Here is a 144,179-nt window from a genome sequence, read left to right as displayed (position 1 = left end):
AGCACGAAAATGACAAAGACATTCAACAGAGAGGCTGGCAAGTACCGGATTTGGCGACAAAACCCCGTTTTTGGCTCAATTTCCATACAAAACGTCGAAATTTGGGCCAAATGTGGCCAAATTCGAGGCTTTCACCGACTCCTCTTGGATCCCTTGGCCATATTTTGTTGTATCCTGTCAGGCTGAGCAAAAAAATGCCCAAGGGCATCAAGCAATTCAGTGGTAAGTACCGAATTTTGCGACAAATGCACAGAAATGCTTAGAATTTGCTTGTAATGTCAATTCTGTGATTATTTCGTCAAATTGGAGCCTTTCACCGAGATTTCTTGGAGCCTTTGGACATTTTCTGTTGTAACCTATCAGGCTGAGCACGAAAATGACAAAGACAATCAACAGAGAGGCTGGCAAGTACCGGATTTGGCGACAAAACCCCGTTTTTGGCTCAATTTCAATACAAAACGTCGAAATTTGGGCCAAATGTGGCCAAATTCGAGGCTTTCACCGACTCCTCTTGGATCCCTTGGCCATATTTTGTTGTATCCTGTCAGGCTGAGCACGAAAATGACAAAGACATTCAACAGAGAGGCTGGCAAGTACCGGATTTGGCGACAAAACCCCGTTTTTGGCTCAATTTCCATACAAAACGTCGAAATTTGGGCCAAATGTGGCCAAATTCGAGGCTTTCACCGACTCCTCTTGGATCCCTTGGCCATATTTTGTTGTATCCTGTCAGGCTGAGCAAAAAAATGCCCAAGGGCATCAAGCAATTCAGTGGTAAGTACCGAATTTTGCGACAAATGCACAGAAATGCTTAGAATTTGCTTGTAATGTCAATTCTGTGATTATTTCGTCAAATTGGAGCCTTTCACCGAGATTTCTTGGAGCCTTTGGACATTTTCTGTTGTAACCTATCAGGCTGAGCACGAAAATGACAAAGACAATCAACAGAGAGGCTGGCAAGTACCGGATTAGGCGACAAAACCCCGTTTTTGGCTCAATTTCAATACAAAACGTCGAAATTTGGGCCAAATGTGGCCAAATTCGAGGCTTTCACCGACTCCTCTTGGATCCCTTGGCCATATTTTGTTGTATCCTGTCAGGCTGAGCAAAAAAATGCCCAAGGGCATCAAGCAATTCAGTGGTAAGTACCGAATTTTGCGACAAATGCACAGAAATGCTTAGAATTTGCTTGTAATGTCAATTCTGTGATTATTTCGTCAAATTGGAGCCTTTCACCGAGATTTCTTGGAGCCTTTGGACATTTTCTGTTGTAACCTATCAGGCTGAGCACGAAAATGACAAAGACAATCAACAGAGAGGCTGGCAAGTACCGGATTTGGCGACAAAACCACGTTTTTGGCTCAATTTCAATACAAAACGTCGAAATTTGGGCCAAATGTGGCCAAATTCGAGGCTTTCACCGACTCCTCTTGGATCCCTTGGCCATATTTTGTTGTATCCTGTCAGGCTGAGCACGAAAATGACAAAGACATTCAACAGAGAGGCTGGCAAGTACCGGATTTGGCGACAAAACCCCGTTTTTGGCTCAATTTCCATACAAAACGTCGAAATTTGGGCCAAATGTGGCCAAATTCGAGGCTTTCACCGACTCCTTTTGGATCCCTTGGCCATATTTTGTTGTATCCTGTCAGGCTGAGCAAAAAAATGCCCAAGGGCATCAAGCAATTCAGTGGTAAGTACCGAATTTTGCGACAAATGCACAGAAATGCTTAGAATTTGCTTGTAATGTCAATTCTGTGATTATTTCGTCAAATTGGAGCCTTTCACCGAGATTTCTTGGAGCCTTTGGACATTTTCTGTTGTAACCTATCAGGCTGAGCACGAAAATGACAAAGACAATCAACAGAGAGGCTGGCAAGTACCGGATTTGGCGACAAAACCCCGTTTTTGGCTCAATTTCAATACAAAACGTCGAAATTTGGGCCAAATGTGGCCAAATTCGAGGCTTTCACCGACTCCTCTTGGATCCCTTGGCCATATTTTGTTGTGTCCTGTCAGGCTGAGCAAAAAAATGCCCAAGGGCATCAAGCAATTCAGTGGTAAGTACCGAATTTTGCGACAAATGCACAGAAATGCTTAGAATTTGCTTGTAATGTCAATTCTATGATTATTTCGTCAAATTGGAGCCTTTCACCGAGATTTCTTGGAGCCTTTGGACATTTTCTGTTGTAACCTATCAGGCTGAGCACGAAAATGACAAAGACAATCAACAGAGAGGCTGGCAAGTACCGGATTAGGCGACAAAACCCCGTTTTTGGCTCAATTTCAATACAAAACGTCGAAATTTGGACCAAATGTGGCCAAATTCGAGGCTTTCACCGACTCCTCTTGGATCCCTTGGCCATATTTTGTTGTATCCTGTCAGGCTGAGCACGAAAATGACAAAGACATTCAACAGAGAGGCTGGCAAGTACCGGATTTGGCGACAAAACCCCGTTTTTGGCTCAATTTCCATACAAAACGTCGAAATTTGGGCCAAATGTGGCCAAATTCGAGGCTTTCACCGACTCCTCTTGGATCCCTTGGCCATATTTTGTTGTATCCTGTCAGGCTGAGCAAAAAAATGCCCAAGGGCATCAAGCAATTCAGTGGTAAGTACCGAATTTTGCGACAAATGCACAGAAATGCTTAGAATTTGCTTGTAATGTCAATTCTGTGATTATTTCGTCAAATTGGAGCCTTTCACCGAGATTTCTTGGAGCCTTTGGACATTTTCTGTTGTAACCTATCAGGCTGAGCACGAAAATGACAAAGACAATCAACAGAGAGGCTGGCAAGTACCGGATTTGGCGACAAAACCCCGTTTTTGGCTCAATTTCAATACAAAACGTCGAAATTTGGGCCAAATGTGGCCAAATTCGAGGCTTTCACCGACTCCTCTTGGATCCCTTGGCCATATTTTGTTGTATCCTGTCAGGCTGAGCACGAAAATGACAAAGACATTCAACAGAGAGGCTGGCAAGTACCGGATTTGGCGACAAAACCCCGTTTTTGGCTCAATTTCCATACAAAACGTCGAAATTTGGGCCAAATGTGGCCAAATTCGAGGCTTTCACCGACTCCTCTTGGATCCCTTGGCCATATTTTGTTGTATCCTGTCAGGCTGAGCAAAAAAATGCCCAAGGGCATCAAGCAATTCAGTGGTAAGTACCGAATTTTGCGACAAATGCACAGAAATGCTTAGAATTTGCTTGTAATGTCAATTCTGTGATTATTTCGTCAAATTGGAGCCTTTCACCGAGATTTCTTGGAGCCTTTGGACATTTTCTGTTGTAACCTATCAGGCTGAGCACGAAAATGACAAAGACAATCAACAGAGAGGCTGGCAAGTACCGGATTTGGCGACAAAACCCCGTTTTTGGCTCAATTTCCATACAAAACGTCGAAATTTGGGCCAAATGTGGCCAAATTCGAGGCTTTCACCGACTCCTCTTGGATCCCTTGGCCATATTTTGTTGTATCCTGTCAGGCTGAGCAAAAAAATGCCCAAGGGCATCAAGCAATTCAGTGGTAAGTACCGAATTTTGCGACAAATGCACAGAAATGCTTAGAATTTGCTTGTAATGTCAATTCTGTGATTATTTCGTCAAATTGGAGCCTTTCACCGAGATTTCTTGGAGCCTTTGGACATTTTCTGTTGTAACCTATCAGGCTGAGCACGAAAATGACAAAGACAATCAACAGAGAGGCTGGCAAGTACCGGATTTGGCGACAAAACCCCGTTTTTGGCTCAATTTCAATACAAAACGTCGAAATTTGGGCCAAATGTGGCCAAATTCGAGGCTTTCACCGACTCCTCTTGGATCCCTTGGCCATATTTTGTTGTATCCTGTCAGGCTGAGCACGAAAATGACAAAGACATTCAACAGAGAGGCTGGCAAGTACCGGATTTGGCGACAAAACCCCGTTTTTGGCTCAATTTCCATACAAAACGTCGAAATTTGGGCCAAATGTGGCCAAATTCGAGGCTTTCACCGACTCCTCTTGGATCCCTTGGCCATATTTTGTTGTATCCTGTCAGGCTGAGCAAAAAAATGCCCAAGGGCATCAAGCAATTCAGTGGTAAGTACCGAATTTTGCGACAAATGCACAGAAATGCTTAGAATTTGCTTGTAATGTCAATTCTGTGATTATTTCGTCAAATTGGAGCCTTTCACCGAGATTTCTTGGAGCCTTTGGACATTTTCTGTTGTAACCTATCAGGCTGAGCACGAAAATGACAAAGACAATCAACAGAGAGGCTGGCAAGTACCGGATTTGGCGACAAAACCCCGTTTTTGGCTCAATTTCCATACAAAACGTCGAAATTTGGGCCAAATGTGGCCAAATTCGAGGCTTTCACCGACTCCTCTTGGATCCCTTGGCCATATTTTGTTGTATCCTGTCAGGCTGAGCACGAAAATGACAAAGACATTCAACAGAGAGGCTGGCAAGTACCGGATTTGGCGACAAAACCCCGTTTTTGGCTCAATTTCCATACAAAACGTCGAAATTTGGGCCAAATGTGGCCAAATTCGAGGCTTTCACCGACTCCTCTTGGATCCCTTGGCCATATTTTGTTGTATCCTGTCAGGCTGAGCAAAAAAATGCCCAAGGGCATCAAGCAATTCAGTGGTAAGTACCGAATTTTGCGACAAATGCACAGAAATGCTTAAAATTTGCTTGTAATGTCAATTCTGTGATTATTTCGTCAAATTGGAGCCTTTCACCGAGATTTCTTGGAGCCTTTGGACATTTTCTGTTGTAACCTATCAGGCTGAGCACGAAAATGACAAAGACAATCAACAGAGAGGCTGGCAAGTACCGGATTTGGCGACAAAACCCCGTTTTTGGCTCAATTTCAATACAAAACGTCGATATTTGGGCCAAATGTGGCCAAATTCGAGGCTTTCACCGACTCCTCTTGGATCTTTTGGCCATATTTTGTTGTATCCTGTCAGGCTGAGCAAAAAAATGCCCAAGGGCATCAAGCAATTCAGTGGTAAGTACCGAATTTTGCGACAAATGCACAGAAATGCTTAGAATTTGCTTGTAATGTCAATTCTGTGATTATTTCGTCAAATTGGAGCCTTTCACCGAGATTTCTTGGAGCCTTTGGACATTTTCTGTTGTAACCTATCAGGCTGAGCACGAAAATGACAAAGACAATCAACAGAGAGGCTGGCAAGTACCGGATTTGGCGACAAAACCCCGTTTTTGGCTCAATTTCAATACAAAACGTCGAAATTTGGGCCAAATGTGGCCAAATTCGAGGCTTTCACCGACTCCTCTTGGATCCCTTGGCCATATTTTGTTGTATCCTGTCAGGCTGAGCACGAAAATGACAAAGACATTCAACAGAGAGGCTGGCAAGTACCGGATTTGGCGACAAAACCCCGTTTTTGGCTCAATTTCCATACAAAACGTCGAAATTTGGGCCAAATGTGGCCAAATTCGAGGCTTTCACCGACTCCTCTTGGATCCCTTGGCCATATTTTGTTGTATCCTGTCAGGCTGAGCAAAAAAATGCCCAAGGGCATCAAGCAATTCAGTGGTAAGTACCGAATTTTGCGACAAATGCACAGAAATGCTTAGAATTTGCTTGTAATGTCAATTCTGTGATTATTTCGTCAAATTGGAGCCTTTCACCGAGATTTCTTGGAGCCTTTGGACATTTTCTGTTGTAACCTATCAGGCTGAGCACGAAAATGACAAAGACAATCAACAGAGAGGCTGGCAAGTACCGGATTTGGCGACAAAACCCCGTTTTTGGCTCAATTTCAATACAAAACGTCGAAATTTGGGCCAAATGTGGCCAAATTCGAGGCTTTCACCGACTCCTCTTGGATCCCTTGGCCATATTTTGTTGTGTCCCGTCAGGCTGAGCAAAAAAATGCCCAAGGGCATCAAGCAATTCAGTGGTAAGTACCGAATTTTGCGACAAATGCACAGAAATGCTTAGAATTTGCTTGTAATGTCAATTCTGTGATTATTTCGTCAAATTGGAGCCTTTCACCGAGATTTCTTGGAGCCTTTGGACATTTTCTGTTGTAACCTATCAGGCTGAGCACGAAAATGACAAAGACAATCAACAGAGAGGCTGGCAAGTACCGGATTTGGCGACAAAACCCCGTTTTTGGCTCAATTTCAATACAAAACGTCGAAATTTGGGCCAAATGTGGCCAAATTCGAGGCTTTCACCGACTCCTCTTGGATCCCTTGGCCAGATTTTGTTGTATCCTGTCAGGCTGAGCACGAAAATGACAAAGACATTCAACAGAGAGGCTGGCAAGTACCGGATTTGGCGACAAAACCCCGTTTTTGGCTCAATTTCCATACAAAACGTCGAAATTTGGGCCAAATGTGGCCAAATTCGAGGCTTTCACCGACTCCTCTTGGATCCCTTGGCCATATTTTGTTGTATCCTGTCAGGCTGAGCAAAAAAATGCCCAAGGGCATCAAGCAATTCAGTGGTAAGTACCGAATTTTGCGACAAATGCACAGAAATGCTTAAAATTTGCTTGTAATGTCAATTCTGTGATTATTTCGTCAAATTGGAGCCTTTCACCGAGATTTCTTGGAGCCTTTGGACATTTTCTGTTGTAACCTATCAGGCTGAGCACGAAAATGACAAAGACAATCAACAGAGAGGCTGGCAAGTACCGGATTTGGCGACAAAACCCCGTTTTTGGCTCAATTTCCATACAAAACGTCGAAATTTGGGCCAAATGTGGCCAAATTCGAGGCTTTCACCGACTCCTCTTGGATCCCTTGGCCATATTTTGTTGTATCCTGTCAGGCTGAGCAAAAAAATGCCCAAGGGCATCAAGCAATTCAGTGGTAAGTACCGAATTTTGCGACAAATGCACAGAAATGCTTAGAATTTGCTTGTAATGTCAATTCTGTGATTATTTCGTCAAATTGGAGCCTTTCACCGAGATTTCTTGGAGCCTTTGGACATTTTCTGTTGTAACCTATCAGGCTGAGCACGAAAATGACAAAGACAATCAACAGAGAGGCTGGCAAGTACCGGATTTGGCGACAAAACCCCGTTTTTGGCTCAATTTCAATACAAAACGTCGAAATTTGGGCCAAATGTGGCCAAATTCGAGGCTTTCACCGACTCCTCTTGGATCCCTTGGCCATATTTTGTTGTATCCTGTCAGGCTGAGCAAAAAAATGCCCAAGGGCATCAAGCAATTCAGTGGTAAGTACCGAATTTTGCGACAAATGCACAGAAATGCTTAGAATTTGCTTGTAATGTCAATTCTGTGATTATTTCGTCAAATTGGAGCCTTTCACCGAGATTTCTTGGAGCCTTTGGACATTTTCTGTTGTAACCTATCAGGCTGAGCACGAAAATGACAAAGACAATCAACAGAGAGGCTGGCAAGTACCGGATTTGGCGACAAAACCCCGTTTTTGGCTCAATTTCAATACAAAACGTCGAAATTTGGGCCAAATGTGGCCAAATTCGAGGCTTTCACCGACTCCTCTTGGATCCCTTGGCCATATTTTGTTGTATCCTGTCAGGCTGAGCAAAAAAATGCCCAAGGGCATCAAGCAATTCAGTGGTAAGTACCGAATTTTGCGACAAATGCACAGAAATGCTTAGAATTTGCTTGTAATGTCAATTCTGTGATTATTTCGTCAAATTGGAGCCTTTCACCGAGATTTCTTGGAGCCTTTGGACATTTTCTGTTGTAACCTATCAGGCTGAGCACGAAAATGACAAAGACATTCAACAGAGAGGCTGGCAAGTACCGGATTTGGCGACAAAACCCCGTTTTTGGCTCAATTTCCATACAAAACGTCGAAATTTGGGCCAAATGTGGCCAAATTCGAGGCTTTCACCGACTCCTCTTGGATCCCTTGGCCATATTTTGTTGTATCCTGTCAGGCTGAGCAAAATAATGCCCAAGGGCATCAAGCAATTCAGTGGTAAGTACCGAATTTTGCGACAAATGCACAGAAATGCTTAGAATTTGCTTGTAATGTCAATTCTGTGATTATTTCGTCAAATTGGAGCCTTTCACCGAGATTTCTTGGAGCCTTTGGACATTTTCTGTTGTAACCTATCAGGCTGAGCACGAAAATGACAAAGACATTCAACAGAGAGGCTGGCAAGTACCGGATTTGGCGACAAAACCCCGTTTTTGGCTCAATTTCCATACAAAACGTCGAAATTTGGGCCAAATGTGGCCAAATTCGAGGCTTTCACCGACTCCTCTTGGATCCCTTGGCCATATTTTGTTGTGTCCTGTCAAGCTGAGCAAAAAAATGCCCAAGGGCATCAAGCAATTCAGTGGTAAGTACCGAATTTTGCGACAAATGCACAGAAATGCTTAGAATTTGCTTGTAATGTCAATTCTGTGATTATTTCGTCAAATTGGAGCCTTTCACCGAGATTTCTTGGAGCCTTTGGACATTTTCTGTTGTAACCTATCAGGCTGAGCACGAAAATGACAAAGACAATCAACAGAGAGGCTGGCAAGTACCGGATTTGGCGACAAAACCCCGTTTTTGGCTCAATTTCAATACAAAACGTCGAAATTTGGGCCAAATGTGGCCAAATTCGAGGCTTTCACCGACTCCTCTTGGATCCCTTGGCCATATTTTGTTGTATCCTGTCAGGCTGAGCACGAAAATGACAAAGACATTCAACAGAGAGGCTGGCAAGTACCGGATTTGGCGACAAAACCCCGTTTTTGGCTCAATTTCCATACAAAACGTCGAAATTTGGGCCAAATGTGGCCAAATTCGAGGCTTTCACCGACTCCTCTTGGATCCCTTGGCCATATTTTGTTGTATCCTGTCAGGCTGAGCAAAAAAATGCCCAAGGGCATCAAGCAATTCAGTGGTAAGTACCGAATTTTGCGACAAATGCACAGAAATGCTTAGAATTTGCTTGTAATGTCAATTCTGTGATTATTTCGTCAAATTGGAGCCTTTCACCGAGATTTCTTGGAGCCTTTGGACATATTCTGTTGTAACCTATCAGGCTGAGCACGAAAATGACAAAGACAATCAACAGAGAGGCTGGCAAGTACCGGATTTGGCGACAAAACCCCGTTTTTGGCTCAATTTCCATACAAAACGTCGAAATTTGGGCCAAATGTGGCCAAATTCGAGGCTTTCACCGACTCCTCTTGGATCCCTTGGCCATATTTTGTTGTATCCTGTCAGGCTGAGCAAAAAAATGCCCAAGGGCATCAAGCAATTCAGTGGTAAGTACCGAATTTTGCGACAAATGCACAGAAATGCTTAGAATTTGCTTGTAATGTCAATTCTGTGATTATTTCGTCAAATTGGAGCCTTTCACCGAGATTTCTTGGAGCCTTTGGACATTTTCTGTTGTAACCTATCAGGCTGAGCACGAAAATGACAAAGACAATCAACAGAGAGGCTGGCAAGTACCGGATTTGGCGACAAAACCCCGTTTTTGGCTCAATTTCAATACAAAACGTCGAAATTTGGGCCAAATGTGGCCAAATTCGAGGCTTTCACCGACTCCTCTTGGATCCCTTGGCCATATTTTGTTGTATCCTGTCAGGCTGAGCACGAAAATGACAAAGACATTCAACAGAGAGGCTGGCAAGTACCGGATTTGGCGACAAAACCCCGTTTTTGGCTCAATTTCCATACAAAACGTCGAAATTTGGGCCAAATGTGGCCAAATTCGAGGCTTTCACCGACTCCTCTTGGATCCCTTGGCCATATTTTGTTGTATCCTGTCAGGCTGAGCAAAAAAATGCCCAAGGGCATCAAGCAATTCAGTGGTAAGTACCGAATTTTGCGACAAATGCACAGAAATGCTTAGAATTTGCTTGTAATGTCAATTCTGTGATTATTTCGTCAAATTGGAGCCTTTCACCGAGATTTCTTGGAGCCTTTGGACATTTTCTGTTGTAACCTATCAGGCTGAGCACGAAAATGACAAAGACAATCAACAGAGAGGCTGGCAAGTACCGGATTTGGCGACAAAACCCCGTTTTTGGCTCAATTTCCATACAAAACGTCGAAATTTGGGCCAAATGTGGCCAAATTCGAGGCTTTCACCGACTCCTCTTGGATCCCTTGGCCATATTTTGTTGTATCCTGTCAGGCTGAGCAAAAAAATGCCCAAGGGCATCAAGCAATTCAGTGGTAAGTACCGAATTTTGCGACAAATGCACAGAAATGCTTAGAATTTGCTTGTAATGTCAATTCTGTGATTATTTCGTCAAATTGGAGCCTTTCACCGAGATTTCTTGGAGCCTTTGGACATTTTCTGTTGTAACCTATCAGGCTGAGCACGAAAATGACAAAGACAATCAACAGAGAGGCTGGCAAGTACCGGATTTGGCGACAAAACCCCGTTTTTGGCTCAATTTCAATACAAAACGTCGAAATTTGGGCCAAATGTGGCCAAATTCGAGGCTTTCACCGACTCCTCTTGGATCCCTTGGCCATATTTTGTTGTATCCTGTCAGGCTGAGCACGAAAATGACAAAGACATTCAACAGAGAGGCTGGCAAGTACCGGATTTGGCGACAAAACCCCGTTTTTGGCTCAATTTCCATACAAAACGTCGAAATTTGGGCCAAATGTGGCCAAATTCGAGGCTTTCACCGACTCCTCTTGGATCCCTTGGCCATATTTTGTTGTATCCTGTCAGGCTGAGCAAAAAAATGCCCAAGGGCATCAAGCAATTCAGTGGTAAGTACCGAATTTTGCGACAAATGCACAGAAATGCTTAGAATTTGCTTGTAATGTCAATTCTGTGATTATTTCGTCAAATTGGAGTCTTTCACCGAGATTTCTTGGAGCCTTTGGACATTTTCTGTTGTAACCTATCAGGCTGAGCACGAAAATGACAAAGACAATCAACAGAGAGGCTGGCAAGTACCGGATTAGGCGACAAAACCCCGTTTTTGGCTCAATTTCAATACAAAACGTCGAAATTTGGGCCAAATGTGGCCAAATTCGAGGCTTTCACCGACTCCTCTTGGATCCCTTGGCCATATTTTGTTGTGTCCTGTCAGGCTGAGCAAAAAAATGCCCAAGGGCATCAAGCAATTCAGTGGTAAGTACCGAATTTTGCGACAAATGCACAGAAATGCTTAGAATTTGCTTGTAATGTCAATTCTGTGATTATTTCGTCAAATTGGAGCCTTTCACCGAGATTTCTTGGAGCCTTTGGACATTTTCTGTTGTAACCTATCAGGCTGAGCACGAAAATGACAAAGACAATCAACAGAGAGGCTGGCAAGTACCGGATTAGGCGACAAAACCCCGTTTTTGGCTCAATTTCAATACAAAACGTCGAAATTTGGGCCAAATGTGGCCAAATTCGAGGCTTTCACCGACTCCTCTTGGATCCCTTGGCCATATTTTGTTGTATCCTGTCAGGCTGAGCACGAAAATGACAAAGACATTCAACAGAGAGGCTGGCAAGTACCGGATTTGGCGACAAAACCCCGTTTTTGGCTCAATTTCCATACAAAACGTCGAAATTTGGGCCAAATGTGGCCAAATTCGAGGCTTTCACCGACTCCTCTTGGATCCCTTGGCCATATTTTGTTGTATCCTGTCAGGCTGAGCAAAAAAATGCCCAAGGGCATCAAGCAATTCAGTGGTAAGTACCGAATTTTGCGACAAATGCACAGAAATGCTTAGAATTTGCTTGTAATGTCAATTCTGTGATTATTTCGTCAAATTGGAGCCTTTCACCGAGATTTCTTGGAGCCTTTGGACATTTTCTGTTGTAACCTATCAGGCTGAGCACGAAAATGACAAAGACAATCAACAGAGAGGCTGGCAAGTACCGGATTAGGCGACAAAACCCCGTTTTTGGCTCAATTTCAATACAAAACGTCGAAATTTGGGCCAAATGTGGCCAAATTCGAGGCTTTCACCGACTCCTCTTGGATCCCTTGGCCATATTTTGTTGTATCCTGTCAGGCTGAGCAAAAAAATGCCCAAGGGCATCAAGCAATTCAGTGGTAAGTACCGAATTTTGCGACAAATGCACAGAAATGCTTAGAATTTTCTTGTAATGTCAATTCTGTGATTATTTCGTCAAATTGGAGCCTTTCACCGAGATTTCTTGGAGCCTTTGGACATTTTCTGTTGTAACCTATCAGGCTGAGCACGAAAATGACAAAGACAATCAACAGAGAGGCTGGCAAGTACCGGATTTGGCGACAAAACCCCGTTTTTGGCTCAATTTCAATACAAAACGTCGAAATTTGGGCCAAATGTGGCCAAATTCGAGGCTTTCACCGACTCCTCTTGGATCCCTTGGCCATATTTTGTTGTATCCTGTCAGGCTGAGCACGAAAATGGCAAAGACATTCAACAGAGAGGCTGGCAAGTACCGGATTTGGCGACAAAACCCCGTTTTTGGCTCAATTTCCATACAAAACGTCGAAATTTGGGCCAAATGTGGCCAAATTCGAGGCTTTCACCGACTCCTCTTGGATCCCTTGGCCATATTTTGTTGTATCCTGTCAGGCTGAGCAAAAAAATGCCCAAGGGCATCAAGCAATTCAGTGGTAAGTACCGAATTTTGCGACAAATGCACAGAAATGCTTAGAATTTGCTTGTAATGTCAATTCTGTGATTATTTCGTCAAATTGGAGCCTTTCACCGAGATTTCTTGGAGCCTTTGGACATTTTCTGTTGTAACCTATCAGGCTGAGCACGAAAATGACAAAGACAATCAACAGAGAGGCTGGCAAGTACCGTATTTGGCGACAAAACCCCGTTTTTGGCTCAATTTCCATACAAAACGTCGAAATTTGGGCCAAATGTGGCCAAATTCGAGGCTTTCACCGACTCCTCTTGGATCCCTTGGCCATATTTTGTTGTATCCTGTCAGGCTGAGCAAAAAAATGCCCAAGGGCATCAAGCAATTCAGTGGTAAGTACCGAATTTTGCGACAAATGCACAGAAATGCTTAGAATTTGCTTGTAATGTCAATTCTGTGATTATTTCGTCAAATTGGAGCCTTTCACCGAGATTTCTTGGAGCCTTTGGACATTTTCTGTTGTAACCTATCAGGCTGAGCACGAAAATGACAAAGACATTCAACAGAGAGGCTGGCAAGTACCGGATTTGGCGACAAAACCCCGTTTTTGGCTCAATTTCAATACAAAACGTCGAAATTTGGGCCAAATGTGGCCAAATTCGAGTCTTTCACCGACTCCTCTTGGATCCCTTGGCCATATTTTGTTGTATCCTGTCAAGCTGAGCACGAAAATGACAAAGACATTCAACAGAGAGGCTGGCAAGTACCGGATTTGGCGACAAAACCCCGTTTTTGGCTCAATTTCCATACAAAACGTCGAAATTTGGGCCAAATGTGGCCAAATTCGAGGCTTTCAAAGACTCCTCTTGGATCCCTTGGCCATATTTTGTTGTATCCTGTCAGGCTGAGCAAAAAAATGCCCAAGGGCATCAAGCAATTCAGTGGTAAGTACCGAATTTTGCGACAAATGCACAGAAATGCTTAGAATTTGCTTGTAATGTCAATTCTGTGATTATTTCGTCAAATTGGAGCCTTTCACCGAGATTTCTTGGAGCCTTTGGACATTTTCTGTTGTATCCTGTCAGGATGAGCACGAAAATGACAAAGACAATCAACAGAGAGGCTGGCAAGTACCGGATTTGGCGACAAAACCCCGTTTTTGGCTCAATTTCAATACAAAACGTCGAAATTTGGGCCAAATGTGGCCAAATTCGAGGCTTTCACCGACTCCTCTTGGATCCCTTGGCCATATTTTGTTGTATCCTGTCAGGCTGAGCAAAAAAATGCCCAAGGGCATTAAGCAATTCAGTGGTAAGTACCGAATTTTGCGACAAATGCACAGAAATGCTTAGAATTTGCTTGTAATGTCAATTCTGTGATTATTTCGTCAAATTGGAGCCTTTCACCGAGATTTCTTGGAGCCTTTGGACATTTTCTGTTGTAACCTATCAGGCTGAGCACGAAAATGACAAAGACAATCAACAGAGAGGCTGGCAAGTACCGGATTAGGCGACAAAACCCCGTTTTTGGCTCAATTTCAATACAAAACGTCGAAATTTGGGCCAAATGTGGCCAAATTCGAGGCTTTCACCGACTCCTCTTGGATCCCTTGGCCATATTTTGTTGTATCCTGTCAGGCTGAGCAAAAAAATGCCCAAGGGCATCAAGCAATTCAGTGGTAAGTACCGAATTTTGCGACAAATGCACAGAAATGCTTAGAATTTGCTTGTAATGTCAATTCTGTGATTATTTCGTCAAATTGGAGCCTTTCACCGAGATTTCTTGGAGCCTTTGGACATTTTCTGTTGTAACCTATCAGGCTGAGCACGAAAATGACAAAGACAATCAACAGAGAGGCTGGCAAGTACCGGATTTGGCGACAAAACCCCGTTTTTGGCTCAATTTCAATACAAAACGTCGAAATTTGGGCCAAATGTGGCCAAATTCGAGGCTTTCACCGACTCCTCTTGGATCCCTTGGCCATATTTTGTTGTATCCTGTCAGGCTGAGCACGAAAATGACAAAGACATTCAACAGAGAGGCTGGCAAGTACCGGATTTGGCGACAAAACCCCGTTTTTGGCTCAATTTCCATACAAAACGTCGAAATTTGGGCCAAATGTGGCCAAATTCGAGGCTTTCACCGACTCCTCTTGGATCCCTTGGCCATATTTTGTAGTGTCCTGTCAGGCTGAGCAAAAAAATGCCCAAGGGCATCAAGCAATTCAGTGGTAAGTACCGAATTTTGCGACAAATGCACAGAAATGCTTAGAATTTGCTTGTAATGTCAATTCTGTGATTATTTCGTCAAATTGGAGCCTTTCACCGAGATTTCTTGGAGCCTTTGGACATTTTCTGTTGTAACCTATCAGGCTGAGCACGAAAATGACAAAGACAATCAACAGAGAGGCTGGCAAGTACCGGATTTGGCGACAAAACCCCGTTTTTGGCTCAATTTCAATACAAAACGTCGAAATTTGGGCCAAATGTGGCCAAATTCGAGGCTTTCACCGACTCCTCTTGGATCCCTTGGCCATATTTTGTTGTATCCTGTCAGGCTGAGCACGAAAATGACAAAGACATTCAACAGAGAGGCTGGCAAGTACCGGATTTGGCGACAAAACCCCGTTTTTGGCTCAATTTCCATACAAAACGTCGAAATTTGGGCCAAATGTGGCCAAATTCGAGGCTTTCACCGACTCCTCTTGGATCCCTTGGCCATATTTTGTTGTATCCTGTCAGGCTGAGCAAAAAAATGCCCAAGGGCATCAAGCAATTCAGTGGTAAGTACCGAATTTTGCGACAAATGCACAGAAATGCTTAGAATTTGCTTGTAATGTCAATTCTGTGATTATTTCGTCAAATTGGAGCCTTTCACCGAGATTTCTTGGAGCCTTTGGACATTTTCTGTTGTAACCTATCAGGCTGAGCACGAAAATGACAAAGACAATCAACAGAGAGGCTGGCAAGTACCGGATTTGGCGACAAAACCCCGTTTTTGGCTCAATTTCCATACAAAACGTCGAAATTTGGGCCAAATGTGGCCAAATTCGAGGCTTTCACCGACTCCTCTTGGATCCCTTGGCCATATTTTGTTGTATCCTGTCAGGCTGAGCAAAAAAATGCCCAAGGGCATCAAGCAATTCAGTGGTAAGTACCGAATTTTGCGACAAATGCACAGAAATGCTTAGAATTTGCTTGTAATGTCAATTCTGTGATTATTTCGTCAAATTGGAGCCTTTCACCGAGATTTCTTGGAGCCTTTGGACATTTTCTGTTGTAACCTATCAGGCTGAGCACGAAAATGACAAAGACAATCAACAGAGAGGCTGGCAAGTACCGGATTTGGCGACAAAACCCCGTTTTTGGCTCAATTTCAATACAAAACGTCGAAATTTGGGCCAAATGTGGCCAAATTCGAGGCTTTCACCGACTCCTCTTGGATCCCTTGGCCATATTTTGTTGTATCCTGTCAGGCTGAGCAAAAAAATGCCCAAGGGCATCAAGCAATTCAGTGGTAAGTACCGAATTTTGCGACAAATGCACAGAAATGCTTAGAATTTGCTTGTAATGTCAATTCTGTGATTATTTCGTCAAATTGGAGCCTTTCACCGAGATTTCTTGGAGCCTTTGGACATTTTCTGTTGTAACCTATCAGGCTGAGCACGAAAATGACAAAGACAATCAACAGAGAGGCTGGCAAGTACCGGATTTGGCGACAAAACCCCGTTTTTGGCTCAATTTCAATACAAAACGTCGAAATTTGGGCCTAATGTGGCCAAATTCGAGGCTTTCACCGACTCCTCTTGGATCCCTTGGCCATATTTTGTTGTATCCTGTCAGGCTGAGCACGAAAATGACAAAGACATTCAACAGAGAGGCTGGCAAGTACCGGATTTGGCGACAAAACCCCGTTTTTGGCTCAATTTCCATACAAAACGTCGAAATTTGGGCCAAATGTGGCCAAATTCGAGGCTTTCACCGACTCCTCTTGGATCCCTTGGCCATATTTTGTTGTATCCTGTCAGGCTGAGCAAAAAAATGCCCAAGGGCATCAAGCAATTCAGTGGTAAGTACCGAATTTTGCGACAAATGCACAGAAATGCTTAGAATTTGCTTGTAATGTCAATTCTGTGATTATTTCGTCAAATTGGAGCCTTTCACCGAGATTTCTTGGAGCCTTTGGACATTTTCTGTTGTAACCTATCAGGCTGAGCACGAAAATGACAAAGACAATCAACAGAGAGGCTGGCAAGTACCGGATTTGGCGACAAAACCCCGTTTTTGGCTCAATTTCCATACAAAACGTCGAAATTTGGGCCAAATGTGGCCAAATTCGAGGCTTTCACCGACTCCTCTTGGATCCCTTGGCCATATTTTGTTGTATCCTGTCAGGCTGAGCAAAAAAATGCCCAAGGGCATCAAGCAATTCAGTGGTAAGTACCGAATTTTGCGACAAATGCACAGAAATGCTTAGAATTTGCTTGTAATGTCAATTCTGTGATTATTTCGTCAAATTGGAGCCTTTCACCGAGATTTCTTGGAGCCTTTGGACATTTTCTGTTGTAACCTATCAGGCTGAGCACGAAAATGACAAAGACAATCAACAGAGAGGCTGGCAAGTACCGGATTTGGCGACAAAACCCCGTTTTTGGCTCAATTTCCATACAAAACGTCGAAATTTGGGCCAAATGTGGCCAAATTCGAGGCTTTCACCGACTCCTCTTGGATCCCTTGGCCATATTTTGTTGTATCCTGTCAGGCTGAGCAAAAAAATGCCCAAGGGCATCAAGCAATTCAGTGGTAAGTACCGAATTTTGCGACAAATGCACAGAAATGCTTAGAATTTGCTTGTAATGTCAATTCTGTGATTATTTCGTCAAATTGGAGCCTTTCACCGAGATTTCTTGGAGCCTTTGGACATTTTCTGTTGTAACCTATCAGGCTGAGCACGAAAATGACAAAGACAATCAACAGAGAGGCTGGCAAGTACCGGATTTGGCGACAAAACCCCGTTTTTGGCTCAATTTCAATACAAAACGTCGAAATTTGGGCCAAATGTGGCCAAATTCGAGGCTTTCACCGACTCCTCTTGGATCCCTTGGCCATATTTTGTTGTATCCTGTCAGGCTGAGCACGAAAATGACAAAGACATTCAACAGAGAGGCTGGCAAGTACCGGATTTGGCGACAAAACCCCGTTTTTGGCTCAATTTCCATACAAAACGTCGAAATTTGGGCCAAATGTGGCCAAATTCGAGGCTTTCACCGACTCCTCTTGGATCCCTTGGCCATATTTTGTTGTATCCTGTCAGGCTGAGCAAAAAAATGCCCAAGGGCATCAAGCAATTCAGTGGTAAGTACCGAATTTTGCGACAAATGCACAGAAATGCTTAGAATTTGCTTGTAATGTCAATTCTGTGATTATTTCGTCAAATTGGAGCCTTTCACCGAGATTTCTTGGAGCCTTTGGACATTTTCTGTTGTAACCTATCAGGCTGAGCACGAAAATGACAAAGACAATCAACAGAGAGGCTGGCAAGTACCGGATTTGGCGACAAAACCCCGTTTTTGGCTCAATTTCAATACAAAACGTCGAAATTTGGGCCAAATGTGGCCAAATTCGAGGCTTTCACCGACTCCTCTTGGATCCCTTGGCCATATTTTGTTGTATCCTGTCAGGCTGAGCAAAAAAATGCCCAAGGGCATCAAGCAATTCAGTGGTAAGTACCGAATTTTGCGACAAATGCACAGAAATGCTTAGAATTTGCTTGTAATGTCAATTCTGTGATTATTTCGTCAAATTGGAGCCTTTCACCGAGATTTCTTGGAGCCTTTGGACATTTTCTGTTGTAACCTATCAGGCTGAGCACGAAAATGACAAAGACAATCAACAGAGAGGCTGGCAAGTACCGGATTTGGCGACAAAACCCCGTTTTTGGCTCAATTTCAATACAAAACGTCGAAATTTGGGCCAAATGTGGCCAAATTCGAGGCTTTCACCGACTCCTCTTGGATCCCTTGGCCATATTTTGTTGTATCCTGTCAGGCTGAGCAAAAAAATGCCCAAGGGCATCAAGCAATTCAGTGGTAAGTACCGAATTTTGCGACAAATGCACAGAAATGCTTAGAATTTGCTTGTAATGTCAATTCTGTGATTATTTCGTCAAATTGGAGCCTTTCACCGAGATTTCTTGGAGCCTTTGGACATTTTCTGTTGTAACCTATCAGGCTGAGCACGAAAATGACAAAGACAATCAACAGAGAGGCTGGCAAGTACCGGATTTGGCGACAAAACCCCGTTTTTGGCTCAATTTCAATACAAAACGTCGAAATTTGGGCCAAATGTGGCCAAATTCGAGGCTTTCACCGACTCCTCTTGGATCCCTTGGCCATATTTTGTTGTATCCTGTCAGGCTGAGCACGAAAATGACAAAGACATTCAACAGAGAGGCTGGCAAGTACCGGATTTGGCGACAAAACCCCGTTTTTGGCTCAATTTCCATACAAAACGTCGAAATTTGGGCCAAATGTGGCCAAATTCGAGGCTTTCACCGACTCCTCTTGGATCCCTTGGCCATATTTTGTTGTATCCTGTCAGGCTGAGCAAAAAAATGCCCAAGGGCATCAAGCAATTCAGTGGTAAGTACCGAATTTTGCGACAAATGCACAGAAATGCTTAGAATTTGCTTGTAATGTCAATTCTGTGATTATTTCGTCAAATTGGAGCCTTTCACCGAGATTTCTTGGAGCCTTTGGACATTTTCTGTTGTAACCTATCAGGCTGAGCACGAAAATGACAAAGACAATCAACAGAGAGGCTGGCAAGTACCGGATTAGGCGACAAAACCCCGTTTTTGGCTCAATTTCAATACAAAACGTCGAAATTTGGGCCAAATGTGGCCAAATTCGAGGCTTTCACCGACTCCTCTTGGATCCCTTGGCCATATTTTGTTGTATCCTGTCAGGCTGAGCAAAAAAATGCCCAAGGGCATCAAGCAATTCAGTGGTAAGTACCGAATTTTGCGACAAATGCACAGAAATGCTTAGAATTTGCTTGTAATGTCAATTCTGTGATTATTTCGTCAAATTGGAGCCTTTCACCGAGATTTCTTGGAGCCTTTGGACATTTTCTGTTGTAACCTATCAGGCTGAGCACGAAAATGACAAAGACAATCAACAGAGAGGCTGGCAAGTACCGGATTTGGCGACAAAACCCCGTTTTTGGCTCAATTTCCATACAAAACGTCGAAATTTGGGCCAAATGTGGCCAAATTCGAGGCTTTCACCGACTCCTCTTGGATCCCTTGGCCATATTTTGTTGTATCCTGTCAGGCTGAGCAAAAAAATGCCCAAGGGCATCAAGCAATTCAGTGGTAAGTACCGAATTTTGCGACAAATGCACAGAAATGCTTAGAATTTGCTTGTAATGTCAATTCTGTGATTATTTCGTCAAATTGGAGCCTTTCACCGAGATTTCTTGGAGCCTTTGGACATTTTCTGTTGTAACCTATCAGGCTGAGCACGAAAATGACAAAGACAATCAACAGAGAGGCTGGCAAGTACCGGATTTGGCGACAAAACCCCGTTTTTGGCTCAATTTCAATACAAAACGTCGAAATTTGGGCCAAATGTGGCCAAATTCGAGGCTTTCACCGACTCCTCTTGGATCCCTTGGCCATATTTTGTTGTATCCTGTCAGGCTGAGCAAAAAAATGCCCAAGGGCATCAAGCAATTCAGTGGTAAGTACCGAATTTTGCGACAAATGCACAGAAATGCTTAGAATTTGCTTGTAATGTCAATTCTGTGATTATTTCGTCAAATTGGAGCCTTTCACCGAGATTTCTTGGAGCCTTTGGACATTTTCTGTTGTAACCTATCAGGCTGAGCACGAAAATGACAAAGACAATCAACAGAGAGGCTGGCAAGTACCGGATTTGGCGACAAAACCCCGTTTTTGGCTCAATTTCAATACAAAATGTCGAAATTTGGGCCAAATGTGGCCAAATTCGAGGCTTTCACCGACTCCTCTTGGATCCCTTGGCCATATTTTGTTGTATCCTGTCAGGCTGAGCAAAAAAATGCCCAAGGGCATCAAGCAATTCAGTGGTAAGTACCGAATTTTGCGACAAATGCACAGAAATGCTTAGAATTTGCTTGTAATGTCAATTCTGTGATTATTTCGTCAAATTGGAGCCTTTCACCGAGATTTCTTGGAGCCTTTGGACATTTTCTGTTGTAACCTATCAGGCTGAGCACGAAAATGACAAAGACATTCAACAGAGAGGCTGGCAAGTACCGGATTTGGCGACAAAACCCCGTTTTTGGCTCAATTTCCATACAAAACGTCGAAATTTGGGCCAAATGTGGCCAAATTCGAGGCTTTCACCGACTCCTCTTGGATCCCTTGGCCATATTTTGTTGTATCCTGTCAGGCTGAGCAAAATAATGCCCAAGGGCATCAAGCAATTCAGTGGTAAGTACCGAATTTTGCGACAAATGCACAGAAATGCTTAGAATTTGCTTGTAATGTCAATTCTGTGATTATTTCGTCAAATTGGAGCCTTTCACCGAGATTTCTTGGAGCCTTTGGACATTTTCTGTTGTAACCTATCAGGCTGAGCACGAAAATGACAAAGACATTCAACAGAGAGGCTGGCAAGTACCGGATTTGGCGACAAAACCCCGTTTTTGGCTCAATTTCCATACAAAACGTCGAAATTTGGGCCAAATGTGGCCAAATTCGAGGCTTTCACCGACTCCTCTTGGATCCCTTGGCCATATTTTGTTGTGTCCTGTCAGGCTGAGCAAAAAAATGCCCAAGGGCATCAAGCAATTCAGTGGTAAGTACCGAATTTTGCGACAAATGCACAGAAATGCTTAGAATTTGCTTGTAATGTCAATTCTGTGATTATTTCGTCAAATTGGAGCCTTTCACCGAGATTTCTTGGAGCCTTTGGACATTTTCTGTTGTAACCTATCAGGCTGAGCACGAAAATGACAAAGACAATCAACAGAGAGGCTGGCAAGTACCGGATTTGGCGACAAAACCCCGTTTTTGGCTCAATTTCAATACAAAACGTCGAAATTTGGGCCAAATGTGGCCAAATTCGAGGCTTTCACCGACTCCTCTTGGATCCCTTGGCCATATTTTGTTGTATCCTGTCAGGCTGAGCACGAAAATGACAAAGACATTCAACAGAGAGGCTGGCAAGTACCGGATTTGGCGACAAAACCCCGTTTTTGGCTCAATTTCCATACAAAACGTCGAAATTTGGGCCAAATGTGGCCAAATTCGAGGCTTTCACCGACTCCTCTTGGATCCCTTGGCCATATTTTGTTGTATCCTGTCAGGCTGAGCAAAAAAATGCCCAAGGGCATCAAGCAATTCAGTGGTAAGTACCGAATTTTGCGACAAATGCACAGAAATGCTTAGAATTTGCTTGTAATGTCAATTCTGTGATTATTTCGTCAAATTGGAGCCTTTCACCGAGATTTCTTGGAGCCTTTGGACATTTTCTGTTGTAACCTATCAGGCTGAGCACGAAAATGACAAAGACAATCAACAGAGAGGCTGGCAAGTACCGGATTTGGCGACAAAACCCCGTTTTTGGCTCAATTTCAATACAAAACGTCGAAATTTGGGCCAAATGTGGCCAAATTCGAGGCTTTCACCGACTCCTCTTGGATCCCTTGGCCATATTTTGTTGTATCCTGTCAGGCTGAGCAAAAAAATGCCCAAGGGCATCAAGCAATTCAGTGGTAAGTACCGAATTTTGCGACAAATGCACAGAAATGCTTAGAATTTGCTTGTAATGTCAATTCTGTGATTATTTCGTCAAATTGGAGCCTTTCACCGAGATTTCTTGGAGCCTTTGGACATTTTCTGTTGTAACCTATCAGGCTGAGCACGAAAATGACAAAGACAATCAACAGAGAGGCTGGCAAGTACCGGATTTGGCGACAAAACCCCGTTTTTGGCTCAATTTCCATACAAAACGTCGAAATTTGGGCCAAATGTGGCCAAATTCGAGGCTTTCACCGACTCCTCTTGGATCCCTTGGCCATATTTTGTTGTGTCCTGTCAGGCTGAGCAAAAAAATGCCCAAGGGCATCAAGCAATTCAGTGGTAAGTACCGAATTTTGCGACAAATGCACAGAAATGCTTAGAATTTGCTTGTAATGTCAATTCTGTGATTATTTCGTCAAATTGGAGCCTTTCACCGAGATTTCTTGGAGCCTTTGGACATTTTCTGTTGTAACCTATCAGGCTGAGCACGAAAATGACAAAGACAATCAACAGAGAGGCTGGCAAGTACCGGATTTGGCGACAAAACCCCGTTTTTGGCTCAATTTCAATACAAAACGTCGAAATTTGGGCCAAATGTGGCCAAATTCGAGGCTTTCACCGACTCCTCTTGGATCCCTTGGCCATATTTTGTTGTATCCTGTCAGGCTGAGCAAAAAAATGCCCAAGGGCATCAAGCAATTCAGTGGTAAGTACCGAATTTTGCGACAAATGCACAGAAATGCTTAGAATTTGCTTGTAATGTCAATTCTGTGATTATTTCGTCAAATTGGAGCCTTTCACCGAGATTTCTTGGAGCCTTTGGACATTTTCTGTTGTAACCTATCAGGCTGAGCACGAAAATGACAAAGACAATCAACAGAGAGGCTGGCAAGTACCGGATTTGGCGACAAAACCCCGTTTTTGGCTCAATTTCAATACAAAACGTCGAAATTTGGGCCAAATGTGGCCAAATTCGAGGCTTTCACCGACTCCTCTTGGATCCCTTGGCCATATTTTGTTGTATCCTGTCAGGCTGAGCACGAAAATGACAAAGACATTCAACAGAGAGGCTGGCAAGTACCGGATTTGGCGACAAAACCCCGTTTTTGGCTCAATTTCCATACAAAACGTCGAAATTTGGGCCAAATGTGGCCAAATTCGAGGCTTTCACCGACTCCTCTTGGATCCCTTGGCCATATTTTGTTGTGTCCTGTCAGGCTGAGCAAAAAAATGCCCAAGGGCATCAAGCAATTCAGTGGTAAGTACCGAATTTTGCGACAAATGCACAGAAATGCTTAGAATTTGCTTGTAATGTCAATTATATGATTATTTCGTCAAATTGGAGCCTTTCACCGAGATTTCTTGGAGCCTTTGGACATTTTCTGTTGTAACCTATCAGGCTGAGCACGAAAATGACAAAGACAATCAACAGAGAGGCTGGCAAGTACCGGATTAGGCGACAAAACCCCGTTTTTGGCTCAATTTCAATACAAAACGTCGAAATTTGGGCCAAATGTGGCCAAATTCGAGGCTTTCACCGACTCCTCTTGGATCCCTTGGCCATATTTTGTTGTATCCTGTCAGGCTGAGCACGAAAATGACAAAGACATTCAACAGAGAGGCTGGCAAGTACCGGATTTGGCGACAAAACCCCGTTTTTGGCTCAATTTCCATACAAAACGTCGAAATTTGGGCCAAATGTGGCCAAATTCGAGGCTTTCACCGACTCCTCTTGGATCCCTTGGCCATATTTTGTTGTATCCTGTCAGGCTGAGCAAAAAAATGCCCAAGGGCATCAAGCAATTCAGTGGTAAGTACCGAATTTTGCGACAAATGCACAGAAATGCTTAGAATTTGCTTGTAATGTCAATTCTGTGATTATTTCGTCAAATTGGAGCCTTTCACCGAGATTTCTTGGAGCCTTTGGACATTTTCTGTTGTAACCTATCAGGCTGAGCACGAAAATGACAAAGACAATCAACAGAGAGGCTGGCAAGTACCGGATTAGGCGACAAAACCCCGTTTTTGGCTCAATTTCAATACAAAACGTCGAAATTTGGGCCAAATGTGGCCAAATTCGAGGCTTTCACCGACTCCTCTTGGATCCCTTGGCCATATTTTGTTGTGTCCTGTCAGGCTGAGCAAAAAAATGCCCAAGGGCATCAAGCAATTCAGTGGTAAGTACCGAATTTTGCGACAAATGCACAGAAATGCTTAGAATTTGCTTGTAATGTCAATTCTGTGATTATTTCGTCAAATTGGAGCCTTTCACCGAGATTTCTTGGAGCCTTTGGACATTTTCTGTTGTAACCTATCAGGCTGAGCACGAAAATGACAAAGACAATCAACAGAGAGGCTGGCAAATACCGGATTTGGCGACAAAACCCCGTTTTTGGCTCAATTTCAATACAAAACGTCGAAATTTGGGCCAAATGTGGCCAAATTCGAGGCTTTCACCGACTCCTCTTGGATCCCTTGGCCATATTTTGTTGTATCCTGTCAGGCTGAGCACGAAAATGACAAAGACATTCAACAGAGAGGCTGGCAAGTACCGGATTTGGCGACAAAACCCCGTTTTTGGCTCAATTTCCATACAAAACGTCGAAATTTGGGCCAAATGTGGCCAAATTCGAGGCTTTCACCGACTCCTCTTGGATCCCTTGGCCATATTTTGTTGTATCCTGTCAGGCTGATCAAAAAAATGCCCAAGGGCATCAAGCAATTCAGTGGTAAGTACCGAATTTTGCGACAAATGCACAGAAATGCTTAGAATTTGCTTGTAATGTCAATTCTGTGATTATTTCGTCAAATTGGAGCCTTTCACCGAGATTTCTTGGAGCCTTTGGACATTTTCTGTTGTAACCTATCAGGCTGAGCACGAAAATGACAAAGACAATCAACAGAGAGGCTGGCAAGTACCGGATTTGGCGACAAAACCCCGTTTTTGGCTCAATTTCAATACAAAACGTCGAAATTTGGGCCAAATGTGGCCAAATTCGAGGCTTTCACCGACTCCTCTTGGATCCCTTGGCCATATTTTGTTGTATCCTGTCAGGCTGAGCACGAAAATGACAAAGACATTCAACAGAGAGGCTGGCAAGTACCGGATTTGGCGACAAAACCCCGTTTTTGGCTCAATTTCCATACAAAACGTCGAAATTTGGGCCAAATGTGGCCAAATTCGAGGCTTTCACCGACTCCTCTTGGATCCCTTGGCCATATTTTGTTGTATCCTGTCAGGCTGAGCAAAAAAATGCCCAAGGGCATCAAGCAATTCAGTGGTAAGTACCGAATTTTGCGACAAATGCACAGAAATGCTTAGAATTTGCTTGTAATGTCAATTCTGTGATTATTTCGTCAAATTGGAGCCTTTCACCAAGATTTCTTGGAGCCTTTGGACATTTTCTGTTGTAACCTATCAGGCTGAGCACGAAAATGACAAAGACAATCAACAGAGAGGCTGGCAAGTACCGGATTAGGCGACAAAACCCCGTTTTTGGCTCAATTTCAATACAAAACGTCGAAATTTGGGCCAAATGTGGCCAAATTCGAGGCTTTCACCGACTCCTCTTGGATCCCTTGGCCATATTTTGTTGTGTCCCGTCAGGCTGAGCAAAAAAATGCCCAAGGGCATCAAGCAATTCAGTGGTAAGTACCGAATTTTGCGACAAATGCACAGAAATGCTTAGAATTTGCTTGTAATGTCAATTCTGTGATTATTTCGTCAAATTGGAGCCTTTCACCGAGATTTCTTGGAGCCTTTGGACATTTTCTGTTGTAACCTATCAGGCTGAGCACGAAAATGACAAAGACAATCAACAGAGAGGCTGGCAAGTACCGGATTTGGCGACAAAACCCCGTTTTTGGCTCAATTTCAATACAAAACGTCGAAATTTGGGCCAAATGTGGCCAAATTCGAGGCTTTCACCGACTCCTCTTGGATCCCTTGGCCATATTTTGTTGTATCCTGTCAGGCTGAGCACGAAAATGACAAAGACATTCAACAGAGTGGCTGGCAAGTACCGGATTTGGCGACAAAACCCCGTTTTTGGCTCAATTTCCATACAAAACGTCGAAATTTGGGCCAAATGTGGCCAAATTCGAGGCTTTCACCGACTCCTCTTGGATCCCTTGGCCATATTTTGTTGTATCCTGTCAGGCTGAGCAAAAAAATGCCCAAGGGCATCAAGCAATTCAGTGGTAAGTACCGAATTTTGCGACAAATGCACAGAAATGCTTAGAATTTGCTTGTAATGTCAATTCTGTGATTATTTCGTCAAATTGGAGCCTTTCACCGAGATTTCTTGGAGCCTTTGGACATTTTCTGTTGTAACCTATCAGGCTGAGCACGAAAATGACAAAGACAATCAACAGAGAGGCTGGCAAGTACCGGATTTGGCGACAAAACCCCGTTTTTGGCTCAATTTCAATACAAAACGTCGAAATTTGGGCCAAATGTGGCCAAATTCGAGGCTTTCACCGACTCCTCTTGGATCCCTTGGCCATATTTTGTTGTATCCTGTCAGGCTGAGCACGAAAATGACAAAGACATTCAACAGAGAGGCTGGCAAGTACCGGATTTGGCGACAAAACCCCGTTTTTGGCTCAATTTAAAATCAAAACGTCGAAATTTGGGCCAAATGTGGCCAAATTCGAGGCTTTCACCGACTCCTCTTGGATCCCTTGGCCATATTTTGTGTTATTTTGTCAGGCTGAGCACGAAAATGACAAAGACATTCAACAGAGAGGCTGGCAAGTACCGGATTTGGCGACAAAACCCCGTTTTTGGCTCAATTTCCATACAAAACGTCGAAATTTGGGCCAAATGTGGCCAAATTCGAGGCTTTCACCGACTCCTCTTGGATCCCTTGGCCATATTTTGTTGTGTCCTGTCAGGCTGAGCAAAAAAATGCCCAAGGGCATCAAGCAATTCAGTGGTAAGTACCGAATTTTGCGACAAATGCACAGAAATGCTTAGAATTTGCTTGTAATGTCAATTCTGTGATTATTTCGTCAAATTGGAGCCTTTCACCGAGATTTCTTGGAGCCTTTGGACATTTTCTGTTGTAACCTATCAGGCTGAGCACGAAAATGACAAAGACAATCAACAGAGAGGCTGGCAAGTACCGGATTAGGCGACAAAACCCCGTTTTTGGCTCAATTTCAATACAAAACGTCGAAATTTGGGCCAAATGTGGCCAAATTCGAGGCTTTCACCGACTCCTCTTGGATCCCTTGGCCATATTTTGTTGTGTCCTGTCAGGCTGAGCAAAAAAATGCCCAAGGGCATCAAGCAATTCAGTGGTAAGTACCGAATTTTGCGACAAATGCACAGAAATGCTTAGAATTTGCTTGTAATGTCAATTCTGTGATTATTTCGTCAAATTGGAGCCTTTCACCGAGATTTCTTGGTGCCTTTGGACATTTTCTGTTGTAACCTATCAGGCTGAGCACGAAAATGACAAAGACAATCAACAGAGAGGCTGGCAAGTACCGGATTAGGCGACAAAACCCCGTTTTTGGCTCAATTTCAATACAAAACGTCGAAATTTGGGCCAAATGTGGCCAAATTCGAGGCTTTCACCAACTCCTCTTGGATCCCTTGGCCATATTTTGTTGTATCCTGTCAGGCTGAGCACGAAAATGACAAAGACAATCAACAGAGAGGCTGGCAAGTACCGGATTTGGCGACAAAACCCCGTTTTTGGCTCAATTTCCATACAAAACGTCGAAATTTGGGCCAAATGTGGCCAAATTCGAGGCTTTCACCGACTCCTCTTGGATCCCTTGGCCATATTTTGTTGTATCCTGTCAGGCTGAGCAAAAAAATGCCCAAGGGCATCAAGCAATTCAGTGGTAAGTACCGAATTTTGCGACAAATGCACAGAAATGCTTAGAATTTGCTTGTAATGTCAATTCTGTGATTATTTCGTCAAATTGGAGCCTTTCACCGAGATTTCTTGGAGCCTTTGGACATTTTCTGTTGTAACCTATCAGGCTGAGCACGAAAATGACAAAGACAATCAACAGAGAGGCTGGCAAGTACCGGATTTGGCGACAAAACCCCGTTTTTGGCTCAATTTCAATACAAAACGTCGAAATTTGGGCCAAATGTGGCCAAATTCGAGGCTTTCACCGACTCCTCTTGGATCCCTTGGCCATATTTTGTTGTATCCTGTCAGGCTGAGCACGAAAATGACAAAGACATTCAACAGAGAGGCTGGCAAGTACCGGATTTGGCGACAAAACCCCGTTTTTGGCTCAATTTCCATACAAAACGTCGAAATTTGGGCCAAATGTGGTCAAATTCGAGGCTTTCACCGACTCCTCTTGGATCCCTTGGCCATATTTTGTTGTATCCTGTCAGGCTGAGCAAAAAAATGCCCAAGGGCATCAAGCAATTCAGTGGTAAGTACCGAATTTTGCGACAAATGCACAGAAATGCTTAGAATTTGCTTGTAATGTCAATTCTGTGATTATTTCGTCAAATTGGAGCCTTTCACCGAGATTTCTTGGAGCCTTTGGACATTTTCTGTTGTAACCTATCAGGCTGAGCACGAAAATGACAAAGACAATCAACAGAGAGGCTGGCAAGTACCGGATTTGGCGACAAAACCCCGTTTTTGGCTCAATTTCCATACAAAACGTCGAAATTTGGGCCAAATGTGGCCAAATTCGAGGCTTTCACCGACTCCTCTTGGATCCCTTGGCCATATTTTGTTGTATCCTGTCAGGCTGAGCAAAAAAATGCCCAAGGGCATCAAGCAATTCAGTGGTAAGTACCGAATTTTGCGACAAATGCACAGAAATGCTTAGAATTTGCTTGTAATGTCAATTCTGTGATTATTTCGTCAAATTGGAGCCTTTCACCGAGATTTCTTGGAGCCTTTGGACATTTTCTGTTGTAACCTATCAGGCTGAGCACGAAAATGACAAAGACAATCAACAGAGAGGCTGGCAAGTACCGGATTTGGCGACAAAACCCCGTTTTTGGCTCAATTTCAATACAAAACGTCGAAATTTGGGCCAAATGTGGCCAAATTCGAGGCTTTCACCGACTCCTCTTGGATCCCTTGGCCATATTTTGTTGTATCCTGTCAGGCTGAGCAAAAAAATGCCCAAGGGCATCAAGCAATTCAGTGGTAAGTACCAAATTTTGCGACAAATGCACAGAAATGCTTAGAATTTGCTTGTAATGTCAATTCTGTGATTATTTCGTCAAATTGGAGCCTTTCACCAAGATTTCTTGGAGACTTTGGACATTTTCTGTTGTAACCTATCAGGCTGAGCACGAAAATGACAAAGACAATCAACAGAGAGGCTGGCAAGTACCGGATTTGGCGACAAAACCCCGTTTTTGGCTCAATTTCCATACAAAACGTCGAAATTTGGGCCAAATGTGGCCAAATTCGAGGCTTTCACCGACTCCTCTTGGATCCCTTGGCCATATTTTGTTGTATCCTGTCAGGCTGAGCACGAAAATGACAAAGACATTCAACAGAGAGGCTGGCAAGTACCGGATTTGGCGACAAAACCCCGTTTTTGGCTCAATTTCCATACAAAACGTCGAAATTTGGGCCAAATGTGGCCAAATTCGAGGCTTTCACCGACTCCTCTTGGATCCCTTGGCCATATTTTGTTGTATCCTGTCAGGCTGAGCAAAAAAATGCCCAAGGGCATCAAGCAATTCAGTGGTAAGTACCGAATTTTGCGACAAATGCACAGAAATGCTTAGAATTTGCTTGTAATGTCAATTCTGTGATTATTTCGTCAAATTGGAGCCTTTCACCGAGACTTCTTGGAGCCTTTGGACATTTTCTGTTGTAACCTATCAGGCTGAGCACGAAAATGACAAAGACAATCAACAGAGAGGCTGGCAAGTACCGGATTAGGCGACAAAACCCCGTTTTTGGCTCAATTTCAATACAAAACGTCGAAATTTGGGCCAAATGTGGCCAAATTCGAGGCTTTCACCGACTCCTCTTAAATCCCTTGGCCATATTTTGTTGTGTCCTGTCAGGCTGAGCAAAAAAATGCCCAAGGGCATCAAGCAATTCAGTGGTAAGTACCGAATTTTGCGACAAATGCACAGAAATGCTTAGAATTTGCTTGTAATGTCAATTCTGTGATTATTTCGTCAAATTGGAGCCTTTCACCGAGATTTCTTGGAGCCTTTGGACATTTTCTGTTGTAACCTATCAGGCTGAGCACGAAAATGACAAAGACAATCAACAGAGAAGCTGGCAAGTACCGGATTTGGCGACAAAACCCCGTTTTTGGCTCAATTTCAATACAAAACGTCGAAATTTGGGCCAAATGTGGCCAAATTCGAGGCTTTCACCGACTCCTCTTGGATCCCTTGGCCATATTTTGTTGTATCCTGTCAGGCTGAGCAAAAAAATGCCCAAGGGCATCAAGCAATTCAGTGGTAAGTACCGAATTTTGCGACAAATGCACAGAAATGCTTAGAATTTGCTTGTAATGTCAATTCTGTGATTATTTCGTCAAATTGGAGCCTTTCACCGAGATTTCTTGGAGCCTTTGGACATTTTCTGTTGTAACCTATCAGGCTGAGCACGAAAATGACAAAGACAATCAACAGAGAGGCTGGCAAGTACCGGATTTGGCGACAAAACCCCGTTTTTGGCTCAATTTCAATACAAAACGTCGAAATTTGGGCCAAATGTGGCCAAATTCGAGGCTTTCACCGACTCCTCTTGGATCCCTTGGCCATATTTTGTTGTATCCTGTCAGGCTGAGCACGAAAATGACAAAGACATTCAACAGAGAGCCTGGCAAGTACCGGATTTGGCGACAAAACCCCGTTTTTGGCTCAATTTCCATACAAAACGTCGAAATTTGGGCCAAATGTGGCCAAATTCGAGGCTTTCACCGACTCCTCTTGGATCCCTTGGCCATATTTTGTTGTATCCTGTCAGGCTGAGCAAAAAAATGCCCAAGGGCATCAAGCAATTCAGTGGTAAGTACCGAATTTTGCGACAAATGCACAGAAATGCTTAGAATTTGCTTGTAATGTCAATTCTGTGATTATTTCGTCAAATTGGAGCCTTTCACCGAGATTTCTTGGAGCCTTTGGACATTTTCTGTTGTAACCTATCAGGCTGAGCACGAAAATGACAAAGACAATCAACAGAGAGGCTGGCAAGTACCGGATTAGGCGACAAAATCCCGTTTTTGGCTCAATTTCAATACAAAACGTCGAAATTTGGGCCAAATGTGGCCAAATTCGAGGCTTTCACCGACTCCTCTTGGATTCCTTGGCCATATTTTGTTGTGTCCTGTCAGGTTGAGCAAAAAAATGCCCAAGGGCATCAAGCAATTCAGTGGTAAGTACCGAATTTTGCGACAAATGCACAGAAATGCTTAGAATTTGCTTGTAATGTCAATTCTGTGATTATTTCGTCAAATTGGAGCCTTTCACCGAGATTTCTTGGAGCCTTTGGACATTTTCTGTTGTAACCTATCAGGCTGAGCACGAAAATGACAAAGACAATCAACAGAGAGGCTGGCAAGTACCGGATTTGGCGACAAAACCCCGTTTTTGGCTCAATTTCCATACAAAACGTCGAAATTTGGGCCAAATGTGGCCAAATTCGAGGCTTTCACCGACTCCTCTTGGATCCCTTGGCCATATTTTGTTGTATCCTGTCAGGCTGAGCAAAAAAATGTCCAAGGGCATCAAGCAATTCAGTGGTAAGTACCGAATTTTGCGACAAATGCACAGAAATGCTTAGAATTTGCTTGTAATGTCAATTCTGTGATTATTTCGTCAAATTGGAGCCTTTCACCAAGATTTCTTGGAGCCTTTGGACATTTTCTGTTGTAACCTATCAGGCTGAGCACGAAAATGACAAAGACAATCAACAGAGAGGCTGGCAAGTACCGGATTTGGCGACAAAACCCCGTTTTTGGCTCAATTTCAATACAAAACGTCAAAATTTGGGCCAAATGTGGCCAAATTCGAGGCTTTCACCGACTCCTCTTGGATCCCTTGGCCATATTTTGTTGTATCCTGTCAGGCTGAGCACGAAAATGACAAAGACATTCAACAGAGAGGCTGGCAAGTACCGGATTTGGCGACAAAACCCCGTTTTTGGCTCAATTTCCATACAAAACGTCGAAATTTGGGCCAAATGTGGCCAAATTCGAGGCTTTCACCGACTCCTCTTGGATCCCTTGGCCATATTTTGTTGTATCCTGTCAGGCTGAGCAAAAAAATGCCCAAGGGCATTAAGCAATTCAGTGGTAAGTACCGAATTTTGCGACAAATGCACAGAAATGCTTAGAATTTGCTTGTAATGTCAATTCTGTGATTATTTCGTCAAATTGGAGCCTTTCACCGAGATTTCTTGGAGCCTTTGGACATTTTCTGTTGTAACCTATCAGGCTGAGCACGAAAATGACAAAGACAATCAACAGAGAGGCTGGCAAGTACCGGATTAGGCGACAAAACCCCGTTTTTGGCTCAATTTCAATACAAAACGTCGAAATTTGGGCCAAATGTGGCCAAATTCGAGGCTTTCACCGACTCCTCTTGGATCCCTTGGCCATATTTTGTTGTGTCCTGTCAGGCTGAGCAAAAAAATGCCCAAGGGCATCAAGCAATTCAGTGGTAAGTACCGAATTTTGCGTCAAATGCACAGAAATGCTTAGAATTTGCTTGTAATGTCAATTCTGTGATTATTTCGTCAAATTGGAGCCTTTCACCGAGATTTCTTGGAGCCTTTGGACATTTTCTGTTGTAACCTATCAGGCTGAGCACGAAAATGACAAAGACAATCAACAGAGAGGCTGGCAAGTACCGGATTTGGCGACAAAACCCCGTTTTTGGCTCAATTTCAATACAAAACGTCGAAATTTGGGCCAAATGTGGCCAAATTCGAGGCTTTCACCGACTCCTCTTGGATCCCTTGGACCTATTTTGTTGTATCCTGTCAGGCTGAGCACGAAAATGACAAAGACAATCAACAGAGAGGCTGGCAAGTACCGGATTTGGCGACAAAACCCCGTTTTTGGCTCAATTTCCATACAAAACGTCGAAATTTGGGCCAAATGTGGCCAAATTCGAGGCTTTCACCGACTCCTCTTGGATCCCTTGGCCATATTTTGTTGTGTCCTGTCAGGCTGAGCAAAAAAATGCCCAAGGGCATCAAGCAATTCAGTGGTAAGTACCGAATTTTGCGACAAATGCACAGAAATGCTTAGAATTTGCTTGTAATGTCAATTCTGTGATTATTTCGTCAAATTGGAGCCTTTCACCGAGATTTCTTGGAGCCTTTGGACATTTTCTGTTGTAACCTATCAGGCTGAGCATGAAAATGACAAAGACAATCAACAGAGAGGCTGGCAAGTACCGGATTAGGCGACAAAACCCCGTTTTTGGCTCAATTTCAATACAAAACGTCGAAATTTGGGCCAAATGTGGCCAAATTCGAGGCTTTCACCGACTCCTCTTGGATCCCTTGGCCATATTTTGTTGTATCCTGTCAGGCTGAGCACGAAAATGACAAAGACATTCAACAGAGAGGCTGGCAAGTACCGGATTTGGCGACAAAACCCCGTTTTTGGCTCAATTTCCATACAAAACGTCGAAATTTGGGCCAAATGTGGCCAAATTCGAGGCTTTCACCGACTCCTCTTGGATCCTTTGGCCATATTTTGTTGTATCCTGTCAGGCTGAGCAAAAAAATGTCCAAGGGCATCAAGCAATTCAGTGGTAAGTACCGAATTTTGCGACAAATGCACAGAAATGCTTAGAATTTGCTTGTAATGTCAATTCTGTGATTATTTCGTCAAATTGGAGCCTTTCACCGAGATTTCTTGGAGCCTTTGGACATTTTCTGTTGTAACCTATCAGGCTGAGCACGAAAATGACAAAGACAATCAACAGAGAGGCTGGCAAGTACCGGATTTGGCGACAAAACCCCGTTTTTGGCTCAATTTCAATACAAAACGTCGAAATTTGGGCCAAATGTGGCCAAATTCGAGGCTTTCACCGACTCCTCTTGGATCCCTTGGCCATATTTTGTTGTATCCTGTCAGGCTGAGCAAAAAAATGCCCAAGGGCATCAAGCAATTCAGTGGTAAGTACCGAATTTTGCGACAAATGCACAGAAATGCTTAGAATTTGCTTGTAATGTCAATTCTGTGATTATTTCGTCAAATTGGAGCCTTTCACCGAGATTTCTTGGAGCCTTTGGACATTTTCTGTTGTAACCTATCAGGCTGAGCACGAAAATGACAAAGACAATCAACAGAGAGGCTGGCAAGTACCGGATTTGGCGACAAAACCCCGTTTTTGGCTCAATTTCAATACAAAACGTCGAAATTTGGGCCAAATGTGGCCAAATTCGAGGCTTTCACCGACTCCTCTTGGATCCCTTGGCCATATTTTGTTGTATCCTGTCAGGCTGAGCACGAAAATGACAAAGACATTCAACAGAGAGGCTGGCAAGTACCGGATTTGGCGACAAAACCCCGTTTTTGGCTCAATTTCCATACAAAACGTCGAAATTTGGGCCAAATGTGGCCAAATTCGAGGCTTTCACCGACTCCTCTTGGATCCCTTGGCCATATTTTGTTGTATCCTGTCAGGCTGAGCAAAAAAATGCCCAAGGGCATCAAGCAATTCAGTGGTAAGTACCGAATTTTGCGACAAATGCACAGAAATGCTTAGAATTTGCTTGTAATGTCAATTCTGTGATTATTTCGTCAAATTGGAGCCTTTCACCGAGATTTCTTGGAGCCTTTGGACATTTTCTGTTGTAACCTATCAGGCTGAGCACGAAAATGACAAAGACAATCAACAGAGAGGCTGGCAAGTACCGGATTAGGCGACAAAACCCCGTTTTTGGCTCAATTTCAATACAAAACGTCGAAATTTGGGCCAAATGTGGCCAAATTCGAGGCTTTCACCGACTCCTCTTGGATCCCTTGGCCATATTTTGTTGTGTCCTGTCAGGCTGAGCAAAAAAATGCCCAAGGGCATCAAGCAATTCAGTGGTAAGTACCGAATTTTGCGACAAATGCACAGAAATGCTTAGAATTTGCTTGTAATGTCAATTCTGTGATTATTTCGTCAAATTGGAGCCTTTCACCGAGATTTCTTGGAGCCTTTGGACATTTTCTGTTGTAACCTATCAGGCTGAGCACGAAAATGACAAAGACAATCAACAGAGAGGCTGGCAAGTACCGGATTAGGCGACAAAACCCCGTTTTTGGCTCAATTTCCATACAAAACGTCGAAATTTGGGCCAAATGTGGCCAAATTCGAGGCTTTCACCGACTCCTCTTGGATCCCTTGGCCATATTTTGTTGTATCCTGTCAGGCTGAGCAAAAAAATGCCCAAGGGCATCAAGCAATTCAGTGGTAAGTACCGAATTTTGCGACAAATGCACAGAAATGCTTAGAGTTTGCTTGTTATGTCAATTCTGTGATTATTTCGTCAAATTGGAGCCTTTCACCGAGATTTCTTGAAGCCTTTGGACATTTTCTGTTGTAACCTATCAGGTTGAGCACGAAAATGACAAAGACATTCAACAGAGAGGCTGGCAAGTACCGGATTTGGCGACAAAACCCCGTTTTTGGCTCAATTTCCATACAAAACGTCGAAATTTGGGCCAAATGTGGCCAAATTCGAGGCTTTCACCGACTCCTCTTGGATCCCTTGGCCATATTTTGTTGTATCCTGTCAGGCTGAGCACGAAAATGACAAAGACATTCAACAGAGAGGCTGGCAAGTACCGGATTTGGCGACAAAACCCCGTTTTTGGCTCAATTTCTATACAAAACGTGGAAATTTGGGCCAAATGTGGCCAAATTCGAGGCTTTCACCGACTCCTCTTGGATCCCTTGGCCATATTTTGTTGTATCCTGTCAGGCTGAGCAAAAAAATGCCCAAGGGCATCAAGCAATTCAGTGGTAAGTACCGAATTTTGCGACAAATGCACAGAAATGCTTAGAATTTGCTTGTAATGTCAATTCTGTGATTATTTCGTCAAATATGAGCCTTTCACCGAGATTTCTTGGAGCCTTTGGACATTTTCTGTTGTAACCTATCAGGCTGAGCACGAAAATGACAAAGACAATCAACAGAGAGGCTGGCAAGTACCGGATTTGGCGACAAAACCCCGTTTTTGGCTCAATTTCAATACAAAACGTCGAAATTTGGGCCAAATGTGGCCAAATTCGAGGCTTTCACCGACTCCTCTTGGATCCCTTGGCCATATTTTGTTGTATCCTGTCAGGCTGAGCACGAAAATGACAAAGACATTCAACAGAGAGGCTGGCAAGTACCGGATTTGGCGACAAAACCCCGTTTTTGGCTCAATTTCCATACAAAACGTCGAAATTTGGGCCAAATGTGGCCAAATTAGAAACTTTCACCGACTCCTCTTGGATCCCTTGGCCATATTTTGTGTATCCTGTCAGGCTGAGCAAAAAAATGCCCAAGGGCATCAAGCAATTCAGTGGTAAGTACCGAATTTTGCGACAAATGCACAGAAATGCTTAGAATTTGCTTGTAATGTCAATTCTGTGATTATTTCGTCAAATTGGAGCCTTTCACCGAGGTTTCTTGGAGCCTTTGGACATTTTCTGTTGTAACCTATCAGGCTGAGCACGAAAATGACAAAGACAATCAACAGAGAGGCTGGCAAGTACCGGATTTGGCGACAAAACCCTGTTTTTGGCTCAATTTCCATACAAAACGTGGAAATTTGGGCCAAATGTGGCCAAATTCGAGGCTTTCACCAACTCCTCTTGGATCCCTTGGCCATATTTTGTTGTATCCTGTCAGGCTGAGCACGAAAATGACAAGGACATTCAACAGAGAGGCTGGCAAGTACCGGATTTGGTGACAAAACCCCGTTTTTGGCTCAATTTCAATACAAAACGTCGAAATTTGGGCCAAATGTGGCCAAATTCGAGGCTTTCACCGACTCCTCTTGGATCCCTTGGCCATATTTTGTTGTGTCCTGTCAGGCTGAGCAAAAAAATGCCCAAGGGCATCAAGCAATTCAGTGGTAAGTACCGAATTTTGCGACAAATGCACAGAAATGCTTAGAATTTGCTTGTAATGTCAATTCTGTGATTATTTCGTCAAATTGGAGCCTTTCACCGAGATTTCTTGGAGCCTTTGGACATTTTCTGTTGTAACCTATCAGGCTGAGCACGAAAATGACAAAGACAATCAACAGAGAGGCTGGCAAGTACCGGATTAGGCGACAAAACCCCGTTTTTGGCTCAATTTCAATACAAAACGTCGAAATTTGGGCCAAATGTGGCCAAATTCGAGGCTTTCACCGACTCCTCTTGGATCCCTTGGCCATATTTTGTTGTGTCCTGTCAGGCTGAGCAAAAAAATGCCCAAGGGCATCAAGCAATTCAGTGGTAAGTACCGAATTTTGCGACAAATGCACAGAAATGCTTAGAATTTGCTTGTAATGTCAATTCTGTGATTATTTCGTCAAATTGGAGCCTTTCACCGAGATTTCTTGGAGCCTTTGGACATTTTCTGTTGTAACCTATCAGGCTGAGCACGAAAATGACAAAGACAATCAACAGAGAAGCTGGCAAGTACCGGATTTGGCGACAAAACCCCGTTTTTGGCTCAATTTCAATACAAAACGTCGAAATTTGGGCCAAATGTGGCCAAATTCGAGGCTTTCACCGACTCCTCTTGGATCCCTTGGCCATATTTTGTTGTATCCTGTCAGGCTGAGCAAAAAAATGCCCAAGGGCATCAAGCAATTCAGTGGTAAGTACCGAATTTTGCGACAAATGCACAGAAATGCTTAGAATTTGCTTGTAATGTCAATTCTGTGATTATTTCGTCAAATTTGAGCCTTTCAACGAGATTTCTTGGAGCCTTTGGACATTTTCTGTTGTAACCTATCAGGCTGAGCACGAAAATGACAAAGACAATCAACAGAGAGGCTGGCAAGTACCGGATTAGGCGACAAAACCCCGTTTTTGGCTCAATTTCAATACAAAACGTCGAAATTTGGGCCAAATGTGGCCAAATTCGAGGCTTTCACCGACTCCTCTTGGATCCCTTGGCCATATTTTGTTGTATCCTGTCAGGCTGAGCACGAAAATGACAAAGACATTCAACAGAGAGGCTGGCAAGTTCCGGATTTGGCGACAAAACCCCGTTTTTGGCTCAATTTCCATACAAAACGTCGAAATTTGGGCCAAATGTGGCCAAATTCGAGGCTTTCACCGACTCCTCTTGGATCCCTTGGCCATATTTTGTTGTATCCTGTCAGGCTGAGCAAAAAAATGCCCATGGGCATCAAGCAATTCAGTGGTAAGTACCGAATTTTGCGACAAATGCACAGAAATGCTTAGAATTTGCTTGTAATGTCAATTCTGTGATTATTTCGTCAAATTGGAGCCTTTCACCGAGATTTCTTGGAGCCTTTGGACATTTTCTGTTGTAACCTATCAGGCTGAGCACGAAAATGACAAAGACAATCAACAGAGAGGCTGGCAAGTACCGGATTAGGCGACAAAACCCCGTTTTTGGCTCAATTTCAATACAAAACGTCGAAATTTGGGCCAAATGTGGCCAAATTCGAGGCTTTCACCGACTCCTCTTGGATCCCTTGGCCATATTTTGTTGTGTCCTGTCAGGCTGAGCAAAAAAATGCCCAAGGGCATCAAGCAATTCAGTGGTAAGTACCGAATTTTGCGACAAATGCACAGAAATGCTTAGAATTTGCTTGTAATGTCAATTCTGTGATTATTTCGTCAAATTGGAGCCTTTCACCGAGATTTCTTGGAGCCTTTGGACATTTTCTGTTGTAACCTATCAGGCTGAGCACGAAAATGACAAAGACAATCAACAGAGAGGCTGGCAAGTACCGGATTTGGCGACAAAACCCCGTTTTTGGCTCAATTTCAATACAAAACGTCGAAATTTGGGCCAAATGTGGCCAAATTCGAGGCTTTCACCGACTCCTCTTGGATCCCTTGGCCATATTTTGTTGTATCCTGTCAGGCTGAGCACGAAAATGACAAAGACATTCAACAGAGAGGCTGGCAAGTACCGGATTTGGCGACAAAACCCCGTTTTTGGCTCAATTTCCATACAAAACGTCGAAATTTGGGCCAAATGTGGCCAAATTCGAGGCTTTCACCGACTCCTCTTGGATCCCTTGGCCATATTTTGTTGTATCCTGTCAGGCTGAGCAAAAAAATGCCCAAGGGCATCAAGCAATTCAGTGGTAAGTACCGAATTTTGCGACAAATGCACAGAAATGCTTAGAATTTGCTTGTAATGTCAATTCTGTGATTATTTCGTCAAATTGGAGCCTTTCACCGAGATTTCTTGGAGCCTTTGGACATTTTCTGTTGTAACCTATCAGGCTGAGCAAGAAAATGACAAAGACAATCAACAGAGAGGCTGGCAAGTACCGGATTTGGCGACAAAACCCCGTTTTTGGCTCAATTTCCATACAAAACGTCGAAATTTGGGCAAAATGTGGCCAAATTCGAGGCTTTCACCGACTCCTCTTGGATCCCTTGGCCATATTTTGTTGTATCCTGTCAGGCTGAGCACGAAAATGACAAAGACATTCAACAGAGAGGCTGGCAAGTACCGGATTTGGCGACAAAACCCCGTTTTTGGCTCAATTTCCATACAAAACGTCGAAATTTGGGCCAAATGTGGCCAAATTCGAGGCTTTCACCGACTCCTCTTGGATCCCTTGGCCATATTTTGTTGTATCCTGTCAGGCTGAGCAAAAAAATGCCCAAGGGCATCAAGCAATTCAGTGGTAAGTACCGAATTTTGCGACAAATGCACAGAAATGCTTAGAATTTGCTTGTAATGTCAATTCTGTGATTATTTCGTCAAATTGGAGCCTTTCACCGACTCCTCTTGGATCCCTTGGCCATATTTTGTTGTATCCTGTCAGGCTGAGCACGAAAATGACAAAGACATTCAACAGAGAGGCTGGCAAGTACCGGATTTGGCGACAAAACCCCGTTTTTGGCTCAATTTCCATACAAAACGTCGAAATTTGGGCCAAATGTGGCCAAATTCGAGGCTTTCACCGACTCCTCTTGGATCCCTTGGCCATATTTTGTTGTATCCTGTCAGGCTGAGCAAAAAAATGCCCAAGGGCATCAAGCAATTCAGTGGTAAGTACCGAATTTTGCGACAAATGCACAGAAATGCTTAGAATTTGCTTGTAATGTCAATTCTGTGATTATTTCGTCAAATTGGAGCCTTTCACCGAGATTTCTTGGAGCCTTTGGACATTTTCTGTTGTAACCTATCAGGCTGAGCAAGAAAATGACAAAGACAATCAACAGAGAGGCTGGCAAGTACCGGATTTGGCGACAAAACCCCGTTTTTGGCTCAATTTCCATACAAAACGTCGAAATTTGGGCAAAATGTGGCCAAATTCGAGGCTTTCACCGACTCCTCTTGGATCCCTTGGCCATATTTTGTTGTATCCTGTCAGGCTGAGCACGAAAATGACAAAGACATTCAACAGAGAGGCTGGCAAGTACCGGATTTGGCGACAAAACCCCGTTTTTGGCTCAATTTCCATACAAAACGTCGAAATTTGGGCCAAATGTGGCCAAATTCGAGGCTTTCACCGACTCCTCTTGGATCCCTTGGCCATATTTTGTTGTATCCTGTCAGGCTGAGCAAAAAAATGCCCAAGGGCATCAAGCAATTCAGTGGTAAGTACCGAATTTTGCGACAAATGCACAGAAATGCTTAGAATTTGCTTGTAATGTCAATTCTGTGATTATTTCGTCAAATTGGAGCCTTTCACCGAGATTTCTTGGAGCCTTTGGACATTTTCTGTTGTAACCTATCAGGCTGAGCACGAAAATGACAAAGACAATCAACAGAGAGGCTGGCAAGTACCGGATTTGGCGACAAAACCCCGTTTTTGGCTCAATTTCAATACAAAACCTCGAAATTTGGGCCAAATGTGGCCAAATTCGAGGCTTTCACCGACTCCTCTTGGATCCCTTGGCCATATTTTGTTGTATCCTGTCAGGCTGAGCACGAAAATGACAAAGACATTCAACAGAGAGGCTGGCAAGTACCGGATTTGGCGACAAAACCCCGTTTTTGGCTCAATTTCCATACAAAACGTCGAAATTTGGGCCAAATGTGGCCAAATTCGAGGCTTTCACCGACTCCTCTTGGATCCCTTGGCCATATTTTGTTGTATCCTGTCAGGCTGAGCAAAAAAATGCCCAAGGGCATCAAGCAATTCAGTGGTAAGTACCGAATTTTGCGACAAATGCACAGAAATGCTTAGAATTTGCTTGTAATGTCAATTCTGTGATTATTTCGTCAAATTGGAGCCTTTCACCGAGATTTCTTGGAGCCTTTGGACATTTTCTGTTGTAACCTATCAGGCTGAGCACGAAAATGACAAAGACAATCAACAGAGAGGCTGGCAAGTACCGGATTAGGCGACAAAACCCCGTTTTTGACTCAATTTCAATACAAAACGTCGAAATTTGGGCCAAATGTGGCCAAATTCGAGGCTTTCACCGACTCCTCTTGGATCCCTTGGCCATATTTTGTTGTGTCCTGTCAGGCTGAGCAAAAAAATGCCCAAGGGCATCAAGCAATTCAGTGGTAAGTACCGAATTTTGCGACAAATGCACAGAAATGCTTAGAATTTGCTTGTAATGTCAATTCTGTGATTATTTCGTCAAATTGGAGCCTTTCACCGAGATTTCTTGGAGCCTTTGGACATTTTCTGTTGTAACCTATCAGGCTGAGCACGAAAATGACAAAGACAATCAACAGAGAGGCTGGCAAGTACCGGATTTGGCGACAAAACCCCGTTTTTGGCTCAATTTCAATACAAAACGTCGAAATTTGGGCCAAATGTGGCCAAATTCGAGGCTTTCACCAACTCCTCTTGGATCCCTTGGCCATATTTTGTTGTATCCTGTCAGGCTGAGCACGAAAATGACAAAGACATTCAACAGAGAAGCTGGCAAGTACCGGATTTGGCGACAAAACCCCGTTTTTGGCTCAATTTCCATACAAAACGTCGAAATTTGGGCCAAATGTGGCCAAATTCGAGGCTTTCACCGACTCCTCTTGGATCCCTTGGCCATATTTTGTTGTGTCCTGTCAGGCTGAGCAAAAAAATGCCCAAGGGCATCAAGCAATTCAGTGGTAAGTACCGAATTTTGCGACAAATGCACAGAAATGCTTAGAATTTGCTTGTAATGTCAATTCTGTGATTATTTCGTCAAATTGGAGCCTTTCACCGAGATTTCTTGGAGCCTTTGGACATTTTCTGTTGTAACCTATCAGGCTGAGCACGAAAATGACAAAGACAATCAACAGAGAGGCTGGCAAGTACCGGATTTGGCGACAAAACCCCGTTTTTGGCTCAATTTCAATACAAAACGTGAAATTTGGGCCAAATGTGGCCAAATTCGAGGCTTTGACCAACTCCTCTTGGATCCCTTGGCCATATTTTGTTTTATCCTGTCAGGCTGAGCACGAAAATGACAAAGACATTCAACAGAGAGGCTGGCAAGTACCGGATTTGGCGACAAAACCCCGTTTTTGGCTCAATTTCCATACAAAACGTCGAAATTTGGGCCAAATGTGGCCAAATTCGAGGCTTTCACCGACTCCTCTTGGATCCCTTGGCCATATTTTGTTGTATCCTGTCAGGCTGAGCAAAAAAATGCCCAAGGGCATCAAGCAATTCAGTGGTAAGTACCGAATTTTGCGACAAATGCACAGAAATGCTTAGAATTTGCTTGTAATGTCAATTCTGTGATTATTTCGTCAAATTGGAGCCTTTCACCGAGATTTCTTGGAGCCTTTGGACATTTTCTGTTGTAACCTATCAGGCTGAGCACGAAAATGACAAAGACAATCAACAGAGAGGCTGGCAAGTACCGGATTAGGCGACAAAACCCCGTTTTTGGCTCAATTTCAATACAAAACGTCGAAATTTGGGCCAAATGTGGCCAAATTCGAGGCTTTCACCGACTCCTCTTGGATCCCTTGGCCATATTTTGTTGTGTCCTGTCAGGCTGAGCAAAAAAATGCCCAAGGGCATCAAGCAATTCAGTGGTAAGTACCGAATTTTGCGACAGATGCACAGAAATGCTTAGAATTTGCTTGTAATGTCAATTCTGTGATTATTTCGTCAAATTGGAGCCTTTCACCGAGATTTCTTGGAGCCTTTGGACATTTTCTGTTGTAACCTATCAGGCTGAGCACGAAAATGACAAAGACAATCAACAGAGAAGCTGGCAAGTACCGGATTTGGCGACAAAACCCCGTTTTTGGCTCAATTTCATACAAAACGTCGAAATTTGGGCCAAATGTGGCCAAATTCGAGGCTTTCACCGACTCCTCTTGGATTCCTTGGCCATATTTTGTTGTATCCTGTCAGGCTGAGCACGAAAATGACAAAGACATTCAACAGAGAGGCTGGCAAGTACCGGATTTGGCGACAAAACCCCGTTTTTGGCTCAATTTCCATACAAAACGTCGAAATTTGGGCCAAATGTGGCCAAATTCGAGGCTTTCACCGACTCCTCTTGGATCCCTTGGCCATATTTTGTTGTATCTTGTCAGGCTGAGCAAAAAAATGCCCAAGGGCATCAAGCAATTCAGTGGTAAGTACCGAATTTTGCGACAAATGCACAGAAATGCTTAGAATTTGCTTGTAATGTCAATTCTGTGATTATTTCGTCAAATTGGAGCCTTTCACCGAGATTTCTTGGAGCCTTTGGACATTTTCTGTTGTAACCTATCAGGCTGAGCACGAAAATGACAAAGACAATCAACAGAGAGGCTGGCAAGTACCGGATTTGGCGACAAAACCCCGTTTTTGGCTCAATTTCAATACAAAACGTCGAAATTTGGGCCAAATGTGGCCAAATTCGAGGCTTTCACCGACTCCTCTTGGATCCATTGGCCATATTTTGTTGTATCCTGTCAGGCTGAGCACGAAAATGACAAAGACATTCAACAGAGAGGCTGGCAAGTACCGGATTTGGCGACAAAACCCCGTTTTTGGCTCAATTTCCATACAAAACGTCGAAATTTGGGCCAAATGTGGCCAAATTCGAGGCTTTCACCGACTCCTCTTGGATCCCTTGGCCATATTTTGTTGTATCCTGTCAGGCTGAGCAAAAAAATGCCCAAGGGCATCAAGCAATTCAGTGGTAAGTACCGAATTTTGCGACAAATGCACAGAAATGCTTTGAATTTGCTTGTAATGTCAATTCTGTGATTATTTCGTCAAATTGGAGCCTTTCACCGAGATTTCTTGGAGCCTTTGGACATTTTCTGTTGTAACCTATCAGGCTGAGCACGAAAATGACAAAGACAATCAACAGAGAGGCTGGCAAGTACCGGATTTGGCGACAAAACCCCGTTTTTGGCTCAATTTCAATACAAAACGTCGAAATTTGGGCCAAATGTGGCCAAATTCGAGGCTTTCACCGACTCCTCTTGGATCCCTTGGCCATATTTTGTTGTATCCTGTCAGGCTGAGCAAAAAAATGCCCAAGGGCATCAAGCAATTCAGTGGTAAGTACCGAATTTTGCGACAAATGCACAGAAATGCTTAGAATTTGCTTGTAATGTCAATTCTGTGATTATTTCGTCAAATTGGAGCCTTTCACCGAGATTTCTTGGAGCCTTTGGACATTTTCTGTTGTAACCTATCAGGCTGAGCACGAAAATGACAAAGACAATCAACAGAGAGGCTGGCAAGTACCGGATTTGGCGACAAAACCCCGTTTTTGGCTCAATTTCAATACAAAACGTCGAAATTTGGGCCAAATGTGGCCAAATTCGAGGCTTTCACCAACTCCTCTTGGATCCCTTGGCCATATTTTGTTGTATCCTGTCAGGCTGAGCACGAAAATGACAAAGACATTCAACAGAGAGGCTGGCAAGTACCGGATTTGGCGACAAAACCCCGTTTTTGGCTCAATTTCCATACAAAACGTCGAAATTTGGGCCAAATGTGGCCAAATTCGAGGCTTTCACCGACTCCTCTTGGATCCCTTGGCCATATTTTGTTGTATCCTGTCAGGCTGAGCAAAAAAATGCCCAAGGGCATCAAGCAATTCAGTGGTAAGTACCGAATTTTGCGACAAATGCACAAAAATGCTTAGAATTTGCTTGTAAGTTCAATTCTGTGATTATTTCGTCAAATTGGAGCCTTTCACCGAGATTTCATGGAGCCTTTGGACATTTTCTGTTGTAACCTATCAGGCTGAGCACGAAAATGACAAAGACAATCAACAGAGAGGCTGGCAAGTACCGGATTAGGCGACAAAACCCCGTTTTTGGCTCAATTTCAATACAAAACGTCGAAATTTGGGCCAAATGTGGCCAAATTCGAGGCTTTCACCGACTCCTCTTGGATCCCTTGGCCATATTTTGTTGTGTCCTGTCAGGCTGAGCAAAAAAATGCCCAAGGGCATCAAGCAATTCAGTGGTAAGTACCGAATTTTGCGACAGATGCACAGAAATGCTTAGAATTTGCTTGTAATGTCAATTCTGTGATTATTTCGTCAAATTGGAGCCTTTCACCGAGATTTCTTGGAGCCTTTGGACATTTTCTGTTGTAACCTATCAGGCTGAGCACGAAAATGACAAAGACAATCAACAGAGAGGCTGGCAAGTACCGGATTTGGCGACAAAACCCCGTTTTTGGCTCAATTTCAATACAAAACGTCGAAATTTGGGCCAAATGTGGCCAATTTCGAGGCTTTCACCGACTCCTCTTGGATCCCTTGGCCATATTTTGTTGTATCCTGTCAGGCTGAGCACGAAAATGACAAAGACATTCAACAGAGAGGCTGGCAAGTACCGGATTTGGCGACAAAACCCCGTTTTTGGCTCAATTTCCATACAAAACGTCGAAATTTGGGCCAAATGTGGCCAAATTCGAGGCTTTCACCGACTCCTCTTGGATCCCTTGGCCATATTTTGTTGTATCCTGTCAGGCTGAGCAAAAAAATGCCCAAGAGCATCAAGCAATTCAGTGGTAAGTACCGAATTTTGCGACAAACGCACAGAAATGCTTAGAATTTGCTTGTAATGTCAATTCTGTGATTATTTCGTCAAATTGGAGCCTTTCACCGAGATTTCTTGGAGCCTTTGGACATTTTCTGTTGTAACCTATCAGGCTGAGCACGAAAATGACAAAGACAATCAACAGAGAGGCTGGCAAGTACCGGATTAGGCGACAAAACCCCGTTTTTGGCTCAATTTCAATACAAAACGTCGAAATTTGGGCCAAATGTGGCCAAATTCGAGGCTTTCACCGACTCCTCTTGGATCCCTTGGCCATATTTTGTTGTGTCCTGTCAGGCTGAGCAAAAAAATGCCCAAGGGCATCAAGCAATTCAGTGGTAAGTACCGAATTTTGCGACAAATGCACAGAAATGCTTAGAATTTGCTTGTAATGTCAATTCTGTGATTATTTGGTCAAATTGGAGCCTTTCACCGAGATTTCTTGGAGCCTTTGGACATTTTCTGTTGTAACCTATCAGGCTGAGCACGAAAATGACAAAGACAATCAACAGAGAAGCTGGCAAGTACCGGATTTGGCGACAAAACCCCGTTTTTGGCTCAATTTCAATACAAAACGTCGAAATTTGGGCCAAATGTGGCCAAATTCGAGGCTTTCACCGACTCCTCTTGGATCCCTTGGCCATATTTTGTTGTATCCTGTCAGGCTGAGAACGAAAATGACAAAGACAATCAACAGAGAGGCTGGCAAGTACCGGATTTGGCGACAAAACCCCGTTTTTGGCTCAATTTCCATACAAAACGTCGAAATTTGGGCCAAATGTGGCCAAATTCGAGGCTTTCACCGACTCCTCTTGGATCCCTTGGCCATATTTTGTTGTATCCTGTCAGGCTGAGCAAAAAAATGCCCAAGGGCATCAAGCAATTCAGTGGAAAGTACCGAATTTTGCGACAAATGCACAGAAATGCTTAGAATTTGCTTGTAATGTCAATTCTGTGATTATTTCGTCAAATTGGAGCCTTTCACCGAGATTTCTTGGAGCCTTTGGACATTTTCTGTTGTAACCTATCAGGCTGAGCACGAAAATGACAAAGACAATCAACAGAGAGGCTGGCAAGTACCGGATTTGGCGACAAAACCCCGTTTTTGGCTCAATTTCAATACAAAACGTCGAAATTTGGGCCAAATGTGGCCAAATTCGAGGCTTTCACCGACTCCTCTTGGATCCCTTGGCCATATTTTGTTGTATCCTGTCAGGCTGAGCACGAAAATGACAAAGACATTCAACAGAGAGGCTGGCAAGTACCGGATTTGGCGACAAAACCCCGTTTTTGGCTCAATTTCCATACAAAACGTCGAAATTTGGGCCAAATGTGGCCAAATTCGAGGCTTTCACCGACTCCTCTTGGATCCCCTGGCCATATTTTGTTGTATCCTGTCAGGCTGAGCAAAAAAATGCCCAAGGGCATCAAGCAATTCAGTGGTAAGTACCGAATTTTGCGACAAATGCACAGAAATGCTTAGAATATGCTTGTAATGTCAATTCTGTGATTATTTCGTCAAATTGGAGCCTTTCACCGAGATTTCTTGGAGCCTTTGGACATTTTCTGTTGTAACCTATCAGGCTGAGCACGAAAATGACAAAGACAATCAACAGAGAAGCTGGCAAGTACCGGATTTGGCGACAAAACCCCGTTTTTGGCTCAATTTCAATACAAAACGTCGAAATTTGGGCCAAATGTGGCCGAATTCGAGGCTTTCACCGACTCCTCTTGGATCCCTTGGCCATATTTTGTTGTATCCTGTCAGGCTGAGCAAAAAAATGCCCAAGGGCATCAAGCAATTCAGTGGTAAGTACCGAATTTTGCGATAAATGCACAGAAATGCTTAGAATTTGCTTGTAATGTCAATTCTGTGATTATTTCGTCAAATTGGAGCCTTTCACCGAGATTTCTTGGAGCCTTTGGACATTTTCTGTTGTAACCTATCAGGCTGAGCACGAAAATGACAAAGACAATCAACAGAGAGGCTGGCAAGTACCGGATTTGGCGACAAAACCCCGTTTTTGGCTCAATTTCAATACAAAACGTCGAAATTTGGGCCAAATGTGGCCAAATTCGAGGCTTTCACCGACTCCTCTTGGATCCCTTGGCCATATTTTGTTGTGTCCTGTCAGGCTGAGCAAAAAAATGCCCAAGGGCATCAAGCAATTCAGTGGTAAGTACCGAATTTTGCGACAAATGCACAGAAATGCTTAGAATTTGCTTGTAATGTCAATTCTGTGATTATTTCGTCAAATTGGAGCCTTTCACCGAGATTTCTTGGAGCCTTTGGACATTTTCTGTTGTAACCTATCAGACTGAGCACGAAAATGACAAAGACAATCAACAGAGAGGCTGGCAAGTACCGGATTTGGCGACAAAACCCCGTTTTTGGCTCAATTTCAATACAAAACGTCGAAATTTGGGCCAAATGTGGCCAAATTCGAGGCTTTCACCGACTCCTCTTGGATCCCTTGGGCATATTTTGTTGTATCCTGTCAGGCTGAGCACGAAAATGACAAAGACATTCAACAGAGAGGCTGGCAAGTACCGGATTTGGCGACAAAACCCCGTTTTTGGCTCAATTTCCATACAAAACATCGAAATTTGGGCCAAATGTGGCCAAATTCGAAGCTTTCACCGACTCCTCTTGGATCCCTTGGCCATATTTTGTTGTATCCTGTCAGGCTGAGCAAAAAAATGCCCAAGGGCATCAAGCAATTCAGTGGTAAGTACCGAATTTTGCGACAAATGCACAGAAATGCTTAGAATTTGCTTGTAATGTCAATTCTGTGATTATTTCGTCAAATTGGAGCCTTTCACCGAGATTTCTTGGAGCCTTTGGACATTTTCTGTTGTAACCTATCAGGCTGAGCACGAAAATGACAAAGACAATCAACAGAGAGGCTGGCAAGTACCGGATTTGGCGACAAAACCCCGTTTTTGGCTCAATTTCAATACAAAACGTCGAAATTTGGGCCAAATGTGGCCAAATTCGAGGCTTTCACCGACTCCTCTTGGATCCCTTGGCCATATTTTGTTGTATCCTGTCAGGCTGAGCACGAAAATGACAAAGACATTCAACAGAGAGGCTGGCAAGTACCGGATTTGGCGACAAAACCCCGTTTTGGGCTCAATTTCCATACAAAACGTCGAAATTTGGGCCAAATGTGGCCAAATTCGAGGCTTTCACCGACTCCTATTGGATCCCTTGGCCATATTTTGTTGTATCCTGTCAGGCTGAGCAAAAAAATGCCCAAGGGCATCAAGCAATTTAGTGGTAAGTACCGAATTTTGCGACAAATGCACAGAAATGCTTAGAATTTGCTTGTAATGTCAATTCTGTGATTATTTCGTCAAATTGGAGCCTTTCACCGAGATTTCTTGGAGCCTTTGGACATTTTCTGTTGTAACCTATCAGGCTGAGCACGAAAATGACAAAGACAATCAACAGAGAGGCTGGCAAGTACCGGATTTGGCGACAAAACCCCGTTTTTGGCTCAATTTCAATACAAAACGTCGAAATTTGGGCCAAATGTGGCCAAATTCGAGGCTTTCACCGACTCCTCTTGGATCCCTTGGCCATATTTTGTTGTATCCTGTCAGGCTGAGCACGAAAATGACAAAGACATTCAACAGAGAGGCTGGCAAGTACCGGATTTGGCGACAAAACCCCGTTTTTGGCTCAATTTCCATACAAAACGTCGAAATTTGGGCCAAATGTGGCCAAATTCGATGCTTTCACCGACTCCTCTTGGATCCCTTGGCCATATTTTGTTGTATCCTGTCAGGCTGAGCAAAAAAATGTTCCAGGGCATCAAGCAATTTAGTGGTAAGTACCGAATTTTGCGACAAATGCACAGAAATGCTTAGAATTTGCTTGTAATGTCAATTCTGTGATTATTTCGTCAAATTGGAGCCTTTCACCGAGATTTCTTGGAGCCTTTGGACATTTTCTGTTGTAACCTATCAAGCTGAGCACGAAAATGACAAAGACAATCAACAGAGAGGCTGGCAAGTACCGGATTTGGCGACAAAACCCCGTTTTTGGCTCAATTTTAATACAAAACGTCGAAATTTGGGCCAAATGTGGCCAAATTCGAGGCTTTCACCGACTCCTCTTGGATCCCTTGGCCATATTTTGTTGTATCCTGTCAGGCTGAGCACGAAAATGACAAAGACATTCAACAGAGAGGCTGGCAAGTACCGGATTTAGCGACAAAACCCCGTTTTTGGCTCAATTTCCATACAAAACGTCGAAATTTGGGCCAAATGTGGCCAAATTCGAGGCTTTCACCGACTCCTCTTGGATCCCTTGGCCATATTTTGTTGTATCCTGTCAGGCTGAGCAAAAAAATGCCCAAGGGCATCAAGCAATTCAGTGGTAAGTACCGAATTTTGCGACAAATGCACAGAAATGCTTAGAATTTGCTTGTAATGTCAATTCTGTGATTATTTCGTCAAATTGGAGCCTTTCACCGAGATTTCTTGGAGCCTTTGGACATTTTCTGTTGTAACCTATCAGGCTGAGCACGAAAATGACAAAGACAATCATCAGAGAGGCTGGCAAGTACCGGATTTGGCGACAAAACCCCGTTTTTGGCTCAATTTCAATACAAAACGTCGAAATTTGGGCCAAATGTGGCCAAATTCGAGGCTTTCACCGACTCCTCTTGGATCCCTTGGCCATATTTTGTTGTATCCTGTCAGGCTGAGCAAAAAAATGCCCAAGGGCATTACGCAATTCAGTGGTAAGTACCGAATTTTGCGACAAATGCACAGAAATGCTTAGAATTTGCTTGTAATGTCAATTCTGTGATTATTTGGTCAAATTGGAGCCTTTCACCGAGATTTCTTGGAGCCTTTGGACATTTTCTGTTGTAACCTATCAGGCTGAGCACGAAAATGACAAAGACAATCAACAGAGAGGCTGGCAAGTACCGGATTTGGCGACAAAACCCCGTTTTTGGCTCAATTTCAATACAAAACGTCGAAATTTGGGCCAAATGTGGCCAAATTCGAGGCTTTCACCGACTCCTCTTGGATCCCTTGGCCATATTTTGTTGTATCCTGTCAGGCTGAGCACGAAAATGACAAAGACATTCAACAGAGAGGCTGGCAAGTACCGGATTTGGCGACAAAACCCCGTTTTTGGCTCAATTTCCATACAAAACGTCGAAATTTGGGCCAAATGTGGCCAAATTCGAGGCTTTCACCGACTCCTCTTGGATCCCTTGGCCATATTTTGTTGTATCCTGTCAGGCTGAGCAAAAAAATGCCCAAGGGCATTAAGCAATTCAGTGGTAAGTACCGAATTTTGCGACAAATGCACAGAAATGCTTAGAATTTGCTTGTAATGTCAATTCTGTGATTATTTCGTCAAATTGGAGCCTTTCACCGAGATTTCTTGGAGCCTTTGGACATTTTCTGTTGTAACCTATCAGGCTGAGCACGAAAATGACAAAGACAATCAACAGAGAGGCTGGCAAGTACCGGATTTGGCGACAAAACCCCGTTTTTGGCTCAATTTCAATACAAAACGTCGAAATTTGGGCCAAATGTGGCCAAATTCGAGGCTTTCACCGACTCCTCTTGGATCCCTTAGCCATATTTTGTTGTGTCCTGTCAGGCTGAGCAAAAAAATGCCCAAGGGCATCAAGCAATTCAGTGGTAAGTACCGAATTTTGCGACAAATGCACAGAAATGCTTAGAATTTGCTTGTAATGTCAATTCTGTGATTATTTCGTCAAATTGGAGCCTTTCACCGAGATTTCTTGGAGCCTTTGGACATTTTCTGTTGTAACCTATCAGGCTGAGCACGAAAATGACAAAGACAATCAACAGAGAGGCTGGCAAGTACCGGATTAGGCGACAAAACCCCGTTTTTGGCTCAATTTCAATACAAAACGTCGAAATTTGGGCCAAATGTGGCCAAATTCGAGGCTTTCACCGACTCCTCTTGGATCCCTTGGCCATATTTTGTTGTATCCTGTCAGGCTGAGCACGAAAATGACAAAGACATTCAACAGAGAGGCTGGCAAGTACCGGATTTGGCGACAAAACCCCGTTTTTGGCTCAATTTCCATACAAAACGTCGAAATTTGGGCCAAATGTGGCCAAATTCGATGCTTTCACCGACTCCTCTTGGATCCCTTGGCCATATTTTGTTGTATCCTGTCAGGCTGAGCAAAAAAATGCCCAAGGGCATCAAGCAATTCAGTGGTAAGTACCGAATTTTGCGACAAATGCACAGAAATGCTTAGAATTTGCTTGTAATGTCAATTCTGTGATTATTTCGTCAAATTGGAGCCTTTCACCGAGATTTCTTGGAGCCTTTGGACATTTTCTGTTGTAACCTATCAGGCTGAGCACGAAAATGACAAAGACAATCAACAGAGAGGCTGGCAAGTACCGGATTTGGCGACAAAACCCCGTTTTTGGCTCAATTTCAATACAAAACGTCGAAATTTGGGCCAAATGTGGCCAAATTCGAGGCTTTCACCGACTCCTCTTGGATCCCTTGGCCATATTTTGTTGTGTCCTGTCAGGCTGAGCAAAAAAATGCCCAAGGGCATCAAGCAATTCAGTGGTAAGTACCGAATTTTGCGACAAATGCACAGAAATGCTTAGAATTTGCTTGTAATGTCAATTCTGTGATTATTTCGTCAAATTGGAGCCTTTCACCGAGATTTCTTGGAGCCTTTGGACATTTTCTGTTGTAACCTATCAGGCTGAGCACGAAAATGACAAAGACAATCAACAGAGAGGCTGGCAAGTACCGGATTAGGCGACAAAACCCCGTTTTTGGCTCAATTTCAATACAAAACGTCGAAATTTGGGCCAAATGTGGCCAAATTCGAGGCTTTCACCGACTCCTCTTGGATCCCTTGGCCATATTTTGTTGTATCCTGTCAGGCTGAGCACGAAAATGACAAAGACATTCAACAGAGAGGCTGGCAAGTACCGGATTTGGCGACAAAACCCCGTTTTTGGCTCAATTTCCATACAAAACGTCGAAATTTGGGCCAAATGTGGCCAAATTCGAGGCTTTCACCGACTCCTCTTGGATCCCTTGGCCATATTTTGTTGTATCCTGTCAGGCTGAGCAAAAAAATGCCCAAGGGCATCAAGCAATTCAGTGGTAAGTACCGAATTTTGCGACAAATGCACAGAAATGCTTAGAATTTGCTTGTAATGTCAATTCTGTGATTATTTCGTCAAATTGGAGCCTTTCACCGAGATTTCTTGGAGCCTTTGGACATTTTCTGTTGTAACCTATCAGGCTGAGCACGAAAATGACAAAGACAATCAACAGAGAGGCTGGCAAGTACCGGATTTGGCGACAAAACCCCGTTTTTGGCTCAATTTCAATACAAAACGTCGAAATTTGGGCCAAATGTGGCCAAATTCGAGGCTTTCACCGACTCCTCTTGGATCCCTTGGCCATATTTTGTTGTGTCCTGTCAGGCTGAGCAAAAAAATGCCCAAGGGCATCAAGCAATTCAGTGGTAAGTACCGAATTTTGCGACAAATGCACAGAAATGCTTAGAATTTGCTTGTAATGTCAATTCTGTGATTATTTCGTCAAATTGGAGCCTTTCACCGAGATTTCTTGGAGCCTTTGGACATTTTCTGTTGTAACCTATCAGGCTGAGCACGAAAATGACAAAGACATTCAACAGAGAGGCTGGCAAGTACCGGATTTGGCGACAAAACCCCGTTTTTGGCTCAATTTCAATACAAAACGTCGAAATTTGGGCCAAATGTGGCCAAATTCGAGGCTTTCACCGACTCCTCTTGGATCCCTTGGCCATATTTTGTTGTATCCTGTCAGGCTGAGCAAAAAAATGCCCAAGGGCATCAAGCAATTCAGTGGTAAGTACCGAATTTTGCGACAAATGCACAGAAATGCTTAGAATTTGCTTGTAATGTCAATTCTGTGATTATTTCGTCAAATTGGAGCCTTTCACCGAGATTTCTTGGAGCCTTTGGACATTTTCTGTTGTAACCTATCAGGCTGAGCACGAAAATGACAAAGACATTCAACAGAGAGGCTGGCAAGTACCGGATTAGGCGACAAAACCCCGTTTTTGGCTCAATTTCAATACAAAACGTCGAAATTTGGGCCAAATGTGGCCAAATTCGAGGCTTTCACCGACTCCTCTTGGATCCCTTGGCCATATTTTGTTGTGTCCTGTCAGGCTGAGCAAAAAAATGCCCAAGGGCATCAAGCAATTCAGTGGTAAGTACCGAATTTTGCGACAAATGCACAGAAATGCTTAGAATTTGCTTGTAATGTCAATTCTGTGATTATTTCGTCAAATTGGAGCCTTTCACCTAGATTTCTTGGAGCCTTTGGACATTTTCTGTTGTAACCTATCAGGCTGAGCACGAAAATGACAAAGACAATCAACAGAGAGGCTGGCAAGTACCGGATTTGGCGACAAAACCCCGTTTTTGGCTCAATTTCAATACAAAACGTCGAAATTTGGGCCAAATGTGGCCAAATTCGAGGCTTTCACCAACTCCTCTTGGATCCCTTGGCCATATTTTGTTGTATCCTGTCAGGCTGAGCACGAAAATGACAAAGACATTCAACAGAGAGGCTGGCAAGTACCGGATTTGGCGACAAAACCCCGTTTTTGGCTCAATTTCCATACAAAACGTCGAAATTTGGGCCAAATGTGGCCAAATTCGAGGCTTTCACCGACTCCTCTTGGATCCCTTGGCCATATTTTGTTGTATCCTGTCAGGCTGAGCAAAAAAATGCCCAAGGGCATCAAGCAATTCAGTGATAAGTACCGAATTTTGCGACAAATGCACAGAAATGCTTAGAATTTGCTTGTAATGTCAATTCTGTGATTATTTCGTCAAATTGGAGCCTTTCACCGAGATTTCTTGGAGCCTTTGGACATTTTCTGTTGTAACCTATCAGGCTGAGCACGAAAATGACAAAGACAATCAACAGAGAGGCTGGCAAGTACCGGATTTGGCGACAAAACCCCGTTTTTGGCTCAATTTCAATACAAAACGTCGAAAATTGGGCCAAATGTGGCCAAATTCGAGGCTTTCACCGACTCCTCTTGGATCCCTTGGCCATATTTTGTTGTGTCCTGTCAGGCTGAGCAAAAAAATGCCCAAGGGCATCAAGCAATTCAGTGGTAAGTACCGAATTTTGCGACAAATGCACAGAAATGCTTAGAATTTGCTTGTAATGTCAATTCTGTGATTATTTCGTCAAATTGGAGCCTTTCACCGAGATTTCTTGAAGCCTTTGGACATTTTCTGTTGTAACCTATCAGGCTGAGCACGAAAATGACAAAGACAATCAACAGAGAAGCTGGCAAGTACCGGATTTGGCGACAAAACCCCGTTTTTGGCTCAATTTCAATACAAAACGTCGAAATTTGGGCCAAATGTGGCCAAATTCGAGGCTTTCACCGACTCCTCTTGGATCCCTTGGCCATATTTTGTTGTATCCTGTCAGGCTGAGCACGAAAATGACAAAGACATTCAACAGAGAGGCTGGCAAGTACCGGAATTGGCGACAAAACCCCGTTTTTGGCTCAATTTCCATACAAAACGTCGAAATTTGGGCCAAATGTGGCCAAATTCGAGGCTTTCACCGACTCCTCTTGGATCCCTTGGCCATATTTTGTTGTATCCTGTCAGGCTGAGCAAAAAAATGCCCAAGGGCATCAAGCAATTCAGTGGTAAGTACCGAATTTTGCGACAAATGCACAGAAATGCTTAGTATTTGCTTGTAATGTCAATTCTGTGATTATTTCGTCAAATTGGTGCCTTTCACCGAGATTTCTTGGAGCCTTTGGACATTTTCTGTTGTAACCTATCAGGCTGAGCACGAAAATGACAAAGACAATCAACAGAGAGGCTGGCAAGTACCGGATTTGGCGACAAAACCCCGTTTTTGGCTCAATTTCAATACAAAACGTCGAAATTTGGGCCAAATGTGGCCAAATTCGAGGCTTTCACCGACTCCTCTTGGATCCCTTGGCCATATTTTGTTGTATCCTGTCAGGCTGAGCACGAAAATGACAAAGACATTCAACAGAGAGGCTGGCAAGTACCGGATTTGGCGACAAAACCCAGTTTTTGGCTCAATTTCAATACAAAACGTCGAAATTTGGGCCAAATGTGGCCAAATTCGAGGCTTTCACCGACTCCTCTTGGATCCCTTGGCCATATTTTGTTGTATCCTGTCAGGCTGAGCACGAAAATGACAAAGACATTCAACAGAGAGGCTGGCAAGTACCGGATTTGGCGACAAAACCCCGTTTTTGGCTCAATTTCCATACAAAACGTCGAAATTTGGGCCAAATGTGGCCAAATTCGAGGCTTTCACCGACTCCTCTTGGATCCCTTGGCCATATTTTGTTGTATCCTGTCAGGCTGAGCAAAAAAATGCCCAAGGGCATCAAGCAATTCAGTGGTAAGTACCGAATTTTGCGACAAATGCACAGAAATGCTTAGAATTTGCTTGTAATGTCAATTCTGTGATTATTTCGTCAAATTGGAGCCTTTCACCGAGATTTCTTGAAGCCTTTGGACATTTTCTGTTGTAACCTATCAGGCTGAGCACGAATATGACAAAGACAATCAACAGAGAAGCTGGCAAGTACCGGATTTGGCGACAAAACCCCGTTTTTGGCTCAATTTCAATACAAAACGTCGAAATTTGGGCCAAATGTGGCCAAATTCGAGGCTTTCACCGACTCCTCTTGGATCCCTTGGCCATATTTTGTTGTATCCTGTCAGGCTGAGCACGAAAATGACAAAGACATTCAACAGAGAGGCTGGCAAGTACCGGAATTGGCGACAAAACCCCGTTTTTGGCTCAATTTCCATACAAAACGTCGAAATTTGGGCCAAATGTGGCCAAATTCGAGGCTTTCACCGACTCCTCTTGGATCCCTTGGCCATATTTTGTTGTATCCTGTCAGGCTGAGCAAAAAAATGCCCAAGGGCATCAAGCAATTCAGTGGTAAGTACCGAATTTTGCGACAAATGCACAGAAATGCTTAGAATTTGCTTGTAATGTCAATTCTGTGATTATTTCGTCAAATTGGAGCCTTTCACCGAGATTTCTTGGAGCCTTTGGACATTTTCTGTTGTAACCTATCAGGCTGAGCACGAAAATGACAAAGACAATCAACAGAGAGGCTGGCAAGTACCGGATTAGGCGACAAAACCCCGTTTTTGGCTCAATTTCAATACAAAACGTCGAAATTTGGGCCAAATGTGGCCAAATTCGAGGCTTTCACCGACTCCTCTTGGATCCCTTGGCCATATTTTGTTGTATCCTGTCAGGCTGAGCACGAAAATGACAAAGACATTCAACAGAGAGGCTGGCAAGTACCGGATTTGGCGACAAAACCCAGTTTTTGGCTCAATTTCAATACAAAACGTCGAAATTTGGGCCAAATGTGGCCAAATTCGAGGCTTTCACCGACTCCTCTTGGATCCCTTGGCCATATTTTGTTGTATCCTGTCAGGCTGAGCACGAAAATGACAAAGACATTCAACAGAGAGGCTGGCAAGTACCGGATTTGGCGACAAAACCCCGTTTTTGGCTCAATTTCCATACAAAACGTCGAAATTTGGGCCAAATGTGGCCAAATTCGAGGCTTTCACCGACTCCTCTTGGATCCCTTGGCCATATTTTGTTGTATCCTGTCAGGCTGAGCAAAAAAATGCCCAAGGGCATCAAGCAATTCAGTGGTAAGTACCGAATTTTGCGACAAATGCACAGAAATGCTTAGAATTTGCTTGTAATGTCAATTCTGTGATTATTTCGTCAAATTGGAGCCTTTCACCGAGATTTCTTGAAGCCTTTGGACATTTTCTGTTGTAACCTATCAGGCTGAGCACGAAAATGACAAAGACAATCAACAGAGAAGCTGGCAAGTACCGGATTTGGCGACAAAACCCCGTTTTTGGCTCAATTTCAATACAAAACGTCGAAATTTGGGCCAAATGTGGCCAAATTCGAGGCTTTCACCGACTCCTCTTGGATCCCTTGGCCATATTTTGTTGTATCCTGTCAGGCTGAGCACGAAAATGACAAAGACATTCAACAGAGAGGCTGGCAAGTACCGGATTTGGCGACAAAACCCCGTTTTTGGCTCAATTTCCATACAAAACGTCGAAATTTGGGCCAAATGTGGCCAAATTCGAAGCTTTCACCGACTCCTCTTGGATCCCTTGGCCATATTTTGTTGTATCCTGTCAGGCTGAGCAAAAAAATGCCCAAGGGCATCAAGCAATTCAGTGGTAAGTACCGAATTTTGCGACAAATGCACAGAAATGCTTAGAATTTGCTTGTAATGTCAATTCTGTGATTATTTCGTCAAATTGGAGCCTTTCACCGAGATTTCTTGGAGCCTTTGGACATTTTCTGTTGTAACCTATCAGGCTGAGCACGAAAATGACAAAGACAATCAACAGAGAGGCTGGCAAGTACCGGATTTGGCGACAAAACCCCGTTTTTGGCTCAATTTCAATACAAAACGTCGAAATTTGGGCCAAATGTGGCCAAATTCGAGGCTTTCACCGACTCCTCTTGGATCCCTTGGCCATATTTTGTTGTATCCTGTCAGGCTGAGCAAAAAAATGCCCAAGGGCATTAAGCAATTCAGTGGTAAGTACCGAATTTTGCGACAAATGCACAGAAATGCTTAGAATTTGCTTGTAATGTCAATTCTGTGATTATTTCGTCAAATTGGAGCCTTTCACCGAGATTTCTTGGAGCCTTTGGACATTTTCTGTTGTAACCTATCAGGCTGAGCACGAAAATGACAAAGACAATCAACAGAGAGGCTGGCAAGTACCGGATTTGGCGACAAAACCCCGTTTTTGGCTCAATTTCAATACAAAACGTCGAAATTTGGGCCAAATGTGGCCAAATTCGAGGCTTTCACCGACTCCTCTTGGATCCCTTGGCCATATTTTGTTGTATCCTGTCAGGCTGAGCACGAAAATGACAAAGACATTCAACAGAGAGGCTGGCAAGTACCGGATTTGGCGACAAAACCCCGTTTTTGGCTCAATTTCCATACAAAACGTCGAAATTTGGGCCAATTGTGGCCAAATTCGAGGCTTTCACCGACTCCTCTTGGATCCCTTGGCCATATTTTGTTGTATCCTGTCAGGCTGAGCAAAAAAATGCCCAAGGGCATCAAGCAATTCAGTGGTAAGTACCGAATTTTGCGACAAATGCACAGAAATGCTTAGAATTTGCTTGTAATGTCAATTCTGTGATTATTTCGTCAAATTGGAGCCTTTCACCGAGATTTCTTGGAGCCTTTGGACATTTTCTGTTGTAACCTATCAGGCTGAGCACGAAAATGACAAAGACAATCAACAGAGAGGCTGGCAAGTACCGGATTAGGCGACAAAACCCCGTTTTTGGCTCAATTTCAATACAAAACGTCGAAATTTGGGCCAAATGTGGCCAAATTCGAGGCTTTCACCGACTCCTCTTGGATCCCTTGGCCATATTTTGTTGTATCCTGTCAGGCTGAGCACGAAAATGACAAAGACATTCAACAGAGAGGCTGGCAAGTACCGGATTTGGCGACAAAACCCCGTTTTTGGCTCAATTTCCATACAAAACGTCGAAATTTGGGCCAAATGTGGCCAAATTCGAGGCTTTCACCGACTCCACTTGGATCCCTTGGCCATATTTTGTTGTATCTTGTCAGGCTGAGCAAAAAAATGCCCAAGGGCATCAAGCAATTCAGTGGTAAGTACCGAATTTTGCGACAAATGCACAGAAATGCTTAGAATTTGCTTGTAATGTCAATTCTGTGATTATTTCGTCAAATTGGAGCCTTTCACCGAGATTTCTTGGAGCCTTTGAACATTTTCTGTTGTAACCTATCAGGCTGAGCACGAAAATGACAAAGACAATCAACAGAGAGGCTGGCAAGTACCGGATTTGGCGACAAAACCCCGTTTTTGGCTCAATTTCAATACAAAACGTCGAAATTTGGGCCAAATGTGGCCAAATTCGAGGCTTTCACCGACTCCTCTTGGATCCCTTGGCCATATTTTGTTGTGTCCTGTCAGGCTGAGCAAAAAAATGCCCAAGGGCATCAAGCAATTCAGTGGTAAGTACCGAATTTTGCGACAAATGCACAGAAATGCTTAGAATTTGCTTGTAATGTCAATTCTGTGATTATTTCGTCAAATTGGAGCCTTTCACCGAGATTTCTTGGAGCCTTTGGACATTTTCTGTTGTAACCTATCAGGCTGAGCACGAAAATGACAAAGACAATCAACAGAGAGGCTGGCAAGTACCGGATTTGGCGACAAAACCCCGTTTTTGGCTCAATTTCAATACAAAACGTCGAAATTTGGGCCAAATGTGGCCAAATTCGAGGCTTTCACCGACTCCTCTTGGATCCCTTGGCCATATTTTGTTGTGTCCTGTCAGGCTGAGCAAAAAAATGCTCAAGGGCATCAAGCAATTCAGTGGTAAGTACCGAATTTTGCGACAAATGCACAGAAATGCTTAGAATTTGCTTGTAATGTCAATTCTGTGATTATTTCGTCAAATTGGAGCCTTTCACCGAGATTTCTTGGAGCCTTTGGACATTTTCTGTTGTAACCTATCAGGCTGAGCACGAAAATGACAAAGACAATCAACAGAGAAGCTGGCAAAAACCGGATTTGGCGACAAAACCCCGTTTTTGGCTCAATTTCAATACAAAACGTCGAAATTTGGGCCAAATGTGGCCAAATTCGAGGCTTTCACCGACTCCTCTTGGATCTCTTGGCCATATTTTGTTGTATCCTGTCAGGCTGAGCAAGAAAATGACAAAGACATTCAACAGAGAGGCTGGCAAGTACCGGATTTGGCGACAAAACCCCGTTTTTGGCTCAATTTCCATACAAAACGTCGAAATTTGGGCCAAATGTGGCCTAATTCGAGGCTTTCACCGACTCCTCTTCCTTTGGCCATATTTTGTTGTATCCTGTCAGGCTGAGCAAAAAAATGCCCAAGGGCATCAAGCAATTCAGTGGTAAGTACCGAATTTTGCGACAAATGCAAAGAAATGCTTAGAATTTGCTTGTAATGTCAATTCTGTGATTATTTCGTCAAATTGGAGCCTTTCACCGAGATTTCTTGGAGCCTTTGGACATTTTCTGTTGTAACCTATCAGGCTGAGCACGAAAATGACAAAGACAATCAACAGAGAGGCTGGCAAGTACCGGATTAGGCGACAAAACCCCGTTTTTGGCTCAATTTCAATACAAAACGTCGAAATTTGGGCCAAATGTGGCCAAATTCGAGGCTTTCACCAACTCCTCTTGGATCCCTTGGCCATATTTTGTTGTATCCTGTCAGGCTGAGCACGAAAATGACAAAGACATTCAACAGAGAGGCTGGCAAGTACCGGATTTAGCGACAAATTCCCGTTTTTGGCTCAATTTCCATACAAAACGTCGAAATTTGGGCCAAATGTGGCCAAATTCGAGGCTTTCACCGACTCCTCTTGGATCCCTTGGCCATATTTTGTTGTATCCTGTCAGGCTGAGCAAAAAAATGCCCAAGGGCATCAAGCAATTCAGTGGTAAGTACCGAATTTTGCGACAAATGCACAGAAATGCTTAGAATTTGCTTGTAATGTCAATTCTGTGATTATTTCGTCAAATTGGAGCCTTTCACCGAGATTTCTTGGAGCCTTTGGACATTTTCTGTTGTAACCTATCAGGCTGAGCACGAAAATGACAAAGACAATCAACAGAGAGGCTGGCAAGTACCGGATTAGGCGACAAAACCCCGTTTTTGGCTCAATTTCAATACAAAACGTCGAAATTTGGGCCAAATGTGGCCAAATTCGAGGCTTTCACCGACTCCTCTTGGATCCCTTGGCCATATTTTGTTGTATCCTGTCAGGCTGAGCACGAAAATGACAAAGACATTCAACAGAGAGGCTGGCAAGTACCGGATTTGGCGACAAAACCCCGTTTTTGGCTCAATTTCCATACAAAACGTCGAAATTTGGGCCAAATGTGGCCAAATTCGAGGCTTTCACCGACTCCTCTTGGATCCCTTGGCCATATTTTGTTGTATCCTGTCAGGCTGAGCAAAAAAATGCCCAAGGGCATCAAGCAATTCAGTGGTAAGTACCGAATTTTGCGACAAATGCACAGAAATGCTTAGAATTTGCTTGTAATGTCAATTCTGTGATTATTTCGTCAAATTGGAGCCTTTCACCGAGATTTCTTGGAGCCTTTGAACATTTTCTGTTGTAACCTATCAGGCTGAGCACGAAAATGACAAAGACAATCAACAGAGAGGCTGGCAAGTACCGGATTTGGCGACAAAACCCCGTTTTTGGCTCAATTTCCATACAAAACGTCGAAATTTGGGCCAAATGTGGCCAAATTCGAGGCTTTCACCGACTCCTCTTGGATCCCTTGGCCATATTTTGTTGTATCCTGTCAGGCTGAGCAAAAAAATGCCCAAGGGCATCAAGCAATTCAGTGGTAAGTACCGAAATTTGCGACAAATGAACAGAAATGCTTAGAATTTGCATGTAATGTCAATTCTGTGATTATTTCGTCAAATTGGAGCCTTTCACCGAGATTTCTTGGAGCCTTTGGACATTTTCTGTTGTAACCTATCAGGCTGAGCACGAAAATGACAAAGACAATCAACAGAGAGGCTGGCAAGTACCGGATTTGGCGACAAAACCCCGTTTTTGGCTCAATTTAAAATCAAAACGTCGAAATTTGGGCCAAATGTGGCCAAATTCGAGGCTTTCACCGACTCCTCTTGGATCCCTTGGCCATATTTTGTGTTATTTTGTCAGGCTGAGCACGAAAATGACAAAGACATTCAACAGAGAGGCTGGCAAGTACCGGATTTGGCGACAAAACCCCGTTTTTGGCTCAATTTCCATACAAAACGTCGAAATTTGGGCCAAATGTGGCCAAATTCGAGGCTTTCACCGACTCCTCTTGGATCCCTTGGCCATATTTTGTTGTGTCCTGTCAGGCTGAGCAAAAAAATGCCCAAGGGCATCAAGCAATTCAGTGGTAAGTACCGAATTTTGCGACAAATGCACAGAAATGCTTAGAATTTGCTTGTAATGTCAATTCTGTGATTATTTCGTCAAATTGGAGCCTTTCACCGAGATTTCTTGGAGCCTTTGGACATTTTCTGTTGTAACCTATCAGGCTGAGCACGAAAATGACAAAGACAATCAACAGAGAGGCTGGCAAGTACCGGATTAGGCGACAAAACTCCGTTTTTGGCTCAATTTCAATACAAAACGTCGAAAATTGGGCCAAATGTGGCCAAATTCGAGGCTTTCACCAACTCCTCTTGGATCCCTTGGCCATATTTTGTTGTATCCTGTCAGGCTGAGCACGAAAATGACAAAGACATTCAACAGAGAGGCTGGCAAGTACCGGATTTGGCGACAAAACCCCGTTTTTGGCTCAATTTCCATACAAAACGTCGAAATTTGGGCCAAATGTGGCCAAATTCGAGGCTTTCACCGACTCCTCTTGGATCCCTTGGCCATATTTTGTTGTATCCTGTCAGGCTGAGCAAAAAAATGCCCAAGGGCATTAAGCAATTCAGTGGTAAGTACCGAATTTTGCGACAAATGCACAGAAATGCTTAGAATTTGCTTGTAATGTCAATTCTGTGATTATTTCGTCAAATTGGAGCCTTTCACCGAGATTTCCTGGAGCCTTTGGACATTTTCTGTTGTAACCTATCAGGCTGAGCACGAAAATGACAAAGACAATCAACAGAGAGGCTGGCAAGTACCGGATTTGGCGACAAAACCCCGTTTTTGGCTCAATTTCAATACAAAACGTCGAAATTTGGGCCAAATGTGGCCAAATTCGAGGCTTTCACCGACTCCTCTTGGATCCCTTGGCCATATTTTGTTGTATCCTGTCAGGCTGAGCACGAAAATGACAAAGACATTCAACAGAGAGGCTGGCAAGTACCGGATTTGGCGACAAAACCCCGTTTTTGGCTCAATTTCCATACAAAACGTCGAAATTTGGGCCAAATGTGGCCAAATTCGAGGCTTTCACCGTTTCCTCTTGGATCCCTTGGCCATATTTTGTTGTATCCTGTCAGGCTGAGCAAAAAAATGCCCAAGGGCATCAAGCAATTCAGTGGTAAGTACCGAATTTTGCGACAAATGCACAGAAATGCTTAGAATTTGCTTGTAATGTCAATTCTGTGATTATTTCGTCAAATTGGAGCCTTTCACCGAGATTTCTTGGAGCCTTTGGACATTTTCTGTTGTAACCTATCAGGCTGAGCACGAAAATGACGAAGACAATCAACAGAGAGGCTGGCAAGTACCGGATTAGGCGACAAAACCCCGTTTTTGGCTCAATTTCAATACAAAACGTCGAAATTTGGGCCAAATGTGGCCAAATTCGAGGCTTTCACCGACTCCTCTTGGATCCCTTGGCCATATTTTGTTGTGTCCTGTCAGGCTGAGCAAAAAAATGCCCAAGGGCATCAAGCAAATCAGTGGTAAGTACCGAATTTTGCGACAAATGCACAGAAATGCTTAGAATTTGCTTGTAATGTCAATTCTGTGATTATTTCGTCAAATTGGGGCCTTTCACCAAGATTTCTTGGAGCCTTTGGACATTTTCTGTTGTAACCTATCAGGCTGAGCACGAAAATGACAAAGACAATCAACAGAGAGGCTGGCAAGTACCGGATTAGGCGACAAAACCCCGTTTTTGGCTCAATTTCAATACAAAACGTCGAAATTTGGGCCAAATGTGGCCAAATTCGAGGCTTTCACCGACTCCTCTTGGATCCCTTGGCCATATTTTGTTGTATCCTGTCAGGCTGAGCAAAAAAATGCGCAAGGGCATCAAGCAATTCAGTGGTAAGTACCGAATTTTGCGACAAATGCACAGAAATGCTTAGAATTTGCTTGTAATGTCAATTCTGTGATTATTTCGTCAAATTGGAGCCTTTCACCGAGATTTCTTGGAGCCTTTGGACATTTTCTGTTGTAACCTATCAGGCTGAGCACGAAAATGACAAAGACAATCAACAGAGAGGCTGGCAAGTACCGGATTAGGCGACAAAACCCCGTTTTTGGCTCAATTTCAATACAAAACGTCGAAATTTGGGCCAAATGTGGCCAAATTCGAGGCTTTCACCGACTCCTCTTGGATCCCTTGGCCATATTTTGTTGTATCCTGTCAGGCTGAGCACGAAAATGACAAAGACATTCAACAGAGAGGCTGGCAAGTACCGGATTTGGCGACAAAACCCCGTTTTTGGCTCAATTTCCATACAAAACGTCGAAATTTGGGCCAAATGTGGCCAAATTCGAGGCTTTCACCGACTCCTCTTGGATCCCTTGGCCATATTTTGTTGTATCCTGTCAGGCTGAGCAAAAAAATGCCCAAGGGCATCAAGCAATTCAGTGGTAAGTACCGAATTTTGCGACAAATGCACAGAAATGCTTAGAATTTGCTTAAAAATTCAATTCTGTGATTATTTCGTCAAATTGGAGCCTTTCACCGAGATTTCTTGGAGCCTTTGGACATTTTCTGTTGTAACCTATCAGGCTGAGCACGAAAATGACAAAGACAATCAACAGAGAGGCTGGCAAGTACCGGATTTGGCGACAAAACCCCGTTTTTGGCTCAATTTCTATACAAAACGTCGAAATTTGGGCCAAATGTGGCCAAATTCGAGGCTTTCACCGACTCCTCTTGGATCCCTTGGCCATATTTTGTTGTATCCTGTCAGGCTGAGCACTAAAATGACAAAGACATTCAACAGAGAGGCTGGCAAGTACCGGATTTGGCGACAAAACCCCGTTTTTGGCTCAATTTCCATACAAAACGTCGAAATTTGGGCCAAATGTGGCCAAATTCGAGGCTTTCACCGACTCCTCTTGGATCCCTTGGCCATATTTTGTTGTATCCTGTCAGGCTGAGCAAAAAAATGCCCAAGGGCATCAAGCAATTCAGTGGTAAGTACCGAATTTTGCGACAAATGAACAGAAATGCTAAGAATTTGCATGTAATGTCAATTCTGTGATTATTTCGTCAAATTGGAGCCTTTCACCGAGATTTCTTGGAGCCTTTGGACATTTTCTTTTGTAACCTATCAGGCTGAGCACGAAAATGACAAAGACAATCAACAGAGAGGCTGGCAAGTACCGGATTTGGCGACAAAACCCCGTTTTTGGCTCAATTTAAAATCAAAACGTCGAAATTTGGGCCAAATGTGGCCAAATTCGAGGCTTTCACCGACTCCTCTTGGATCCCTTGGCCATATTTTGTGTTATTTTGTCAGGCTGAGCACGAAAATGACAAAGACATTCAACAGAGAGGCTGGCAAGTACCGGATTTGGCGACAAAACCCCGTTTTTGGCTCAATTTCCATACAAAACGTCGAAATTTGGGCCAAATGTGGCCAAATTCGAGGCTTTCACCGACTCCTCTTGGATCCCTTGGCCATATTTTGTTGTGTCCTGTCAGGCTGAGCAAAAAAATGCCCAAGGGCATCAAGCAATTCAGTGGTAAGTACCGAATTTTGCGACAAATGCACAGAAATGCTTAGAATTTGCTTGTAATGTCAATTCTGTGATTATTTCGTCAAATTGGAGCCTTTCACCGAGATTTCTTGGAGCCTTTGGACATTTTCTGTTGTAACCTATCAGGCTGAGCACGAAAATGACAAAGACAATCAACAGAGAGGCTGGCAAGTACCGGATTAGGCGACAAAACTCCGTTTTTGGCTCAATTTCAATACAAAACGTCGAAAATTGGGCCAAATGTGGCCAAATTCGAGGCTTTCACCAACTCCTCTTGGATCCCTTGGCCATATTTTGTTGTATCCTGTCAGGCTGAGCACGAAAATGACAAAGACATTCAACAGAGAGGCTGGCAAGTACCGGATTTGGCGACAAAACCCCGTTTTTGGCTCAATTTCCATACAAAACGTCGAAATTTGGGCCAAATGTGGCCAAATTCGAGGCTTTCACCGACTCCTCTTGGATCCCTTGGCCATATTTTGTTGTATCCTGTCAGGCTGAGCAAAAAAATGCCCAAGGGCATCAAGCAATTCAGTGGTAAGTACCGAATTTTGCGACAAATGCACAGAAATGCTTAGAATTTGCTTAAAAATTCAATTCTGTGATTATTTCGTCAAATTGGAGCCATTCACCGAGATTTCTTGGAGCCTTTGGACATTTTCTGTTGTAACCTATCAGGCTGAGCACGAAAATGACAAAGACAATCAACAGAGAGGCTGGCAAGTACCGGATTTGGCGACAAAACCCCGTTTTTGGCTCAATTTCTATACAAAACGTCGAAATTTGGGCCAAATGTGGCCAAATTCGAGGCTTTCACCGACTCCTCTTGGATCCCTTGGCCATATTTTGTTGTATCCTGTCAGGCTGAGCACTAAAATGACAAAGACATTCAACAGAGAGGCTGGCAAGTACCGGATTTGGCGACAAAACCCCGTTTTTGGCTCAATTTCCATACAAAACGTCGAAATTTGGGCCAAATGTGGCCAAATTCGAGGCTTTCACCGACTCCTCTTGGATCCCTTGGCCATATTTTGTTGTATCCTGTCAGGCTGAGCAAAAAAATGCCCAAGGGCATCAAGCAATTCAGTGGTAAGTACCGAATTTTGCGACAAATGAACAGAAATGCTAAGAATTTGCATGTAATGTCAATTCTGTGATTATTTCGTCAAATTGGAGCCTTTCACCGAGATTTCTTGGAGCCTTTGGACATTTTCTTTTGTAACCTATCAGGCTGAGCACGAAAATGACAAAGACAATCAACAGAGAGGCTGGCAAGTACCGGATTTGGCGACAAAACCCCGTTTTTGGCTCAATTTAAAATCAAAACGTCGAAATTTGGGCCAAATGTGGCCAAATTCGAGGCTTTCACCGACTCCTCTTGGATCCCTTGGCCATATTTTGTGTTATTTTGTCAGGCTGAGCACGAAAATGACAAAGACATTCAACAGAGAGGCTGGCAAGTACCGGATTTGGCGACAAAACCCCGTTTTTGGCTCAATTTCCATACAAAACGTCGAAATTTGGGCCAAATGTGGCCAAATTCGAGGCTTTCACCGACTCCTCTTGGATCCCTTGGCCATATTTTGTTGTGTCCTGTCAGGCTGAGCAAAAAAATGCCCAAGGGCATCAAGCAATTCAGTGGTAAGTACCGAATTTTGCGACAAATGCACAGAAATGCTTAGAATTTGCTTGTAATGTCAATTCTGTGATTATTTCGTCAAATTGGAGCCTTTCACCGAGATTTCTTGGAGCCTTTGGACATTTTCTGTTGTAACCTATCAGGCTGAGCACGAAAATGACAAAGACAATCAACAGAGAGGCTGGCAAGTACCGGATTAGGCGACAAAACTCCGTTTTTGGCTCAATTTCAATACAAAACGTCGAAAATTGGGCCAAATGTGGCCAAATTCGAGGCTTTCACCAACTCCTCTTGGATCCCTTGGCCATATTTTGTTGTATCCTGTCAGGCTGAGCACGAAAATGACAAAGACATTCAACAGAGAGGCTGGCAAGTACCGGATTTGGCGACAAAACCCCGTTTTTGGCTCAATTTCCATACAAAACGTCGAAATTTGGGCCAAATGTGGCCAAATTCGAGGCTTTCACCGACTCCTCTTGGATCCCTTGGCCATATTTTGTTGTATCCTGTCAGGCTGAGCAAAAAAATGCCCAAGGGCATCAAGCAATTCAGTGGTAAGTACCGAATTTTGCGACAAATGCACAGAAATGCTTAGAATTTGCTTGTAATGTCAATTCTGTGATTATTTCGTCAAATTGGAGCCTTTCACCGAGATTTCTTGGAGCCTTTGGACATTTTCTGTTGTAACCTATCAGGCTGAGCACGAAAATGACGAAGACAATCAACAGAGAGGCTGGCAAGTACCGGATTAGGCGACAAAACCCCGTTTTTGGCTCAATTTCAATACAAAACGTCGAAATTTGGGCCAAATGTGGCCAAATTCGAGGCTTTCACCGACTCCTCTTGGATCCCTTGGCCATATTTTGTTGTGTCCTGTCAGGCTGAGCAAAAAAATGCCCAAGGGCATCAAGCAATTCAGTGGTAAGTACCGAATTTTGCGACAAATGCACAGAAATGCTTAGAATTTGCTTGTAATGTCAATTCTGTGATTATTTCGTCAAATTGGGGCCTTTCACCAAGATTTCTTGGAGCCTTTGGACATTTTCTGTTGTAACCTATCAGGCTGAGCACGAAAATGACAAAGACAATCAACAGAGAGGCTGGCAAGTACCGGATTTGGCGACAAAACCCCGTTTTTGGCTCAATTTCAATACAAAACGTCGAAATTTGGGCCAAATGTGGCCAAATTCGAGGCTTTCACCGACTCCTCTTGGATCCCTTGGCCATATTTTGTTGTATCCTGTCAGGCTGAGCACGAAAATGACAAAGACATTCAACAGAGAGGCTGGCAAGTACCGGATTTGGCGACAAAACCCCGTTTTTGGCTCAATTTCCATACAAAACGTCGAAATTTGGGCCAAATGTGGCCAAATTCGAGGCTTTCACCGACTCCTCTTGGATACCTTGGCCATATTTTGTTGTATCCTGTCAGGCTGAGCAAAAAAATGCCCAAGGGCATCAAGCAATTCAGTGGTAAGTACCGAATTTTGCGACAAATGCACAGAAATGCTTAGAACTTGCTTGTAATGTCAATTCTGTGATTATTTCGTCAAATTGGAGCCTTTCACCGAGATTTCTTGGAGCCTTTGGACATTTTCTGTTGTAACCTATCAGGCTGAGCACGAAAATGACAAAGACAATCAACAGAGAGGCTGGCAAGTACCGGATTAGGCGACAAAACCCCGTTTTTGGCTCAATTTCAATACAAAACGTCGAAATTTGGGCCAAATGTGGCCAAATTCGAGACTTTCACCGACTCCTTTTGGATCCCTTGGCCATATTTTGTTGTGTCCTGTCAGGCTGAGCAAAAAAATGCCCAAGGGCATCAAGCAATTCAGTGGTAAGTACCGAATTTTGCGACAAATGCACAGAAATGCTTAGAATTTGCTTGTAATGTCAATTCTGTGATTATTTCGTCAAATTGGAGCCTTTCACCGAGATTTCTTGGAGCCTTTGGACATTTTCTGTTGTAACCTATCAGGCTGAGCACGAAAATGACAAAGACAATCAACAGAGAGGCTGGCAAGTACCGGATTTGGCGACAAAACCCCGTTTTTGGCTCAATTTCAATACAAAACGTCGAAATTTGGGCCAAATGTGGCCAAATTCGAGGCTTTCACCGACTCCTCTTGGATCCCTTGGCCATATTTTGTTGTATCCTGTCAGGCTGAGCACGAAAATGACAAAGACATTCAACAGAGAGGCTGGCAAGTACCGGATTTGGCGACAAAACCCCGTTTTTGGCTCAATTTCCATACAAAACGTCGAAATTTGGGCCAAATGTGGCCAAATTCGAGGCTTTCACCGACTCCTCTTGGATCCCTTGGCCATATTTTGTTGTATCCTGTCAGGCTGAGCACGAAAATGCCCAAGGGCATCAAGCAATTCAGTGGTAAGTACCGAATTTTGCGACAAATGCACAGAAATGCTTAGAATTTGCTTGTAATGTCAATTCTGTGATTATTTCGTCAAATTGGAGCCTTTCACCGAGATTTCTTGGATCCCTTGGCCATATTTTGTTGTATCTTGTCAGGCTGAGCACGAAAATGACAAAGACATTCAACAGAGAGGCTGGCAAGTACCGGATTTGGCGACAAAACCCCGTTTTTGGCTCAATTTCAATACAAAACGTCGAAATTTGGGCCAAATGTGGCCAAATTCGAGGCTTTCACCGACTCCTCTTGGATCCCTTGGCCATATTTTGTTGTATCCTGTCAGGCTGAGCAAAAAAATGCCCAAGGGCATCAAGCAATTCAGTGGTAAGTACCGAATTTTGCGACAAATGCACAGAAATGCTTAGAATTTGCTTGTAATGTCAATTCTGTGATTATTTCGTCAAATTGGAGCCTTTCACCGAGATTTCTTGGAGCCTTTGGACATTTTCTGTTGTAACCTATCAGGCTGAGCACGAAAATGACAAAGACAATCAACAGAGAGGCTGGCAAGTACCGGATTTGGCGACAAAACCCCGTTTTTGGCTCAATTTCAATACAAAACGTCGAAATTTGGGCCAAATGTGGCCAAATTCGAGGCTTTCACCGACTCCTCTTGGATCCCTTGGCCATATTTTGTTGTATCCTGTCAGGCTGAGCACGAAAATGACAAAGACATTCAACAGAGAGGCTGGCAAGTACCGGATTTGGCGACAAAACCCCGTTTTTGGCTCAATTTCCATACAAAACGTCGAAATTTGGGCCAAATGTGGCCAAATTCGAGGCTTTCACCGACTCCTCTTGGATCCCTTGGCCATATTTTGTTGTATCCTGTCAGGCTGAGCAAAAAAATGCCCAAGGGCATCAAGCAATTCAGTGGTAAGTACCGAATTTTGCGACAAATGCACAGAAATGCTTAGAATTTGCTTGTAATGTCAATTCTGTGATTATTTCGTCAAATTGGAGCCTTTCACCGAGATTTCTTGGAGCCTTTGGACATTTTCTGTTGTAACCTATCAGGCTGAGCACGAAAATGACAAAGACAATCAACAGAGAGGCTGGCAAGTACCGGATTTGGCGACAAAACCCCGTTTTTGGCTCAATTTCCATACAAAACGTCGAAATTTGGGCCAAATGTGGCCAAATTCGAGGCTTTCACCGACTCCTCTTGGATCCCTTGGCCATATTTTGTTGTATCCTGTCAGGCTGAGCAAAAAAATGCCCAAGGGCATCAAGCAATTCAGTGGTAAGTACCGAATTTTGCGACAAATGCACAGAAATGCTTAGAATTTGCTTGTAATGTCAATTCTGTGATTATTTCGTCAAATTGGAGCCTTTCACCGAGATTTCTTGGAGCCTTTGGACATTTTCTATTGTAACCTATCAGGCTGAGCACGAAAATGACAAAGACAATCAACAGAGAGGCTGGCAAGTACCGGATTTGGCGACAAAACCCCGTTTTTGGCTCAATTTCCATACAAAACGTCGAAATTTGGGCCAAATGTGGCCAAATTCGAGGCTTTCACCGACTCCTCTTGGATCCCTTGGCCATATTTTGTTGTATCCTGTCAGGCTGAGCAAAAAAATGCCCAAGGGCATCAAGCAATTCAGTGGTAAGTACCGAATTTTGCGACAAATGCACAGAAATGCTTAGAATTTGCTTGTAATGTCAATTCTGTGATTATTTCGTCAAATTGGAGCCTTTCACCGAGATTTCTTGGAGCCTTTGCACATTTTCTGTTGTAACCTATCAGGCTGAGCACGAAAATGACAAAGACAATCAACAGAGAGGCTGGCAAGTACCGGATTTGGCGACAAAACCCCGTTTTTGGCTCAATTTCAATACAAAACGTCGAAATTTGGGCCAAATGTGGCCAAATTCGAGGCTTTCACCGACTCCTCTTGGATCCCTTGGCCATATTTTGTTGTATCCTGTCAAGCTGAGCACGAAAATGACAAAGACATTCAACAGAGAGGCTGGCAAGTACCGGATTTGGCGACAAAACCCCGTTTTTGGCTCAATTTCCATACAAAACGTCGAAATTTGGGCCAAATGTGGCCAAATTCGAGGCTTTCACCGACTCCTCTTGGATCCCTTGGCCATATTTTGTTGTATCCTGTCAGGCTGAGCAAAAAAATGCCCAAGGGCATCAAGCAATTCAGTGGTAAGTACCGAATTTTGCGACAAATGCACAGAAATGCTTAGAATTTTCTTGTAATGTCAATTCTGTGATTATTTCGTCAAATTGGAGCCTTTCACCGAGATTTCTTGGAGCCTTTGGACATTTTCTGTTGTAACCTATCAAGCTGAGCACGAAAATGACAAAGACAATCAACAGAGAGGCTGGCAAGTACCGGATTTGGCGACAAAACCCCGTTTTTGGCTCAATTTCCATACAAAACGTCGAAATTTGGGCCAAATGTGGCCAAATTCGAGGCTTTCACCGACTCCTCTTGGATCCCTTGGCCATATTTTGTTGTATCCTGTCAGGCTGAGCAAAAAAATGCCCAAGGGCATCAAGCAATTCAGTGGTAAGTACCGAATTTTGCGACAAATGCACAGAAATGCTTAGAATTTGCTTGTAATGTCAATTCTGTGATTATTTCGTCAAATTGGAGCCTTTCACCGAGATTTCTTGGAGCCTTTGGACATTTTCTGTTGTAACCTATCAGGCTGAGCACGAAAATGACAAAGACAATCAACAGAGAGGCTGGCAAGTACCGGATTTGGCGACAAAACCCCGTTTTTGGCTCAATTTCAATACAAAACGTCGAAATTTGGGCCAAATGTGGCCAAATTCGAGGCTTTCACCGACTCCTCTTGGATCCCTTGGCCATATTTTGTTGTATCCTGTCAGGCTGAGCAAAAAAATGCCCAAGGGCATCAAGCAATTCAGTGGTAAGTACCGAATTTTGCGACAAATGCACAGAAATGCTTAGAATTTGCTTGTAATGTCAATTCTGTGATTATTTCGTCAAATTGGAGCCTTTCACCGAGATTTCTTGGAGCCTTTGGACATTTTCTGTTGTAACCTATCAGGCTGAGCACGAAAATGACAAAGACAATCAACAGAGAGGCTGGCAAGTACCGGATTTGGCGACAAAACCCCGTTTTTGGCTCAATTTCAATACAAAACGTCGAAATTTGGGCCAAATGTGGCCAAATTCGAGGCTTTCACCAACTCCTCTTGGATCCCTTGGCCATATTTTGTTGTATCCTGTCAGGCTGAGCACGAAAATGACAAAGACATTCAACAGAGAGGCTGGCAAGTACCGGATTTGGCGACAAAACCCCGTTTTTGGCTCAATTTCCATACAAAACGTCGAAATTTGGGCCAAATGTGGCCAAATTCGAGGCTTTCACCGACTCCTCTTGGATCCCTTGGCCATATTTTGTTGTATCCTGTCAGGCTGAGCAAAAAAATGCCCAAGGGCATCAAGCAATTCAGTGGTAAGTACCGAATTTTGCGACAAATGCACAGAAATGCTTAGAATTTGCTTGTAATGTCAATTCTGTGATTATTTCGTCAAATTGGAGCCTTTCACCGAGATTTCTTGGAGCCTTTGGACATTTTCTGTTGTAACCTATCAGGCTGAGCACGAAAATGACAAAGACAATCAACAGAGAGGCTGGCAAGTACCGGATTTGGCGACAAAACCCCGTTTTTGGCTCAATTTCAATACAAAACGTCGAAATTTGGGCCAAATGTGGCCAAATTCGAGGCTTTCACCGACTCCTCTTGGATCCCTTGGCCATATTTTGTTGTATCCTGTCAGGCTGAGCAAAAAAATGCCCAAGGGCATCAAGCAATTCAGTGGTAAGTACCGAATTTTGCGACAAATGCACAGAAATGCTTAGAATTTGCTTGTAATGTCAATTCTGTGATTATTTCGTCAAATTGGAGCCTTTCACCGAGATTTCTTGGAGCCTTTGGACATTTTCTGTTGTAACCTATCAGGCTGAGCACGAAAATGACAAAGACAATCAACAGAGAGGCTGGCAAGTACCGGATTAGGCGACAAAACCCCGTTTTTGGCTCAATTTCAATACAAAACGTCGAAATTTGGGCCAAATGTGGCCAAATTCGAGGCTTTCACCGACTCCTCTTGGATCCCTTGGCCATATTTTGTTGTGTCCTGTCAGGCTGAGCAAAAAAATGCCCAAGGGCATCAAGCAATTCAGTGGTAAGTACCGAATTTTGCGACAAATGCACAGAAATGCTTAGAATTTGCTTGTAATGTCAATTCTGTGATTATTTCGTCAAATTGGAGCCTTTCACCGAGATTTCTTGGAGCCTTTGGACATTTTCTGTTGTAACCTATCAGGCTGAGCACGAAAATGACAAAGACAATCAACAGAGAGGCTGGCAAGTACCGGATTTGGCGACAAAACCCCGTTTTTGGCTCAATTTCAATACAAAACGTCGAAATTTGGGCCAAATGTGGCCAAATTCGAGGCTTTCACCGACTCCTCTTGGATCCCTTGGCCATATTTTGTTGTATCCTGTCAGGCTGAGCACGAAAATGACAAAGACATTCAACAGAGAGGCTGGCAAGTACCGGATTTGGCGACAAAACCCCGTTTTTGGCTCAATTTCCATACAAAACGTCGAAATTTGGGCCAAATGTGGCCAAATTCGAGGCTTTCACCGACTCCTCTTGGATCCCTTGGCCATATTTTGTTGTATCCTGTCAGGCTGAGCAAAAAAATGCCCAAGGGCATCAAGCAATTCAGTGGTAAGTACCGAATTTTGCGACAAATGCACAGAAATGCTTAGAATTTGCTTGTAATGTCAATTCTGTGATTATTTCGTCAAATTGGAGCCTTTCACCGAGATTTCTTGGAGCCTTTGGACATTTTCTGTTGTAACCTATCAGGCTGAGCACGAAAATGACAAAGACAATCAACAGAGAGGCTGGCAAGTACCGGATTAGGCGACAAAACCCCGTTTTTGGCTCAATTTCAATACAAAACGTCGAAATTTGGGCCAAATGTGGCCAAATTCGAGGCTTTCACCGACTCCTCTTGGATCCCTTGGCCATATTTTGTTGTATCCTGTCAGGCTGAGCACGAAAATGACAAAGACATTCAACAGAGAGGCTGGCAAGTACCGGATTTGGCGACAAAACCCCGTTTTTGGCTCAATTTCCATACAAAACGTCGAAATTTGGGCCAAATGTGGCCAAATTCGAGGCTTTCACCGACTCCTCTTGGATCCCTTGGCCATATTTTGTTGTATCCTGTCAGGCTGAGCAAAAAAATGCCCAAGGGCATCAAGCAATTCAGTGGTAAGTACCGAATTTTGCGACAAATGCACAGAAATGCTTAGAATTTGCTTGTAATGTCAATTCTGTGATTATTTCGTCAAATTGGAGCCTTTCACCGAGATTTCTTGGAGCCTTTGGACATTTTCTGTTGTAACCTATCAGGCTGAGCACGAAAATGACAAAGACAATCAACAGAGAGGCTGGCAAGTACCGGATTTGGCGACAAAACCCCGTTTTTGGCTCAATTTCCATACAAAACGTCGAAATTTGGGCCAAATGTGGCCAAATTCGAGGCTTTCACCGACTCCTCTTGGATCCCTTGGCCATATTTTGTTGTATCCTGTCAGGCTGAGCAAAAAAATGCCCAAGGGCATCAAGCAATTCAGTGGTAAGTACCGAATTTTGCGACAAATGCACAGAAATGCTTAGAATTTGCTTGTAATGTCAATTCTGTGATTATTTCGTCAAATTGGAGCCTTTCACCGAGATTTCTTGGAGCCTTTGGACATTTTCTGTTGTAACCTATCAGGCTGAGCACGAAAATGACAAAGACAATCAACAGAGAGGCTGGCAAGTACCGGATTTGGCGACAAACCCCGTTTTTGGCTCAATTTCAATACAAAACGTCGAAATTTGGGCCAAATGTGGCCAAATTCGAGGCTTTCACCGACTCCTCTTGGATCCCTTGGCCATATTTTGTTGTATCCTGTCAGGCTGAGCACGAAAATGACAAAGACATTCAACAGAGAGGCTGGCAAGTACCGGATTTGGCGACAAAACCCCGTTTTTGGCTCAATTTCCATACAAAACGTCGAAATTTGGGCCAAATGTGGCCAAATTCGAGGCTTTCACCGACTCCTCTTGGATCCCTTGGCCATATTTTGTTGTATCCTGTCAGGCTGAGCAAAAAAATGCCCAAGGGCATCAAGCAATTCAGTGGTAAGTACCGAATTTTGCGACAAATGCACAGAAATGCTTAGAATTTGCTTGTAATGTCAATTCTGTGATTATTTCGTCAAATTGGAGCCTTTCACCGAGATTTCTTGGAGCCTTTGGACATTTTCTGTTGTAACCTATCAGGCTGAGCACGAAAATGACAAAGACAATCAACAGAGAGGCTGGCAAGTACCGGATTTGGCGACAAAACCCCGTTTTTGGCTCAATTTCAATACAAAACGTCGAAATTTGGGCCAAATGTGGCCAAATTCGAGGCTTTCACCGACTCCTCTTGGATCCCTTGGCCATATTTTGTTGTATCCTGTCAGGCTGAGCACGAAAATGACAAAGACATTCAACAGAGAGGCTGGCAAGTACCGGATTTGGCGACAAAACCCCGTTTTTGGCTCAATTTCCATACAAAACGTCGAAATTTGGGCCAAATGTGGCCAAATTCGAGGCTTTCACCGACTCCTCTTGGATCCCTTGGCCATATTTTGTTGTATCCTGTCAGGCTGAGCAAAAAAATGCCCAAGGGCATCAAGCAATTCAGTGGTAAGTACCGAATTTTGCGACAAATGCACAGAAATGCTTAGAATTTGCTTGTAATGTCAATTCTGTGATTATTTCGTCAAATTGGAGCCTTTCACCAAGATTTCTTGGAGCCTTTGGACATTTTCTGTTGTAACCTATCAGGCTGAGCACGAAAATGACAAAGACAATCAAAAGAGAGGCTGGCAAGTATCGGATTAGGCGACAAAACCCCGTTTTTGGCTCAATTTCAATACAAAACGTCGAAATTTGGGCCAAATGTGGCCAAATTCGAGGCTTTCACCGACTCCTCTTGGATCCCTTGGCCATATTTTGTTGTGTCCTGTCAGGCTGAGCAAAAAAATGCCCAAGGGCATCAAGCAATTCAGTGGTAAGTACCGAATTTTGCGACAAATGCACAGAAATGCTTAGAATTTGCTTGTAATGTCAATTCTGTGATTATTTCGTCAAATTGGAGCCTTTCACCGAGATTTCTTGGAGCCTTTGGACATTTTCTGTTGTAACCTATCAGGCTGAGCACGAAAATGACAAAGACAATCAACAGAGAGGCTGGCAAGTACCGGATTTGGCGACAAAACCCCGTTTTTGGCTCAATTTCAATACAAAACGTCGAAATTTGGGCCAAATGTGGCCAAATTCGAGGCTTTCACCGACTCCTCTTGGATCCCTTGGCCATATTTTGTTGTATCCTGTCAGGCTGAGCACGAAAATGACAAAGACATTCAACAGAGAGGCTGGCAAGTACCGGATTTGGCGACAAAACCCCGTTTTTGGCTCAATTTCCATACAAAACGTCGAAATTTGGGCCAAATGTGGCCAAATTCGAGGCTTTCACCGACTCCTCTTGGATCCCTTGGCCATATTTTGTTGTATCCTGTCAGGCTGAGCAAAAAAATGCCCAAGGGCATCAAGCAATTCAGTGGTAAGTACCGAATTTTGCGACAAATGCACAGAAATGCTTAGAATTTGCTTGTAATGTCAATTCTGTGATTATTTCGTCAAATTGGAGCCTTTCACCGAGATTTCTTGGAGCCTTTGCACATTTTCTGTTGTAACCTATCAGGCTGAGCACGAAAATGACAAAGACAATCAACAGAGAGGCTGGCAAGTACCGGATTTGGCGACAAAACCCCGTTTTTGGCTCAATTTCAATACAAAACGTCGAAATTTGGGCCAAATGTGGCCAAATTGGAGGCTTTCACCGACTCCTCTTGGATCCCTTGGCCATATTTTGTTGTATCCTGTCAGGCTGAGCACGAAAATGACAAAGACATTCAACAGAGAGGCTGGCAAGTACCGGATTTGGCGACAAAACCCCGTTTTTGGCTCAATTTCCATACAAAACGTCGAAATTTGGGCCAAATGTGGCCAAATTCGAGGCTTTCACCGACTCCTCTTGGATCCCTTGGCCATATTTTGTTGTATCCTGTCAGGCTGAGCAAAAAAATGCCCAAGGGCATCAAGCAATTCAGTGGTAAGTACCGAATTTTGCGACAAATGCACAGAAATGCTTAGAATTTGCTTGTAATGTCAATTCTGTGATTATTTCGTCAAATTGGAGCCTTTCACCGAGATTTCTTGGAGCCTTTGGACATTTTCTGTTGTAACCTATCAGGCTGAGCACGAAAATGACAAAGACAATCAACAGAGAGGCTGGCAAGTACCGGATTTGGCGACAAAACCCCGTTTTTGGCTCAATTTCAATACAAAACGTCGAAATTTGGGCCAAATGTGGCCAAATTCGAGGCTTTCAATGACTCCTCTTGGATCCCTTGGCCATATTTTGTTGTGTCCTGTCAGGCTGAGCAAAAAAATGCCCAAGGGCATCAAGCAATTCAGTGGTAAGTACCGAATTTTGCGACAAATGCACAGAAATGCTTAGAATTTGCTTGTAATGTCAATTCTGTGATTATTTCGTCAAATTGGAGCCTTTCACCGAGATTTCTTGGAGCCTTTGGACATTTTCTGTTGTAACCTATCAGGCTGAGCACGAAAATGACAAAGACAATCAACAGAGAGGCTGGCAAGTACCGGATTTGGCGACAAAACCCCGTTTTTGGCTCAATTTCAATACAAAACGTCGAAATTTGGGCCAAATGTGGCCAAATTCGAGGCTTTCACCAACTCCTCTTGGATCCCTTGGCCATATTTTGTTGTATCCTGTCAGGCTGAGCACGAAAATGACAAAGACATTCAACAGAGAGGCTGGCAAGTACCGGATTTGGCGACAAAACCCCGTTTTTGGCTCAATTTCCATACAAAACGTCGAAATTTGGGCCAAATGTGGCCAAATTCGAGGCTTTCACCGACTCCTCTTGGATCCCTTGGCCATATTTTGTTGTATCCTGTCAGGCTGAGCAAAAAAATGCCCAAGGGCATCAAGCAATTCAGTGGTAAGTACCGAATTTTGCGACAAATGCACAGAAATGCTTAGAATTTGCTTGTAATGTCAATTCTGTGATTATTTCGTCAAATTGGAGCCTTTCACCGAGATTTCATGGAGCCTTTGGACATTTTCTGTTGTAACCTATCAGGCTGAGCACGAAAATGACAAAGACAATCAACAGAGAGGCTGGCAAGTACCGGATTTGGCGACAAAACCCCGTTTTTGGCTCAATTTCAATACAAAACGTCGAAATTTGGGCCAAATGTGGCCAAATTCGAGGCTTTCACCGACTCCTCTTGGATCCCTTGGCCATATTTTGTTGTATCCTGTCAGGCTGAGCAAAAAAATGCCCAAGGGCATCAAGCAATTCAGTGGTAAGTACCGAATTTTGCGACAAATGCACAGAAATGCTTAGAATTTGCTTGTAATGTCAATTCTGTGATTATTTCGTCAAATTGGAGCCTTTCACCGAGATTTCTTGGAGCCTTTGGACATTTTCTGTTGTAACCTATCAGGCTGAGCACGAAAATGACAAAGACAATCAACAGAGAGGCTGGCAAGTACCGGATTTGGCGACAAAACCCCGTTTTTGGCTCAATTTCAATACAAAACGTCGAAATTTGGGCCAAATGTGGCCAAATTCGAGGCTTTCACCGACTCCTCTTGGATCCCTTGGCCATATTTTGTTGTATCCTGTCAGGCTGAGCACGAAAATGACAAAGACATTCAACAGAGAGGCTGGCAAGTACCGGATTTGGCGACAAAACCCCGTTTTTGGCTCAATTTCCATACAAAACGTCGAAATTTGGGCCAAATGTGGCCAAATTCGAGGCTTTCACCGACTCCTCTTGGATCCCTTGGCCATATTTTGTTGTATCCTGTCAGGCTGAGCAAAAAAATGCCCAAGGGCATCAAGCAATTCAGTGGTAAGTACCGAATTTTGCGACAAATGCACAGAAATGCTTAGAATTTGCTTGTAATGTCAATTCTGTGATTATTTCGTCAAATTGGAGCCTTTCACCGAGATTTCTTGGAGCCTTTGGACATTTTCTGTTGTAACCTATCAGGCTGAGCACGAAAATGACAAAGACAATCAACAGAGAGGCTGGCAAGTACCGGATTTGGCGACAAAACCCCGTTTTTGGCTCAATTTCAATACAAAACGTCGAAATTTGGGCCAAATGTGGCCAAATTCGAGGCTTTCACCGACTCCTCTTGGATCCCTTGGCCATATTTTGTTGTATCCTGTCAGGCTGAGCACGAAAATGACAAAGACATTCAACAGAGAGGCTGGCAAGTACCGGATTTGGCGACAAAACCCCGTGTTTGGCTCAATTTCCATACAAAACGTCGAAATTTGGGCCAAATGTGGCCAAATTCGAGGCTTTCACCGACTCCTCTTGGATCCCTTGGCCATATTTTGTTGTATCCTGTCATGCTGAGCAAAAAAATGCCCAAGGGCATCAAGCAATTCAGTGGTAAGTACCGAATTTTGCGACAAATGCACAGAAATGCTTAGAATTTGCTTGTAATGTCAATTCTGTGATTATTTCGTCAAATTGGAGCCTTTCACCGAGATTTCTTGGAGCCTTTGGACATTTTCTGTTGTAACCTATCAGGCTGAGCACGAAAATGACAAAGACAATCAACAGAGAGGCTGGCAAGTACCGGATTTGGCGACAAAACCCCGTTTTTGGCTCAATTTCAATACAAAACGTCGAAATTTGGGCCAAATGTGGCCAAATTCGAGGCTTTCACCGACTCCTCTTGGATCCCTTGGCCATATTTTGTTGTATCCTGTCAGGCTGAGCACGAAAATGACAAAGACATTCAACAGAGAGGCTGGCAAGTACCGGATTTGGCGACAAAACCCCGTGTTTGGCTCAATTTCCATACAAAACGTCGAAATTTGGGCCAAATGTGGCCAAATTCGAGGCTTTCACCGACTCCTCTTGGATCCCTTGGCCATATTTTGTTGTATCCTGTCAGGCTGAGCAAAAAAATGCCCAAGGGCATCAAGCAAATCAGTGGTAAGTACCGAATTTTGCGACAAATGCACAGAAATGCTTAGAATTTGCTTGTAATGTCAATTCTGTGATTATTTCGTCAAATTGGAGCCTTTCACCGAGATTTCTTGGAGCCTTTGGACATTTTCTGTTGTAACCTATCAGGCTGAGCACGAAAATGACAAAGACAATCAACAGAGAGGCTGGCAAGTACCGGATTTGGCGACAAAACCCCGTTTTTGGCTCAATTTCAATACAAAACGTCGAAATTTGGGCCAAATGTGGCCAAATTCGAGGCTTTCACCGACTCCTCTTGGATCCCTTGGCCATATTTTGTTGTGTCCTGTCAGGCTGAGCAAAAAAATGCCCAAGGGCATCAAGCAATTCAGTGGTAAGTACCGAATTTTGCGACAAATGCACAGAAATGCTTAGAATTTGCTTGTAATGTCAATTCTGTGATTATTTCGTCAAATTGGAGCCTTTCACCGAGATTTCTTGGAGCCTTTGCACATTTTCTGTTGTAACCTATCAGGCTGAGCACGAAAATGACAAAGACAATCAACAGAGAGGCTGGCAAGTACCGGATTTGGCGACAAAACCCCGTTTTTGGCTCAATTTCAATACAAAACGTCGAAATTTGGGCCAAATGTGGCCAAATTCGAGGCTTTCACCGACTCCTCTTGGATCCCTTGGCCATATTTTGTTGTATCCTGTCAGGCTGAGCACGAAAATGACAAAGACATTCAACAGAGAGGCTGGCAAGTACCGGATTTGGCGACAAAACCCCGTTTTTGGCTCAATTTCCATACAAAACGTCGAAATTTGGGCCAAATGTGGCCAAATTCGAGGCTTTCACCGACTCCTCTTGGATCCCTTGGCCATATTTTGTTGTATCCTGTCAGGCTGAGCAAAAAAATGCCCAAGGGCATCAAGCAATTCAGTGGTAAGTACCGAATTTTGCGACAAATGCACAGAAATGCTTAGAATTTGCTTGTAATGTCAATTCTGTGATTATTTCGTCAAATTGGAGCCTTTCACCGAGATTTCTTGGAGCCTTTGGACATTTTCTGTTGTAACCTATCAGGCTGAGCACGAAAATGACAAAGACAATCAACAGAGAGGCTGGCAAGTACCGGATTTGGCGACAAAACCCCGTTTTTGGCTCAATTTCCATACAAAACGTCGAAATTTGGGCCAAATGTGGCCAAATTCGAGGCTTTCACCGACTCCTCTTGGATCCCTTGGCCATATTTTGTTGTATCCTGTCAGGCTGAGCAAAAAAATGTCCAAGGGCATCAAGCAATTCAGTGGTAAGTACCGAATTTTGCGACAAATGCACAGAAATGCTTAGAATTTGCTTGTAATGTCAATTCTGTGATTATTTCGTCAAATTGGAGCCTTTCACCGAGATTTCTTGGAGCCTTTGGACATTTTCTGTTGTAACCTATCAGGCTGAGCACGAAAATGACAAAGACAATCAACAGAGAGGCTGGCAAGTACCGGATTTGGCGACAAAACCCCGTTTTTGGCTCAATTTCAATACAAAACGTCGAAATTTGGGCCAAATGTGGCCAAATTCGAGGCTTTCACCGACTCCTCTTGGATCCCTTGGCCTTATTTTGTTGTATCCTGTCAGGCTGAGCACGAAAATGACAAAGACATTCAACAGAGAGGCTGGCAAGTACCGGATTTGGCGACAAAACCCCGTTTTTGGCTCAATTTCCATACAAAACGTCGAAATTTGGGCCAAATGTGGCCAAATTCGAGGCTTTCACCGACTCCTCTTGGATCCCTTGGCCATATTTTGTTGTATCCTGTCAGGCTGAGCAAAAAAATGCCCAAGGGCATCAAGCAATTCAGTGGTAAGTACCGAATTTTGCGACAAATGCACAGAAATGCTTAGAATTTGCTTGTAATGTCAATTCTGTGATTATTTCGTCAAATTGGAGCCTTTCACCGAGATTTCTTGGAGCCTTTGGACATTTTCTGTTGTAACCTATCAGGCTGAGCACGAAAATGACAAAGACAATCAACAGAGAGGCTGGCAAGTACCGGATTTGGCGACAAAACCCCGTTTTTGGCTCAATTTCCATACAAAACGTCGAAATTTGGGCCAAATGTGGCCAAATTCGAGGCTTTCACCGACTCCTCTTGGATCCCTTGGCCATATTTTGTTGTATCCTGTCAGGCTGAGCACGAAAATGACAAAGACATTCAACAGAGAGGCTGGCAAGTACCGGATTTGGCGACAAAACCCCGTTTTTGGCTCAATTTCCATACAAAACGTCGAAATTTGGGCCAAATGTGGCCAAATTCGAGGCTTTCACCGACTCCTCTTGGATCCCTTGGCCATATTTTGTTGTATCCTGTCAGGCTGAGCAAAAAAATGCCCAAGGGCATCAAGCAATTCAGTGGTAAGTACCGAATTTTGCGACAAATGCACAGAAATGCTTAGAATTTGCTTGTAATGTCAATTCTGTGATTATTTCGTCAAATTGGAGCCTTTCACCGAGATTTCTTGGAGCCTTTGGACATTTTCTGTTGTAACCTATCAGGCTGAGCACGAAAATGACAAAGACAATCAACAGAGAGGCTGGCAAGTACCGGATTAGGCGACAAAACCCCGTTTTTGGCTCAATTTCAATACAAAACGTCGAAATTTGGGCCAAATGTGGCCAAATTCGAGGCTTTCACCAACTCCTCTTGGATCCCTTGGCCATATTTTGTTGTATCCTGTCAGGCTGAGCACGAAAATGACAAAGACATTCAACAGAGAGGCTGGCAAGTACCGGATTTGGCGACAAAACCCCGTTTTTGGCTCAATTTCCATACAAAACGTCGAAATTTGGGCCAAATGTGGCCAAATTCGAGGCTTTCACCGACTCCTCTTGGATCCCTTGGCCATATTTTGTTGTATCCTGTCAGGCTGAGCAAAAAAATGCCCAAGGGCATCAAGCAATTCAGTGGTAAGTACCGAATTTTGCGACAAATGCACAGAAATGCTTAGAATTTGCTTGTAATGTCAATTCTGTGATTATTTCGTCAAATTGGAGCCTTTCACCGAGATTTCTTGGAGCCTTTGGACATTTTCTGTTGTAACCTATCAGGCTGAGCACGAAAATGACAAAGACAATCAACAGAGAGGCTGGCAAGTACCGGATTAGGCGACAAAACCCCGTTTTTGGCTCAATTTCCATACAAAACGTCGAAATTTGGGCCAAATGTGGCCAAATTCGAGGCTTTCACCGACTCCTCTTGGATCCCTTGGCCATATTTTGTTGTATCCTGTCAGGCTGAGCAAAAAAATGCCCAAGGGCATCAAGCAATTCAGTGGTAAGTACCGAATTTTGCGACAAATGCACAGAAATGCTTAGTATTTGCTTGTAATGTCAATTCTGTGATTATTTCGTCAAATTGGAGCCTTTCACCAAGATTTCTTGGAGCCTTTGGACATTTTCTGTTGTAACCTATCAGGCTGAGCACGAAAATGACAAAGACAATCAACAGAGAGGCTGGCAAGTACCGGATTTGGCGACAAAACCCCGTTTTTGGCTCAATTTCCATACAAAACGTCGAAATTTGGGCCAAATGTGGCCAAATTCGAGGCTTTCACCGACTCCTCTTGGATCCCTTGGCCATATTTTGTTGTATCCTGTCAGGCTGAGCAAAAAAATGCCCAAGGGCATCAAGCAATTCAGTGGTAAGTACCGAATTTTGCGACAAATGCACAGAAATGCTTAGAATTTGCTTGTAATGTCAATTCTGTGATTATTTCGTCAAATTGGAGCCTTTCACCGAGATTTCTTGGAGACTTTGGACATTTTCTGTTGTAACCTATCAGGCTGAGCACGAAAATGACAAAGACAATCAACAGAGAGGCTGGCAAGTACCGGATTGGGCGACAAAACCCCGTTTTTGGCTCAATTTCAATTCAAAACGTCGAAATTTGGGCCAAATGTGGCTAAATTCGAGGCTTTCACCGACTCCTCTTGGATCCCTTGGCCATATTTTGTTGTATCCTGTCAGGCTGAGCACGAAAATGACAAAGACATTCAACAGAGAGGCTGGCAAGTACCGGATTTGGCGACAAAACCCCGTTTTTGGCTCAATTTCCATACAAAACGTCGAAATTTGGGCCAAATGTGGCCAAATTCGAGGCTTTCACCGACTCCTCTTGGATCCCTTGGCCATATTTTGTTGTATCCTGTCAGGCTGAGCAAAAAAATGCCCAAGGGCATCAAGCAATTCAGTGGTAAGTACCGAATTTTGCGACAAATGCACAGAAATGCTTAGAATTTGCTTGTAATGTCAATTCTGTGATTATTTCGTCAAATTGGAGCCTTTCACCGAGATTTCTTGGAGCCTTTGGACATTTTCTGTTGTAACCTATCAGGCTGAGCACGAAAATGACAAAGACAATCAACAGAGAGGCTGGCAAGTACCGGATTTGGCGACAAAACCCCGTTTTTGGCTCAATTTCAATACAAAACGTCGAAATTTGGGCCAAATGTGGCCAAATTCGAGGCTTTCACCGACTCCTCTTGGATCCCTTGGCCATATTTTGTTGTATCCTGTCAGGCTGAGCACGAAAATGACAAAGACATTCAACAGAGAGGCTGGCAAGTACCGGATTTGGCGACAAAACCCCGTTTTTGGCTCAATTTCCATACAAAACGTCGAAATTTGGGCCAAATGTGGCCAAATTCGAGGCTTTCACCGACTCCTCTTGGATCCCTTGGCCATATTTTGTTGTATCCTGTCAGGCTGAGCAAAAAAATGCCCAAGGGCATCAAGCAATTCAGTGGTAAGTACCGAATTTTGCGACAAATGCACAGAAATGCTTAGAATTTGCTTGTAATGTCAATTCTGTGATTATTTCGTCAAATTGGAGCCTTTCACCAAGATTTCTTGGAGCCTTTGGACATTTTCTGTTGTAACCTATCAGGCTGAGCACGAAAATGACAAAGACAATCAACAGAGAGGCTGGCAAGTACCGGATTTGGCGACAAAACCCCGTTTTTGGCTCAATTTCAATACAAAACGTCGAAATTTGGGCCAAATGTGGCCAAATTCGAGGCTTTCACCGACTCCTCTTGGATCCCTTGGCCATATTTTGTTGTATCCTGTCAGGCTGAGCAAAAAAATGCCCAAGGGCATCAAGCAATTCAGTGGTAAGTACCGAATTTTGCGACAAATGCACAGAAATGCTTAGAATTTGCTTGTAATGTCAATTCTGTGATTATTTCGTCAAATTGGAGCCTTTCACCGAGATTTCTTGGAGCCTTTGGACATTTTCTGTTGTAACCTATCAGGCTGAGCACGAAAATGACAAAGACAATCAACAGAGAGGCTGGCAAGTACCGGATTTGGCGACAAAACCCCGTTTTTGGCTCAATTTCAATACAAAACGTCGAAATTTGGGCCAAATGTGGCCAAATTCGAGGCTTTCACCGACTCCTCTTGGATCCCTTGGCCATATTTTGTTGTATCCTGTCAGGCTGAGCACGAAAATGACAAAGACATTCAACAGAGAGGCTGGCAAGTACCGGATTTGGCGACAAAACCCCGTTTTTGGCTCAATTTCCATACAAAACGTCGAAATTTGGGCCAAATGTGGCCAAATTCGAGGCTTTCACCGACTCCTCTTGGATCCCTTGGCCATATTTTGTTGTATCCTGTCAGGCTGAGCAAAAAAATGTCCAAGGGCATCAAGCAATTCAGTGGTAAGTACCGAATTTTGCGACAAATGCACAGAAATGCTTAGAATTTGCTTGTAATGTCAATTCTGTGATTATTTCGTCAAATTGGAGCCTTTCACCGAGATTTCTTGGAGCCTTTGGACATTTTCTGTTGTAACCTATCAGGCTGAGCACGAAAATGACAAAGACAATCAACAGAGAGGCTGGCAAGTACCGGATTTGGCGACAAAACCCCGTTTTTGGCTCAATTTCCATACAAAACGTCGAAATTTGGGCCAAATGTGGCCAAATTCGAGGCTTTCACCGACTCCTCTTGGATCCCTTGGCCATATTTTGTTGTATCCTGTCAGGCTGAGCAAAAAAATGCCCAAGGGCATCAAGCAATTCAGTGGTAAGTACCGAATTTTGCGACAAATGCACAGAAATGCTTAGAATTTGCTTGTAATGTCAATTCTGTGATTATTTCGTCAAATTGGAGCCTTTCACCGAGATTTCTTGGAGCCTTTGGACATTTTCTGTTGTAACCTATCAGGCTGAGCACGAAAATGACAAAGACAATCAACAGAGAAGCTGGCAAGTACCGGATTTGGCGACAAAACCCCGTTTTTGGCTCAATTTCAATACAAAACGTCGAAATTTGGGCCAAATGTGGCCAAATTCGAGGCTTTCACCGACTCCTCTTGGATCCCTTGGCCATATTTTGTTGTATCCTGTCAGGTTGAGCACGAAAATGACAAAGACATTCAACAGAGAGGCTGGCAAGTACCGGATTTGGCGACAAAACCCCGTTTTTGGCTCAATTTCCATACAAAACGTCGAAATTTGGGCCAAATGTGGCCAAATTCGAGGCTTTCACCGACTCCTCTTGGATCCCTTGGCCATATTTTGTTGTATCCTGTCAGGCTGAGCAAAAAAATGCCCAAGGGCATCAAGCAATTCAGTGGTAAGTACCGAATTTTGCGACAAATGCACAGAAATGCTTAGAATTTGCTTGTAATGTCAATTCTGTGATTATTTCGTCAAATTGGAGCCTTTCACCGAGATTTCTTGGAGCCTTTGGACATTTTCTGTTGTAACCTATCAGGCTGAGCACGAAAATGACAAAGACAATCAACAGAGAGGCTGGCAAGTACCGGATATGGCGACAAAACCCCGTTTTTGGCTCAATTTCAATACAAAACGTCGAAATTTGGGCCAAATGTGGCCAAATTCGAGGCTTTCACCAACTCCTCTTGGATCCCTTGGCCATATTTTGTTGTGTCCTGTCAGGCTGAGCAAAAAAATGCCCAAGGGCATCAAGCAATTCAGTGGTAAGTACCGAATTTTGCGACAAATGCACAGAAATGCTTAGAATTTGCTTGTAATGTCAATTCTGTGATTATTTCGTCAAATTGGAGCCTTTCACCGAGATTTCTTGGAGCCTTTGGACATTTTCTGTTGTAACCTATCAGGCTGAGCACGAAAATGACAAAGACAATCAACAGAGAGGCTGGCAAGTACCGGATTAGGCGACAAAACCCCGTTTTTGGCTCAATTTCAATACAAAACCTCGAAATTTGGGCCAAATGTGGCCAAATTCGAGGCTTTCACCGACTCCTCTTGGATCCCTTGGCCATATTTTGTTGTGTCCTGACAGGCTGAGCAAAAAAATGCCCAAGGGCATCAAGCAATTCAGTGGTAAGTACCGAATTTTGCGACAAATGCACAGAAATGCTTAGAATTTGCTTGTAATGTCAATTCTGTGATTATTTCGTCAAATTGGAGCCTTTCACCGAGATTTCTTGGAGCCTTTGGACATTTTCTGTTGTAACCTATCAGGCTGAGCACGAAAATGACAAAGACAATCAACAGAGAGGCTGGCAAGTACCGGATTTGGCGACAAAACCCCGTTTTTGGCTCAATTTCAATACAAAACGTCGAAATTTGGGCCAAATGTGGCCAAATTCGAGGCTTTCACCGACTCCTCTTGGATCCCTTGGCCATATTTTGTTGTGTCCTGTCAGGCTGAGCAAAAAAATGCCCAAGGGCATCAAGCAATTCAGTGGTAAGTACCGAATTTTGCGTCAAATGCACAGAAATGCTTAGAATTTGCATGTAATGTCAATTCTGTGATTATTTCGTCAAATTGGAGCCTTTCACCGAGATTTCTTGGAGCCTTTGGACATTTTCTGTTGTAACCTATCAGGCTGAGCACGAAAATGACAAAGACAATCAACAGAGAGGCTGGCAAGTACCGGATTTGGCGACAAAACCCCGTTTTTGGCTCAATTTCAATACAAAACGTCGAAATTTGGGCCAAATGTGGCCAAATTCGAAGCTTTCACCGACTCCTCTTGGATCCCTTGGCCATATTTTGTTGTATCCTGTCAGGCTGAGCACGAAAATGACAAAGACATTCAACAGAGAGGCTGGCAAGTACCGGATTTGGCGACAAAACCCCGTTTTTGGCTCAATTTCCATACAAAACGTCGAAATTTGGGCCAAATGTGGCCAAATTCGAGGCTTTCACCGACTCCTCTTGGATCCCTTGGCCATATTTTGTTGTGTCCTGTCAGGCTGAGCACGAAAATGACAAAGACATTCAACAGAGAGGCTGGCAAGTACCGGATTTGGCGACAAAACCCCGTTTTTGGCTCAATTTCCATACAAAACGTCGAAATTTGGGCCAAATGTGGCCAAATTCGAGGCTTTCACCAACTCCTCTTGGATCCCTTGGCCATATTTTGTTGTGTCCTGTCAGGCTGAGCAAAAAAATGCCCAAGGGCATCAAGCAATTCAGTGGTAAGTACCGAATTTTGCGACAAATGCACAGAAATGCTTAGAATTTGCTTGTAATGTCAATTCTGTGATTATTTCGTCAAATTGGAGCCTTTCACCGAGATTTCTTGGAGCCTTTGGACATTTTCTGTTGTAACCTATCAGGCTGAGCACGAAAATGACAAAGACAATCAACAGAGAGGCTGGCAAGTACCGGATTTGGCGACAAAACCCCGTTTTTGGCTCAATTTCAATACAAAACGTCGAAATTTGGGCCAAATGTGGCCGAATTCGAGGCTTTCACCAACTCCTCTTGGATCCCTTGGCCATATTTTGTTGTATCCTGTCAGGCTGAGCACGAAAATGACAAAGACATTCAACAGAGAGGCTGGCAAGTACCGGATTTGGCGACAAAACCCCGTTTTTGGCTCAATTTCCATACAAAACGTCGAAATTTGGGCCAAATGTGGCCAAATTCGAGGCTTTCACCGACTCCTCTTGGATCCCTTGGCCATATTTTGTTGTATCCTGTCAAGCTGAGCACGAAAATGACAAAGACATTTAACAGAGAGGCTGGCAAGTACCGGATTTGGCGACAAAACCCCGTTTTTGGCTCAATTTCCATACAAAACGTCGAAATTTGGGCCAAATGTGGCCAAATTCGAGGATTTCACCGACTCCTCTTGGATCCCTTGGCCATATTTTGTTGTATCCTGTCAGGCTGAGCAAAAAAATGCCCAAGGGCATCAAGCAATTCAGTGGTAAGTACCGAATTTTGCGACAAATGCACAGAAATGCTTAGAATTTGCTTGTAATGTCAATTCTGTGATTATTTCGTCAAATTGGAGCCTTTCACCGATATTTCTTGGAGCCTTTGGACATTTTCTGTTGTAACCTATCAGGCTGAGCACGAAAATGACAAAGACAATCAACAGAGAGGCTGGCAAGTACCGGATTTGGCGACAAAACCCCGTTTTTGGCTCAATTTCAATACAAAACGTCGAAATTTGGGCCAAATGTGGCCAAATTCGAGGCTTTCACCGACTCCTCTTGGATCCCTTGGCCATATTTTGTTGTATCTTGTCAGGCTGAGCACGAAAATGACAAAAACATTCAACAGAGAGGCTGGCAAGTACCGGATTTGGCGACAAAACCCCGTTTTTGGCTCAATTTCCATACAAAACGTCGAAATTTGGGCCAAATGTGGCCAAATTCGAGGCTTTCACCGACTCCTCTTGGATCCCTTGGCCATATTTTGTTGTATCCTGTCAGGCTGAGCAAAAAAATGCCCAAGGGCATCAAGCAATTCAGTGGTAAGTACCGAATTTTGCGACAAATGCACAGAAATGCTTAGAATTTGCTTGTAATGTCAATTCTGTGATTATTTCGTCAAATTGGAGCCTTTCACCGAGATTTCTTGGAGCCTTTGGACATTTTCTGTTGTAACCTATCAGGCTGAGCACGAAAATGACAAAGACAATCAACAGAGAGGCTGGCAAGTACCGGATTTGGCGACAAAACCCCGTTTTTGGCTCAATTTCCATACAAAACGTCGAAATTTGGGCCAAATGTGGCCAAATTCGAGGCTTTCACCGACTCCTCTTGGATCCCTTGGCCATATTTTGTTGTATCCTGTCAGGCTGAGCAAAAAAATGCCCAAGGGCATCAAGCAATTCAGTGGTAAGTACCGAATTTTGCGACAAATGCACAGAAATGCTTAGAATTTGCTTGTAATGTCAATTCTGTGATTATTTCGTCAAATTGGAGCCTTTCACCGAGATTTCTTGGAGCCTTTGGACATTTTCTGTTGTAACCTATCAGGCTGAGCACGAAAATGACAAAGACAATCAACAGAGAGGCTGGCAAGTACCGGATTTGGCGACAAAACCCCGTTTTTGGCTCAATTTCAATACAAAACGTCGAAATTTGGGCCAAATGTGGCCAAATTCGAGGCTTTCACCGACTCCTCTTGGATCCCTTGGCCATATTTTGTTGTATCCTGTCAGGCTGAGCACGAAAATGACAAAGACATTCAACAGAGAGGCTGGCAAGTACCGGATTTGGCGACAAAACCCCGTTTTTGGCTCAATTTCCATACAAAACGTCGAAATTTGGGCCAAATGTGGCCAAATTCGAGGCTTTCACCGACTCCTCTTGGATCCCTTGGCCATATTTTGTTGTATCCTGTCAGGCTGAGCAAAAAAATGCCCAAGGGCATCAAGCAATTCAGTGGTAAGTACCGAATTTTGCGACAAATGCACAGAAATGCTTAGAATTTGCTTGTAATGTCAATTCTGTGATTATTTCGTCAAATTGGAGCCTTTCACCGAGATTTCTTGGAGCCTTTGGACATTTTCTGTTGTAACCTATCAGGCTGAGCACGAAAATGACAAAGACAATCAACAGAGAGGCTGGCAAGTACCGGATTTGGCGACAAAACCCCGTTTTTGGCTCAATTTCCATACAAAACGTCGAAATTTGGGCCAAATGTGGCCAAATTCGAGGCTTTCACCGACTCCTCTTGGATCCCTTGGCCATATTTTGTTGTATCCTGTCAGGCTGAGCACGAAAATGACAAAGACATTCAACAGAGAGGCTGGCAAGTACCGGATTTGGCGACAAAACCCCGTTTTTGGCTCAATTTCCATACAAAACGTCGAAATTTGGGCCAAATGTGGCCAAATTCGAGGCTTTCACCGACTCCTCTTGGATCCCTTGGCCATATTTTGTTGTATCCTGTCAGGCTGAGCAAAAAAATGCCCAAGGGCATCAAGCAATTCAGTGGTAAGTACCGAATTTTGCGACAAATGCACAGAAATGCTTAGAATTTGCTTGTAATGTCAATTCTGTGATTATTTCGTCAAATTGGAGCCTTTCACCGAGATTTCTTGGAGCCTTTGGACATTTTCTGTTGTAACCTATCAGGCTGAGCACGAAAATGACAAAGACAATCAACAGAGAGGCTGGCAAGTACCGGATTTGGCGACAAAACCCCGTTTTTGGCTCAATTTCAATACAAAACGTCGAAATTTGGGCCAAATGTGGCCAAATTCGAGGCTTTCACCAACTCCTCTTGGATCCCTTGGCCATATTTTGTTGTATCCTGTCAGGCTGAGCACGAAAATGACAAAGACATTCAACAGAGAGGCTGGCAAGTACCGGATTTGGCGACAAAACCCCGTTTTTGGCTCAATTTCCATACAAAACGTCGAAACTTGGGCCAAATGTGGCCAAATTCGAGGCTTTCACCGACTCCTCTTGGATCCCTTGGCCATATTTTGTTGTATCCTGTCAGGCTGAGCAAAAAAATGCCCAAGGGCATCAAGCAATTCAGTGGTAAGTACCGAATTTTGCGACAAATGCACAGAAATGCTTAGAATTTGCTTGTAATGTCAATTCTGTGATTATTTCGTCAAATTGGAGCCTTTCACCGAGATTTCTTGGAGCCTTTGGACATTTTCTGTTGTAACCTATCAGGCTGAGCACGAAAATGACAAAGACAATCAACAGAGAGGCTGGCAAGTACCGGATTTGGCGACAAAACCCCGTTTTTGGCTCAATTTCAATACAAAACGTCGAAATTTGGGCCAAATGTGGCCAAATTCGAGGCTTTCACCGACTCCTCTTGGATCCCTTGGCCATATTTTGTTGTATCCTGTCAGGCTGAGCACGAAAATGACAAAGACATTCAACAGAGAGGCTGGCAAGTACCGGATTTGGCGACAAAACCCCGTTTTTGGCTCAATTTCCATACAAAACGTCGAAATTTGGGCCAAATGTGGCCAAATTTGAGGCTTTCACCGACTCCTCTTGGATCCCTTGGCCATATTTTGTTGTATCCTGTCAGGCTGAGCAAAAAAATGCCCAAGGGCATCAAGCAATTCAGTGGTAAGTACCGAATTTTGCGACAAATGCACAGAAATGCTTAGAATTTGCTTGTAATGTCAATTCTGTGATTATTTCGTCAAATTGGAGCCTTTCACCGAGATTTCTTGGAGCCTTTGGACATTTTCTGTTGTAACCTATCAGGCTGAGCACGAAAATGACAAAGACAATCAACAGAGAGGCTGGCAAGTACCGGATTAGGCGACAAAACCCCGTTTTTGGCTCAATTTCAATACAAAACGTCGAAATTTGGGCCAAATGTGGCCAAATTCGAGGCTTTCACCGACTCCTCTTGGATCCCTTGGCCATATTTTGTTGTGTCCTGTCAGGCTGAGCAAAAAAATGCCCAAGGGCATCAAGCAATTCAGTGGTAAGTACCGAATTTTGCGACAAATGCACAGAAATGCTTAGAATTTGCTTGTAATGTCAATTCTGTGATTATTTCGTCAAATTGGAGCCTTTCACCGAGATTTCTTGGAGCCTTTGGACATTTTCTGTTGTAACCTATCAGGCTGAGCACGAAAATGACAAAGACAATCAACAGAGAGGCTGGCAAGTACCGGATTAGGCGACAAAACCCCGTTTTTGGCTCAATTTCAATACAAAACGTCGAAATTTGGGCCAAATGTGGCCAAATTCGAGGCTTTCACCGACTCCTCTTGGATCCCTTGGCCATATTTTGTTGTATCCTGTCAGGCTGAGCACGAAAATGACAAAGACATTCAACAGAGAGGCTGGCAAGTACCGGATTTGGCGACAAAACCCCGTTTTTGGCTCAATTTCCATACAAAACGTCGAAATTTGGGCCAAATGTGGCCAAATTCGAGGCTTTCACCGACTCCTCTTGGATCCCTTGGCCATATTTTGTTGTATCCTGTCAGGCTGAGCAAAAAAATGCCCAAGGGCATCAAGCAATTCAGTGGTAAGTACCGAATTTTGCGACAAATGCACAGAAATGCTTAGAATTTGCTTGTAATGTCAATTCTGTGATTATTTCGTCAAATTGGAGCCTTTCACCGAGATTTCTTGGAGCCTTTGCACATTTTCTGTTGTAACCTATCAGGCTGAGCACGAAAATGACAAAGACAATCAACAGAGAGGCTGGCAAGTACCGGATTTGGCGACAAAACCCCGTTTTTGGCTCAATTTCAATACAAAACGTCGAAATTTGGGCCAAATGTGGCCAAATTCGAGGCTTTCACCGACTCCTCTTGGATCCCTTGGCCATATTTTGTTGTATCCTGTCAGGCTGAGCACGAAAATGACAAAGACATTCAACAGAGAGGCTGGCAAGTACCGGATTTGGCGACAAAACCCCGTTTTTGGCTCAATTTCCATACAAAACGTCGAAATTTGGGCCAAATGTGGCCAAATTCGAGGCTTTCACCGACTCCTCTTGGATCCCTTGGCCATATTTTGTTGTATCCTGTCAGGCTGAGCAAAAAAATGCCCAAGGGCATCAAGCAATTCAGTGGTAAGTACCGAATTTTGCGACAAATGCACAGAAATGCTTAGAATTTGCTTGTAATGTCAATTCTGTGATTATTTCGTCAAATTGGAGCCTTTCACCGAGATTTCTTGGAGCCTTTGGACATTTTCTGTTGTAACCTATCAGGCTGAGCACGAAAATGACAAAGACAATCAACAGAGAGGCTGGCAAGTACCGGATTTGGCGACAAAACCCCGTTTTTGGCTCAATTTCCATACAAAACGTCGAAATTTGGGCCAAATGTGGCCAAATTCGAGGCTTTCACCGACTCCTCTTGGATCCCTTGGCCATATTTTGTTGTATCCTGTCAGGCTGAGCAAAAAAATGCCCAAGGGCATCAAGCAATTCAGTGGTAAGTACCGAATTTTGCGACAAATGCACAGAAATGCTTAGAATTTGCTTGTAATGTCAATTCTGTGATTATTTCGTCAAATTGGAGCCTTTCACCGAGATTTCTTGGAGCCTTTGCACATTTTCTGTTGTAACCTATCAGGCTGAGCACGAAAATGACAAAGACAATCAACAGAGAGGCTGGCAAGTACCGGATTTGGCGACAAAACCCCGTTTTTGGCTCAATTTCAATACAAAACGTCGAAATTTGGGCCAAATGTGGCCAAATTCGAGGCTTTCACCGACTCCTCTTGGATCCCTTGGCCATATTTTGTTGTATCCTGTCAGGCTGAGCAAAAAAATGCCCAAGGGCATCAAGCAATTCAGTGGTAAGTACCGAATTTTGCGACAAATGCACAGAAATGCTTAGAATTTGCTTGTAATATCAATTCTGTGATTATTTCGTCAAATTGGAGCCTTTCACCGAGATTTCTTGGAGCCTTTGGACATTTTCTGTTGTAACCTATCAGGCTGAGCACGAAAATGACAAAGACAATCAACAGAGAGGCTGGCAAGTACCGGATTTGGCGACAAAACCCCGTTTTTGGCTCAATTTCCATACAAAACGTCGAAATTTGGGCCAAATGTGGCCAAATTCGAGGCTTTCACCGACTCCTCTTGGATCCCTTGGCCATATTTTGTTGTATCCTGTCAGGCTGAGCACGAAAATGACAAAGACATTCAACAGAGAGGCTGGCAAGTACCGGATTTGGCGACAAAACCCCGTTTTTGGCTCAATTTCCATACAAAACGTCGAAATTTGGGCCAAATGTGGCCAAATTCGAGGCTTTCACCGACTCCTCTTGGATCCCTTGGCCATATTTTGTTGTATCCTGTCAGGCTGAGCAAAAAAATGCCCAAGGGCATCAAGCAATTCAGTGGTAAGTACCGAATTTTGCGACAAATGCACAGAAATGCTTAGAATTTGCTTGTAATGTCAATTCTGTGATTATTTCGTCAAATTGGAGCCTTTCACCGAGATTTCTTGGAGCCTTTGGACATTTTCTGTTGTAACCTATCCGGCTGAGCACGAAAATGACAAAGACAATCAACAGAGAGGCTGGCAAGTACCGGATTAGGCGACAAAACCCCGTTTTTGGCTCAATTTCAATACAAAACGTCGAAATTTGGGCCAAATGTGGCCAAATTCGAGGCTTTCACCGACTCCTCTTGGATCCCTTGGCCATATTTTGTTGTATCCTGTCAGGCTGAGCAAAAAAATGCCCAAGGGCATCAAGCAATTCAGTGGTAAGTACCGAATTTTGCGACAAATGCACAGAAATGCTTAGAATTTGCTTGTAATGTCAATTCTGTGATTATTTCGTCAAATTGGAGCCTTTCACCGAGATTTCTTGGAGCCTTTGGACATTTTCTGTTGTAACCTATCAGGCTGAGCACGAAAATGACAAAGACAATCAACAGAGAGGCTGGCAAGTACCGGATTTGGCGACAAAACCCCGTTTTTGGCTCAATTTCAATACAAAACGTCGAAATTTGGGCCAAATGTGGCCAAATTCGAGGCTTTCACCGACTCCTCTTGGATCCCTTGGCCATATTTTGTTGTATCCTGTCAGGCTGAGCACGAAAATGACAAAGACATTCAACAGAGAGGCTGGCAAGTACCGGATTTGGCGACAAAACCCCGTTTTTGGCTCAATTTCCATACAAAACGTCGAAATTTGGGCCAAATGTGGCCAAATTCGAGGCTTTCACCGACTCCTCTTGGATCCCTTGGCCATATTTTGTTGTATCCTGTCAGGCTGAGCAAAAAAATGCCCAAGGGCATCAAGCAATTCAGTGGTAAGTACCGAATTTTGCGACAAATGCACAGAAATGCTTAGAATTTGCTTGTAATGTCAATTCTGTGATTATTTCGTCAAATTGGAGCCTTTCACCGAGATTTCTTGGAGCCTTTGGACATTTTCTGTTGTAACCTATCAGGCTGAGCACGAAAATGACAAAGACAATCAACAGAGAGGCTGGCAAGTACCGGATTTGGCGACAAAACCCCGTTTTTGGCTCAATTTCAATACAAAACGTCGAAATTTGGGCCAAATGTGGCCAAATTCGAGGCTTTCACCGACTCCTCTTGGATCCCTTGGCCATATTTTGTTGTATCCTGTCAGGCTGAGCAAAAAAATGCCCAAGGGCATCAAGCAATTCAGTGGTAAGTACCGAATTTTGCGACAAATGCACAGAAATGCTTAGAATTTGCTTGTAATGTCAATTCTGTGATTATTTCGTCAAATTGGAGCCTTTCACCGAGATTTCTTGGAGCCTTTGGACATTTTCTGTTGTAACCTATCAGGCTGAGCACGAAAATGACAAAGACAATCAACAGAGAGGCTGGCAAGTACCGGATTTGGCGACAAAACCCCGTTTTTGGCTCAATTTCAATACAAAACGTCGAAATTTGGGCCAAATGTGGCCAAATTCGAGGCTTTCACCGACTCCTCTTGGATCCCTTGGCCATATTTTGTTGTATCCTGTCAGGCTGAGCACGAAAATGACAAAGACATTCAACAGAGAGGCTGGCAAGTACCGGATTTGGCGACAAAACCCCGTTTTTGGCTCAATTTCCATACAAAACGTCGAAATTTGGGCCAAATGTGGCCAAATTCGAGGCTTTCACCGACTCCTCTTGGATCCCTTGGCCATATTTTGTTGTATCCTGTCAGGCTGAGCAAAAAAATGCCCAAGGGCATCAAGCAATTCAGTGGTAAGTACCGAATTTTGCGACAAATGCACAGAAATGCTTAGAATTTGCTTGTAATGTCAATTCTGTGATTATTTCGTCAAATTGGAGCCTTTCACCGAGATTTCTTGGAGCCTTTGGACATTTTCTGTTGTAACCTATCAGGCTGAGCACGAAAATGACAAAGACAATCAACAGAGAGGCTGGCAAGTACCGGATTTGGCGACAAAACCCCGTTTTTGGCTCAATTTCCATACAAAACGTCGAAATTTGGGCCAAATGTGGCCAAATTCGAGGCTTTCACCGACTCCTCTTGGATCCCTTGGCCATATTTTGTTGTATCCTGTCAGGCTGAGCAAAAAAATGCCCAAGGGCATCAAGCAATTCAGTGGTAAGTACCGAATTTTGCGACAAATGCACAGAAATGCTTAGAATTTGCTTGTAATGTCAATTCTGTGATTATTTCGTCAAATTGGAGCCTTTCACCGAGATTTCTTGGAGCCTTTGCACATTTTCTGTTGTAACCTATCAGGCTGAGCACGAAAATGACAAAGACAATCAACAGAGAGGCTGGCAAGTACCGGATTTGGCGACAAAACCCCGTTTTTGGCTCAATTTCAATACAAAACGTCGAAATTTGGGCCAAATGTGGCCAAATTCGAGGCTTTCACCGACTCCTCTTGGATCCCTTGGCCATATTTTGTTGTGTCCTGTCAGGCTGAGCACGAAAATGACAAAGACATTCAACAGAGAGGCTGGCAAGTACCGGATTTGGCGACAAAACCCCGTTTTTGGCTCAATTTCCATACAAAACGTCGAAATTTGGGCCAAATGTGGCCAAATTCGAGGCTTTCACCGACTCCTCTTGGATCCCTTGGCCATATTTTGTTGTATCCTGTCAGGCTGAGCAAAAAAATGCCCAAGGGCATCAAGCAATTCAGTGGTAAGTACCGAATTTTGCGACAAATGCACAGAAATGCTTAGAATTTGCTTGTAATGTCAATTCTGTGATTATTTCGTCAACTTGGAGCCTTTCACCGAGATTTCTTGGAGCCTTTGGACATTTTCTGTTGTAACCTATCAGGCTGAGCACGAAAATGACAAAGACAATCAACAGAGAGGCTGACAAGTACCGGATTAGGCGACAAAACCCCGTTTTTGGCTCAATTTCAATACAAAACGTCGAAATTTGGGCCAAATGTGGCCAAATTCGAGGCTTTCACCGACTCCTCTTGGATCCCTTGGCCATATTTTGTTGTGTCCTGTCAGGCTGAGCAAAAAAATGCCCAAGGGCAACAAGCAATTCAGTGGTAAGTACCGAATTTTGCGAGAAATGCACAGAAATGCTTAGAATTTGCTTGTAATGTCAATTCTGTGATTATTTCGTCAAATTGGAGCCTTTCACCGAGATTTCTTGGAGCCTTTGGACATTTTCTGTTGTAACCTATCAGGCTGAGCACGAAAATGACAAAGACAATCAACAGAGAGGCTGGCAAGTACCGGATTTGGCGACAAAACCCCGTTTTCGGCTCAATTTCAATACAAAACGTCGAAATTTGGGCCAAATGTGGCCAAATTCGAGGCTTTCACCGACTCCTCTTGGATCCCTTGGCCATATTTTGTTGTATCCTGTCAGGCTGAGCACGAAAATGACAAAGACATTCAACAGAGAGGCTGGCAAGTACCGGATTTGGCGACAAAACCCCGTTTTTGGCTCAATTTCCATACAAAACGTCGAAATTTGGGCCAAATGTGGCCAAATTCGAGGCTTTCACCGACTCCTCTTGGATCCCTTGGCCATATTTTGTTGTATCCTGTCAGGCTGAGCAAAAAAATGCCCAAGGGCATCAAGCAATTCAGTGGTAAGTACCGAATTTTGCGACAAATGCACAGAAATGCTTAGAATTTGCTTGTAATGTCAATTCTGTGATTATTTCGTCAAATTGGAGCCTTTCACCGAGATTTCTTGGAGCCTTTGGACATTTTCTGTTGTAACCTATCAGGCTGAGCACGAAAATGACAAAGACAATCAACAGAGAGGCTGGCAAGTACCGGATTTGGCGACAAAACCCCGTTTTTGGCTCAATTTCAATACAAAACGTCGAAATTTGTGCCAAATGTGGCCAAATTCGAGGCTTTCACCGACTCCTCTTGGATCCCTTGGCCATATTTTGTTGTATCCTGTCAGGCTGAGCACGAAAATGACAAAGACATTCAACAGAGAGGCTGGCAAGTACCGGATTTGGCGACAAAACCCCGTTTTTGGCTCAATTTCCATACAAAACGTCGAAATTTGGGCCAAATGTGGCCAAATTCGAGGCTTTCACCGACTCCTCTTGGATCCCTTGGCCATATTTTGTTGTATCCTGTCAGGCTGAGCAAAAAAATGCCCAAGGGCATCAAGCAATTCAGTGGTAAGTACCGAATTTTGCGACAAATGCACAGAAATGCTTAGAATTTGCTTGTAATGTCAATTCTGATTATTTCGTCAAATTGGAGCCTTTCACCGAGATTTCTTGGAGCCTTTGGACATTTTCTGTTGTAACCTATCAGGCTGAGCACGAAAATGACAAAGACAATCAACAGAGAGGCTGGCAAGTACCGGATTTGGCGACAAAACCCCGTTTTTAGCTCAATTTCAATACAAAACGTCGAAATTTGGGCCAAATGTGGCCAAATTCGAGGCTTTCACCGACTCCTCTTGGATCCCTTGGCCATATTTTGTTGTATCCTGTCAGGCTGAGCACGAAAATGACAAAGACATTCAACAGAGAGGCTGGCAAGTACCGGATTTGGCGACAAAACCCCGTTTTTGGCTCAATTTCCATACAAAACGTCGAAATTTGGGCCAAATGTGGCCAAATTCGAGGCTTTCACCGACTCCTCTTGGATCCCTTGGCCATATTTTGTTGTATCCTGTCAGGCTGAGCAAAAAAATGCCCAAGGGCATCAAGCAATTCAGTGGTAAGTACCGAATTTTGCGACAAATGCACAGAAATGCTTAGAATTTGCTTGTCATGTCAATTCTGTGATTATTTCGTCAAATTGGAGCCTTTCACCGAGATTTCTTGGAGCCTTTGGACATTTTCTGTTGTAACCTATCAGGCTGAGCACGAAAATGACAAAGACAATCAACAGAGAGGCTGGCAAGTACCGGATTTGGCGACAAAACCCCGTTTTTGGCTCAATTTCAATACAAAACGTCGAAATTTGGGCCAAATGTGGCCAAATTCGAGGCTTTCACCGACTCCTCTTGGATCCCTTGGCCATATTTTGTTGTATCCTGTCAGGCTGAGCACGAAAATGACAAAGACATTCAACAGAGAGGCTGGCAAGTACCGATTTGGCGACAAAACCCCGTTTTTGGCTCAATTTCAATACAAAACGTCGAAATTTGGGCCAAATGTGGCCAAATTCGAGGCTTTCACCGACTCCTCTTGGATCCCTTGGCCATATTTTGTTGTATCCTGTCAGGCTGAGCAAAAAAATGCCCAAGGGCATCAAGCAATTCAGTGGTAAGTACCGAATTTTGCGACAAATGCACAGAAATGCTTAGAATTTGCTTGTAATGTCAATTCTGTGATTATTTCGTCAAATTGGAGCCTTTCACCGAGATTTCTTGGAGCCTTTGGACATTTTCTGTTGTAACCAATCAGGCTGAGCACGAAAATGACAAAGACAATAAACAGAGAGGCTGGCAAGTACCGGATTTGGCGACAAAACCCCGTTTTTGGCTCAATTTCAATACAAAACGTCGAAATTAGGGCCAAATGTGGCCAAATTCGAGGCTTTCACCGACTCCTCTTGGATCCCTTGGCCATATTTTGTTGTATCCTGTCAGGCTGAGCAAAAAAATGCCCAAGGGCATCAAGCAATTCAGTGGTAAGTACCGAATTTTGCGACAAATGCACAGAAATGCTTAGAATTTGCTTGTAATGTCAATTCTGTGATTATTTCGTCAAATTGGAGCCTTTCACCGAGATTTCTTGGAGCCTTTGGACATTTTCTGTTGTAACCTATCAGGCTGAGCACGAAAATGACAAAGACAATCAACAGAGAGGCTGGCAAGTACCGGATTAGGCGACAAAACCCCGTTTTTGGCTCAATTTCAATACAAAACGTCGAAATTTGGGCCAAATGTGGCCAAATTCGAGGCTTTCACCGACTCCTCTTGGATCCCTTGGCCATATTTTGTTGTGTCCTGTCAGGCTGAGCAAAAAAATGCCCAAGGGCATCAAGCAATTCAGTGGTAAGTACCGAATTTTGCGACAAATGCACAGAAATGCTTAGAATTTGCTTGTAATGTCAATTCTGTGATTATTTCGTCAAATTGGAGCCTTTCACCGAGATTTCTTGGAGCCTTTGGACATTTTCTGTTGTAACCTATCAGGCTGAGCACGAAAATGACAAAGACAATCAACAGAGAGGCTGGCAAGTACCGGATTTGGCGACAAAACCCCGTTTTTGGCTCAATTTCAATACAAAACGTCGAAATTTGGGCCAAATGTGGCCAAATTCGAAGCTTTCACCGACTCCTCTTGGATCCCTTGGCCATATTTTGTTGTATCCTGTCAGGCTGAGCAAAAAAATGCCCAAGGGCATCAAGCAATTTAGTGGTAAGTACCGAATTTTGCGACAAATGCACAGAAATGCTTAGAATTTGCTTGTAATGTCAATTCTGTGATTATTTCGTCAAATTGGAGCCTTTCACCGAGATTTCTTGGAGCCTTTGGACATTTTCTGTTGTAACCTATCAGGCTGAGCACGAAAATGACAAAGACAATCAACAGAGAGGCTGGCAAGTACCGGATTTGGCGACAAAACCCCGTTTTTGGCTCAATTTCAATACAAAACGTCGAAATTTGGGCCAAATGTGGCCAAATTCGAGGCTTTCACCGACTCCTCTTGGATCCCTTGGCCATATTTTGTTGTATCCTGTCAGGCTGAGCAAAAAAATGCCCAAGGGCATCAAGCAATTCAGTGGTAAGTACCGAATTTTGCGACAAATGCACAGAAATGCTTAGAATTTGCTTGTAATGTCAATTCTGTGATTATTTCGTCAAATTGGAGCCTTTCACCGAGATTTCTTGGAGCCTTTGGACATTTTCTGTTGTAACCAATCAGGCTGAGCACGAAAATGACAAAGACAATCAACAGAGAGGCTGGCAAGTACCGGATTTGGCGACAAAACCCCGTTTTTGGCTCAATTTCAATACAAAACGTCGAAATTAGGGCCAAATGTGGCCAAATTCGAGGCTTTCACCGACTCCTCTTGGATCCCTTGGCCATATTTTGTTGTATCCTGTCAGGCTGAGCAAAAAAATGCCCAAGGGCATCAAGCAATTCAGTGGTAAGTACCGAATTTTGCGACAAATGCACAGAAATGCTTAGAATTTGCTTGTAATGTCAATTCTGTGATTATTTCGTCAAATTGGAGCCTTTCACCGAGATTTCTTGGAGCCTTTGGACATTTTCTGTTGTAACCTATCAGGCTGAGCACGAAAATGACAAAGACAATCAACAGAGAGGCTGGCAAGTACCGGATTAGGCGACAAAACCCTGTTTTTGGCTCAATTTCAATACAAAACGTCGAAATTTGGGCCAAATGTGGCCAAATTCGAGGCTTTCACCGACTCCTCTTGGATCCCTTGGCCATATTTTGTTGTGTCCTGTCAGGCTGAGCAAAAAAATGCCCAAGGGCATCAAGCAATTCAGTGGTAAGTACCGAATTTTGCGACAAATGCACAGAAATGCTTAGAATTTGCTTGTAATGTCAATTCTGTGATTATTTCGTCAAATTGGAGCCTTTCACCGAGATTTCTTGGAGCCTTTGGACATTTTCTGTTGTAACCTATCAGGCTGAGCACGAAAATGACAAAGACAATCAACAGAGAGGCTGGCAAGTACCGGATTTGGCGACAAAACCCCGTTTTTGGCTCAATTTCAATACAAAACGTCGAAATTTGGGCCAAATGTGGCCAAATTCGAAGCTTTCACCGACTCCTCTTGGATCCCTTGGCCATATTTTGTTGTATCCTGTCAGGCTGAGCAAAAAAATGCCCAAGGGCATCAAGCAATTTAGTGGTAAGTACCGAATTTTGCGACAAATGCACAGAAATGCTTAGAATTTGCTTGTAATGTCAATTCTGTGATTATTTCGTCAAATTGGAGCCTTTCACCGAGATTTCTTGGAGCCTTTGGACATTTTCTGTTGTAACCTATCAGGCTGAGCACGAAAATGACAAAGACAATCAACAGAGAGGCTGGCAAGTACCGGATTTGGCGACAAAACCCCGTTTTTGGCTCAATTTCAATACAAAACGTCGAAATTTGGGCCAAATGTGGCCAAATTCGAGGCTTTCACCGACTCCTCTTGGATCCCTTGGCCATATTTTGTTGTATCCTGTCAGGCTGAGCACGAAAATGACAAAGACATTCAACAGAGAGGCTGGCAAGTACCGGATTTGGCGACAAAACCCCGTTTTTGGCTCAATTTCCATACAAAACGTCGAAATTTGGGCCAAAAGTGGCCAAATTCGAGGCTTTCACCGACTCCTCTTGGATCCCTTGGCCATATTTTGTTGTATCCTGTCAGGCTGAGCAAAAAAATGCCCAAGGGCATCAAGCAATTCAGTGGTAAGTACCGAATTTTGCGACAAATGCACAGAAATGCTTAGAATTTGCTTGTAATGTCAATTCTGTGATTATTTCGTCAAATTGGAGCCTTTCACCGAGATTTCTTGGAGCCTTTGGACATTTTCTGTTGTAACCTATCAGGCTGAGCACGAAAATGACAAAGACAATCAACAGAGAGGCTGGCAAGTACCGGATTTGGCGACAAAACCCCGTTTTTGGCTCAATTTCAATACAAAACGTCGAAATTTGGGCCAAATGTGGCCAAATTCGAGGCTTTCACCGACTCCTCTTGGATCCCTTGGCCATATTTTGTTGTATCCTGTCAGGCTGAGCACGAAAATGACAAAGACATTCAACAGAGAGGCTGGCAAGTACCGGATTTGGCGACAAAACCCCGTTTTTGGCTCAATTTCCATACAAAACGTCGAAATTTGGGCCAAATGTGGCCAAATTCGAGGCTTTCACCGACTCCTCTTGGATCCCTTGGCCATATTTTGTTGTATCCTGTCAGGCTGAGCAAAAAAATGCCCAAGGGCATCAAGCAATTCAGTGGTAAGTACCGAATTTTGCGACAAATGCACAGAAATGCTTAGAATTTGCTTGTAATGTCAATTCTGTGATTATTTCGTCAAATTGGAGCCTTTCACCGAGATTTCTTGGAGCCTTTGGACATTTTCTGTTGTAACCTATCAGGCTGAGCACGAAAATGACAAAGACAATCAACAGAGAGGCTGGCAAGTACCGGATTAGGCGACAAAACCCCGTTTTTGGCTCAATTTCAATACAAAACGTCGAAATTTGGGCCAAATGTGGCCAAATTCGAGGCTTTCACCGACTCCTCTTGGATCCCTTGGCCATATTTTGTTGTATCTTGTCAGGCTGAGCACGAAAATGACAAAGACATTCAACAGAGAGGCTGGCAAGTACCGGATTTGGCGACAAAACCCCGTTTTTGGCTCAATTTCCATACAAAACGTCGAAATTTGGGCCAAATGTGGCCAAATTCGAGGCTTTCACCGACTCCTCTTGGATCCCTTGGCCATATTTTGTTGTATCCTGTCAGGCTGAGCAAAAAAATGCCCAAGGGCATCAAGCAATTCAGTGGTAAGTACCGAATTTTGCGACAAATGCACAGAAATGATTAGAATTTGCTTGTAATGTCAATTCTGTGATTATTTCGTCAAATTGGAGCCTTTCACCGAGATTTCTTGGAGCCTTTGCACATTTTCTGTTGTAACCTATCAGGCTGAGCACGAAAATGACAAAGACAATCAACAGAGAGGCTGGCAAGTACCGGATTTGGCGACAAAACCCCGTTTTTGGCTCAATTTCAATACAAAACGTCGAAATTTGGGCCAAATGTGGCCAAATTCGAGGCTTTCACCGACTCCTCTTGGATCCCTTGGCCATATTTTGTTGTATCCTGTCAGGTTGAGCACGAAAATGACAAAGACATTCAACAGAGAGGCTGGCAAGTACCGGATTTGGCGACAAAACCCCGTTTTTGGCTCAATTTCCATACAAAACGTCGAAATTTGGGCCAAATGTGGCCAAATTCGAGGCTTTCACCGACTCCTCTTGGATCCCTTGGCCATATTTTGTTGTATCCTGTCAGGCTGAGCACGAAAATGACAAAGACATTCAACAGAGAGGCTGGCAAGTACCGGATTTGGCGACAAAACCCCGTTTTTGGCTCAATTTCCATACAAAACGTCGAAATTTGGGCCAAATGTGGCCAAATTCGAGGCTTTCACCGACTCCTCTTGGATCCCTTGGCCATATTTTGTTGTATCCTGTCAGGCTGAGCAAAAAAATGCCCAAGGGCATCAAGCAATTCAGTGGTAAGTACCGAATTTTGCGACAAATGCACAGAAATGCTTAGAATTTGCTTGTAATGTCAATTCTGTGATTATTTCGTCAAATTGGAGCCTTTCACCGAGATTTCTTGGAGCCTTTGGACATTTTCTGTTGTAACCTATCAGGCTGAGCACGAAAATGACAAAGACAATCAACAGAGAGGCTGGCAAATACCGGATTTGGCGACAAAACCCCGTTTTTGGCTCAATTTCAATACAAAACGTCGAAATTTGGGCCAAATGTGGCCAAATTCGAGGCTTTCACCGACTCCTCTTGGATCCCTTGGCCATATTTTGTTGTATCCTGTCAGGCTGAGCAAAAAAATGCCCAAGGGCATCAAGCAATTCAGTGGTAAGTACCGAATTTTGCGACAAATGCACAGAAATGCTTAGAATTTGCTTGTAATGTCAATTCTGTGATTATTTCGTCAAATTGGAGCATTTCACCGAGATTTCTTGGAGCCTTTGGACATTTTCTGTTGTAACCTATCAGGCTGAGCACGAAAATGACAAAGACAATCAACAGAGAGGCTGGCAAGTACCGGATTTGGCGACAAAACCCCGTTTTTGGCTCAATTTCAATACAAAACGTCGAAATTTGGGCCAAATGTGGCCAAATTCGAGGCTTTCACCGACTCCTCTTGGATCCCTTGGCCATATTTTGTTGTATCCTGTCAGACTGAGCACGAAAATGACAAAGACATTCAACAGAGAGGCTGGCAAGTACCGGATTTGGCGACAAAACCCCGTTTTTGGCTCAATTTCCATACAAAACGTCGAAATTTGGGCCAAATGTGGCCAAATTCGAGGCTTTCACCGACTCCTCTTGGATCCCTTGGCCATATTTTGTTGTATCCTGTCAGGCTGAGCAAAAAAATGCCCAAGGGCATCAAGCAATTCAGTGGTAAGTACCGAATTTTGCGACAAATGCACAGAAATGCTTAGAATTTGCTTGTAATGTCAATTCTGTGATTATTTCGTCAAATTGGAGCCTTTCACCGAGATTTCATGGAGCCTTTGGACATTTTCTGTTGTAACCTATCAGGCTGAGCACGAAAATGACAAAGACAATCAACAGAGAGGCTGGCAAGTACCGGATTAGGCGACAAAACCCCGTTTTTGGCTCAATTTCAATACAAAACGTCGAAATTTGGGCCAAATGTGGCCAAATTCGAGGCTTTCACCGACTCCTCTTGGATCCCTTGGCCATATTTTGTTGTGTCCTGTCAGGCTGAGCAAAAAAATGCCCAAGGGCATCAAGCAATTCAGTGGTAAGTACCGAATTTTGCGACAAATGCACAGAAATGCTTAGAATTTGCTTGTAATGTCAATTCTGTGATTATTTCGTCAAATTGGAGCCTTTCACCGAGATTTCTTGGAGCCTTTGGACATTTTCTGTTGTAACCTATCAGGCTGAGCACGAAAATGACAAAGACAATCAACAGAGAGGCTGGCAAGTACCGGATTAGGCGACAAAACCCCGTTTTTGGCTCAATTTCAATACAAAACGTCGAAATTTGGGCCAAATGTGGCCAAATTCGAGGCTTTCACCGACTCCTCTTGGATCCCTTGGCCATATTTTGTTGTATCCTGTCAGGCTGAGCACGAAAATGACAAAGACATTCAACAGAGAGGCTGGCAAGTACCGGATTTGGCGACAAAACCCCGTTTTTGGCTCAATTTCCATACAAAACGTCGAAATTTGGGCCAAATGTGGCCAAATTCGAGGCTTTCACCGACTCCTCTTGGATCCCTTGGCCATATTTTGTTGTATCCTGTCAGGCTGAGCAAAAAAATGCCCAAGGGCATCAAGCAATTCAGTGGTAAGTACCGAATTTTGCGACAAATGCACAGAAATGCTTAGAATTTGCTTGTAATGTCAATTCTGTGATTATTTCGTCAAATTGGAGCCTTTCACCGAGATTTCTTGGAGCCTTTGGACATTTTCTGTTGTAACCTATCAGGCTGAGCACGAAAATGACAAAGACAATCAACAGAGAGGCTGGCAAGTACCGGATTTGGCGACAAAACCCCGTTTTTGGCTCAATTTCAATACAAAACGTCGAAATTTGGGCCAAATGTGGCCAAATTCGAGACTTTCACCGACTCCTCTTGGATCCCTTGGCCATATTTTGTTGTATACTGTCAGGCTGAGCACGAAAATGACAAAGACATTCAACAGAGAGGCTGGCAAGTACCGGATTTGGCGACAAAACCCCGTTTTTGGCTCAATTTCCATACAAAACGTCGAAATTTGGGCCAAATGTGGCCAAATTCGAGGCTTTCACCGACTCCTCTTGGATCCCTTGGCCATATTTTGTTGTATCCTGTCAGGCTGAGCAAAAAAATGCCCAAGGGCATCAAGCAATTCAGTGGTAAGTACCGAATTTTGCGACAAATGCACAGAAATGCTTAGAATTTGCTTGTAATGTCAATTCTGTGATTATTTCGTCAAATTGGAGCCTTTCACCGAGATTTCTTGGAGCCTTTGGACATTTTCTGTTGTAACCTATCAGGCTGAGCACGAAAATGACAAAGACAATCAACAGAGAGGCTGGCAAGTACCGGATTAGGCGACAAAACCCCGTTTTTGGCTCAATTTCAATACAAAACGTCGAAATTTGGGCCAAATGTGGCCAAATTCGAGGCTTTCACCGACTCCTCTTGGATCCCTTGGCCATATTTTGTTGTGTCCTGTCAGGCTGAGCAAAAAAATGCCCAAGGGCATCAAGCAATTCAGTGGTAAGTACCGAATTTTGCGACAAATGCACAGAAATGCTTAGAATTTGCTTGTAATGTCAATTCTGTGATTATTTCGTCAAATTGGAGCCTTTCACCGAGATTTCTTGGAGCCTTTGGACATTTTCTGTTGTAACCTATCAGGCTGAGCACGAAAATGACAAAGACAATCAACAGAGAGGCTGGCAAGTACCGGATTTGGCGACAAAACCCCGTTTTTGGCTCAATTTCAATACAAAACGTCGAAATTTGGGCCAAATGTGGCCAAATTCGAGGCTTTCACCGACTCCTCTTGGATCCCTTGGCCATATTTTGTTGTATCCTGTCAGGCTGAGCACGAAAATGACAAAGACATTCAACAGAGAGGCTGGCAAGTACCGGATTTGGCGACAAAACCCCGTTTTTGGCTCAATTTCCATACAAAACGTCGAAATTTGGGCCAAATGTGGCCAAATTCGAGGCTTTCACCGACTCCTCTTGGATCCCTTGGCCATATTTTGTTGTATCCTGTCAGGCTGAGCAAAAAAATGCCCAAGGGCATCAAGCAATTCAGTGATAAGTACCGAATTTTGCGACAAATGCACAGAAATGCTTAGAATTTGCTTGTAATGTCAATTCTGTGATTATTTCGTCAAATTGGAGCCTTTCACCGAGATTTCTTGGAGCCTTTGGACATTTTCTGTTGTAACCTATCAGGTTGAGCACGAAAATGACAAAGACAATCAACAGAGAGGCTGGCAAGTACCGGATTTGGCGACAAAACCCCGTTTTTGGCTCAATTTCAATACAAAACGTCGAAATTTGGGCCAAATGTGGCCAAATTCGAGGCTTTCACCGACTCCTCTTGGATCCCTTGGCCATATTTTGTTGTATCCTGTCAGGCTGAGCACGAAAATGACAAAGACATTCAACAGAGAGGCTGGCAAGTACCGGATTTGGCGACAAAACCCCGTTTTTGGCTCAATTTCCATACAAAACGTCGAAATTTGGGCCAAATGTGGCCAAATTCGAGGCTTTCACCGACTCCTCTTGGATCCCTTGGCCATATTTTGTTGTATTCTGTCAGGCTGAGCAAAAAAATGCCCAAGGGCATCAAGCAATTCAGTGGTAAGTACCGAATTTTGCGACAAATGCACAAAAATGCTTAGAATTTGCTTGTAATGTCAATTCTGTGATTATTTCGTCAAATTGGAGCCTTTCACCGAGATTTCTTGGAGCCTTTGGACATTTTCTGTTGTAACCTATCAGGCTGAGCACGAAAATGACAAAGACAATCAACAGAGAAGCTGGCAAGTACCGGATTTGGCGACAAAACCCCGTTTTTGGCTCAATTTCAATACAAAACGTCGAAATTTGGGCCAAATGTGGCCAAATTCGAGGCTTTCACCGACTCCTCTTGGATCCCTTGGCCATATTTTGTTGTATCCTGTCAGGCTGAGCACGAAAATGACAAAGACATTCAACAGAGAGGCTGGCAAGTACCGGATTTGGCGACAAAACCCCGTTTTTGGCTCAATTTCCATACAAAACGTCGAAATTTGGGCCAAATGTGGCCAAATTCGAGGCTTTCACCGACTCCTCTTGGATCCCTTGGCCATATTTTGTTGTATCCTGTCAGGCTGAGCAAAAAAATGCCCAAGGGCATCAAGCAATTCAGTGGTAAGTACCGAATTTTGCGACAAATGCACAGAAATGCTTAGAATTTGCTTGTAATGTCAATTCTGTGATTATTTCGTCAAATTGGAGCCTTTAACCGAGATTTCTTGGAGCCTTTGGACATTTTCTGTTGTAACCTATCAGGCTGAGCACGAAAATGACAAAGACAATCAACAGAGAGGCTGGCAAGTACCGGATTTGGCGACAAAACCCCGTTTTTGGCTCAATTTCAATACAAAACGTCGAAATTTGGGCCAAATGTGGCCAAATTCGAGGCTTTCACCAACTCCTCTTGGATCCCTTGGCCATATTTTGTTGTATCCTGTCAGGCTGAGCACGAAAATGACAAAGACATTCAACAGAGAGGCTGGCAAGTACCGGATTTGGCGACAAAACCCCGTTTTTGGCTCAATTTCCATACAAAACGTCGAAATTTGGGCCAAATGTGGCCAAATTCGAGACTTTCACCGACTCCTCTTGGATCCCTTGGCCATATTTTGTTGTATCCTGTCAGGCTGAGCAAAAAAATGCCCAAGGGCATCAAGCAATTCAGTGGTAAGTACCGAATTTTGCGACAAATGCACAGAAATGCTTAGAATTTGCTTGTAATGTCAATTCTGTGATTATTTCGTCAAATTGGAGCCTTTCACCGAGATTTCTTGGAGCCTTTGGACATTTTCTGTTGTAACCTATCAGGCTGAGCACGAAAATGACAAAGACAATCAACAGAGAGGCTGGCAAGTACCGGATTTGGCGACAAAACCCCGTTTTTGGCTCAATTTCAATACAAAACGTCGAAATTTGGGCCAAATATGGCCAACCTTGAGGCTTTCACCGACTCCTCTTGGATCCCTTGGCCATATTTTGTTGTATCCTGTCAGGCTGAGCACGAAAATGACAAAGACATTCAACAGAGAGGCTGGCAAGTACCGGATTTGGCGACAAAACCCCGTTTTTGGCTCAATTTCCATACAAAACGTCGAAATTTGGGCCAAATGTGGCCAAATTCGAGGCTTTCACCGACTCCTCTTGGATCCCTTGGCCATATTTTGTTGTATCCTGTCAGGCTGAGCAAAAAAATGCCCAAGGGCATCAAGCAATTCAGTGGTAAGTACCGAATTTTGCGACAAATGCACAGAAATGCTTAGAATTTGCTTGTAATGTCAATTCTGTGATTATTTCGTCAAATTGGAGCCTTTCACCGAGATTTCTTGGAGCCTTTGGACATTTTCTGTTGTAACCTATCAGGCTGAGCACGAAAATGACAAAGACAATCAACAGAGAGGCTGGCAAGTACCGGATTTGGCGACAAAACCCCGTTTTTGGCTCAATTTCAATACAAAACGTCGAAATTTGGGCCAAATGTGGCCAAATTCGAGGCTTTCACCGACTCCTCTTGGATCCCTTGGCCATATTTTGTTGTATCCTGTCAGGCTGAGCACGAAAATGACAAAGACATTCAACAGAGAGGCTGGCAAGTACCGGATTTGGCGACAAAACCCCGTTTTTGGCTCAATTTCCATACAAAACGTCGAAATTTGGGCCAAATGTGGCCAAATTCGAGGCTTTCACCGACTCCTCTTGGATCCCTTGGCCATATTTTGTTGTATCCTGTCAGGCTGAGCAAAAAAATGCCCAAGGGCATCAAGCAATTCAGTGGTAAGTACCGAATTTTGCAACAAATGCACAGAAATGCTTAGAATTTGCTTGTAATGTCAATTCTGTGATTATTTCGTCAAATTGGAGCCTTTCACCGAGATTTCTTGGAGCCTTTGGACATTTTCTGTTGTAACCTATCAGGCTGAGCACGAAAATGACAAAGACAATCAACAGAGAGGCTGGCAAGTACCGGATTTGGCGACAAAACCCCGTTTTTGGCTCAATTTCAATACAAAACGTCGAAATTTGGGCCAAATGTGGCCAAATTCGAGGCTTTCACCGACTCCTCTTGGATCCCTTGGCCATATTTTGTTGTATCCTGTCAGGCTGAGCACGAAAATGACAAAGACATTCAACAGAGAGGCTGGCAAGTACCGGATTTGGCGACAAAACCCCGTTTTTGGCTCAATTTCCATACAAAACGTCGAAATTTGGGCCAAATGTGGCCAAATTCGAGGCTTTCACCGACTCCTCTTGGATCCCTTGGCCATATTTTGTTGTATCCTGTCAGGCTGAGCAAAAATATGCCCAAGGGCATCAAGCAATTCAGTGGTAAGTACCGAATTTTGCAACAAATGCACAGAAATGCTTAGAATTTGCTTGTAATGTCAATTCTGTGATTATTTCGTCAAATTGGAGCCTTTCACCGAGATTTCTTGGAGCCTTTGGACATTTTCTGTTGTGACCTATCAGGCTGAGCTCGAAAATGACAAAGACAATCAACAGAGAGGCTGGCAAGTACCGGATTTGGCGACAAAACCCCGTTTTTGGCTCAATTTCCATACAAAACGTCGAAATTTGGGCCAAATGTGGCCAAATTCGAGGCTTTCACCGACTCCTCTTGGATCCCTTGGCCATATTTTGTTGTATCCTGTCAGGCTGAGCAAAAAAATGCCCAAGGGCATCAAGCAATTCAGTGGTAAGTACCGAATTTTGCGACAAATGCACAGAAATGCTTAGAATTTGCTTGTAATGTCAATTCTGTGATTATTTCGTCAAATTGGAGCCTTTCACCGAGATTTCTTGGAGCCTTTGGACATTTTCTGTTGTAACCTATCAGGCTGAGCACGAAAATGACAAAGACAATCAACAGAGAGGCTGGCAAGTACCGGATTTGGCGACAAAACCCCGTTTTTGGCTCAATTTCAATACAAAACGTCGAAATTTGGGCCAAATGTGGCCAAATTCGAGGCTTTCACCGACTCCTCTTGGATCCCTTGGCCATATTTTGTTGTATCCTGTCAGGCTGAGCACGAAAATGACAAAGACATTCAACAGAGAGGCTGGCATGTACCGGATTTGGCGACAAAACCCCGTTTTTGGCTCAATTTCCATACAAAACGTCGAAATTTGGGCCAAATGTGGCCAAATTCGAGGCTTTCACCGACTCCTCTTGGATCCCTTGGCCATATTTTGTTGTATCCTGTCAGGCTGAGCAAAAAAATGCCCAAGGGCATCAAGCAATTCAGTGGTAAGTACCGAATTTTGCGACAAATGCACAGAAATGCTTAGAATTTGCTTGTAATGTCAATTCTGTGATTATTTCGTCAAATTGGAGCCTTTCACCGAGATTTCTTGGAGCCTTTGGACATTTTCTGTTGTAACCTATCAGGCTGAGCACGAAAATGACAAAGACAATCAACAGAGAGGCTGGCAAGTACCGGATTAGGCGACAAAACCCATGTTTTTGGCTCAATTTCAATACAAAACGTCGAAATTTGGGCCAAATGTGGCCAAATTCGAGGCTTTCACCGACTCCTCTTGGATCCCTTGGCCATATTTTGTTGTGTCCTGTCAGGCTGAGCAAAAAAATGCCCAAGGGCATCAAGCAATTCAGTGGTAAGTACCGAATTTTGCGACAAATGCACAGAAATGCTTAGAATTTGCTTGTAATGTCAATTCTGTGATTATTTCGTCAAATTGGAGCCTTTCACCGAGATTTCTTGAAGCCTTTGGACATTTTCTGTTGTAACCTATCAGGCTGAGCACGAAAATGACAAAGACAATCAACAGAGAGGCTGGCAAGTACCGGATTTGGCGACAAAACCCCGTTTTTGGCTCAATTTCAATACAAAACGTCGAAATTTGGGCCAAATGTGGCCAAATTCGAGGCTTTCACCAACTCCTCTTGGATCCCTTGGCCATATTTTGTTGTATCCTGTCAGGCTGAGCACGAAAATGACAAAGACATTCAACAGAGAGGCTGGCAAGTACCGGATTTGGCGACAAAACCCCGTTTTTGGCTCAATTTCCATACAAAACGTCGAAATTTGGGCCAAATGTGGCCAAATTCGAGGCTTTCACCGACTCCTCTTGGATCCCTTGGCCATATTTTGTTGTATCCTGTCAGGCTGAGCAAAAAAATGCCCAAGGGCATCAAGCAATTCAGTGGTAAGTACCGAATTTTGCGACAAATGCACAGAAATGCTTAGAATTTGCTTGTAATGTCAATTCTGTGATTATTTCGTCAAATTGGAGCCTTTCACCGAGATTTCTTGGAGCCTTTGGACATTTTCTGTTGTAACCTATCAGGCTGAGCACGAAAATGACAAAGACAATCAACAGAGAGACTGGCAAGTACCGGATTTGGCGACAAAACCCCGTTTTTGGCTCAATTTCCATACAAAACGTCGAAATTTGGGCCAAATGTGGCCAAATTCGAGGCTTTCACCGACTCCTCTTGGATCCCTTGGCCATATTTTGTTGTATCTTGTCAGGCTGAGCACGAAAATGACAAAGACATTCAACAGAGAGGCTGGCAAGTACCGGATTTGGCGACAAAACCCCGTTTTTGGCTCAATTTCCATACAAAACGTCGAAATTTGGGCCAAATGTGGCCAAATTCGAGGCTTTCACCGACTCCTCTTGGATCCCTTGGCCATATTTTGTTGTATCCTGTCAGGCTGAGCAAAAAAATGCCCAAGGGCATCAAGCAATTCAGTGGTAAGTACCGAATTTTGCGACAAATGCACAAAAATGCTTAGAATTTGCTTGTAATGTCAATTCTGTGATTATTTCGTCAAATTGGAGCCTTTCACCGAGATTTCTTGGAGCCTTTGGACATTTTCTGTTGTAACCTATCAGGCTGAGCACGAAAATGGGAAAGACAATCAACAGAGAGGCTGGCAAGTACCGGATTTGGCGACAAAACCCCGTTTTTGGCTCAATTTCAATACAAAACGTCGAAATTTGGGCCAAATGTGGCCAAATTCGAGGCTTTCACCGACTCCTCTTGGATCCCTTGGCCATATTTTGTTGTGTCCTGTCAGGCTGAGCAAAAAAATGCCCAAGGGCATCAAGCAATTCAGTGGTAAGTACCGAATTTTGCGACAAATGCACAGAAATGCTTAGAAGTTGCTTGTAATGTCAATTCTGTGATTATTTCGTCAAATTGGAGCCTTTCACCGAGATTTCTTGGAGCCTTTGGACATTTTCTGTTGTAACCTATCAGGCTGAGCACGAAAATGACAAAGACAATCAACAGAGAGGCTGGCAAGTACCGGATTTGGCGACAAAACCCCGTTTTTGGCTCAATTTCAATACAAAACGTCGAAATTTGGGCCAAATGTGGCCAAATTCGAGGCTTTCACCGACTCCTCTTGGATCCCTTGGCCATATTTTGTTGTATCCTGTCAGGCTGAGCAAAAAAATGCCCAAGGGCATCAAGCAATTCAGTGGTAAGTACCGAATTTTGCGACAAATGCACAGAAATGCTTAGAATTTGCTTGTAATGTCAATTCTGTGATTATTTCGTCAAATTGGAGCCTTTCACCGAGATTTCTTGGAGCCTTTGGACATTTTCTGTTGTAACCTATCAGGCTGAGCACGAAAATGACAAAGACAATCAACAGAGAGGCTGGCAAGTACCGGATTTGGCGACAAAACCCCGTTTTTGGCTCAATTTCAATACAAAACGTCGAAATTTGGGCCAAATGTGGCCAAATTCGAGGCTTTCACCGACTCCTCTTGGATCCCTTGGCCATATTTTGTTGTATCCTGTCAGGCTGAGCACGAAAATGACAAAGACATTCAACAGAGAGGCTGGCAAGTACCGGATTTGGCGACAAAACCCCGTTTTTGGCTCAATTTCCATACAAAACGTCGAAATTTGGGCCAAATGTGGCCAAATTCAAGGCTTTCACCGACTCCTCTTGGATCCCTTGGCCATATTTTGTTGTATCCTGTCAGGCTGAGCAAAAAAATGCCCAAGGGCATCAAGCAATTCAGTGGTAAGTACCGAATTTTGCGACAAATGCACAGAAATGCTTAGAATTTGCTTGTAATGTCAATTCTGTGATTATTTCGTCAAATTGGAGCCTTTCACCGAGATTTCTTGGAGCCTTTGGACATTTTCTGTTGTAACCTATCAGGCTGAGCACGAAAATGACAAAGACAATCAACAGAGAGGCTGGCAAGTACCGGATTTGGCGACAAAACCCCGTTTTTGGCTCAATTTCAATACAAAACGTCGAAATTTGGGCCAAATGTGGCCAAATTCGAGGCTTTCAATGACTCCTCTTGGATCCCTTGGCCATATTTTGTTGTGTCCTGTCAGGCTGAGCAAAAAAATGCCCAAGGGCATCAAGCAATTCAGTGGTAAGTACCGAATTTTGCGACAAATGCACAGAAATGCTTAGAATTTGCTTGTAATGTCAATTCTGTGATTATTTCGTCAAATTGGAGCCTTTCACCGAGATTTCTTGGAGCCTTTGGACATTTTCTGTTGTAACCTATCAGGCTGAGCACGAAAATGACAAAGACAATCAACAGAGAGGCTGGCAAGTACCGGATTTGGCGACAAAACCCCGTTTTTGGCTCAATTTCAATACAAAACGTCGAAATTTGGGCCAAATGTGGCCAAATTCGAGGCTTTCACCGACTCCTCTTGGATCCCTTGGCCATATTTTGTTGTGTCCTGTCAGGCTGAGCAAAAAAATGCCCAAGGGCATCAAGCAATTCAGTGGTAAGTACCGAATTTTGCGACAAATGCACAGAAATGCTTAGAATTTGCTTGTAATGTCAATTCTGTGATTATTTCGTCAAATTGGAGCCTTTCACCGAGATTTCTTGGAGCCTTTGGACATTTTCTGTTGTAACCTATCAGGCTGAGCACGAAAATGACAAAGACAATCAACAGAGAGGCTGGCAAGTACCGGATTTGGCGACAAAACTCCGTTTTTGGCTCAATTTCAATACAAAACGTCGAAATTTGGGCCAAATGTGGCCAAATTCGAGGCTTTCACCGACTCCTCTTGGATCCCTTGGCCATATTTTGTTGTATCCTGTCAGGCTAAGCACGAAAATGACAAAGACATTCAACAGAGAGGCTGGCAAGTACCGGATTTGGCGACAAAACCCCGTTTTTGGCTCAATTTCCATACAAAACGTCGAAATTTGGGCCAAATGTGGCCAAATTCGATGCTTTCACCGACTCCTCTTGGATCCCTTGGCCATATTTTGTTGTGTCCTGTCAGGCTGAGCAAAAAAATGCCCAAGGGCATCAAGCAATTCAGTGGTAAGTACCGAATTTTGTGACAAATGCACAGAAATGCTTAGAATTTGCTTGTAATGTCAATTCTGTGATTATTTCGTCAAATTGGAGCCTTTCACCGAGATTTCTTGGAGCCTTTGGACATTTTCTGTTGTAACCTATCAGGCTGAGCACGAAAATGACAAAGACAATCAACAGAGAGGCTGGCAAGTACCGGATTTGGCGACAAAACCCCGTTTTTGGCTCAATTTCAATACAAAACGTCGAAATTTGGGCCAAATGTGGCCAAATTCGAGGCTTTCACCGACTCCTCTTGGATCCCTTGGCCATATTTTGTTGTATCCTGTCAGGCTGAGCACGAAAATGACAAAGACATTCAACAGAGAGGCTGGCAAGTACCGGATTTGGCGACAAAACCCCGTTTTTGGCTCAATTTCCATACAAAACGTCGAAATTTGGGCCAAATGTGGCCAAATTCGAGGATTTCACCGACTCCTCATGGATCCCTTGGCCATATTTTGTTGTATCCTGTCAGGCTGAGCAAAAAAATGCCCAAGGGCATCAAGCAATTCAGTGGTAAGTACCGAATTTTGCGACAAATGCACAGAAATGCTTAGAATTTGCTTGTAATGTCAATTCTGTGATTATTTCGTCAAATTGGAGCCTTTCACCGAGATTTCTTGGAGCCTTTGGACATTTTCTGTTGTAACCTATCAGGCTGAGCACGAAAATGACAAAGACAATCAACAGAGAGGCTGGCAAGTACCGGATTTGGCGACAAAACCCCGTTTTTGGCTCAATTTCAATACAAAACGTCGAAATTTGGGCCAAATGTGGCCAAATTCGAGGCTTTCACCGACTCCTCTTGGATCCCTTGGCCATATTTTGTTGTATCCTGTCAGGCTGAGCACGAAAATGACAAAGACATTCAACAGAGAGGCTGGCAAGTACCGGATTTGGCGACAAAACCCCGTTTTTGGCTCAATTTCCATACAAAACGTCGAAATTTGGGCCAAATGTGGCCAAATTCGAGGCTTTCACCGACTCCCATTGGATCCCTTTGCCCTATTTTGTTGTATCCTGTCAGGCTGAGCACGAAAATGACAAAGACATTCAACAGAGAGGCTGGCAAGTACCGGATTTTGCGACAAAACCCCGTTTTTGGCTCAATTTCAATACAAAACCTCGAAATTTGGGCCAAATGTGGCCAAATTCGAGGCTTTCACCGACTCCTCTTGGATCCCTTGGCCATATTTTGTTGTATCCTGTCAGGCTGAGCAAAAAAATGCCCAAGGGCATCAAGCAATTCAGTGGTAAGTACCGAATTTTGCGACAAATGCACAGAAATGCTTAGAATTTGCTTGTAATGTCAATTCTGTGATTATTTCGTCAAATTGGAGCCTTTCACCGAGATTTCTTGGAGCCTTTGGACATTTTCTGTTGTAACCTATCAGGCTGAGCACGAAAATGACAAAGACAATCAACAGAGAGGCTGGCAAGTACCGGATTTGGCGACAAAACTCCGTTTTTGGCTCAATTTCAATACAAAACGTCGAAATTTGGGCCAAATGTGGCCAAATTCGAGGCTTTCACCGACTCCTCTTGGATCCCTTGGCCATATTTTGTTGTATCCTGTCAGGCTGAGCACGAAAATGACAAAGACATTCAACAGAGAGGCTGGCAAGTACCGGATTTGGCGACAAAACCCCGTTTTTGGCTCAATTTCCATACAAAACGTCGAAATTTGGGCCAAATGTGGCCAAATTCGAGGCTTTCACCGACTCCTCTTGGATCCCTTGGCCATATTTTGTTGTATCCTGTCAGGCTGAGCAAAAAAATGCCCAAGGGCATCAAGCAATTCAGTGGTAAGTACCGAATTTTGCGACAAATGCACAGAAATGCTTAGAATTTGCTTGTAATGTCAATTCTGTGATTATTTCGTCAAATTGGAGCCTTTCACCGAGATTTCTTGGAGCCTTTGGACATTTTCTGTTGTAACCTATCAGGCTGAGCACGAAAATGACAAAGACAATCAACAGAGAGGCTGGCAAGTACCGGATTTGGCGACAAAACCCCGTTTTTGGCTCAATTTCAATACAAAACGTCGAAATTTGGGCCAAATGTGGCCAAATTCGAGGCTTTCACCGACTCCTCTTGGATCCCTTGGCCATATTTTGTTGTATCCTGTCAGGCTGAGCACGAAAATGACAAAGACATTCAACAGAGAGGCTGGCAAGTACCGGATTTGGCGACAAAACCCCGTTTTTGGCTCAATTTCCATACAAAACGTCGAAATTTGGGCCAAATGTGGCCAAATTCGAGGCTTTCACCGACTCCCATTGGATCCCTTTGCCCTATTTTGTTGTATCCTGTCAGGCTGAGCACGAAAATGACAAAGACATTCAACAGAGAGGCTGGCAAGTACCGGATTTGGCGACAAAACCCCGTTTTTGGCTCAATTTCCATACAAAACGTCGAAATTTGGGCCAAATGTGGCCAAATTCGAGGCTTTCACCGACTCCTCTTGGATCCCTTGGCCATATTTTGTTGTATCCTGTCAGGCTGAGCAAAAAAATGCCCAAGGGCATCAAGCAATTCAGTGGTAAGTACCGAATTTTGCGACAAATGCACAGAAATGCTTAGAATTTGCTTGTAATGTCAATTCTGTGATTATTTCGTCAAATTGGAGCCTTTCACCGAGATTTCTTGGAGCCTTTGGACATTTTCTGTTGTAACCTATCAGGCTGAGCACGAAAATGACAAAGACAATCAACAGAGAGGCTGGCAAGTACCGGATTTGGCGACAAAACCCCGTTTTTGGCTCAATTTCAATACAAAACGTCGAAATTTGGGCCAAATGTGGCCAAATTCGAGGCTTTCACCGACTCCTCTTGGATCCCTTGGCCATATTTTGTTGTATCCTGTCAGGCTGAGCAAAAAAATGCCCAAGGGCATCAAGCAATTCAGTGGTAAGTACCGAATTTTGCGACAAATGCACAGAAATGCTTAGAATTTGCTTGTAATGTCAATTCTGTGATTATTTCGTCAAATTGGAGCCTTTCACCGAGATTTCTTGGAGCCTTTGGACATTTTCTGTTGTAACCTATCAGGCTGAGCACGAAAATGACAAAGACAATCAACAGAGAGGCTGGCAAGTACCGGATTTGGCGACAAAACTCCGTTTTTGGCTCAATTTCAATACAAAACGTCGAAATTTGGGCCAAATGTGGCCAAATTCGAGGCTTTCACCGACTCCTCTTGGATCCCTTGGCCATATTTTGTTGTATCCTGTCAGGCTGAGCACGAAAATGACAAAGACATTCAACAGAGAGGCTGGCAAGTACCGGATTTGGCGACAAAACCCCGTTTTTGGCTCAATTTCCATACAAAACGTCGAAATTTGGGCCAAATGTGGCCAAATTCGAGGCTTTCACCGACTCCCATTGGATCCCTTTGCCCTATTTTGTTGTATCCTGTCAGGCTGAGCACGAAAATGACAAAGACATTCAACAGAGAGGCTGGCAAGTACCGGATTTTGCGACAAAACCCCGTTTTTGGCTCAATTTCAATACAAAACGTCGAAATTTGGGCCAAATGTGGCCAAATTCGAGGCTTTCACCGACTCCTCTTGGATCCCTTGGCCATATTTTGTTGTATCCTGTCAGGCTGAGCAAAAAAATGCCCAAGGGCATCAAGCAATTCAGTGGTAAGTACCGAATTTTGCGACAAATGCACAGAAATGCTTAGAATTTGCTTGTAATGTCAATTCTGTGATTATTTCGTCAAATTGGAGCCTTTCACCGAGATTTCTTGGAGCCTTTGGACATTTTCTGTTGTAACCTATCAGGCTGAGCACGAAAATGACAAAGACAATCAACAGAGAGGCTGGCAAGTACCGGATTTGGCGACAAAACTCCGTTTTTGGCTCAATTTCAATACAAAACGTCGAAATTTGGGCCAAATGTGGCCAAATTCGAGGCTTTCACCGACTCCTCTTGGATCCCTTGGCCATATTTTGTTGTATCCTGTCAGGCTGAGCACGAAAATGACAAAGACATTCAACAGAGAGGCTGGCAAGTACCGGATTTGGCGACAAAACCCCGTTTTTGGCTCAATTTCCATACAAAACGTCGAAATTTGGGCCAAATGTGGCCAAATTCGAGGCTTTCACCAACTCCTCTTGGATCCCTTGGCCATATTTTGTTGTATCCTGTCAGGCTGAGCAAAAAAATGCCCAAGGGCATCAAGCAATTCAGTGGTAAGTACCGAATTTTGCGACAAATGCACAGAAATGCTTAGAATTTGCTTGTAATGTCAATTCTGTGATTATTTCGTCAAATTGGAGCCTTTCACCGAGATTTCTTGGAGCCTTTGGACATTTTCTGTTGTAACCTATCAGGCTGAGCACGAAAATGACAAAGACAATCAACAGAGAGGCTGGCAAGTACCGGATTAGGCGACAAAACCCCGTTTTTGGCTCAATTTCAATACAAAACGTCGAAATTTGGTCCAAATGTGGCCAAATTGGAGGCTTTCACCGACTCCTCTTGGATCCCTTGGCCATATTTTGTTGTATCCTGTCAGGCTGAGCAAAAAAATGCCCAAGGGCATCAAGCAATTCAGTGGTAAGTACCGAATTTTGCGACAAATGCACAGAAATGCTTAGAATTTGCTTGTAATGTCAATTCTGTGATTATTTCGTCAAATTGGAGCCTTTCACCGAGATTTCTTGGAGCCTTTGGACATTTTCTGTTGTAACCTATCAGGCTGAGCACGAAAATGACAAAGACAATCAACAGAGAGGCTGGCAAGTACCGGATTTGGCGACAAAACCCCGTTTTTGGCTCAATTTCAATACAAAACGTCGAAATTTGGGCCAAATGTGGCCAAAATCGAGGCTTTCACCGACTCCTCTTGGATCCCTTGGCCATATTTTGTTGTATCCTGTCAGGCTGAGCAAAAAAATGCCCAAGGGCATCAAGCAATTCAGTGGTAAGTACCGAATTTTGCGACAAATGCACAGAAATGCTTAGAATTTGCTTGTAATGTCAATTCTGTGATTATTTCGTCAAATTGGAGCCTTTCACCGAGATTTCTTGGAGCCTTTGGACATTTTCTGTTGTAACCTATCAGGCTGAGCACGAAAATGACAAAGACAATCAACAGAGAGGCTGGCAAGTACCGGATTTGGCGACAACACCCCGTTTTTGGCTCAATTTCAATACAAAACGTCGAAATTTGGGCCAAATGTGGCCAAATTCGAGGCTTTCACCGACTCCTCTTGGATCCCTTGGCCATATTTTGTTGTATCCTGTCAGGCTGAGCAAAAAAATGCCCAAGGGCATCAAGCAATTCAGTGGTAAGTACCGAATTTTGCGACAAATGCACAGAAATGCTTAGAATTTGCTTGTAATGTCAATTCTGTGATTATTTCGTCAAATTGGAGCCTTTCACCGAGATTTCTTGGAGCCTTTGGACATTTTCTGTTGTAACCTATCAGGCTGAGCACGAAAATGACAAAGACAATTAACAGAGAGGCTGGCAAGTACCGGATTAGGCGACAAAACCCCGTTTTTGGCTCAATTTCAATACAAAACGTCGAAATTTGGGCCAAATGTGGCCAAATTCGAGGCTTTCACCGACTCCTCTTGGATCCCTTGGCCATATTTTGTTGTATCCTGTCAGGCTGAGCACGAAAATGACAAAGACATTCAACAGAGAGGCTGGCAAGTACCGGATTTGGCGACAAAACCCCGTTTTTGGCTCAATTTCCATACAAAACGTTGAAATTTGGGCCAAATGTGGCCAAATTCGAGGCTTTCACCGACTCCTCTTGGATCCCTTGGCCATATTTTGTTGTATCCTGTCAGGCTGAGCACGAAAATGACAAAGACATTCAACAGAGAGGCTGGCAAGTACCGGATTTGGCGACAAAACCCTGTTTTTGGCTCAATTTATTTACAAAACGTCGAAATTTGGGCCAAATGTGGCCAAATTCGAGGCTTTCACCGACTCCTCTTGGATCCCTTGGCCATATTTTGTTGTATCCTGTCAGGCTGAGCAAAAAAATGCCCAAGGGCATCAAGCAATTCAGTGGTAAGTACCGAATTTTGCGACAAATGCACAGAAATGCTTAGAATTTGCTTGTAATGTCAATTCTGTGATTATTTCGTCAAATTGGAGCCTTTCACCGAGATTTCTTGGAGCCTTTGGACATTTTCTGTTGTAACCTATCAGGCTGAGCACGAAAATCTCAAAGACAATCAACAGAGAGGCTGGCAAGTACCGGATTTGGCGACAAAACCCCGTTTTTGGCTCAATTTCAATACAAAACGTCGAAATTTGGGCCAAATGTGGCCAAATTCGAGGCTTTCACCGACTCCTCTTGGATCCCTTGGCCATATTTTGTTGTATCCTGTCAGGCTGAGCAAAAAAATGCCCAAGGGCATCAAGCAATTCAGTGGTAAGTACCGAATTTTGCGACAAATGCACAGAAATGCTTAGAATTTGCTTGTAATGTCAATTCTGTGATTATTTCGTCAAATTGGAGCCTTTCACCGAGATTTCTTGGAGCCTTTGGACATTTTCTGTTGTAACCTATCAGGCTGAGCACGAAAATGACAAAGACAATCAACAGAGAGGCTGGCAAGTACCGGATTTGGCGACAAAACCCCGTTTTTGGCTCAATTTCAATACAAAACGTCGAAATTTGGGCCAAATGTGGCCAAATTCGAGGCTTTCACCGACTCCTCTTGGATCCCTTGGCCATATTTTGTTGTATCCTGTCAGGCTGAGCAAAAAAATGCCGAAGGGCATCAAGCAATTCAGTGGTATGTACCGAATTTTGCGACAAATGCACAGAAATGCTTAGAATTTGCTTGTAATGTCAATTCTGTGATTATTTCGTCAAATTGGAGCCTTTCACCGAGATTTCTTGGAGCCTTTGGACATTTTCTGTTGTAACCTATCAGGCTGAGCACGAAAATGACAAAGACAATCAACAGAGAGGCTGGCAAGTACCGGATTTGGCGACAAAACCCCGTTTTTGGCTCAATTTCAATACAAAACGTCGAAATTTGGGCCAAATGTGGCCAAATTCGAGGCTTTCACCGACTCCTCTTGGATCCCTTGGCCATATTTTGTTGTATCCTGTCAGGCTGAGCACGAAAATGACAAAGACATTCAACAGAGAGGCTGGCAAGTACCGGATTTGGCGACAAAACCCCGTTTTTGGCTCAATTTCCATACAAAACGTCGAAATTTGGGCCAAATGTGGCCAAATTCGAGGCTTTCACCGACTCCTCTTGGATCCCTTGGCCATATTTTGTTGTATCCTGTCAGGCTGAGCAAAAAAATGCCCAAGGGCATCAAGCAATTCAGTGGTAAGTACCGAATTTTGCGACAAATGCACAGAAATGCTTAGAATTTGCTTGTAATGTCAATTCTGTGATTATTTCGTCAAATTGGAGCCTTTCACCGAGATTTCTTGGAGCCTTTGGACATTTTCTGTTGTAACCTATCAGGCTGAGCACGAAAATGACAAAGACAATCAACAGAGAGGCTGGCAAGTACCGGATTTGGCGACAAAAACCCCGTTTTTGGCTCAATTTCAATACAAAACGTCGAAATTTGGGCCAAATGTGGCCAAATTCGAGGCTTTCACCGACTCCTCTTGGATCCCTTGGCCATATTTTGTTGTATCCTGTCAGGCTGAGCACGAAAATGACAAAGACATTCAACAGAGAGGCTGGCAAGTACCGGATTTGGCGACAAAACCCCGTTTTTGGCTCAATTTCCATACAAAACGTCGAAATTTGGGCCAAATGTGGCCAAATTCGAGGCTTTCACCGACTCCTCTTGGATCCCTTGGCCATATTTTGTTGTATCCTGTCAGGCTGAGCAAAAAAATGCCCAAGGGCATCAAGCAATTCAGTGGTAAGTACCGAATTTTGCGACAAATGCACAGAAATGCTTAGAATTTGCTTGTAATGTCAATTCTGTGATTATTTCGTCAAATTGGAGCCTTTCACCGAGATTTCTTGGAGCCTTTGGACATTTTCTGTTGTAACCTATCAGGCTGAGCACGAAAATGACAAAGACAATCAACAGAGAGGCTGGCAAGTACCGGATTTGGCGACAAAACCCTATTTTTGGCTCAATTTCAATACAAAACGTCGAAATTTGGACCAAATGTGGCCAAATTCGAGGCTTTCACCAACTCCTCTTGGATCCCTTGGCCATATTTTGTTGTATCCTGTCAGGCTGAGCACGAAAATGACAAAGACATTCAACAGAGAGGCTGGCAAGTACCGGATTTGGCGACAAAACCCCGTTTTTGGCTCAATTTCCATACAAAACGTCGAAATTTGGGCCAAATGTGGCCAAATTCGAGGCTTTCACCGACTCCTCTTGGATCCCTTGGCCATATTTTGTTGTCTCCTGTCAGGCTGAGCAAAAAAATGCCCAAGGGCATCAAGCAATTCAGTGGTAAGTACCGAATTTTGCGACAAATGTACAGAAATGCTTAGAATTTGCTTGTAATGTCAATTCTGTGATTATTTCGTCAAATTGGAGCCTTTCACCGAGATTTCTTGGAGCCTTTGGACATTTTCTGTTGTAACCTATCAGGCTGAGCACGAAAATGACAAAGACAATCAACAGAGAGGCTGGCAAGTACCGGATTTGGCGACAAAACCCCGTTTTTGGCTCAATTTCAATACAAAACGTCGAAATTTGGGCCAAATGTGGCCAAATTCGAGGCTTTCACCGACTCCTCTTGGATCCCTTGGCCATATTTTGTTGTATCCTGTCAGGCTGAGCACGAAAATGACAAAGACATTCAACAGAGAGGCTGGCAAGTACCGGATTTGGCGACAAAACCCCGTTTTTGGCTCAATTTCCATACAAAACGTCGAAATTTGGGCCAAATGTGGCCAAATTCGAGGCTTTCACCGACTCCTCTTGGATCCCTTGGCCATATTTTGTTGTATCCTGTCAGGCTGAGCAAAAAAATGCCCAAGGGCATCAAGCAATTCAGTGGTAAGTACCGAATTTTGCGACAAATGCACAGAAATGCTTAGAATTTGCTTGTAATGTCAATTCTGTGATTATTTCGTCAAATTGGAGCCTTTCACCGAGATTTCTTGGAGCCTTTGGACATTTTCTGTTGTAACCTATCAAGCTGAGCACGAAAATGACAAAGACAATCAACAGAGAGGCTGGCAAGTACCGGATTTGGCGACAAAACCCCGTTTTTGGCTCAATTTCAATACAAAACGTCGAAATTTGGGCCAAATGTGGCCAAATTCGAGGCTTTCACCGACTCCTCTTGGATCCCTTGGCCATATTTTGTTGTATCCTGTCAGGCTGAGCACGAAAATGACAAAGACATTCAACAGAGAGGCTGGCAAGTACCGGATTTGGCGACAAAACCCCGTTTTTGGCTCAATTTCCATACAAAACGTCGAAATTTGGGCCAAATGTGGCCAAATTCGAGGCTTTCACCGACTCCTCTTGGATCCCTTGGCCATATTTTGTTGTATCCTGTCAGGCTGAGCAAAAAAATGCCCAAGGGCATCAAGCAATTCAGTGGTAAGTACCGAATTTTGCGACAAATGCACAGAAATGCTTAGAATTTGCTTGTAATGTCAATTCTGTGATTATTTCGTCAAATTGGAGCCTTTCACCGAGATTTCTTGGAGCCTTTGGACATTTTCTGTTGTAACCTATCAGGCTGAGCACGAAAATGACAAAGACAATCAACAGAGAGGCTGGCAAGTACCGGATTTGGCGACAAAACCCCGTTTTTGGCTCAATTTCAATACAAAACGTCGAAATTTGGGCCAAATGTGGCCAAATTCGAGGCTTTCACCGACTCCTCTTGGATCCCTTGGCCATATTTTGTTGTATCCTGTCAGGCTGAGCACGAAAATGACAAAGACATTCAACAGAGAGGCTGGCAAGTACCGGATTTGGCGACAAAACCCCGTTTTTGGCTCAATTTCCATACAAAACGTCGAAATTTGGGCCAAATGTGGCCAAATTCGAGGCTTTCACCGACTCCTCTTGGATCCCTTGGCCATATTTTGTTGTATCCTGTCAGGCTGAGCAAAAAAATGCCCAAGGGCATCAAGCAATTCAGTGGTAAGTACCGAATTTTGCGACAAATGCACAGAAATGCTTAGAGTTTGCTTGTTATGTCAATTCTGTTATTATTTCGTCAAATTGGAGCCTTTCACCGAGATTTCTTGAAGCCTTTGGACATTTTCTGTTGTAACCTATCAGGTTGAGCACGAAAATGACAAAGACATTCAACAGAGAGGCTGGCAAGTACCGGATTTGGCGACAAAACCCCGTTTTTGGCTAAATTTCAATACAAAACGTCGAAATTTGGGCCAAATGTGGCCAAATTCGAGGCTTTCACCGACTCCTCTTGGATCCCTTGGCCATATTTTGTTGTATCCTGTCAGGCTGAGCAAAAAAATGCCCAAGGGCATCAAGCAATTCAGTGGTAAGTACCGTATTTTGCGACAAATGCACAGAAATGCTTAGAGTTTGCTTGTTATGTCAATTCTGTGATTATTTCGTCAAATTGGAGCCTTTCACCGAGATTTCTTGAAGCCTTTGGACATTTTCTGTTGTAACCTATCAGGTTGAGCACGAAAATGACAAAGACATTCAACAGAGAGGCTGGCAAGTACCGGATTTGGCGACAAAACCCCGTTTTTGGCTCAATTTCCATACAAAACGTCGAAATTTGGGCCAAATGTGGCCAAATTCGAGGCTTTCACCGACTCCTCTTGGATCCCTTGGCCATATTTTGTTGTATCCTGTCAGGCTGAGCACGAAAATGACAAAGACATTCAACAGAGAGGCTGGCAAGTACCGGATTTGGCGACAAAACCCCGTTTTTGGCTCAATTTCCATACAAAACGTCGAAATTTGGGCCAAATGTGGCCAAATTCGAGGCTTTCACCGACTCCTCTTGGATCCCTTGGCCATATTTTGTTGTATCCTGTCAGGCTGAGCAAAAAAATGCCCAAGGGCATCAAGCAATTCAGTGGTAAGTACCGAATTTTGCGACAAATGCACAGAAATGCTTAGAATTTGCTTGTAATGTCAATTCTGTGATTATTTCGTCAAATTGGAGCCTTTCACCGAGATTTCTTGGAGCCTTTGGACATTTTCTGTTGTAACCTATCAGGCTGAGCACGAAAATGACAAAGACAATCAACAGAGAGGCTGGCAAGTACCGGATTTGGCGACAAAACCCCGTTTTTGGCTCAATTTCCATACAAAACGTCGAAATTTGGGCCAAATGTGGCCAAATTCGAGGCTTTCACCGACTCCTCTTGGATCCCTTGGCCATATTTTGTTGTATCCTGTCAGGCTGAGCACGAAAATGACAAAGACATTCAACAGAGAGGCTGGCAAGTACCGGATTTGGCGACAAAACCCCGTTTTTGGCTCAATTTCCATACAAAACGTCGAAATTTGGGCCAAATGTGGCCAAATTCGAGGCTTTCACCGACTCCTCTTGGATCCCTTGGCCATATTTTGTTGTATCCTGTCAGGCTGAGCAAAAAAATGCCCAAGGGCATCAAGCAATTCAGTGGTAAGTACCGAATTTTGCGACAAATGCACAGAAATGCTTAGAATTTGCTTGTAATGTCAATTCTGTGATTATTTCGTCAAATTGGAGCCTTTCACCGAGATTTCTTGAAGCCTTTGGACATTTTCTGTTGTAACCTATCAGGCTGAGCTCGAAAATGACAAAGACAATCAACAGAGAGGCTGGCAAGTACCGGATTTGGCGACAAAACCCCGTTTTTGGCTCAATTTCAATACAAAACGTCGAAATTTGGGCCAAATGTGGCCAAATTCGAGGCTTTCACCGACTCCTCTTGGATCCCTTGGCCATATTTTGTTGTATCCTGTCAGGCTGAGCACGAAAATGACAAAGACATTCAACAGAGAGGCTGGCAAGTACCGGATTTGGCGACAAAACCCCGTTTTTGGCTCAATTTCCATACAAAACGTCGAAATTTGGGCCAAATGTGGCCAAATTCGAGGCTTTCACCGACTCCTCTTGGATCCCTTGGCCATATTTTGTTGTATCCTGTCAGGTTGAGCAAAAAAATGCCCAAGGGCATCAAGCAATTCAGTGGTAAGTACCGAATTTTGCGACAAATGCACAGAAATGCTTAGAATTTGATTGTAATGTCAATTCTGTGAATATTTCGTCAAATTAGAGCCTTTCACCGAGATTTCTTGGAGCCTTTGGACATTTTCTGTTGTAACCTATCAGGCTAAGCACGAAAATGACAAAGACAATCAACAGAGAGGCTGGCAAGTACCGGATTTGGCGACAAAACCCCGTTTTTGGCTCAATTTCAATACAAAACGTCGAAATTTGGGCCAAATGTGGCCAAATTCGAGGCTTTCACCGACTCCTCTTGGATCCCTTGGCCATATTTTGTTGTATCCTGTCAGGCTGAGCACGAAAATGACAAAGACATTCAACAGAGAGGCTGGGAAGTACCGGATTTGGCGAAAAAACCCCGTTTTTGGCTCAATTTCCATACAAAACGTCGAAATTTGGGCCAAATGTGGCCAAATTCGAGGCTTTCACCGACTCCTCTTGGATCCCTTGGCCATATTTTGTTGTATCCTGTCAGGCTGAGCAAAAAAATGACAAAGACATTCAACAGAGAGGCTGGCAAGTATCGGATTTGGCGACAAAACCCCGTTTTTGGCTCAATTTCCATACAAAACGTCGAAATTTGGGCCAAATGTGGCCAAATTCGAGGCTTTCACCGACTCCTCTTGGATCCCTTGGCCATATTTTGTTGTATCCTGTCAGGCTGAGCAAAAAAATGCCCAAGGGCATCAAGCAATTTAGTGGTAAGTACCGAATTTTGCGACAAATACACAGAAATGCTTAGAATTTGCTTGTAATGTCAATTCTGTGATTATTTCGTCAAATTGGAGCCTTTCACCGAGATTTCTTGGAGCCTTAGGACATTTTCTGTTGTAACCTATCAGGCTGAGCACGAAAATGACAAAGACAATCAACAGAGAGGCTGGCAAGTACCGGATTTGGCGACAAAACCCCGTTTTTGGCTCAATTTCAATACAAAACGTCGAAATTTGGGCCAAATGTGGCCAAATTCGAGGCTTTCACCGACTCCTCTTGGATCCCTTGGCCATATTTTGTTGTATCCTGTCAGGCTGAGCACGAAAATGACAAAGACAATCAACAGAGAGGCTGGCAAGTACCGGATTTGGCGACAAAACCCCGTTTTAGGCTCAATTTCAATACAAAACGTCGAAATTTGGGCCAAATGTGGCCAAATTCGAGACTTTCACCAACTCCTCTTGGACCCCTTGGCCATATTTTGTTGTATCTTGTCAGGCTGAGCACGAAAATGACAAAGACATTCAACAGAGAGGCTGGCAAGTACCGGATTTGGCGACAAAACCCCGTTTTTGGCTCAATTTCCATACAAAACGTCGAAATTTGGGCCAAATGTGGCCAAATTCGAGGCTTTCACCGACTCCTCTTGGATCCCTTGGCCCTATTTTGTTGTATCCTGTCAGGCTGAGCACGAAAATGACAAAGACATTCAACAGAGAGGCTGGCAAGTACCGGATTTGGCGAAAAAACCCCGTTTTTGGCTCAATTTCTATACAAAACGTCGAAATTTGGGCCAAATGTGGCCAAATTCGAAGCATTCACCAACTTCTCTTGGATCCCTTGGCTATATTTTGTTGTATCCTGTCAGGCTGAGCAAAAAAATGCCCAAGGGCATCAAGCAATTCAGTGGTAAGTACCGAATTTTGCGACAAATGCACAGAAATGCTTAGAATTTGCTTGTAATGTCAATTCTGTGATTATTTCGTCAAATTGGAGCCTTTCACCGAGATTTCTTGGAGCCTTTGGACATTTTCTGTTGTAACCTATCAGGCTGAGCACGAAAATGACAAAGACAATCAACAGAGAGGCTGGCAAGTACCGGATTTGGCGACAAAACCCCGTTTTTGGCTCAATTTCAATACAAAACGTCGAAATTTGGGCCAAATGTGGCCAAATTCGAGGCTTTCACCGACTCCTCTTGGATCCCTTGGCCATATTTTGTTGAATCCTGTCAGGCTGAGCAAAAAAATGCCCAAGGGCATCAAGCAATTCAGTGGTAAGTACCGAATTTTGCGACAAATGCACAGAAATGCTTAGAATTTGCTTGTAATGTCAATTCTGTGATTATTTCGTCAAATTGGAGCCTTTCACCGAGATTTCTTGGAGCCTTTGGACATTTTCTGTTGTAACCTATCAGGCTGAGCACGAAAATGACAATGACAATCAACAGAGAGGCTGGCAAGTACCGGATTTGGCGACAAAACCCCGTTTTTGGCTCAATTTCAATACAAAACGTCGAAATTTGGGCCAAATGTGGCCAAATTCGAGGCTTTCACCGACTCCTCTTGGATCCCTTGGCCATATTTTGTTGTATCCTGTCAGGCTGAGCAAAAAAATGCCCAAGGGCATCAAGCAATTCAGTGGTAAGTACCGAATTTTGCGACAAATGCACAGAAATGCTTAGAATTTGCTTATAATGTCAATTCTGTGATTATTTCGTCAAATTGGAGCCTTTCACCGAGATTTCTTGAAGCCTTTGGACATTTTCTGTTGTAACCTATCAGGCTGAGCACGAAAATGACAAAGACAATCAACAGAGAGGCTGGCAAGTACCGGATTTGGCAACAAAACCCCGTTTTTGGCTCAATTTCAATACAAAACGTCGAAATTTGGGCCAAATGTGGCCAAATTCAATGCTTTCACCGACTCCTCTTGGATCCCTTGGCCATACTTTGTTGTATCCTGTCAGGCTGAGCACGAAAATGACAAAGACATTCAACAGAGAGGCTGGCAAGTACCGGATTTGGCGACTAAACCCCGTTTTTGGCTCAATTTCCATACAAAACGTCGAAATTTGGGCCAAATGTGGCCAAATTCGAGGCTTTCACCGACTCCTCTTGGATCCCTTGGCCATATTTTGTTGTATCCTGTCAGGCTGAGCAAAAAAATGCCCAAGCGCATCAAGCAATTTGGTGGTAAGTACCGAATTTTGCGACAAATGCACAGAAATGCTTAGAATTTGCTTGTAATGTCAATTCTTTGATTATTTCGTCAAATTGGAGCCTTTCACCGAGATTTCTTGGAGCCTTTGGACATTTTCTGTTGTAACCTATCAGGCTGAGCACGAAACTGACAAAGACAATCAACAGAGAGGCTGGCAAGTACCGGATTTGGCGACAAAACCCCGTTTTTGGCTCAATTTCAATACAAAACGTCGAAATTTGGGCCAAATGTGGCCAAATTCGAGGCTTTCACCGACTCCTCTTGGATCCCTTGGCCATATTTTGTTGTATCCTGTCAGGCTGAGCACGAAAATGACAAAGACATTCAACAGAGAGGCTGGCAAGTACCGGATTTGGCGACAAAACCCCGTTTTTGGCTCAATTTCCATACAAAACGTCGAAATTTGGGCCAAATGTGGCCGAATTCGAGGCTTTCACCGACTCCTCTTGGATCCCTTGGCCATATTTTGTTGTATCCTGTCAGGCTGAGCAAAAAAATGCCCAAGGGCATCAAGCAATTCAGTGGTAAGTACCGAATTTTGCGACAAATGCACAGAAATGCTTAGAATTTGCTTGTAATGTCAATTCTGTGATTATTTCGTCAAATTGGAGCCTTTCACCGAGATTTCTCGGAGCCTTTGGACATTTTCTGTTGTAACCTATCAGGCTGAGCACGAAAATGACAAAGACAATCAACAGAGAGGCTGGCAAGTACCGGATTTGGCGACAAAACCCCGTTTTTGGCTCAATTTCTATACAAAACGTCGAAATTTGGGCCAAATGTGGCCAAATTCGAGGCTTTCACCGACTCCTCTTGGATCCCTTGGCCATATTTTGTTGTATCCTGTCAGGCTGAGCACGAAAATGACAAAGACATTCAACAGAGAGGCTGGCAAGTACCGGATTTGGCGACAAAACCCCGTTTTTGGCTCAATTTCAATACAAAACGTCGAAATTTGGGCCAAATGTGGCCAAATTCGAGGCTTTCACCGACTCCTCTTGGAACCCTTGACCATATTTTGTTGTATCCTATCAGGCTGAGCAAAAAAACGCCCAAGGGCATCAAGCAATTCAGTGGTAAGTACCGAATTTTGCGACAAATGCACAGAAATGCTTAGAATTTGCTTGTAATGTCAATTCTGTGATTATTTCGTCAAATTGGAGCCTTTCACCGAGATTTCTTGGAGCTTTTGGACATTTTCTGTTGTAACCTATCAGGCTGAGCACGAAAATGACAAAGACAATCAACAGAGAGGCTGGCAAGTACCGGATTTGGCGACAAAAGCCCGTTATTGGCTCAATTTCAATACAAAACGTCGAAATTTGGGCCAAACGTGGCCAAATTCGAGGCTTTCACCGACTCCTCTTGGATCCCTTGGCCATATTTTGTTGTATCCTGTCAGGCTGAGCAAAAAAATGCCCAAGCGCATCAAGCAATTCGGTGGTAAGTACCGAATTTTGCGACAAATGCACAGAAATGCTTAGAATTTGCTTGTAATGTCAATTCTGTGATTATTTCGTCAAATTGGAGCCTTTCACCGAGAATTCTTGAAGCCTTTGGACATTTTCTGTTGTAACCTATCAGGCTGAGCACGAAAATGACAAAGACAATCAACAGAGAGGCTGGCAAGTACCGGATTTGGCGACGAAACCCCGTTTTTGGCTCAGTTTCAATACAAAACGTCGAAATTTGGGCCAAATGTGACCAAATTCGAGGCTTTCACCGACTCCTCTTGGATCCCTTGGCCATATTTTGTTGTATCCTGTCAGGCTGAGCAAAAAAATGCCCAAGGGCATCAAGCAATTCAGTGGTAAGTACCGAATTTTGCGACAAATGCACAGAAATGCTTAGAATTTGCTTGTAATGTCAATTCTGTGATTATTTCGTCAAATTGGAGCCTTTCACCAAGATTTCTTGTAGCCTTTGGACATTTTCTGTTGTAACCTATCAGGCTGAGCACGAAAATGACAAAGACAATCAACAGAGAGGCTGGCAAATACCGGATTTGGCGACAAAACCCCGTTTTTGGCTCAATTTCAATACAAAACGTCGAAATTTGGGCCAAATGTGGCCAAATTCGAGGCTTTCACCGACTCCTCTTGGATCCCTTGGCCATATTTTGTTGTATCCTGTCAGGCTGAGCACGAAAATGACAAAGAGATTCAACAGAGAGGCTGGCAAGTACCGGATTTGGCGACAAAACCCCAAATTTCGACGTTTCCATACAAAACGTCGAAATTTGGGCCAAATGTGGCCAAATTCGAGGCTTTCACCGACTCCTCTTGGATCCCTTAGCCATATTTTGTTGTATCCTGTCACGCTGAGCACGAAAATGACAAAGACTATCAACAGAGAGGCTGGCAAGTACCGGATTTGGCGACAAAACCCCGTTTTTGGCTCAATTTCAATACAAAACGTCGAAATTTGGGCCAAATGTGGCCAAATTCGAGGCTTTCACCGACTCCTCTTGGATCCCTTGGCCATATTTTGTTGAATCCTGTCAGGCTGAGCAAAAAAATGCCCAAGGGCATCAAGCAATTCAGTGGTAAGTACCGAATTTTGCGACAAATGCACAGAAATGCTTAGAATTTGCTTGTAATGTCAATTCTGTGATTATTTCGTCAAATTGGAGCCTTTCACCGAGATTTCTTGGAGCCTTTGGACATTTTCTGTTGTAACCTATCAGGCTGAGCACGAAAATGACAAAGACAATCAACAGAGAGGCTGGCAAGTACCGGATTTGGCGACAAAACCCCGTTTTTGGCTCAATTTCAATACAAAACGTCGAAATTTGGGCCAAATGTGGCCAAATTCGAGGTTTTCACCAACTCCTCTTAGATCCCTTGGCCATATTTTATTGTATCCTGTCAGGCTGAGCAAAAAAATGCCAAAGGGCATCAAGCAATTCAGTGGTAAGTACCGAATTTTGCGACAAATGCACAGAAATGCTTAGAATTTGCTTGTAATGTCAATTCTGTGATTATTTCGTCAAATTGGAGCCTTTCACCGAGATTTCTTGAAGCCTTTGGACATTTTCTGTTGTAACCTATCAGGCTGAGCACGAAAATGACAAAGACATTCAACAGAGAGGCTGGCAAGTACCGGATTTGGCGACAAAACCCCGTTTTTGGCTCAATTTCATTACAAAACGTCGAAATTTGGGCCAAATGTGGCCAAATTCGAGGCTTTCATCGACTCCTCTTGGATCCCTTGGCCATATTTTGTTGTATCCTGTCAGGCTGAGCACGAAAATGACAAAGACATTCAACAGAGAGGCTGGCAAGTACCGGATTTGGCGACAAAACCCCGTTTTTGGCTCAATTTCAATACAAAACGTCGAAATTTGGGCCAAATGTGGCCAAATTCGAGGCTTTCACCGACTCCTCTTGGATCCCTTGGCCATATTTTGTTGAATCCTGTCAGGCTGAGCAAAAAAATGCCCAAGGGCATCAAGCAATTCAGTGGTAAGTACCGAATTTTGCGACAAATGCACAGAAATGCTTAGAATTTGCTTGTAATGTCAATTCTGTGATTATTTCGTCAAATTGGAGCCTTTCACCGAGATTTCTTGGAGCCTTTGGACATTTTCTGTTGTAACCTATCAGGCTGAGCACGAAAATGACAAAGACAATCAACAGAGAGGCTGGCAAGTACCGGATTTGGCGACAAAACCCCGTTTTTGGCTCAATTTCCATACAAAACGTCGAAATTTGGGCCAAATGTGGCCAAATTCGAGGCTTTCACCGACTCCTCTTGGATCTCTTGGCCATATTTTGTTGTATCCTGTCAGGCTGAGCAAAAAAATGCCCAAGGGCATCAAGCAATTCAGTGGTAAGTACCGAATTTTGCGACAAATGCACAGAAATGCTTAGAATTTGCTTGTAATGTCAATTCTGTGATTATTTCGTCAAATTGGAGCCTTTCACCGAGATTCTTGGAGCCTTTGGACATTTTCTGTTGTAACCTATCAGGCTGAGCACGAAAATGACAAAGACAATCAACAGAGAGGCTGGCAAGTACCGGATTTGGCGACAAACACCGTTTTTGGCTCAATTTCCATACAAAACGTCGAAATTTGGGCCAAATGTGGCCAAATTCGAGGCTTTCACCGACTCCTCTTGGATCCCTTGGCCATATTTTGTTGTATCCTGTCAGGCTGAGCACGAAAACGACAAAGACATTCAACAGAGAGGCTTGCAAGTACCGGATTTGGCGACAAAACCACGTTTTTGGATCAATTTCCATACAAAACGTCGAAGATTGGGCCAAATGTGGCCAAATTCGAGGCTTTCACCGACTCCTCTTGGATCCCTTGGCCATATTTTGTTGTATCCTGTCAGGCTGAGCACGAAAATGACAAAGACATTCAACAGAGAGGCTGGCAAGTACCGGATTTGGCGACAAAACCCCGTTTTTGGCTCAATTTCAATACAAAACGTCGAAATTTGGGCCAAATGTGGCCAAATTCGAGGCTTTCACCGACTCCTCTTGGATCCCTTGGCCATATTTTGTTGTATCCTGTCAGGCTGAGCACGAAAATGACAAAGACATTCAACAGAGAGGCTGGCAAGTACCGGATTTGGCGACAAACCCCCGTTTTTGGCTCAATTTCCATACAAAACGTCGAAATTTGGGCCAAATGTGGCCAAATTCGAGGCTTTCACCAACTCCTCTTGGATCCCTTGGCCATATTTTGTTGTATCCTGTCAGGCTGAGCAAAAAAATGCCCAAGGGCATCAAGCAATTCAGTGGTAAGTACCGAATTTTTTCGACAAATGCACAGTAATGCTTAGAATTTGCTTATAATGTCAATTCTGTGATTATTTCGTCAAATTGGAGCCTTTCACCGAGATTTCTTGGAGCCTTTGGACATTTTCTGTTGTAACCTATCAGGCTGAGCACGAAAATGACAAAGACAATCAACAGAGAGGCTGGCAAGTACCGGATTTGGCGACAAAACCCCGTTTTTGGCTCAATTTCAATACAAAACGTCGAAATTTGGGCCAAATGTGGCCAAATTCGAGGCTTTCACCGACTCCTCTTGGATCCCTTGGCCATATTTTGTTGTATCCTGTCAGGCTGAGCAAAAAAATGCCCAAGGGCATCAAGCAATTCAGTGGTAAGTACCGAATTTTGCGACAAATGCACTGAAATGCTTAGAATTTGCTTGTAATGTCAATTCTGTGATTATTTCGTCAAATTGAAGCCTTTCACCGAGATTTCTTGGAGCCTTTGGACATTTTCTGTTGTAACCTATCAGGCTGAGCACGAAAATGACAAAGACAATCAACAGAGAGGCTGGCAAGTACCGGATTTGGCGACAAAACCCCGTTTTTGGCTCAATTTCAATACAAAACGTCGAAATTTGGGCCAAATGTGGCCAAATTCGAGGCTTTCACCCACTCCTCTTGGATCCCTTGGCCATATTTTGTTGTATCCTGTCAGGCTAACACGAAAATGACAAAGACATTCAACAGAGAGGCTGGCAAGTACCGGATTTGGCGACAAACCCCGTTTTTGGCTCAATTTCAATACAAAACGTCGAAATTTGGGCAAAATGTGGCCAAATTCGAGGCTTTCACCGACTCCTCTTGGATCCCTTGGCCATATTTTGTTGTCTCCTGTCAGGCTGAGCAAAAAAATGCCCAAGGGCATCAAGCAATTCAGTGGTAAGTACCGAATTTTGCGACAAATGCACAGAAATGCTTAGAATTTGCTTGTAATGTCAATTCTGTGATTATTTCGTCAAATTGGAGCCTTTCACCGAGATTTCTTGGAGCCTTTGGACATTTTCTGTTGTAACCTATCAGGCTGAGCACGAAAATGACAAAGACAATCAACAGAGAGGCTGGCAAGTACCGGATTTGGCGACAAAACCCCGTTTTTGGCTCAATTTCCATACAAAACGTCGAAATTTGGGCCAAATGTGGCCAAATTCGAGGCTTTCACCGACTCCTCTTGGATTCCTTGGCCATATTTTGTTGTATCCTGTCAGGCTGAGCACGAAAATGACAAAGACATTCAACAGAGAGGCTGGCAAGTACCGGATTTGGCGACAAAACCCCGTTTTTGGCTCAATTTCCATACAAAACGTCGAAATTTGGGCCAAATGTGGCCAAATTCGAGGCTTTCACCGACTCCTCTTGGATCCCTTGGCCATATTTTGTTGTATCCTGTCAGGCTGAGCAAAAAAATGCCCAAGGGCATCAAGCAATTCAGTGGTAAGTACCGAATTTTGCGACAAATGCACAGAAATGCTTAGAATTTGCTTGTAATGTCAATTTTGTGATTATTTCGTCAAATTGGAGCCTTTCACCGAGATTTCTTGGAGCCTTTGGACATTTTCTGTTGTAACCTATCAGGCTGAGCACGAAAATGACAAAGACAATCAACAGAGAGGCTGGCAAGTACCGGATTTGGCGACAAAACCTCGTTTTTTGCTCAATTTCCATACAAAACGTCGATATTTGGGCCAAATGTCGCCGAATTCGAGGCTTTCACCAACTCCTCTTTGATCCCATGGCCATGTTTTGTTGTATCCTGTCAGGCTGAGCACGAAAATGACAAAGACATTCAACAGTGAGGCTGGCAAGTTTCGGATTTGGCGAATAAACCCCATTTTTTGCTCAATTTCCATACAAAACGTCGAATTTTTGGCCAAATGTGGCCAAATTCGAGGCTTTCACCGACTCCTCTTGGATCCCTTGGCCATATTTTGTTGTATCCTGTTAGGCTGAGCAAAAAAATGCCCAATGGTTTCAAGCAATTTAGTGGTAAGTACCGAATTTTGCGACAAATGCACAGAAATGCTTAGAATTTGCTTGTAATGTCAATTCTGTGATTATTTCGTCAAATTGGAGCCTTTCACCGAGATTTCTTGGAGCCTTTGGACATTTTCTGTTGTAACCTATCAAGCTGAGCACGAAAATGACAAAGACAATCAACAGAGAGGCTGGCAAGTACCGGATTTGGCGACAAAACCCCGTTTTTGGCTCAACTTCCATACAAAACGTCGAAATTTGGGCCAAATGTGGCCAAATTCGAGGATTTCACCGACTCCTCTTGGATCCCTTGGCCATATTTTGTTGTATCCTGTCAGGATGAGCAAAAAAATGCTTAAGGGCATCAATCAATTCAGTGGTAAGTACCGAATTTTGCGACAAATGCACAGAAATGCTTAGAATATTTTTTGTCAAAGTGTATGTAACAGCAAGATATTAACAATCTTTAAAAATATCCCTAGCTATAAATTAAAGTGTTACATTTTATACCAAAATCATAATAAGTAGAAAATATACAAAATATATATTTAACATAAATGTTAAAAATTCGATAGGTTTACTTTGAATGTTTCAAAATCTTTTGTTGTGGCTCTGTAGACGACCTTAGCTCATATTAATTAATATAGCTTTTTAAAAAAATGTTTGAAAGTGAAATAACATGTTTTCTTTTCATATTAAAGTTAAAAGGCTCTGATATCAATATTAGTACATTGCAGAGTGACTTTCGGCAGACTTTACTAACTATTTCATGAAGTAATATATAAGAGAAAACAGTCCACTGACAAAGATTGTCATTTGGTTTCTTCAAACTTCCACAATTTCTTTCTGCAATATAATCACCAAATTCTTTATAGTAAAATTTAGCTTCTTCTTGCTCTTCCGCTTTATTTCGCAAAATATATCCAGCAATATATACTAATCCTGCTTTTGTATCTATTTGGAAACTCTTTTCTAACTCAGACAAATTGTCAAATATATCAATAGCATTAATGCTAAAAAAGTATCCACATTTTTGGCAGTCATCTCCACTTTCTGCAGATAAAGAATCAATATCTATACCAATATGGAGACTTAATTTTGCTCTTTGAATTTTAACTTTTTCTATGACATTTTGCACATTGATAAAATATGTGCCTCCAGATCCTTATCGAAGTTTTCCAAACATTTTTTCTAGTGGGTCAGTTGTAAATTTTTCCAGTATTACATACTTAAAAGAATGTTGTAACAAAAATTTAGTAATGGCTACTAAACCAGGACACGTATGAGCTAAAGCTGCACCTGTATCTCTGGTCAATTGAAATTGTCTGTTTTCCTGTTTGCTGGAGATTTGTTCTGCAAGAGAAAGTAAAAATGCCAGTCTAGCATCTTCTTAAGTTGATATAACTGCTCTGTCTGGATCTTTATATCCAATATCAGCGTAAGGTCCTTTTGTATTGACAGTTTTCCAGAATCTTACAAGTATTTCAATAAAAGTAATGGTATCGTCTGCTTCTTTTATGCTACTGTTGGATTTTAGAGCAGTTGCAGTTTCATCACAAATGACTTGTAGGTAAGTAGATACTTTTTGTCTCTCAATAGGTTTTGTTGCAAGAGACACACTTGTAAGTTTAGACAATTTTACAATGCTACTTCCTTCAAGTTTAAACAAGCTTAAGATACTAGAACAGCATGTATATTTCGTTTTCCCATCATATTCATAACGTAACTTTTGACTTTTTTCTGTGTTATTACGAACAGATTTAAGTAAATGCACAATGTCATATAACAAGAACATATTGTGTTTAGTCAACCATGGATCAACACAATCAAACTTTTAAAATAGTGCTTGGTTTACTCGATTATTGTCGCATATTAGGGCTACAGGTACCCCTCCAGCGCTCTTTATTCCTTCTAAGACAAATTGAGTTTGTTCAAAAAGAAATTCAGAATCAAGCTCACAAACTGGTAAAATTCTGCACAGATATTGCGGCCCCCCATAAAGTGACACTAACATAAAACTTAAAACAGTTGTTGCTAAAGAGTCTTGTTTATTTACTGCTTTACCAAAGACTGAGCCAGCATGATAAGTAAGCGATGATTTAACATAGACTTCATCAATTAAAAGTAAACACTTTTTTTTGCATTTCATTGTCAAGCTTTGAAAAAACTGAGTTTAAAAACTCTATAGCATCCATTGCAGAATCCAGTTTTGAAGTTAGCTTTGTTAAGAGGGAAATTCTTGGAAGTTCAAAATCTTCCCTTAATCTTTCATGTAATGATCTTGAAATCACAAAATAATCAAATGCTCTACCAATAGTTTCTGTGCTGTATTTTTTCTTCCCAATTGTAGTAAAGATTATGTCACGGATGAGCTGCAAAAGATTCATAATTTTTCTGCCTTTCGTTAAGTTATTCAAAAAGTTAATAGCTTCTTGTAATTTTGAGCAAGAATCAATTATGAAAATCCTATTTTGAGATAGAGATGCAATTTTATACTTAACTCCACAATAGTATCCCTCAAAAGTAAGATCATTCTTAATCTTAAGCATAAATCTAACAATCGAAGAGTTTTCTTCGATATCTGTTGACTGAATAATCAGCAAATGTTCACCAGCGAAATACCAAGTTACATCAATTACACCAAAATCGATTTCTTTATTTTGTAGCTTCTGATGTAATGATTTAAAACATACAATCTTATCAGCAGCTAAAAACATATCAAGTTCATCGGCTATAATGTTCCGGACAGATGAAGATGCTTTAAAAGTTGTTCTTAATGGTGGTGGAAAAGTAGGTGTCAAACTAGGCTTGACACATGTGAAAACTGATGGAGGATCGCGAGGCTTTTTATGGCCAAATTTGGTAACTGTTGGATATCCAGGTGGAAAGTGTCTTTCGCAAACAACTGTATCTGAGCTGTCAGGTAAATTATCTGGTGGAATGGCATTCATCCGACGATTATATTCTTCTTTTTCATAAGGAAGCCGAAAAACTTTTTCTTTATTTTGCTTATTGTAATTACGATTACAGTTGGTCACGCAACATTTTTTAGGCATTCTAAATAGATTTTAGATTCAAACAAGATAATATTTTACTTAATTTGAAAATTAACCAAGATGTCGCTGGAACTTGTTAACCCTTTATGAGCTGAG

This window comes from Hydra viridissima, unplaced genomic scaffold (assembly GCF_058129835.1).
Source record: "Hydra viridissima isolate aposymbiotic clone 2 unplaced genomic scaffold, HvirCarnegie_v1 scaffold_11, whole genome shotgun sequence".
NCBI classification, from domain to species: domain Eukaryota; kingdom Metazoa; phylum Cnidaria; class Hydrozoa; order Anthoathecata; family Hydridae; genus Hydra; species Hydra viridissima.
This window is presented reverse-complemented; position numbering follows the sequence as displayed.